Source organism: Haematobia irritans, chromosome 2, assembly GCF_050003625.1.
Source record: "Haematobia irritans isolate KBUSLIRL chromosome 2, ASM5000362v1, whole genome shotgun sequence".
NCBI classification, from domain to species: Eukaryota; Metazoa; Arthropoda; class Insecta; order Diptera; family Muscidae; genus Haematobia; species Haematobia irritans.
The window spans coordinates 192895851-193040029 of NC_134398.1; the positions used below are offsets into that span (position 1 = coordinate 192895851).

The 144179-nt window shown below is 32.3% G+C and overlaps 1 protein-coding gene across 1 annotated transcript; it reads right to left on the bottom strand.

Annotated features, from left to right (window-relative positions):
• Window positions 1-37421: 37421 nt before the first annotated feature.
• Or22c (Odorant receptor 22c) lies at window positions 37422-103577 on the bottom strand. The gene is given in 8 exon segments (XM_075294984.1): window positions 37422-37490; window positions 37796-37948; window positions 51703-51804; window positions 82619-82800; window positions 97510-97700; window positions 102634-102820; window positions 103013-103316; window positions 103392-103577. Coding segments are annotated over 8 exon segments (1374 nt in total).
• Between the last annotated feature and the right edge of the window lie 40602 nt (window positions 103578-144179).

Genomic DNA, 144179 nt, shown 5'->3' on the forward strand with positions numbered 1-144179 from the left:
TATAAAATTTTCTATAGAAGTAAAATTTAGACAAAATGTTCAATAGAAATAAAATTTTGACAAAATTTTTTGTAGATATAAAATTTTGACGTAATGTTCAATAAAGTAAAATTTTGACAAAATTTTGTATATACATAAAATTTTTAAAAATAAATTTTTTATAGAAGTAAAATTTAGACAAAATATTCAATAGAAAAAAAATTTACAAAAATAGATATAAATTTTTATAGATACAACATTTTAACAAAATATTGTATAGAAATAAAATTATGACAACATTTTCTATGGAAATAAAATTTTTACAAAATTTTCTATAGAAATAAAATTTTGACATACCTTTCTATAGAAATAAAAATTTGACAAAATTTTCTATAGAAATAAAAATTTTACAAAATTTTCTATAGATATAAAATGTTGACAAAATTTGCTATAGAAATACATTTTGACAAAATTTTCTATAGAAATAAAAATTTTACAAAATTTTCTATAGAAATAACATTTTGCAAAATTTTCATAGAAATAAAATGTTGACAAAATGTTTTATCGAAATAAAATTTTGACAAAAATTTCTATAGAAATAAAATTTGGGCCAGATTTTCTATAGAAATAAAATTTTGACAAAATTTTCTATAGATACAAAATATTGACAAAATTTTCTATAGAAATAAAATTTTGACAAAATATTGTACAGAAATAAAATTTTGAAAAAATTTTCTACAGATTAAAAATTTTACAGATATAAAATTTTGACAAAATATTGTATAGAAATAAAATTTTGACAAAATTTTCAACAGATATAAAATTTTGACAAAATTTTCTACAGCTATAAAATTTTGACCAAATATTCTATTAAAATGAAATTTTGACAACATGTTTATAGTAATAAAATTTAGACAATATTTTTATAGAAATAAAATTTTGACAAAATTTGCTATAGAAATAACATTTGGAAACCATTTTTGTAGTATAATTTTTAACAAAATTTTTTACAGATATAAAATTTTGACAAAATTTTCTGTAGAAGTAAAATTATATGAAAATTTTCTATATAAATAAATTTTGGAGAAATTTTCTATAGGAAAAAATTTTTGACTCAAATTGCTATGGAAATAACATTTTTAGAAAATTTTCTATAGAAGTAAAATTTAGACAAAATGTTCAATAGAAATAAAATTTTAAAAAAATTTTGTATAGATATAAATTTTTGACAAAGTTTTCAATAAAACAAATATTTTGACAAAATTTTCTATAGAAATAAAATTTTGAAAAAATTTTCTACAAATATAAAATTTTAACCAAACATTTTATTAAAATGAAATTTTGACAAATTTTTTTATAGGAATAAATAAAATAGAAATAAAATTTTGACAAAATTTGCTATATAAATAACATTTGGAAAACATTTTTGTAGATATAATTTTTTGACAAAATTTTCCACAGATATAAAATTTTGACAAAATTTTCTGTAGAAGTAAAATTATATGAAAATTTTCTATATAAATAAATTTTGGAGAAATTTTCTATAGGAAAAAAATTTTTGACTCAAATTGCTATGGAAATAACATTTTTAGAAAATTTTCTATAGAAGTAAAATTTAGACAAAATGTTCAATAGAAATAAAATTTTGACAAAATTTTGTATAGATATAAATTTTTGACAAAATTTTCAATAAAAGAAATATTTTGACAAAATTTTCTACATAAATAAAATAGTTTGAAAATGTTCTATAGACTAAAAATTTTGATAAAATTTTCTATAGAAAAAAAATTTTGATAAAATTTTCTATAGAAGTAAAATTTTGACAAAATTTTCTATGGAAATAAAATTTTGACAAAATTTTCTATACAAATAAAATTGTGACAAAATTTTCTATAGGAATAAAATTTTGACAAAATTTTCTACAGATATAAAATTTTGACCAAATATTCTATTAAAATAAAATGTTGACAAAAATTTTTATAGTAAAAAAATTTAGACAACATTTTTATAGAAATAATATTTTGACAAAATTTTCTACAGATATAAAATTTTGAGAAAATTTTCTGTAGAAATAAAATTATATAAAAATTTTCTATATAAATAAATTTTGGACAAATTTTCTATAGGGATAAATTTTGACTCAATTTCCTATTGAAATAAAATTTTTATAAAATTTTCTATAGAAGTAAAATTTAGACAAAATGTTCAATAGAAATAAAATTTTGACAAAATTTTTTGTAGATATAAAATTTTGACGTAATGTTCAATAAAGTAAAATTTTGACAAAATTTTGTATATACATAAAATTTTTAAAAATAAATTTTTTATAGAAGTAAAATTTAGACAAAATATTCAATAGAAAAAAAATTGACAAAAATAGATATAAATTTTTATAGATACAACATTTTAACAAAATATTGTATAGAAATAAAATTATGACAACATTTTCTATGGAAATAAAATTTTTACAAAATTTTCTATAGAAATAAAATTTTGACATACCTTTCTATAGAAATAAAAATTTGACAAAATTTTCTATAGAAATAAAAATTTTACAAAATTTTCTATAGATATAAAATGTTGACAAAATTTGCTATAGAAATACATTTTGACAAAATTTTCTATAGAAATAAAAATTTTACAAAATTTTCTATAGAAATAACATTTTGCAAAATTTTCATAGAAATAAAATGTTGACAAAATGTTTTATCGAAATAAAATTTTGACAAAAATTTCTATAGAAATAAAATTTGGGCCAGATTTTCTATAGAAATAAAATTTTGACAAAATTTTCTATAGATACAAAATGTTGACAAAATTTTCTATAGAAATAAAATTTTGACAAAATATTGTACAGAAATAAAATTTTGAAAAAATTTTCTACAGATATAAAATTTTACAGATATAAAATTTTGACAAAATATTGTATAGAAATAAAATTTTGACAAAATTTTCAACAGATATAAAATTTTGACCAAATATTCTATTAAAATGAAATTTTGACAACATGTTTATAGGAATAAAATTTAGACAATATTTTTATAGAAATAAAATTTTGACAAAATTTGCTATAGAAATAACATTTGGAAACCATTTTTGTAGATATAATTTTTAACAAAATTTTTTACAGATATAAAATTTTGACAAAATTTTCTGTAGAAGTAAAATTATATGAAAATTTTCTATATAAATAAATTTTGGAGAAATTTTCTATAGGAAAAAATTTTTGACTCAAATTGCTATGGAAATAACATTTTTAGAAAATTTTCTATAGAAGTAAAATTTAGACAAAATGTTCAATAGAAATAAAATTTTGAAAAAATTTTGTATAGATATAAATTTTTGACAAAGTTTTCAATAAAACAAATATTTTGACAAAATTTTCTATAGAAATAAAATGTTGATAAAATTTTCTTTAGAAATAAAATGTTGACATAATTTTCTATAGAAGTAAAATTTTGACAAAATTTTCTATATAAATAAAATTTTGACAAAATTTTCTATACAAATAAAATTGTGACAAAATTTTCTATAGAAATAAAATTTTTACAAAATTTTCTACAGATATAAATTTTGACAAAATTTTCTGTAGATGTAAAATTATATGAAAATTTTCTATATTAATAAATTTTGGAGAAATTTTCTATAGGAAAAAAATTTTGACACAAATTGCTATGGAAATAACATTTTTAGAAAATTTTCTATAGAAGTAAAATTTAGACAAAATGTTCAATAGAAATAAAATTTTGACAAAATTTTGTATAGATATAAATTTTTGACAAAATGTTCAATAGAAGAAAAATTTTGAAAAAATTCTTTCTATATATATATATATATATATATATATATATATATATATATATATATATATATATATATATATATATATATATATATATATATATATATATATATATATATATATATATATATATATATATATATATATATATATAAAATAATTTGAAAATTTTCTCTATAAATAAAATAATTAGAAAATTTTCTATTGATATAATATGTTCATTGTTGGTGTTTTTTTTTATTTCAGCTTAAAACCAAAATGTTTTATCGAAATAAAATTTTGACAAAAATTTCTATAGAAATAAAATTTGGGCCAGATTTTCTATAGAAATAAAATTTTGACAAAATTTTCTATAGATACAAAATGTTGACAAAATTTTCTATAGAAATAAAATTTTGACAAAATATTGTACAGAAATAAAATTTTGAAAAAATTTTCTACAGATATAAAATTTTACAGATATAAAATTTTGACAAAATATTGTATAGAAATAAAATTTTGACAAAATTTTCAACAGATATAAAATTTTGACCAAATATTCTATTAAAATGAAATTTTGACAACATGTTTATAGGAATAAAATTTAGACAATATTTTTATAGAAATAAAATTTTGACAAAATTTGCTATAGAAATAACATTTGGAAACCATTTTTGTAGATATAATTTTTAACAAAATTTTTTACAGATATAAAATTTTGACAAAATTTTCTGTAGAAGTAAAATTATATGAAAATTTTCTATATAAATAAATTTTGGAGAAATTTTCTATAGGAAAAAATTTTTGACTCAAATTGCTATGGAAATAACATTTTTAGAAAATTTTCTATAGAAGTAAAATTTAGACAAAATGTTCAATAGAAATAAAATTTTGAAAAAATTTTGTATAGATATAAATTTTTGACAAAGTTTTCAATAAAACGAAAAAAATTTTCTATAGAAATAAAATAATTAGAAAATTTTCTATAGAAAGAAAATAAAGCAAAATTTTCTATAGATATAATATGTTCATTGTTGGTGTTTTTTTTTTATTTCAGCTTAAAACCATGCATTGACTAAACTACAAGTGTTGCTTACCCAACAGAGGAAAAGAATGTTTGTCAAATTTATTTGGGCAAAGCCCACATTCCTCATCAGCATCCTCTACTTGCAGCAAAACTATTAACCAATTATCAGAATAAATTCAGGCAGTTCATTAAACCCAACAATGAACCACACTTGAACCTTCCGAAAAAAGGTTTTACATGATAGCCGGCTTATGCAGAAATAAATTCGTACACACATATCACTTTTCCGTTGCCACCGTCAAATCATCGATTTGAGTGCAGTTGGCTATATCGGTCCAAGTTTTGATATAGTTCCCATATAAACCGACCTCACGATTTTGGGTCTTGGGCTTATAAAAACCGTAGTTTTTATCCAATTTGCCTGAAATTGGATATCTAGAGGTATCTTAGGACCGTCAAAAAGTGTACTGAAAATGGTGCCTATCGGTCTATGGTCTATAGCCCCCATATGGACTGATTTCCCGATGTTGCATCTTGGGCCTCTAGAATCCGTAGTTTTTACCCAATTTGCCTGAAATTGGAAATCTAGAGGTATTCTAGGACCATAAAGAGGTGTGCCCAATATTTTGTGTATCGGTACAGTTTTTGATATAGCCCCCTTATAAAACGGCCCTCCGGTTTTGGGTCTAGATTCTAGAACTAAAATTATATGTGTTGAATACTGTGTGTATCCTTCCATGTTTTGGTATAGCCCCCATTACACCGAACTCCCGATTTAACTCCTAGGGTTCTTAGAAATTTTACTTTTTATCCGATTTGCCACATATTGAAAATATACTGGCATTTTAGATCCATAACAATGTGTATATGATTTAGTTTTATCGGTCCATTTGGTTAGGCCTCCACATAGACCGATTTCACTTATTGAGGGTATAGAAGACGGAGTGATCATGAAAATTGCTTGAAACTGATTGCAAAATTTCCAAATTTTACTTCTCGTAATCATTTAAATAATTGGGATGATTTCAAAACAAGGCGTTATTTCATCATTTTCTTGCACTTACAAAATATGTTTATGATTCCTCCAAAACTCAAACAAATATGGTTCTTATAAATTCAGAATCTGATCTAGTCTTCATAGGTAAAATCTTTACATTTATCTGTGGAAAGCGTACTGGTTGAACTGATCTGCTTGGGAAAATATATGTCATCAAACCCCCCTGAAATTTTCAAAGGAAACTATTATATTTGATTCATGGTGGTGGGTATTTAAGATTTTGCCCGACCGAACTTACTACTTGCTTAAAAATAATTCTACATATGACACTTTGTCCATTTTGTTTATTCCTACTTGAAATTGAAGCACATCGTCCAAAGTTCTCTTGTCCAAGTAAAATACAAAACTTACAATCAAACATTCATACTGCAACATAACTTTAGGTTTTATTATATATATCTTTGGAAATACAAATTACATTTTGGTAATCTTTTACATAACCAAGCAACAGGGCAAATTTATATTCAAAACTTATCAAGAAATCACCAGATGTCGGTGACATAGAATGAGCCAAAAAAAAAATTGAAATAAATTCTTTCTACTACCGCAAAAGTCCCCAAAAATATATGTGTAATGTTTAGCATTAATAAAGATAATGTTCGAAACATGTTGGTGAATATGTTTAAAAGTCATTTTACAACTCAAATCTTTGTTGATATTTCAAAAGTTACATTTTGGGTTTTTGGTAGTTTACCAAAATGATTGTGGGTCATTTGGAATGGCTACTATGGGGAAACAAAATGGACACATCAACATTTTAATGGCTTTCTGGATGTTGATTTATTTAGGAAATTTTTGAGAAAATAAAATCATGATGAAGTATGGAATTAAGAGCATATGAGATAACTTATTTCTTAAAATAACACTGAGGTAGTTTTTTGTAAATCAAATCAAATGGGATTATTGTTAAGGGTTAATAGGAAGTGTATCGTTATATTGTCAGGATATAATAACTTTGAATTTTAAATTAAATTTGTCTATGCCCTAAACCACTTAGTAGTCATAGTATATTAACTTTGATCTGTCAAAAAAATGTGTCTACTTGAAATATCGATCTAGTACTTCGTGTCCGTCCGTCTGCCCATGTATTTGGTATTAACAGGATTCCGGTCTCAATTATAAACCAATTTTGATGAAATTTGGTACACTGTGTTTTTTTGTTTTTTTTTTTTTTTTTTGTACCCTCCACCATAGGATTGGGGGTATATTAACTTTGTCATTCCGTTTGTAACACATCGAAATATTGCTCTAAGACCCCATAAAGTATATATATTCTGGGTCTTGGTGAAATTCTGAGTCGATTTGAGCATGTCCGTCCGTCCATCCGTCTGTTGAAATCACGCTAACTTCCGAACGAAACAAGCTATCGACTTGAAACTTGGCACAAGTAGTTGTTTTTGATGTAGGTCGGATGGAATTGCAAATGGGCCATATCGGTCCACTTTTACGTATAGCCCTCATATAAACGGACCCCCAAATTTGGCTTGCGATTGCTCTAAGAGAAGCAAATTTAAACCGATCCGGCTGAAATTTGGTACATGGTGTTAGTATATGGTCTCTAACAACCATACAAACATTGGTCCATATCTGTCCACTTTTACGTATAGCCCCCATATAAACGGACCCCCAAATTTGGCTTGCGGAGCCTCTAAGAGAAGTAAATTTCATCCGATCCGGCTGAAATTTGGTGCATGGTGTTAGTATATGGTCTCTAACAAGCATGCAAGAATTGGTCCACATCGGTCCATAAATATATATAGCCCCCATATAAATCGATCCCCCGATTTGGCTTGCGGAGCCTCTAAGAGAAGCAAATTGCATCCGATCCGGCTGAAATTTGGTATATGGTGTAATTATATGGTCTCTAATGACCATGCAAAAATTGATTCACATCGGTCGATAATTATATATAGCCCCCATATAAACCGATCACCAGATTTGACCTCCGGAGCCCCTTGGAAGACCAAAATTCATCTGATTCAGTTGGAATTTGGTACGATGCGTTAATATATGGCCTCACACACCCATGCAAAAATTGGTCGAAATCGGTCAAGAATTATATATAGACCCCATATAAACCGATCCCCAGATTTGACCTCAGGATCCCCTTGGAAGAGCAAAATTCATCCGATTCGTTTGAAATTTGGTACGTGATGTTAGTATATGATATCCACCAACCATGCATTAATTGGTTCATATCAGTCCATAATTATATATAGCCCCCATATAAACCGGCCCCAGATTTGACCTCCGGTGTCTTTTGGAGAAGCAACATTCATCCGATCTGGGTGAAATTTGGTACGTGGTGGTAGTATATGATATTTAACAAACATGCCAAAAGTGGTCCATATCAGTCCATAATCATATATAGCCCCCATATAAACCGATCCCGAGATTTGGTTTTGGAGCCTCTTGGAGGAGCAAATTTCATCCGAGCCAGTTGAAATTTGGTACATTGTGCTAGTATATGGCCGTTAACAACCATGCCTAACTAGGTCCATATCGGTTTATAGTTATATATGCGGGAGCCACCGTGGTAATGCTGGTGATATTTCTGAGGGTTTCAAAGCTTCTCTAAGTGGTTTCACTGCAATGTGGAACGCCGTTCGGGCTCGGCTATAAAAAGGAGGTCCCTTGTCATTGAGCTTAACATGGAATCGGGCAGCACTCAGTGATAAGAGAGAAGTTCACCACTGTGGTATCACAATGGATTGAATAGTATAAGTGAGCCTGATACATCGGGCTGCCACATAACCTAACCTAACCTAACCATAGTTATATATAGCCCTCAGATAAATCGTTCCCCAATCACACAAAAATTGGTCCATATCAAGTTCATAATTCTATATAGCCCCCATATAAGCGACCCCCATATTTCAATTCGGACTCTCTACGTACTGTGCAAAAGTCCATGTCGATTCGTAATTATTTGCAGACTTACCAATACATAACTTTTTTGTCTAATATATACCACGTGGACCACGGACTAACTCACAATTTAGAAAACCATGTTAAGAAGTTTTAAGAAGTTGAGTTAATACCACAACCCAAGTAATTCGATAGCGGATGACAGTCTTTCGTAGAAGTTTCTACGCAATCCATGGTAGAGGGTACATAAGATTCGGCCTGGCCGAACTTACGGCCGTATATACTTGTATTTTTGTTTTTTTTTTTTGTTTTGATAATTGGATAAAATTTAGACATAGCTTCCGTATATATATCGTCCGTTTATAAGTACCAGATATATTGAATTGATACCCCATAAAATATATACTGATCGACGCAGAATCACCTCCTGAGTCAACCTAGCCCTTGGTGTCCTCCCGTCTGACTGTCCGTCCGGCGGTCTATCCATGTATTTTTGTTCGCAGGATTCCGGTCGCAATTAGTAACCTATTTCGATATCGGCCCATAATTCTATATATAGCCCTTATATAAACCGATCCCCAGATTTGACCTCCGGAGCCTCTTAAGGAGCAAAATTCATCCGATCCGGTTGAAATTTTGCTAGTGTATGGCCGATAACAACCATGCCAAAATTGGTCCGTATCGATCTATATTATATATAGACCCCAAAAAAACCGATCCCCAATCACAAAAACATCACGATTGCCACTCGAGCCAAAAATAATCTACCAACATTTTATTGCCATAGAAAATTTTGTCAAAATTTTATATTTCTCTAGAAAATTTAGTCAAAATATAATTTCCATACAAAATTTTGTCAAAAATGTATTTCTATAGAAAACTTTGTCAAAATGTTATTTCTATAGAAAATTTATGAAGCATTTCATAGTTGGAGAGGAATATTTTTTAAAATCTTCCTAAACATCAAGAATTCTACCAATGTACCAAACATTAAAAAATCTGCCCTTTTTGGTAGACTCGTGTTCGGTGGCTCGTGGGAACCACCGTGGTGCAATGGTTAGCATGCTCGCCTTGCATACACAAGGTCGTGGGTTCGATTCCTGCTTCGACCGAACACCAAAAAGTTTTTCAACGGTGGATTATCCCACCTCAGTAATGCTGATGACATTTCTGAGGGTTTCAAAGCTTCTCTAAGTGGTTTCACTGCAATGTGGAACGCCGTTCGGACTCGGCTATAAAAAGGAGGTCCCTTGTCATTGAGCTTAACATGGAATCGGGCAGCATTCAGTGATAAGAGAGAAGTTCACCAATGTGGTATCACAATGGACTGAATAGTCTAAGTGAGCCTGAAATATCGGGCTGCCACCTAACCTACCTACCCCACCTAGACTCTTGTTCATAATTGTATATAGGCCCCATATAAAGCGACCACCATATTTCAATTCTGGCTCTATAATTACAGCACAAAAGTTCATATCGGTTCGTAATTATTTCTTGTCTATATATACCGGTCACCTTTCTTTTGTCTACTATATATCCCGCATGAACTAGCTTACAATTTAGATGATGATGTTAAGAAGTTTTAAGATGCCTTGCCATCGGCCGCAATCCAAGTAATTTAATCGTGGATGACCGTCTTCAGTAGAAGTTTCTACGCAATCCATAGTGGAGGGTACATACGATTCGGCCTGGTCGAACTTACGGCCGTATATACTTGTTTTACTAGAGATTTTGTAGGAGATTGCCTCCAAATCGGTAAACATATAAATATTTGTATATGGGAATATAAACCTTCATAATAACTCAAAACAAATTTGAAAGAGTTGAGATGGCAACACAAACTTTGGTCTACATTGTGCTGAAGGATATGATATAGTCGGCCACGCCCGACTTTAGACTTTACTTAGTTGGTTTAATTCTACTTTTGAGTTTTATCCTAATCTCTATTTCCTGTTCCCCAATGTGCGACACACTTTGAAACTCCCACTAAACTACCTATAATTCGTCCTTAAACCACTTATGTAGCTCTAGATGAAATAACCCATATAAGCATATGCTTAATGAAATATTCAATCTCTTATAGTCATAAGCAAGACAAAAACAACAGTAACAAAATAAAAATACAATAATAATATTAGTATGCATGTTTAAGGATACTAACAGCAATAGGAGCAAGATTTTAAAGAAACATCAAAAATATGCCATATACGGATGTATGCCCATGTAATGATATGCCATGTTCATGTACATACAAACAGTTCGCTTTCATATAAATGTTAGGGCTCGTATGCGTGTGTATTTGTTATTATTATTTTACTGGTATATGCGATGTTATAGTTGTAAAGCATTCGTTGTCGTTGTATTGTTGATAATAACAAACAACACAGCTGAGGTTTCCTCACATGTCAATGCGGCTGATTTTGCCTTTGAGGGACAAAGAAGAAATGACAATGGAGCAAGATGTTCAGTTCACTGAGATACTTCCAGTGTATCTACATTGTAAGTTTCTTTGATTCTTTTAAACATGGCTCCGAGAAACCAGAGAGAGGAAATAACAAATGCTAATTAAGCTTCTTATAAAATATGCAAATTTAAAAATTCTATTTACAATGGCAAAATTATAGAACAAATATGTCTGCACGTAAGTAGGACAAGAGAGGAGATAAGTTTAACAAATTCTTGGAAGTGGAATATAAAATGTAAAATGATCTAAGAAATAACAAGTACATAAGATACGGCCGTAAGTTCGGCCAGGCCGAAGCTTATGTACCCTCCTCCATGGATTGCGTAGAAACTTCTACTGAAGACTGTCATCCACACTCGAATTACTTGGGTTGCGGTAACACTCACCTATGGCGAGGTATCCTAAAACTTCCTAATACCGTCTTCTAAATTGCAAGGTAGTCCACACGTACTAAATACTAAACTAAAAAAGGCCGATTAAATACGTATATAATTAAGTTTGACAACATTTTGTATAGAAATAAAATTTTAATAAACGTTTCTATAGAAATAAAATTTTGACAAAATAAAATTTTGATAACATTTTCTACAGAAGTAATGCGCTTTACAGACTATCAGTTATTCCGGACGAAATGTCGGCGTTTGTAAAGAATCTGTAATAAAATTTTAACAAAATTTTCTATAGAAATAAAATTTTGTATAGAAATAAAATTTTGACAAAATTTTCTATAGAAATCAAATTTTGACCAAATTTTCAATAGAATTAAAATTTTGACAACATTCTCTGTAATAGAAATAAAATTTTGCCAAAATTTTCTATAAAAATAAAGTTTGACAAAATTTATATAGGAATAACATTTTGAAAAAAAATTTATATAGAAATAAAATTTTGACAAAAAAAATTTTGACAAAATTTTCTATAGAAATAAAATTTTGGTAGATTATTTTTGACTCGAGTGGCAACCATGATTATGAACCGCTATGGACACATTTTTGGGAATCGGCTATATATAACTATAGACCGATATGGACCAAATTTGGCATGGTTATTAGCGGCCACATACTAACATCACTTTGCAAATTTCAACCGGATCGAATGAATATTGCTTCTCCAAGAGACTCCGGAGATCAAATCTGGGGATCGGTTTATGTCGTGGCTATATATAATTATGGACCGTTATGACACCAATTCGCGTCCATATCGTATTTGTTAGAGACCACATACTAACACCACGTTCCAAATTTCAACCGGATCGGATGAATTTTGCTGCTCCAAGAGGCTCCGGAGGACAAATCTGGGGATCGGTATATATGGGGGCTATATATAATTATGGACCGATATGGACCAATTTGTGCTTGGTTGATACAGACCATAAACTAATACCATGTACCAAATTTCAGCCGAATCGGACGAAATATGCTACCATTATAGGCTCCGCACCGCAAGCCAAATCTGGGTCCGTTTATATGGGGGCTATACGTAAAAGTGGACCGATATGTCCCATTTGCAATACCATCCGACCTACATCAATAACAACTACTTGTGCCAAGTTTGAAGTCGATAGCTTGTTTCGTTTGGAAGTTAGCGTGATTTCAACTGACGAACGGACGGACGGACGGACATGCTTAGATCGACTCAGAATTTCACCACGACCCAGAATATATACTTTATGGGGTCTTAGATCAATATTTCGTTGTGTTTCAACTGCGCCACTGAAACAATATTAAGGAGATATTTCTTTACATGGTGTACATGGTGTAAGTATATGGTCTCTAACAACCATGAAAAAATTGGTTCATATCGGTCCATAATTATATATAGCCCCCATATAAACCGATCCCCAGATTTGACCTCCGGAGCCTCTTAGAGGAGCAAAATTCATCCGATCCGGTTGAAATTTGGTACGTGGTATTTATATATGGTCTCTAACAACCATGCAAAAATTGGTCCATATCGGTCTATAATTATATATAGCCCCCATAGAAACCGATCCCCAGATTTTACCTCCCGAGCCTCTTGCAGGATCAAAATTTATCCGATCCGGTTGAAATTTGGTACGTGGTGTTAGTATATGGTCTCTAACAATCATGCAAAAATTGGTTCATATCGGTCCATAATTATATATAGCCCCCATATAAGCCGATCCCCAGATTTGTCCTCCGGAGCCTCTTGGAGGAGCAAAATTCATCCGATCCGGTTGAAATTTGGAACGTGGTGTTAGTATGTAGTCTCTAACAAACACGATATGGACACGAATTGGTCCATATCGGTCCATAATAAACCATATAAACCGATCCCCAGATTTGATCTCCGGAGTCTCTTGGAGAAGCAAAACTCATCCGATCCGGTTGAAATTTGCAACGTGGTGTTAGTATGTGGCCGCCAATATCAATGCCAAATTTGGTCCATATCGATCTATAGTTATATATAGCCGATCCCCAATCACACAAAAATTGGTCCATATCGGTTCATAATCATGGTTGCCACTCGAGCCAAACATAATCTACCAAAATTTTATTTCTATAGAATATTTTGTCAAAATTTTATTTCTATAGAAATTTTTTTCAAAATGTTATTCCTATAGAAAATTTTGGCAAAATTTTATTTCTGTAGAAAATTTTGACAAAATTTTATTTCTGTAGAAAATGTTGTCAAAATTTTATTTCTATAGAAAATTTTGTCAAAATGTTATTTCTATAGAACATTTTGTCAAAATTTTATTTCTATAGAAAATTTTTACAAAATTTTATTTCTATAGAAAATTTTGTTAAAATTTTTTTTCTATAGGAAATTTTGTCCAAATTTTACTTCTATAGGAAATTTTGTCCAAATTTTACTTCTATAGAAAATGTTGTCAAAATGTTGTTTAGTCAAATTTTAGTTCTATAGAAACGTTGATCAAAATTTTATTTCTATACAAAATGTTGTCAAACTTAATTATATACCTATTTAATCGGCCTTTTTTAGTTTAATATATACTACGTATGTTCTAACTTGCAATTTACCGTATATACTTGTTAATATTTAATAGGCAATTTTCCCTACAGTTGCTGTATGCTCTTAATTATGGGGATCGCTTTATATGGGGCCGCATATAATTACACTAGCCAACAGTCGTTTTGTGATTTGTTTCTAGTATATTTTTTCTTATTGATTTTGACCTACTAAACATGAAAATGAGTTTTAAATTTTCGGTCGATTGGTTTTCGAGATACAATTTTTTTCATTTTTTTTTTTTAATTTTTGGAGGTACACCTACAATTTTGAGCATATCTTTCGTCTTATTTGACCTATTTGATCCTAGTGCTACTCAAATTAAAGAAAATTGAGTCGTCTACAACTAATTCTCAGAAAATTTTCAAATCGGGTAAGTAGTTTGGATGTTGGCGGCTTAAAAAAGTTAAAAAACGGCGGTTTTTTAGTAAAAATTTGGCAGAAAAAAATATAAAAATTCATATAAAATAAAAAACACGATGCTAACAGCAATTTTGGTTTTTTGCGTATAGCTGAAATTTTTACAAAAAAAAAATAAGCCCTTATTTAACAAAATCTTACAACAAATTGCTGTTAGCATCGTGTTTTTTATTTTATATGAATTTTTATATGTTTTTTTCTGCCACATTTTTACTAAAAAAACGCCGTTTTTTTTAATTTTTTAAGCCGCCAACATCCAAACTACTTACCCGATTTGAAAATTTTCTGAGAATGAGTTGTAGACGGCTCAATTTTCTTTAATTTGAGTACCACTAGGATCAAATAGGTCAAATGAGACGAAAGATATGCTCAAAATTGTAGGTGTACCTCCAAAAATTTGAAAAAAAAATTTTAAAAAATTGTATCTCGAAAACCAATCGACAGAAAATTTAAAACTCATTTTCATGTTTAGTAGGTCAAAATCAATAAGAAAAAATATGCTAGAAACAAATCACAGAGAAAATTTTGTTATTTGTTACCTAGTGTTATTAACCGATATGGACCAATTTTTGTGTGATTGGATTCATATAATTTTCATATAATTTTGTTGATTTCAATACTCTCTTGATATTAAAATCTAATTGGATCTACATTTCTACTAAAATACAACAACCAGAATTATCTATTGTTCAACATATTCGAAAAAATTGTCCTCTCTGGTGCGCTTCGGATGCTTAAAATGAAACAGGTTCCTAAGAGTTTGTGCCAGACTGGGTCATAAGGACTTATCTATGGGGTAGTCCTACTAAGTTGTTCCAGGACGTGTTCTTTGGAATGAGATTTACCCCGCCAATGACAAATCCATGTTAAAGTGGTCGGTCCCTTCCATACGCTTAGACCAGAACTGGGACTGGTCCAAACATACCAGGTACTAGTCCTGTACCTATCCTGGGGTTGATCCATTTCCCATAGGGCTGTTACAGAAGCGTGTTTTTTTTTTTTTTTTGAGGGTGTAACTTGGGTGATGACATAAAAAGGTCTGTATTTCATACCAACCACTCACGAAATAATATGACTGAAAAACTTCAGCTCTTAATTGTCCTTAGAACAGAATATGTGGGAAAACCAGATTGACTTTTTCTTACCTCCTTCATTTATTTAATTTACACATCTAAAATACAAAATAACAGCAAAAGCGAATCAAAAAAAAAGTAAAAGTTCAATCACATACATTTTCCAACAAAAACGTTCTAAAAATAATTGAAATAAGAAAACAATGGGAGAGCGCATTAATTTTAGGAAAATCTCAGAAAAATAATAATTTTCTTTGTTTTTCTATCCGCCAGGATACCATGCCAAGGTTTTCGTACGTTTCGAAAAGCTTATCGACAAAAAAGAGGTGGGCGAGGGCCATGGGTTTCCAGCAACCAACCAGATGACATTGTTACTCTAACACATTGTAGTAGTCAAAAACCTCACATTTCGACATATCAATCAAATAAAACAAATCCAACAATATGTCATGCAGGATTAAATACAGCAACAGTGGCAGTGTTTACTAAAGGACTTTATCCGATACAGTGGGAGATTTTTTCAAACTGAAGTAAGTAAAAAAAAAAAACAAGTAAGGTAAGTCTAAAGTCGGGCGGGACCGACTATAGTGTGGCTGATATGTATTGCTATCATTGCTAAACCAATCGTCTGACAGCTTCCACATTTATTCCAGTGATAGTTCATTTTATTGTGTGAATAAATTCGTTGTTCCTCGTACCATTCCCAGTTTTAAAGTGGACAAAAAACACGTTAACAATAACAGAAGTTATCCGAAAAGTAAGGGCCAGATATGATGAAAATCGACCCCACATTTGTAAAAAACTTGCTCTTGAGCTGTCCATATCACGAGAATGGATGTATTGCATCCGTTGAAGAAATAATAAGTATATGCGAAGTTTATATAACCTCCACCATGGATTGCGTAGAAACTCCTTCTAAACACTGCTATCCACAATCGAATTACTTGAGTTGCGGTAATGCTTGCCGATGGCAAGGTATCTTAAAACCTCCTAACACCGTCTTCTAAATTGTAAGTAAGTCCATACGTTGTCCATCAAAAAATACCGATTAAATACGTTTATAATTCAATTTGACAACATTTTCTATAGAAATGAAATTTTCACCAAATTTTCTATAGAAATATAATTTTCACAAAATTTTCTATAGAAATAAAGTTTTGACAAAATTTTCTATAGAAATGAAATTTCAGCAAAATTTTCTATAGAAATAAAATTTTAACAAAATTATCTATAGAAATAAAATTTTAATAAAATTTTCTATAGAAATGAAATTTTGACAAAAATTTCTATAGAAATAAAATTTGGTTAGATTATTTTTGGCTCGAGTGGCAACCATGATTATGAACTGATATGGACCAATTTTTGTGTGATGGTAGATCGGTTATATACTACTATAGACCGATTTTGAACAATTTTGGTACGGTTGTTAGCGGCCATATACTAACACCACGTTCCAAATTTGAACCGGATCGGATGAATTTTGCTACTCCAAGAGGCTCCGGTGGGCAAATCTGGAGAATAGTTTATATGGGGGCTATATATAATAATGGACCGATGTGGACCAATTTTTGCATAGATGTTAGACACCATATATTAACACCACATTCCACATTTAAAACGGATCGGATGAATTTTGCTCCTCCAAGAGGCTCCGGAGGTCAAATCTGGAGAACGGTTTATATGGGGGCTATATATATTTATGGACCGATGTGAACCACTTTTTGCATGGTTGTTAGAGACCATATACCAACACCATGTACCAAATATCAGCAAGATCGGATGAAATTTGCTTCTCTTTGACGATGTTAGGTTAGGTTAGGTTAGGTTATGTGGCAGCCCGATGTATCAGGCTCACTTAGACTATTCAGTCCATTGTGATACCACATTGGTGAACTTCTCTCTTATCACTGAGTGCTGCCCGATTCCATGTTAAGCTCAATGACAAGGGACCTCCTTTTTATAGCCGAGTCCGAACGGCGTTCCACATTCCAGTGAAACCACTTAGAGAAGCTTTGAAACCCTCAGAAATGTCAACAGCATTACTGAGGTGGGATAATCCACCGCTGAAAAACTTTTTGGTGTTCGGTCGTAGCAGGAATCGAACCCACGACCTTGTGTATGCAAGGCGGGCATGCTAACCATTGCACCACGGTGGCGGATCTTTGACGATTCGCAAACCAAATCTGGGGATCGGTTTATATGGGGGCTATATATAATTATGGACCGATGTGAACCACTTTTTGCACGGTTGTTAGAGACCATATACCAACACCATGTACCAAATTTCAGCCGGATCGGATGAAATATGCTTCTCTTTGAGGCTCCGCAAGCCAAATCTAAGGGTCCGTTTATATGTGGACAATACGTAAAAGTGGACCGATATGGACAATTTGCAATACCATCCGACCTACATCAATAACAACTACTTGTGCCAAGTTTCGATAGCTTGCTTCGTTCGGAAGCTACCGTGATTTCAACAGACGGACGGACGGACATGCTTAGATCGACTCAGAATTTCACCACGACGTAGAATATATATACTTTATGGGGTCTTAGAGCAATATTTCCATGTTTTACAAACGGAATGACAAAGTTAATATTCCACCCATCCTATGGTATAAAAAGAATTTTAACCCGGCGGAACTGACTATATTATACCCTGTACCACTCTGAAGATCTACGTTTTCGATTTCATTTCACAAATCATTCACATTTTGTGGTAGCTCTACATAAACGTCTTTGTTTCCATATACGTTTATGTAAATCTGAACCGATTTGGGCAACATTTTTTTAAAACGTTTACAAAATCTCTAAATAAAACCGGCTATTACCCTGGGATGATGCACAATGTAAGTAAAATAAACCGGAGTAAAATGGTGGCCTGTGTAGTCATATGGCACATGGGAGCTACATATATCTAAATCTGAACCGATGGTTGAACCATAGTCAGAATTTTAATTATACACCCTTTGCAAGTAACTCGGATTACAACTTTGGCTATTGGGTGGAGGTGTGAGCGTGACATGAAATTTTCGTGACCCGCGTAACAAACTTGGTCTACATAGTGGTGAAGGGTATAATATAGTCGGTCCCGCCCGACTTTAGACTTTACTTACTTGCTTTAGATTCAATCTTATTTTATCCGCATTTCATGAAATTTTCAAAATCCAGCGCTAAAAAATCCACACTAAAGTTTTAAAAAATTTGGATGGAAAGTTGCCTTTTTTGAGCTATTATACAAAAAAATAAATTGCTATTCATTGAAATTTTTATTGCTTTAAAAATTTTGTGATATTTTCTTATTTTAGTGCATTTGTACGATCTAGGCTGTATTTTTCATATATTTCCATATTCATCACCCCACTGTTTAGTTGTGCAGCAGAGTCAATCCCATCTTTCGGCTAATGAGAGATGGGCGGTCATCGAGGTTTGTGGATTGTTTGGTATTCTTTGATAATGCTATTGATAGCGGTTCTCTGGTACTTTTCAAGTAAATGAAAACATACAAAGGAAATAGGGAGAACGAACACCATGAAAAACAGATTGTCATTAGTTCATTTTCCATTTTGTCCTTCATTCCCAACCGTGTTTGTGTCCATCAATTTTTGCGGCTTGTGTGGAGTGATGTTTGTGTTTTTTGGTGCTTCTTTAATTTCAAATTGGTTGGGTTCTTTTTTCCATGATTTCGAGGATATATTTTTTTTGTTTGTTTGTTTCTATCGAGATTTCTTTTTATTCCATTTATAGGAGGAATATCGTCATCATCTACAGGGTTTCTTTTACAAAAATGTCTTTAGTAAAGCAATATAGGAGCCCGTTGTGCTTATAATCTGTGGAAAAGAAGATGAAAAAAAAAAACAAGAGAAGATCAGAAAAGTGGAAGAAATAAACAAAAAGAGAAATGGTAAAGAAGTTTGTTTTAGAGATATGGGTGTAGGAAATTATTTGTTAATGAGATCGCTCATTTTATATACCGAAACATACCACAGGGTTAACCACAGATTTAATTACAGTGTGACTGATGTGTATTGCAACAAAATTCCGGTTACTATTATTTCTAAACCACTCGTGTGACATATGACAATTTTCTCCAGTGGTACTTAATTTTTGTTATCTACAAGCTTACAAAAGCATTTTGATCTATTGCATTCAGATATAAAGTTATTGGTGAAGGAATTCTTTTCATTTCAATGGCTTACAGCAAAAAGTGGACGAAAAACGAGGTAACAACTCCAGAAATGATCCGAATGATCAGATTTGATCGAAATCCATGCCTTAGATGTAGAAAAAATGCTCTAGAATTGCCTATATCTCGAGAATGGATGCAACACATATTGAACAAGTATATACGGCCGTAAGTTCGAACAGGCTGAAGCTTATGTACCGTCCACCATGGATTGTGTAGAAACTTCTTCTAAACACTGCCATCCACAATCGATTTACTTGAGTTGCGGTAACGATTGCCGATGGCAAGGTACATTAAAAACTCCCAACACCGTCTTCTAAATTGTATGTAAGTCCATACGTGGTATATATTAAATCAAACAAGTGTATACGGCCGTAAGTTTGGCCAGGCCGAATCTTATATACCCTCCACCATGGATTGCGTAGAAACTTCTACGAAAGACTGTCATCCACAATCGAAATACTTGGGTTGTGGTATCTTAAAACTTCTTAACATCGTTTTCTAAATTGTGAGTTAGTCCATACGTGGTATATATTAGACAAAAAAGTTATGTACAGTTAAGTCTACAAATAATTACGAATCGATATGGACTTTTTGCACAGTACGTAGAGAGCCAGAATTGAAATATGGGGGTCGCTTATATGGGGGCTATATACAATTATGAACTTGATATGGACCAATTTTTGTGTGATTGGAAATCGCTTTATTTGAGGGATATATATAACTATAGACCGATATGGCATGGTTGTTAACGACCATATACTAGCACAATGTACCAAATTTCAACTGACTTGGATGAAATTTGCTCCTCCAAGAGGCTCAAAAACCAAATCTCGGGATCGGTTTATATGGGGCAATATATGATTATGGACTGATATGGACCACTTTTGGCATGGTTGTTAAATATCTATACGATCACCACGTACCAAATTTCAAGCAGATCGGATGAATTTTGCTTCTCCTAAAGGCACCGGAGGTCAAATCTGGGGATCGGTTTATATGGGAGCTATATATAATTATGGGCTTATAAGAACCAATTCCTGCATAGTTGTTGGATACCATATGCTAACATCACGTACCAAATTTCAACCGAATGGGAAGAATTTTGCTCTTCCAAGGGGCTCTGGAGGTCAAATCTAAGGATCGGTTTATATGGGGGCTATATATACTTATGGACCGATGTCAACCAATTTTTGCATGGTTGTTAGAGACCATATACTAACACCATGTATCAAATTTCAGCCGGATCGGATGAAATTTGCTTCTCTTAGAGGCCTCGCAAGCCAAATCGGGGGATCGGTTTATATGGGGGCTATATATAATTATGAACCGATGTGGACCAATTTTTGCATGGTTGTTAGAGACCGTATACTGACACCGTGTACCAAATTTCAGCCGGATCGGATGAAATTTGCTTCTCTTAGAGGCCTCGCAAGCCAAATCGGGGGATCGGTTTATATGGGGGCTATATATAATTATGGACCGATTTGAACCAATTTTTGCATGGTTGTTAGAGACCATATACCAAATTTCAGCCAGATCGGATGAAATTTGCTTCTCTTAGAGGCCTCGCAAACCAAATTTGGGGGTCCGTTTATATGGGGGCTATACGTAAAAGTGGACCGATATGGCCCATTTGCAACACCATCCGACGTACATCAATAACAACTACTTGTGCCAAGTTTCACGTCGATATCTTGTTTCGTTCGGAAGTTAGCGTGATTTCAACAGACGGACGGACGGACGGACGGACATGCTCAGATCGACTCAGAATTTCACCACGACCCAGAATATATATACTTTATGGGTCTTAGAGCAATATTTCGATGTGTTACAAACGGAATGACAAAGTTAATATACCCCCAATCCTATGGTGGAGGGTATAAAAATACCTATTAAATACGTATATAATTCAGTTTGACAAAGTTTTCTATAGAAATAAAATTTTGACAAAATGTTCTGTAGAAATAAAATTTTGACAAAATTTTCTACAGTAAAAACATTTTTACAAAATTTTCTATAGTTATAAAATTTGACAAAATTTTCTATAGAAATAAAATTTTGACAAAATTTTGTATAGAAATAAAATTTTGACAAAATTTTCTATAGAAATAAAATTTTGACAAAATTTTCTATAGAAATAAAATTTTGACAAAATTTTCTATAGAAATAAAATTTTGACCCAATTTTCTATATAAATAAAATTTTGACGAAATTTTCCATAGTAAAAAAATTTTGAGAAAATATTCTATAAAAATAAAATTTTTAAAAAATTTTCTGTAGAAATAAAGTCTTGACAAAATTTTCTATAGAAATAACATTTTGACAAAATTTTCTATAGAAATAAAATTTTGACAAAATTTTCTGTTGAAATAAAATCTTTAAAAAATTTTCTATAGAAATAAAATGTTGACAAAATGTTCTATAGAAATAAAATTTTAACAATATTTTATTTCTATAGAAATCAAATTTTAAACCAATTTTCTATAGAAATAAAATTTTAACAAAATTTTAACAAAACTTTATTTCTATAGAAAATGGAAATAAAATTTTGACAAAAGTTTCGATAGAAATAAAATTTTGGTAGATTATTTTTGGCTCGATTGGCAACCATGATTACGAACCGATATGGACCAATTTTTGTGTGATTGGAGATTGGCTATATATAACTATAGACCAATATGGACCAATTTTGGTATGGTTGTTAGAGACTATATACTAACACCACGTTCCACATTTGAACCGGATCGGATGAATTTTGCTCCTCCAAGAGGCTTCGGTGGTCAAATCTGGAGAACGGTTTATATAGGGGCTATATATAATTATGGACCGATATGTTGTTAGAGACCATATATCAATACCATGCAAGGCCGTATTCAGGGGGGGGGATGAGGGGGATCAAACCCCCCCCGAAATGAATGAATATTTTTATATAAATAAATATATATTTTTAGCTGCATAGAAAAATCTTTTCGAAGATGTTGAAGAAAAGCTGGAGGTTTTATTTTGAAAAACGCTTACCTATAAAACTTGCACAAATCATAGAATACTAGTTGAAAAGTCCGTCAAACGACGGTCGAAAATAACAAATTGTTTTTGTTTTCGCACCACAAATTTCATTTTTGGAAAATGTATATCTGCTTTTTATGTGTGTTTGTTGTTCTTTTTGTGAACATGACTCGCTTTGTTTGGCCATAGAACAACAACGAAACAGCCAAACACACATGTGTAAATGAAATGGCGCAAAACCTGCGAAAAGAACCTGCCTAATTTAGCGATGGAAGCAATAAAGAGATATTTCCAAACGTGCATATTCTTTTAAAAATTTTGGTCACTTTGCCAGTTACTCAGGGATGGAAAATACAATTTTTAGGAAAGTACAAAAAAGGTATTTTTTGATCGGAAGGGTACTTTTTACTACATTTCAACAAAAATTTCACTGGAATATTATTGTCAAGAGACTGAATTTTAAAGAAAATAAAATTTTGACAAAATTTTTTATATAAATAAAATTTTGCAAAAATTTTCTAAAGAAATAAAATTTTGCAAAAAAAATTCTATAGAAAAAAAAATTTGCAAAATTTTTTCTATAGAAATAAAATTTTGCAAAAATTTCCTATAGAAATAAATCTTTTACAAAATTTTCAATTGAAATAAAATTTTGACAAAATTTTCTATAAAAATAAAATTTTGCAAAAATTCTATATAGAAATAAAATTTTGACAACATTTTCTACCGAAATAAAAAATCGATAATGTAGAATCGCATTCGTTTTTCGACTAAAACATTTTTGAAGTTCAATAAAATCCTGTTTTTGACTATGTCTTTTACGAAATAGATTTTTTCCCCACATGGTCTGTTTTGCCATATTTGTAATTTGTAATTTCTCAAAATATTAAAATATTTTGTCAAAGCTATTGTACCATAAATCTGATATCGACTCAAAAATGTCTACACAAAAGGTACTAAATCATTCGCGGGGGTACTATGGTACTGACCGGGGTGAAAAAGGTTTGAAAAAAGTACTATAGAACTGCATTTTCCATCCCTGCAGTTACTACGTGCTCATCCGAACGTTCATTTTCAACAATGAAGAGATTAAAGACGTATCTTAGAAATTCGACTAGCGAGAGTAGACTCAAAGGATTGGCATTAATGTCGGTTCATCGCCGAATAAATGTGCCGACTGAAGAAGTCATTCATTTATTTGCTGCCCAAAAAGCCCGTCGGCTCAATTTAATATTATAACAAGTATATACAGCAGTAAGTACGGCCGGGCCGAATCTTAAATATCCACCACCATGAACCAAATATTAGAGTTTCCTTTGAAAATTCAGGAGGGCTTGAGGACACTTCCCGAAGATAAATTTAAAGATTTCACCTATGAGGACTATATCAGATTCTGCATTTATAAGAACCATTTTTGTTTGAGTTTTAGAGGAATCATTAACATCTCTCGTAAGTGTGCAATAAAATTATAAAATAACGTCTTGATTTGAAATCTTAAATCTGTAGAAGTAAAATCTGGAAATTTTACATTGAGTTTCAACCAATTTTCATGATCAGTGCGCCTTCTACACCCTGAAGAAGTGAAGTCTGTTTATATGGAGGCATTACCAAATGGACCGATAAAAACTTAATCCGATACACGTTTTTGTGAGCCTAAAATACCATAATATTTACAATTTCAGGCAAATCAGATAAAAACTAAAGTTTCTAGAAACCCAAGGAGTTAAATCGGGAGATCGTTCTTATGGGGGCTATACTAAAATATGGACCGATACTCACCGTTTTCGGCACACCTCTTTATGACCCGAAAATACCTCTAGATTTCCAATTTCAGACAAATTAGATAAAATCTACGGTTTCTATAAGCCCAAGACCCCAAATCGGGAAGTCGTTTTATATGGGGACCATACCAAAACATGGACCGATACTCACAATTTTTGGCACACGTATTTTTGGTCCTACAATACCTCTAGATTTCAAATTTCAGGCAAATTGGATAAAAACTACGATTTCTATAAGCCCAAGACCCCAAATCGGGAGGTCGGTTTATATGGGGACTATATCAAAACCTGGACCGATATAGCCCGAACTTGACCTGCCTGCAGACAAAAGACGAGTTTGTGCTAAATTTCAGCACGATTGCTTCATTAGTGAATACTGTAGCGTGATTACAACAGACAGACGGACATCGTTACATCGTCTTAGAATTTCTCCCTGATCAATAATATATATATACTTTATATAGTCGGAAATCGATATTTCGATGTGTTTGTAACACATGACATACTTATTATACCCCCGTCACCATTCTATGGTGGTGGGTATAAAAATATTGTATGCATACCTATGCATAAATAAAATTTTCTACACATGAGATTATATGAATATTTTTTTTTTAAGTTGAACCCCCCCCGAATTAAAATCCTGGCTACGGCCTTGATACCATGTACCAAATTTCAGCCAGATCTGATGAAATTTGCTTCTCTTTGAGGCTCCGCAAGGCAAATCTGGGGATCGGTTTATATGGGGGCTATATATAATTATGGACCGATGTGGACCAATTTTAGCATGGTTGATAGAGACCATATACCAAATTTCAGCCGGATCGGATGAAATTTTCTTCTCTTTGAGACTCCGCAAGCCAAATCTGGGGATCGGTTTATATGGGGCTATATATAATTATGAACCGATGTGGACCAATTTTTGCATGGTTGTTAGAGACCATATACCAACACCATGTACCAAATATCAGCCGGATCGGATGAAATATGCTTTTCTTAGAGGCTCCGCAAGCCAAATCTGGGGATCAGGTTTATATGGGGGCTATATATGATTATGGACCGATATGGACCAATTTTAGCATGGTTGTTAGAGACCATATAGCATACCAACACCATGTACCAAATTTCAGCCAGATCGGATGAAATTTGCTTCTCTTTGAGGCTCCGAAAGCCAAATATGGGGATCAGGTTTATATGAGGGCTATATATAATTACGGACCAATTTTAGTATGGTTGTTAGAGACCATATAACATACCAACACCATGTACCAAATTTCAGCCAGATCGGATGAAATTTGCTTCTCTTTGAGGCTCCGGAGGTCAAATCTGGAGAACGGTTTATATGGGGGCTATATATAATTATAGACCGATATGGACCAATTTTAGCTTGGTTGTTAGAGACCATATACCAACACCATGTGTCAAATTTCAGCCAGATCGGATGAAATTTGTTTCTCTTTGAGGCTCCGCAAGCCAAATCTGGGGATCAAGTTTATATGGGGGCTATATATAATTATGGACCGATATGGACCAATTTTAGCATGGTTGTTAGAGACCATATACCAACACCATGTACCAAATTTCAGCTGGATCGGATGAAATTTGCTTCTCTTTGAGGCTCCGCAAGCCAAATCTGGGGATCGGTTTATATGGGGCTATATATAATTATGAACCGATGTGGACCAATTTGTGCATGGTTGTTAGATACCATATACCAACACCATGTACCAAATATCACCCGGATCGGATGAAATATGCTTTTCTTAGAGGCTCCGCAAGCTAAATCTGAGGGTCCGGTTATATGGGGGCTATACGTAAAAGTGGACCGATATGGCCCATTTGCAATACCATCCAAACTACGTCAATAACAACTACTTGTACAAGTTTCAAGTCTATTGCTTGTTTCATTCGGAAGTTAGCGTGATTTCAACAGATGGACGGACGGACATGCTTAGATCGATTCAGAATTTCACCACGACTCAGAATATATACTTTATGCGGTCTTAGAGCAATATTTCTATGTGTTACAAACGAAATGACAAAATTAATATACTCCTCATCCTATGGTGGAGGGTATAAAAATGAGCTTGGACAATAGCCGTTGAAGTTCCATGAGCTTTCCCATATAAAGAAAAACTTAAACTGGTAAGGTTCGCCTGCACGAATTCTCTGATGAGAAACCATTCCAAGTTTATGAACAAACACAATGAAATCCAATCATTTTGGAAATTGTCTAAGCGATGAAAGCTGAAAATTAAACCTTCGAGTGACCACAAGAACTCAAGCGCCGCCAATGGTAATGATGTAGGCCGCCGTAACGACCGATGGTCGCTCCAATCTCGTATTCATCGACCGTGGGGTTAGAACAAATGCCGAATATTATCGAGAAAATGTCCCAATGATAATTTTAAAGTACTGGAGAAATAAACATTTCGACCGCAGACCATGGCTATTCCAACAGGGCTGAGCACCATTGCCCTTAGGACCTGTCAGCACCATGGATGGCTTACAAAGGAAGTTCCTGGCTTCCTGAAAATGGCCAGCAACATCTCCGGATCTCAAGCACGATTGCCACTCCAGCCAAAATTAATTTACAAAAATTCGGAGGAAATTTTACAAAAAAAAAAATACACTAACCAAAAATTCTTATTTTGCAAAATTTTATTTCTATAGAAACATTTCTCAAAATTTTATTTCTGAAGAACTTTTTATAATTTTATTTTCAATATTTTATTTCTATAAAAAATTTTTGAAAAAATTTATTGCTATAAAAAATTTTTGAAAAATTTTATATCATTGGAAAACTTTTGAAAAATTGTATTTCTATAGAAATTTTTTGACAAATTTTATTTCTATAGAATATTTTAAAAAAATTTTATTTATACAGAATATTTTTTAAAAATTTTATTTCTATAGAAAATTTTGGCAATCTTTTATTTCTATGGAAAATTTTTAAAAAATTTTATTTCTTTAGAAAATTTTTAAAAAAAAATTTTATTTCTATAGAGTTTTTTGAAATATTTTATTTCTGTAGAAAAGTTAAAAAAAAAATTATTTGTATAGAGTTTTTTTGAAATTAGAAATTTTGATTTTATTGGATCTTTCTTTTATTCAATAGAAAATAATTATTCAAGTTTGAGATCGTTTTTTTATGTATTGGTTTCTTTATTCTTCAATATTTCGCAATTACATTGAATTGCTTCATCAGGAGTAGATCTACACACAAAAAAATTTCACGAAAATTTTTCCAATTAAAATTTTAATTGGGTTTTAAAAAATATTCAATTAAAAATTTAATTGATTCAACAAATTTTTTAATTGAAACAAAAATCAATCACAAAAATAATAGTATCAATTAATTTTTTAATTGGATCAATTAACTTTTTAATTGACCTTCAATTAATTTTTTAATTGATACTATCATTTCTGTGATTGAAGACATTTCAATTAAAAATTAATTGGATCAATTAATTTTGTGATTGAATCAGAAAAATTTTTTTTTGTGTGTACAATAAAAATGATATGATCATTTTACTCATGACATGTAAATGATTTATCAAAAAATTGTTTTTATAATTACAAGTAATTATAGTGGTTACTATTGATTTTAGTTTACAAAATTTTTTTGAAATATTTTATTTCTGTAGAAAATTTTTGAAAAATTTTTCTATAGAAAATTTATATATAGAAAATTAAAAAAAAAAAATATATATATATATATATATATATATATATATATATATATATATATATATATATATATATATATATATATATATATATATATATATATATATATATATATATATATATATATATATATATATATATATATATATATATATATATATATATATATATATATATATATATATATATATATATATATATATATATATATATTTCTATAGAAAAATTTCTCAAGATTTCTCTAGAAATTTCTTGAAAAATTTTATTTCAATAGTAAAATTTTGGAAAATTTTATTTCATAGAAAATTTTTGAAAACTTTTATTTCTATAGAAATTTTTTAAAATTTGATTACTACAAAATAGTTTTGAAAAATTTTATTTTTATACAAAATTTTTGAAAAATTTTATTTCTATTGTTGTTTTTGATTTCAGCTTAAAACCATGCATTGACTAAACTACAAGTGTAGCTTAACCAACAGAGGAAAAGTATGATTGTATAGGGCAAAGCCCTATAGGATGCAAGATGGTTGGATGTACAGCTGTTTCGGAATTACCACATTCCTCATCAGAGAAATGAAGAGAAATCAACAATAACAATCAAAACGAAATTTTATTTCTATAGAAAAATTTTTCAAAAATTTATTTCTATAGATTTTTTTTTGAAAAAATCTCATTTCTAAAGAAAATTTTTGAAAAAGTTTTATTTTTATAGAAAATTTTTGAAAATGTTTAGTATATAGAAAATTTTTTAACAGTTTAATTTTTGAAATTTTTTTCTGTAGAAATTTTTTATTTCTATAGAAAACTTTTGCCCATAGGCCGATGGGTACTAACCAACTCTGTTATTCATAAAAAAATATTTTCAGATATTAAAAACATAAAAAAATGACCCCCAAACATGTTCACATTTTATTCCACAGAAATTTCCCAATTTTATCTCTTGCCCTATGGCATCCCTAATTAAAATTACATCCTAACCATAGGGCGACAAAAAAAATTAAACGAAACAAAAACAGAAGAGGTTTTCAAAGCATTTGATAACAGAACATAAAGCAAATATTCACAGAGAATCTGGAGGACAAAGAGTGCACGCAAGCACAACTGTAATAAGAAGAATGAAAAATAAACATTTGCTTATTTTACCATAATTTTATTAAAATATGGTCTCTGTGTTCTACGATTTGTTCATAATGGCGCTGTAAGCATAAAAAATAAATCTCAAATGTAAAAAAAAAATAAATAAAAGCCAAAGTCTTCTAGTCACTGTAACCTGATTATTCTTTGATATTCTTTTAGAATTTAATTCAATCCCTTTGTACGTCATAGTTATAAATCAAAATGATTTAGTCTAATTTTTATGATGGAGAAACCTTCTCATTTGCTATAATCCTATTAAGCCTTTAAAACGATGATCAACTATAAATCAAGAGGATATACTTGGGTGTACTCAGAGTTCATATGATACCTTTGAAATTTGGTAAGTGACTTTAGTATTCACCCTATGGAGCAACCAAGAGCCTACTCCCGTCGAGCCAAATTAGCTCGATTCCAGCTTAAGTATTTTTTTTTTTCATTAAACCTTCTTTGCCGACTTCGAGTAATGTATTTAAATTCCATTTTTATAATATCATATTTACAAGTCTACTAATTTATGGCTGACAATTTTTCGCTTGTAAATTGGATTGAACCTACGAGCCATTGTATGTTAATTTAAATTTTTAGATATATGCTTTACTGTAAAATATCATGTCTACCTTATATAGACATGATATTTTACACCCTCAACCATAGGATGGAGGTATATTAAGTTTATCATTCCGTTTGTAACACATCGAAATATTGCTCTAAGACCCTATAAAGTCGTGGTGAAATTCTGAGTCGACCTAAGCATGTCCGTCCGTCCGTCTATTGAAATCACGCTAACTGCCGAACGAAATAAGCTATCGACTTGAAACTTGGCACAAGTAGTTGTTATTGATGTAGGTCAGATAGTATTGCTAATGGCCCATATCGGACCACTTTTACGTATAAAAACCGACGCTCAGATTTGGCTTGCGGAGCCTCTCAGAGAAACAAATTTCATGCAATCCGGCTAAAATGTACATTGTCTCTAACAAACATGCAAAAATTGGTTCACATCGCTCCATAATTATATATAGCCCCCATATAAACCGATCCCCCGATTTGGCCTGAGGAGCCTCTAAGAGGAGCAAATTTCATCCGATCCGGTTAAAATTTGATACGTGGTGTTAGTATATGGCCCCTAACAACCATGCAAAAATTGGTCCATACCGGTCTTAATTATATATAACCTCCATTTAAACCGATCCCCAGATTTGACCTCCGGAGCTATTGGAGGAGCAAAATTCATCCGATCCGGTAAAATTTGGTACATTGCGCTAGCATATGGCCGCTAACAACCATGCCAAAATTGGTCCATATCGGTCTATAGCTATATATATATATATTATATTAGTATAGAAAATTTTGTCAAAATTTTATTTCTATAGAAAATTTTGTCAAAATTTTATTTCTATATTTATCAAAATTTTTTTACTATAGAAAATTTTGTCAAAATTTTATTTATATAGAAAATTTTGTCAAAATTTTATTTCTATAGAAAATTTTATCAAAATTTTTTTACTATCGAAAATTTTGTCAAAATTTTTTTACTATCGAAAATTTTGTCAAAATTTTATTTATATAGAAAATTTTGTTAAAATTTTATTTCTATAGAAAGTTTTGTCAAAATTTTATTTCTATAGAAAGTTTTGTCAAAATTTTATTTCTACAGAAATTTTTTTCAAAATTTTATTTCTATAGAAAGTTTTCTCAAAATTTTATTTCTATAGAAAATTTTGCAAAATTTTATTTCTGCAGAAAATTGTTTCAAATTTTTATTTCTATAGAAAATTTTGTCAAAATTTTATTTCTATAGAAAATTTTGTCAAAATTTTATTTCTGCAGAAATTTTTTTCAAAATTTTATTTCTATTGCAAATTTTTTTTTTTTCTATAGAAAATTTTATCAAGATTTTATTTCTACAGAAAATGTTGTAAAAATTTTATTTCTATAGAAAATTTTGTCAAAATTTTATTTCTATAGAAAATTTTGTCAAAATTTTATTTCTATAGAAAATTTTGTCACAATTTTATTTCTGCAGAAAATTGTTTCAACATTTTGTCAAAATTTTATTTCTGCAGAAAATTTTTTCAAAATTTTATTTCTATTGCAAATTTTTATTTCTATAGAAAATTTTGTCAAGATTTTATTTCTACAGAAAATGTTGTCAAAATTTGATTTATATAGAAAATTTTGTCAAAATTTTATTTATATAGAAAATTTTGTCAAAATTTGATTTATATAGAAAATTTTGTCAAAATTTGATTTATATAGAAAATTTTGTCAAAATTTTATTTATATAGAAAATTTTGTCAAAATTTTATTTATATAGAAAATTTTGTCAAAATTTTATTTATGTAGAAAATTTTGTCAAAATTGTATTTCCATAGAAAATTTTGTCAAAATATTATTTCTACAGAAATTTTTTTCAAATTTTTTTTTCTATAGAAAATTTTGTCGAAATTTTACTACTATAGAAAATTTTGTCAAAATTTTATTTCTATAGAAAATTTTGTCAAAACTTTATTTCTATAGAAAATTTTGTCAAAATTTTATTTCTATAGAAAATTTTGTCAAAATTTTATTTCTACAGGAAATTTTTTCAATATTTTATTTCTATAGAAAATTTTGTCAAAATTTTTTTTCTATAGAAAATTTTATTTCTACAGAAAATTTTGTAAAAATTTTTTACTATAGAAAATTTTGTCAAAATTTTATTTATATAGAAAATTTTGTCAAGATTTTATTTCTACAGAAAATTTTGTTAAAATTTTATTTCTATAGAAAATTTTGTCAAAATTTTATTTCTATAGAAAATGTTGTCAAAATTTTATTACTATACAAAATTGTGTCAAGATTTTATTACTATACAAAATTGTGTCAAGATTTTATTACTATAGAATATTTTGTCAAGATTTTATTTGTACAGAAAATTTTGTCAAAATTTTATTTCTATAGAAAATTTTGTCAAACTGAATTATTTACGTATTTAATCGACCTTTTTTGTTTAATATATACCCCGTATGGACTAACTTACAATTGAGAAGACGGTGTTAAAAAGTTTTAAGATACCTTGCCATCTGGTTGCGGTAACACCCAAGTAATTCGATTGTGGATGACAGTCGTTAGTACAAGTTTCTATGCAATCCATGGTGGATGGTACATAAGATTCGGCCTGGCCGAACTTACGGCCGTATATACTAGTTATAAATTAATTTTCTAGTTATGTTGAAGTCTGATTTTTTATTCATTTTTTAAAATAAAACATTTATTGAACTTACAACTTCAGGGAGGCTATAGCCCCCCTTGGAAAATTATCTAGCTAATGCATATAAACCAACCCCCGATTTGGGGTCTTGAACATCCGATTTGCCTGTTATTCAAAATCTATAGGATTTTAAGTTACTAAAATAGGTGTGCAGAACATCGTGTGAATTCGTCATGTTTTGGTATAGCCCTGTGTAAAGACCGATCTCTCGATTTGACTTCTTAAGCGTCTTGACAGCGTCAAATTTGTATCCGATCTGCTTGAAATTCAAAATCTATAAGTATTTTAGGTGCAAAAATAAGTGTGCCCCATATAGATCAATCTACCGATTTTACCTCTTGGGCTTCTAGACAAAGCAGTTTTTATCCGATTTGCCTGAACTGCAAATCTAAAGGTATTTAGATTCACACATAAGTATCCCGAATATGGTGTGTATCACTCTATGTTTCCGTATAGCCCCCATATAATCCGATTTCCGGAACACCACACTTTGTTTTTAATTTTATTATAATTTTAGAAGCAAACAATTTAGGAAATAACATAAAATTTTAGAATTAATTTGGTACGAATAATGATTTTCAAACGGCTTACAAAGCCATCACACGGTGCACGAAAGATGATCCGCTGTAATTTATCCCATTCTCGTCAAAGCGCCGTCTAGAAATAATCGACACTTTGATATATTTTAGTGCCAAACTGCCTCAGGCGCGAAAATCCAACGGATTGAAATCCGGAGGTTTTGGTGGCTATTGTTCGGTAGAAATGAGGCTATTATTATGACTGAAGCCATCGTGGTGCAATGGTTAGCACGCTCGTCGTACATACAAAGGCTCGTGGGTTCTATCTCTGCCTTGTCAGAACACCAAAAAGTTTTTCAGCGTTGTATAATCCCCTCTCGGCTATAAAAAAGAGCTAAATATGGAATCGGGAAACACTCAGTATTAAGAGAGAAGTTCACTACTGTGGTATTACAATGGACTAAATAAGTGCGCCTGTAATATCGCGCTGCCACTATACCTAACATGACTTAACGTTGGTTGACGCGTCCTGAATGCGATGAAGCCTGTTGGAATATCCATGGCCATGGAAATGTTTGTCTGCCCAGGGCTTCACTTTTTTTGACCCCATGGACGATATATAAGATCGGGGGACGACCAGCGGTCGACATGGCGGCCTCGCTTGAATTCTGGTGGGTAATCCAAGGTGTACATTTTCTTCTTTAGCAAGTACACCAGATCATCAAATTCGGTATCTGGTCACTTTCGTGGAAGCGAAGCAACTCCTTGGCCCTTTCGAATGCATCGGTGAGCTCCTGTGGCTTTAGGCTAAGCTCATTTTCAGTGTATGTGACATGTGTTCCCTTCTTCGTATTTGTTTTAGTTACAAAAATTTGTTATGATTCCGACTTCAGCAAAATCTGACCCCATAGGCCCGATATCAGACACAATACTAATCCATGACCCTATTATAAGGATGAATTCTCCTATTTTAAAATTAGTTCCATTTCTAGTGTTTTTTAAATAATGAGTTGCTACCTAAGCTTTAAATGTTAACAAAATCAATCCATCCTCCGTAATTGCAAAATAAACAAAATATCTGTTTGCTTTTATTTAAGCCCTATAAAAACTCATTTAGGGTCACTTCATTTACCTTAGAGAGGGAGATAAAACACTAGAGCAAAAATCTGTTTCACAGCTATGTAATCAGTAAATTGGAGAGGATTTTAAAAGATATACCATTAGAGGTTGAGGGTCAGATATGCCATAGAATGTATAACATAATTTACCTTCTTTTCAGTAAATTATGGTCACATAAATCCTCTCGAGAGCAAACACATAAAAGCCGCGTGAAAATATACGACCCCGGGGTAACGCAGAAAAACCTTGAAATAAAGTAACTAACTCAACAACCAGCACAACTCGTCCGTGCATATACACCCTCCATCCACTCCACCTACCCCGAATTCTTTCACCTATTCTCGACAAAATTGTCTAAACACCACAAAAATCCTCAATGTCCACATCACCGTCATCATCATCATCAGAGTCATTGTTGTCAACCTGAGTAAATGTTTTTCGAGCGTCTATAGACATACCCATGGACCAAAACAATTTTTTCCTGGGGTTATATGCAAAAAGGTAGGCGCATATCGTTCGGTGATTTAAAATCGTTTTAAATGGCCTTAGAAAGGAAAGTAATGTTAACAAGTATATACGGCCGTAAGTTCGGCCGGGCCGAATCTTAAATACCCACCAAATATAATAGTTTCCTTTCAAATTTTTCATCGTAGCGGGTTACTTGATGATATATACAATTTCTGGGGGTTTTTTGACAAATATTCTCTCAAACAAATCAGTTCAACCAGTACGCTTTCCGAAGATAAAATTGAAAAATTTTTCTTATGAAGACTAGATCCGATTCTGGATTTAGTTTTACTTATGTTTTAGAGGAACCATAATCATATCGTGTAAGTGTACAAGCAAATGATTAAATAACGCCTTGATCTAAAATCTGTAGATTTTTACCCCCATTATTTGAATGATTTAGAGACCCCAAATCGGAGGGCCGGTTTTTAAGGGGGCTATATCAAAACTTGTACACAATATATTCACCACACCTATTTATAGTCCTAAAAAACCCCCAGATTTTAAATTTCAGCGAAATTGGATAAAAACTACGGTTTTTGGAAGCCCAAGAAGTAATATCGGGAGATCGGTCTATATGGAGCTATAGGTTAAGGCAAAGCATAGACCGAAAATCATCATTTTTAGCACACCTCTTTATGGCCCTAAAATACCTCTAGATTTCCAATTTCAGGCAAATTGGATAATAACTACGGATTCTATAAGCTCGAGAAGTACCATCGGGAGATCGGTCTATATGGGGGCTATTCCAAAATATGGACCCATAATCAACATTTTCGGCACACCTCCTTATGGTTGTAAAATACCTCTAGATTTCTAATTTTAGGCAAATTGGATAAAAACTACGGTTCCTAGAAGCCCAAGAAGTAAAATCGGGTGACCGGTCTATATGGGAGCTTTATCAAAATGTGGACCGATACTCACAATTTTCGGCACACCTCTTTAAGGTTCTAAAGTACCTGTAGTTTCTAAAGTAAAACTACGGTTTCTATAAGCCCCATATCGGTAGGTCGGTTTATATGGGGACCATATCAAAACCTGGAACTATATAGCCCACCATTGAACTTGACCTGCCTGCAGACAAAAGACAACAAGACAAAATTTCAGCACGATAGCTTCATTAATGAAAACTGTAGGGTGATTACAACAGACAGACTGCCAGACAGACAGACGGACATGGTTTATAAGGCTAAAGCTAAAGTTAGGTTAGGTTAGGTGGCAGCCCGATGTATCAGGCTCACTTAGACTGTTCAGTCCATTGTGATACCACATTGGTGAACTTCTCTCTTATCACTGAGTGCTGCCCGATTCCAGGATATGCTCAATGACAAGGGACCTCCTTTTTATAGCCGAGTCCGAACGGCGTTCCACATTGCAGTGAAACCACTTAGGGGAGCTTTTAAAACCCTCAGAAATGTCACCAGCATTACTGAGGTGGGATAATCCACCGCTGAAAAACTTTTTTGGTGTTCGGTCGAAGCAGGAACCGAACCCACGATCTTGTGCATGCAAGGCGGGCATGCTAACCATTGCACCATGATGGATAAGGCTAATGCTAATGATAAGGCTAAGGCTAAAGCTAAAGCTGAAGCTAAAGCTAATGCTAAAGCTAAAGCTAAAGCTAAGGCTAAGGCTAAGGCTAAGGCTAAGGCTAAGGCTAAGGCTAAGGCTAAGGCTAAGGCTAATGCTAATGATAAGGCTAAAGCTAAGGCTAAGGCTAAGGCTAATGCTAAGGTTAAAGCTAAGGTTAAAGCTAAGGCTAAGAGTAAGGCTAATGCTAAGGCTAAGGCTAATGCTAAGGCTAAGGCTAATGCTAAGGTTAAAGCTAAGGTTAAAGCTAAGGCTAAGAGTAAGGCTAAGGCTAAGGCTAAGTCTAAGGCTAAGGCTAAGGCTAAGGCTAAGGCTAAGGCTAAGGCTAAGGCTAAGGCTAAGGCTAAGGCTAAGGCTAAGGCTAAGGCTAAGGCTAAGGCTAAGGCTAAGGCTAAGGCTAAGGCTAAGGCTAAGGCTAAGGCTAAGGCTAAGGCTAAGGCTAAGGCTAAGGCTAAGGCTAAGGCTAAGGCTAAGGCTAAGGCTAAGGCTAAGGCTAAGGCTAAGGCTAAGGCTAAGGCTAAGGCTAAGGCTAAGGCTAAGGCTAAGGCTAAGGCTAAGGCTAAGGCTAAGGCTAAGGCTAAGGCTAAGGCTAAGGCTAAGGCTAAGGCTAAGGCTAAGGCTAAGGCTAAGGCTAAGGCTAAGGCTAAGGCTAAGGCTAAGGCTAAGGCTAAGGCTAAGGCTAAGGCTAAGGCTAAGGCTAAGGCTAAGGCTAAGGCTAAGGCTAAGGCTAAGGCTAAGGCTAAGGCTAAGGCTAAGGCTAAGGCTAAGGCTAAGGCTAAGGCTAAGGCTAAGGCTAAGGCTAAGGCTAAGGCTAAGGCTATGGCTAAGGCTAAGGCTAAGGCTAAAGCTAAAGCTAAAGCTAAAGCTAAAGCTAAAGCTAAAGCTAAAGCTAAAGCTAAAGCTAAGGCTAAGGCTAAGGCTAAAGCTAAGGCTAAGGCTAAGGCTAAGGCTAAGGCTAAAGCTAAGGCTTAGGCTAAGGCTAAAGCTAAGGCTAAACTAAGGCTAAGGCTAAAGCTAAGGCTAAGGCTAAGGCTAGACTAAATATAAGATTAAGGTTAAGGCTAGGCTAGGCTATTCCTATCATTATAATTGTCATTATCCTTATCAATATTCTTTATCATTAACCAGTCTGAGTTCTTACTTATTTTGTCCAAAAAGGCATTCCAAAGTAACATATCTTCATTTCACTGCTGGATCTATTACCTTCATGCTGCTTGACAAGGATAGAATACTAAGAACCAAAGAATATCCCATTATCATTTCTTTTAGAGTTTCTCTCGCTTTTCTCTTCTCAACTCACTCCAGACTTTTTTCATCGTTTGCTGTTTTTTTTTCTACTTACCGAACTGAAGGCCGACAATGATGGTGTAAAAAATGGTACTGCAATTGTTGTTGCTTTTTGAGAGCGATGCAACATCATTAAAATCATTTTTCTAGTTTTAACATCGCACTTAAACCACTCGATGTCATATAGCGTATCTGCAACTGAAATGCTCTGTAGCATGATGATGTAGCCGATGGTGCCGGAGGTGAATCGTGTTCTCCATGAAGGCAAAATAGGCAAGGCACTCATGGTAAAATCCAACAACGTGGGATAGTGACACATATGACATGGTAGCACAAGGAGAGATGAATAAAAGAAAACGATAAAGAGTGTTAAAATAAGTAAACGATTGAAGAACAGTTCCAGCATAACTTTGTCAGAGTGTGGGTGACTTAGTTAAGGATAATGTGCAGAAAACTATAGTCCCACATGGAATTAAATATAGGTGTATAAATTAACAGAACAAAGTACAGTGAATACTGTCGTCAGATAGGTGGGATGATTTCATAATACCCAGTAACATTCCGTACACAAACAAATTCATCATCATAAAACTCGAAATTTCAATAATTTTATTGAAATTTGTGCCCTTAAATAAATAAAAACAAGTATATACGGCCGTAAGTTCGGCCAGGCCGAAGCTTATGTACCCTCCACCATGGATTGCGTAGAAACTTTTACTGAAGAGTATCATCCACAATCGAATTACTTGGGTTGCGGTAACACTTGCCGATGGCAAGGTATCTTAAAACTTCCTAACACCGTATTAAACTAAAAAAGGCCGATTAAATTATATACGTATTTTAAGTTTAAAGTTTCTATAGAAATAAAATTTTGACAACTTTTTCTATAGAAGTAAAATTTGGAAAAAATTTTCTAAAGAAAAAAAAATTGGAAAAAATTTTCTATAGAAATAAAATTTTGAGAAAATTTTCTATAGAAATAAAATTTTGACAAAATTTTCTATAGAAATAACATTTTGGTAGATTATTTTTGGCTCGAGTGGCAACCATGATTATGAACCGATGTGGACCAATTTTTGTGTGATTGGGGATCGGTTATATATAACTATAGACCGATATGGATCAATTTTGGCATGGTTATTAGCGGCCTTATACTAACACCACGTTGCAAATTTCAACCCGATGAATTTTGCTCCTCCAAGAGGCTCCGGAGATCAAATCTGGGAACGGTTTATATGGGGACTTTATTTAATTATGGACCGATATGGACCAATTCTTGCGCGTTTGTTAGAGACCACATTCTAACACCATGTTCCAAATTTCAACCGGATCGGATGAATTTTGCTCCTCCAAGAGGCTCCGGAGGACAAATCTAGGGATCGATTTATATGGGGGCTTTATATAATTATGGACCGATATGGACCAATTCTTGCGTGGTTGTTAGAGTCCATATACTAACACCATGTACCAAATTTCAATCGGATCGGATGACTTTTGCTCCTCTAAGAGGCTCCGGACGTCAAATCTGGGGATCGGCTTATATGGGGGCTATATATAATTATGGGCCGATGTAGACCAATTTTTGCATGGTCATTAGAGAACATATACCTACACCATGTTCCAAATTTCAACCGGATCGGATGAATTTTGCTCCTCCAAGAGGCTTCGGAGGACAAATCTGGGGATCGATTTATATGGGGGCTATATATAATTATGGACCGATATGGACCAATTCTTGCGTGGTTGTTAGAGACCATATACTAACACCACGTACCAAATTTCAACCGGATCGGATGAATTTTGCTCCTCTAAGAGGCTCCGGAGGTCAAATCTGGGGATCGGCTTATATGGGGGCTATATATAATTATGGACCGATATGGACTAATTTTTGCATGGTCATTAGAGAACATATACCAACACCATGTACCAAATTTCAGCCGGATCGGAGGAAATTTGGTACTCTTAGAGGCTCCGCAAGCCAAATCGGGGGATCGTTTTATATGGGGGCCATATATATAATTATGGACCGATGTGGACCAATTTTTGGATGGTTGTTAGAGACCATATACTAACACCATGTACCAAATTTCAGCCGAATCGGATTAACTTTGGTTCTCTTAGAGGCTCCGCAAGCCAAATCGGGGGATCGGCTTATATGGGGGCTATATGTAATTATGGACCGATATGGACCAATTTTTGCATGGTTGTTAAAGATCATATACTAACACCATGTACCAAATTTCAGCCAGATCGGATGAAATTTGCTTCTCGTAGAGCAATCGCAAGCCAAATTTGGGGGTCCGTTTATATTGGGGCTATACGTAAAAGTGGACCGATATGGCCCATTTGCAATACCATCCGACCTACATCAATAGCAACTACTTGTGCCAAGTTTCAAGTCGATAGCTTGTTTCGTTCGGAAGTTAGCGTGATTTCAATAGACGGACGGACGGACGGACATGCTCAAATCGACTCAGAATTTCAACACGACCCAGAATATATATACTTTATGGGGTCTTAGAGCAATATTTCGATGTGTTACAAACGGAATGACAAAGTTAATATATATGGTGGAGGTGGATATATGGTGGTGGATATATGGTGGAGGGTATAAAAAAACTTTCTTTTTTGGCCGCAGGCAATGAACATTCCAACGGGACTATAAACGCGTCATCCAAGTATGGGTTAAAACGTAAGTTTCTTACTTCATTAATATTGCCAAAAATCTTCGGATCTCAATCCATTGGAATTTTTGCGCCTGAGGTTGTTTGGAAAGCAAGGTTGCCACTGAAAAATGTCAAAGCGTCATTCGAGACAAGGCGGCGCTTCAATGATATTCTTTTGGTAGGCGTGTCCGAAAGGCGTGAAGCACTCGGCAATGTTACCGGCCCAAACTGAGATTTGAATCCATTGAACTTCGATGTAACCTTTCATCATTTAGATTGTACGTAGTTTAAGGTTTAGTATATAAGGTTGAGTAGTTTTATACCCTCCACCGTAGGCCGAACTTACGGCCAGGCCGTATACTTGTTTAGATTAAATTAGTGACGCATAAAGAGTTTCTTACTTTTTATATTTTGGTTCTTCGAGTTTGCTTCAATACTCACTTCAAGACATTTTACCGAGTAATGGCGATTTAATCACATTTAAATGGAGGTTGGAGGGCTCGAATTATAGCAATTTGTGGTATTACAATAGATGCTTTGAGAGGTTTAGAAATTAGAGCAACTTTAAATTGATTACAGAACATATTAGCCATCCTGTATTCCTACTATACGATCCATTATATGTTTTCCGATCTTATCTACTGGTTCTTTTCATACATCCTTCCATATCTATTAGACAGGCCATCATCCAGTTTATACATAGAGGATACATGAGCGGCCATCTTCTCCTCTTCCACTTACATTTGCTGTCATCTGTGACTGACATCTAGTGCGATCATATACACTCATATGTTGCCATAATTTAGCATTCATTTAGTGTTGGAATGTGTTTTTTTCATTAAATCAATGCATCTGATTTGCCAGTCCTTCATTCGTGCCTTCACTCATTCATTTATTTGTTCCTTCTAGTTGGCATTTTTCTTCTTTTGAGAATAATTAAAATATTGTCACAGCGCGCTCCTGAACAAGAGGAAAAACACGTTTCATGAAGACAAAATCCATTTTGCACATATGAATGCCTTTATGGATAAATATAATTACATGTACATTAAAGTGGGTACACAATCACATCGTAGACACATTGGTGTATTTTTTGAAAGCAGTCTGTTATTCCACTCTGACTCTGAGATATCCAGTTTCTTGTGAAACCACTGATGGTAAACTTATATCCCTTCAAAAGGTTAGGTTGAAAGAAGTATATATGATCGAAATTTCGACAAGGGCGAATCTTATGTACCCCCCAGCATGGATTGCGTACAAAATTCTAGTAAAAGCTGTCATCCCCAATCGAATTACTTGGCTTGTGGTAACACTTACCCATGGCAAGATATATTAAATATTCTTAACAATGTCTTCTAAATTGTATGTTAGTCCATGTAAAAAGATAATTATATATTTATAGACTTCTCTTATAGAAGAATTTAAATAACTATAAATAATAATTATAAGTCTATAAATAATTATCAACCGATATGAACCAGTTTTTAGAGGGCCACATTTCATATGAATTTTATTTTCCTTTACAAGACTTCCAAAAATTAATCGTGGAGGGGTCGGTTTATGTGGTAGCAATATATAATTATGAACCGATATAAACCAATTTTTGCATGGTTATTAGAGGCTATTACTAAAACAGTTTGGCCTGTAGCAAACTTTTTTAATTTAATTTAGTTTGGCTCCCCGATAAAAGGGATGTAAAAAGTATGCTGTTAGGTTAGCTTCCGTTGTATCATTCCTGAGAAATGAAACTTCTTCGAACATACAATCATCTGGGATATAATCGAATTTGCTGCTCAGCCGACGCGACTGGGCAGCAATTTGCAATGTTTGTTACTTTTTCTACATTTACGACGCGTACTCGTATGTAACAGTTACGACGTTTACAACAGAGGTGTGCGCGTGACACGAAATTCTCGTGGTATGCGTGATTCACTCGTGAATCATGTGAGTCGTGAACAAAATCCAAAGCAACTCTCGTGAAAGTGCGTGATAAATAGTCGTGCGTGAGCGTGCGTGAGAAATAAAATCGGTTCGTGAATATGCGTGAATAAAATTTCTGCAAAATCACGCTGACGAAAAAAATTAAGATTTAATTCATACTGGTGTGTTAACTGAAATTGTTTAGCTCTCGAACTAAAGGGTGATACGGTCAAAATGGGGTCAAGGGAAAACGCGTGTAAATCGGTGAAATCGTTTATTTAAAAAATCAAATTAAATTTCTTTTTCAAGTTCAATTAGTATAAAATTCAGGAAAAATATTCAGTTAGGCTTTCGCTTTTCCAAATCCGAATTGCCGGGCCTCACGCTTGACACCTGCCATCAGATTTTGTACAGCCACCTTGTCCACCTTCTTCGCCGCAGAAAGCCAGTTTGCCTTGAACTGCTGCTCGTCCTTAGCAGTTTTTATACCCATCACCACTACTGTGGTACAGGGTAGAATAAGTTTGTGCATTTGTATGTAACGCCAAGAAATAGTGGTCATAGACCCATCCTTTAGTATACCGATCGGCTTAGAATTAAATTCTGAGTCGATTTAGCGATGTCCGTCTGTCTGTCTGTCTGTCTGTCCGTCTGTCTCTCTGTCTGTTGATGTATTTTTGTGTGCAAAGTACAGCTCGCAGTTTTAGTCCGATTGTCCTAAAATTTGGTATAGGGTCCTGTTTCGGCTCAAAGACGATCCCTATTGATTTTGGAAAAAATCGGTTCAGATTTAGATATAGCTGCCATATATATTTTTCACCGATCTGGTCATAATTGGCGTGTGTATCAACCGATCTTCCTTAAATTCCGTACATCCGAATATTTTATGGGTCTCGAAAAACTTGCAAAATATCAGCCAAATCGGTTCAGATTTAGATATATCTCCCATATATAGCTTTCGCCCGATTTACACTCATTTGCCCACAGAGGACAATTTTTAACTCCGATTTAGTTGAAATTTTGCACAGGGAGCTGAATTAGCATTGTAACTATGCGTGCCAAATTTGGTTGAAATCGGTTCAGATTTGGATATATCTCCCATATATAGCTTCGCCCGATTTACACTCATATGACCGCAGAGGCCAATTTTTAACTCCGATTTAGTTGAAATTTTGCACAGGGAATAAAAGTAGCATTGTAACTATGCGTGCCAAATTTGGTTGAAATCGGTTCAGATTTAGATATATCTCCCATATACAGCTTTCGCCCGATTTACACTCATTTGCCCAAAGAGGCCAATTTTTAACTCCGATTTGGTTGAAATTTTGCACAGGGAGTAGAATTAACATTGTAACTATGCGTGCCAAAGTTGGTTGAAATCGGTTCAGATTTGGATATATCTCCCATATATAGCTTTCGCCCGATTTACATTCATATGACCACAGAGGCCAATTTTTAACTCCGATTTAGTTGAAATTTTGCACAGAGAGTAGAATTAGCATTGTTGCTATGCGTGCCAAATTTGGTTGAAAACGGCTCAGATTTAGATATAGCTCCCATATATATGTTTTTCTGATTTCGACAAAAATGGTCAAAATACCAACATTTTCCTTGTAAAATCGCCACTGCTTAGTCCAAAAGTTGTAAAAATGACTCTAAGTTTCCTAAACTTCTAATAAATATATATCGAGCGATAAATCATAAATAAACTTTTGCGAAGTTTCCTTAAAATTGCTTCAGATTTAAATGTTTCACATATTTATACCCTTCACCACTACTGTGGTACAGGGTATAATAAGTTTGTGCATTTGTATGTAACGCCAAGAAGGAGTAATCATAGACCAACCTTTTAGTATACGGATCGGTTAAAATTAAATTCTGAGTCGATTTAGCGATGTCCGTCTGTCTGTCTGTCTGTCCGTCTGTCTGTCTCTTGATGTATTTTTGTGTGCAAAGTACAGCTCGCAGTTTTGGTCCGATTGTCCTAAAATTTGGTATAGGGTCCTATTTCGGCTCAAAGACGATCCCTATTGATTTTGGAAAAAATCGGTTCAGATTTAGATATAGCTGTCATATATATTTTTCACCGATCTGGTCATAATTGGCTTGTATATCAACCGATCTTCCTCAAATTCCGTAAATCCAAATATTTTATGGGTCTCAAAAAACTTGCAAAATATCAGCCAAATCGGTTCAGATTTAGATATAGCTCCCATATATAGTTTTCGCCCGATTTACACTCATTTGCCCACAGAGGCCAATTTTTTGCTCCGATTTAGTTGAAATTTTGCATAGGGAGTAGAATTAGCATTGTAACTATGTGTGCCAAATTTGGTTGAAATCGGTTCAGATTTGGATATATCTCCCATATATAGCTTTCGTCCGATTTACACTCATATGACCACAGAGGCCAATTTTTAACTCCGATTTAGTTGAATATTTGCACAGGGAGGAGAATAAGCATTGTTGCTATGCGTGCCAAATTTGGTTGAAATCGGTTCAGATTTAGATATAGCTCCCATATATATGTTTTTCTGATTTCCACAAAAATGGTCAAAATACCAACATTTTCCTTGTAAAATCGCCACTGCTTAGTCGAAAAGTTGTAAAAATGAATCTAATTTTCCTAAACTTCTAATGCATATATATCGAACGATAAATCATAAATAAACTTTTTCCAAGTTTCCTTAAAATTGCTTCAGATTTAAACGTTTCCCATATTTTTTTACTAACATTGTGTTCCACTCTAGTGCATTAGCCGACTTAAATTTTGAGTCTATAGATTTTGTAGAAGTCTATCAAATTCTGTCCAGATCGAGTGATATTTAAATGTATGTATTTGGGACAAACGTTTATATATAGCCCCCAACACATTTGAGGGATGTGATATGGTATCGAAAATTTAGATCTACAAAGTGGTGCAGGGTATAATATAGTCGGCCCCGCCCGACTTTAGACTTTCCTTACTTGTTTTTTACTAATACTGTGTTCCACCCTAGTGCATTAGCCGACTTAAATTTTGAGTCTATAGATTTGTAGAAGTCTATCAAATTCTGTCCAGATCGAGTGATATTTAAATGTATGTATTTGGGACAAACCTTTATATATAGCCCCCAACACATTTGACGGATGTGATATGGTATCGAAAATTTAGATCTACAAAGTGGTGCAGGGTATAATATAGTCGGCCCCGCCCGACTTTAGATTTTCCTTACTTGTTTTGTCTTCTTTAAGTTCCGCTTGACAATAGCCCAGTATTTCTCAATTGGGCGGAGCTCTGGCGTGTTGGGAGGGTTCTTGTCCTTGGGAACCACCTGCACGTTGTTGGCGGCGTACCACTCCATGGCCTTTTTACCGTAATGGAAAGATGCCAAATCCGGCCAAAACAGTACGGAACAACCGTGTTTCTTCACGAAAGGCAGCAGACGTTTATTCAAACACTCTTTCACGTAAATTTCTTGGTTGACAGTCCCGGAAGCTATGAAAATGCTGCTTTTCAAGCTACAGGTACAGATGGCTTGCCAAACCATATATTTCTTTGCGAACTTTGACAGTTTTATGTGCTTGAAAATATCTTCTACCTTTCCCCTTCCTTTTGGCGTATAAAACTCCTGTCCCGAAAATTGTTTGTAGTCGGCTTTGACATAGGTTTCGTCGTCCATTACCACGCAGTCAAACTTCGTCAGCATCGTCGTGTACAGCCTCCGGGATCGCGCTTTGGCCGTCGTATTTTGTTTATCATCGCGATTTGGAGTCACTACATTCTTGTAAGTCGATAGTCCGGCTCGTTTTTTGGCTCGATGCACGGTTGTAGACGATACACCCAGTTTATTTTCGGCATCTCGGAGAGAGAGGTTAGGGTTTCGCTTGAAACTACCGCCAACTCTCTTTGTCGTCTCAGCGGCTTCCGGTTTTCGATTTCCCCCCGATCCAGACTTCCTGGCTGTCGACAAACGTTCCCCAAACACTTTAATTACATTTGTAGCGGTTGATTTGGCAACTTTTAGCGATTTTGCCAGCTTTGCGTGCCAGCTTTGCGTGCAAAATTTTGATACGCTGCTCTTCTTGCTTGGGCGGCATTTTGACAACTGAAGAGTGAATTGCAAAATCAAAATAGGAGCAACATTCTACACACACACACCTTCAAAATGAGGCGTGTTCAGGTTTTTAAAATGCAAAATTGAAATAAATACGTCAAGTTTATATTGATAAAATTTTGACCGTATCACCTTTATATTCTCTTTTTGAATTTTGTTACCTCTGCTGATTTGCGAATTGAAAAATGTCGTGGGTCTCGTGAATTTGTCGTGAATCACGTGAATTGTCGTGAATCTTGCGTGAGTCACTGGTTTTCATTACGTGAATGTGCGTGAGTGGGATTGGCTACCACACATATCGTGCGTGAGCGTGCGTGAATAAACATTTTGCTTTGTGAATTTGCGTGAGTGTAAGTGAAATTTCAGTCACGCGCACACCTCTAGTTTACAACTTTGCGACAGCCGCAAACCTAAAAAATTTGATACAGACCATCTCGGTTCGGAAGTTAGAGTGCTACTAACAGACAGACGGACGGACGGACATCCTTAAATCAACTCGAATTTCACCACAACCCAGAATATATGTACTTTATGGGGTATGAGACTTATATTTCGATGTGTTACACATGGCACGGCAAAGTTAGTACAACCCCCATCCTATGGTGGAGGTTATAGAAGGGATTCAAGTAGCCCTGTCTTATATAGGTTTCTATCGACTTCTACTTTCGATCGTAACGATCATTTATGAGCCAGGAACTCAGTGTCTCTTACGAATACCCTAATTTGTTTACAGTCTCTGTGCCCAAGGTGGACCGGGTCCCACGCTTTGCCTAGTAAAGGCAAAGATCAGTGACAAAGCTAGCGTTCCAAGGTATCGTCATCCTCAAAACGCGTCCTAACATACATGCATCATTATCTGCTGCTCCTATTCAGAACATATGTGCTTTCAGTGACCAGTAATTATACTCACAGCCCTCCTGACTGTCGTCCTACTCTTCTTGAGTAGTAATATTCTTATCTTAGGTTAGGTGTCAGCCCGATATATTAGGCTCACTTAGACTATTCAGTCCATTGTGATACCACAGTGGTGAACTTCCCTTTTATCACTGAGTACTGCCCGATTCCATGTTAAGCTCAATGACAAGGGACCTCCTTTTTATAGCCGAGTCCGAACGGCGTTCCACATTGTAGTGAAACCACTTAGAGAAGCTTTGAAACCCTCAGAAATGTCACCAGCATTACTGAGTTGGGATATTCCACCGCTGAAAATCTTTGTGGTGTTCGGTCCAAGCAGGAACGACCTTGTGTATGCAAGTCGGGCATGCTAACCATTGCACCACGTTGGCTCTCGTATTCTTATCTTGGTCATCTTATAGTATTTTCGGCTGACATAAGACAATATTCAGCTATAACATTAACTTTCGATCGTAGCCTTAATTTTTTCCAAGAACTCGGTGTCTCTAACGAATACGCTTATTTGTCCCAGTCCCTGTTTCGAAGCTGGGCCGGGTCCCGAATCAAGTCTTAACTCTTTGCCTAGTAAAGGTAGGTCAGTGGCAAAGGTAGCGTTCCAAGGTCTCATCATCCTCAAAACACTGCATATATGTACCATTCTTTGTTGCTTATATTCTGCACGGATGTGCTCTCTAATCTAAATGCCCGGTCGTTATTTCCACATCCCTCCTGACTGTCGTCCTACTCTCCTTGAGTAGCTTTCCAGTCGTTTTATTATCTGGGTCAAACTATAGTATTTTCGTTAATTGTTTGACCGCTGCATTGGTCCACATCGCTTTACGTGCCTTCCAACTCGACCCGCGTTGCCTCTATTGCGTTCTCTAAGTTCACTTCCCTATGTGTCCTAGCTCTTACGACCAGTTCATTTACCTTTACATTTCCTCCTATTCCGGCAGGTCTAGGCATACGTATATGATGTGGATCCTGCCGTAATCTGATAATTCTTTTGCATTCCAATAAAGTTCTCGATGCAACCATAACGTCTGCTATGGTGTACATTGCCCTCCGCAAATCTGTGGAAATTTTTACGCTTTGTGGCTCGTTTTATTTCCGAGCCATTTAGTATATTTCAATTTGCTTATCAAAATAGGATCTCGGTGTATCAGTTCTCCACATCTTCTCAAAAAGTATGGCTTAATGTACAATTCGTCTATAGGAGATATATATTTTTTAGCCCAATCTGAAATTTGTGTCACATTGTATGTGAAACCACTTAGAGAAGCTTTGCAATTCTCAGAAATATCACCAGTATTACAGAGAGGAAATTAAGCATTGCCGATACATTTGTTGGGAAAACTAAGATTGAACCCATGATACATTCTAACGGACATTCCACGGTAGCTGATTACATAGTGTTTTAGGCTACAAAGAAATCAGGTATTCTCGTATATGGACAAATAACAAAAAATCACCTTATTTCATTTTCACAAATCTCAGCTCTCATTTTTGATTTTCCCCCTCAAAAATGACCTAAGCTATTCCAGTGGCATTTCATATATAACTAGAAACAAAAAAACCTTGAACAATCAAGTTAAAGTAATTGCTTTAATTCCATTCGGGTATTCAACTTGTCCTCCTTGTCATTCGCTTTTTTTTGTCATTTCTCATTGCCTTGGCTTTCCGTAGCCGTAGTACCATGAAGGTCTTATGGATGATAATATTCAAGGTTAATGTATTTGAAACGTGAAAACCCAAGAACTAAAGGGATTTTTTCCCAAATACATAAAGTTGATTAAAATATGCAAGTTTTACCATTGTTAGAGGGTTGTTGGCGAATATTCAATTTCTAAATCGTGATTTCCGATGCCAACTGGAGTAATTTCCGCACAATGTAATATGTTAGCGCAAATCTATTATTAGAATTGTGTCAAGGTTTGATTCATGAGATGGTAGTTGAGCAGAAATATGTTCTGTACCAAATTTTACAAAGTAAGAGCACCGGACCGACTGATTGTTACAAGTCATTTTTTGTTAATATTTCATTGTTTTATCTGGAATGAATATTATTTTTAAATATGGAGTTTCTAAATATTTTCACATATGATACGAAGTAAATTTAATATTCTATAAATGACAATTTATTCTCAATTTAATATATCTGCCACACAAGCATGACTCGCTTTTCCGCAATTTTACCATAGTTAAGTTCACTTAGTCTATTCCGTCTATTTTCATACTAATAATAAGTATATACGGTCGTAAATTCGGCCAGGCCGAAGCTTATGTACCCTCCACCATGGATTGCGTAGAAACTTCTTCTAAACACTGCCATCCACAATCGAATTACTTGGGATGCGGTAACGACAAATTTTCTATAGAAATAAAATTAAAAAAAAAAAATTCTATAGAAATAAAATTTTGACAAAATTTTCTATAGAAATGAAATTTTAACAAAAATGTCTATAAAAATAAAATTTAAAAAGCCAAATCTGGGGATCGGTTTATATGGGGGCTATATGCAGTTATGAACCGATGTGGACTAATTTTTGCATGGTTGTTAGATACCATATAACATCATGCACTAATTTTCAGCCGGATCGGATGAAATTTGTTTCTCTTTGAGCCTCCGCAAGCCAACCCTCCACCATAGGATGGGGGGTGTATTAACTTTGTCATTGATTTGGCTTGCGGATCCTCTAAGAAAAGCAAATTTCATCCGATCCTGCTGAAATTTTGTACATTGGTATTAGTATATGGTCTTCATCAGTTAAGCAAAACTTGGACCACATCAGTCCATAATTACATATAGCCCCTATATAAACCGATTCCCAGATTTATCTTGCGGAGCCTCAAAGAGAAGCAAATTCCATCCGATCCGGCTGAAAATTGATACATGATCATGGTATATGGTCTCTTACATATAGTATAAAGTCTCTAATAACCATGCAAAAATTGGTCCACATCGGTCCTTAATTATATATAGCCCCCATATAAACCGATCCCCACATTTGGCTTGCGGAGCCTCTTGAAGGAGCAAAATTCATTCGATCTGGTTGAAATTTCGTACACTGTGCTACTATATGGCCAACAGCAACCATGCTAAAATTGATTCGTATCGATCTATAGTTATATAGCCCCCCAGATAAACCGATCCTCAATCACAGGAAAATCACAATTGCCACTCGAACCAAAAATAATCCATAGAAAATTTTGTCAAAATTTTATATTTCTATAGAAAACTTTGTGAGCATTTTATTTCTTTAGGAAATTTTGTCAAAATATAATTTCTATAGAAAATTTTGTCAAAAATTTATTTCTATAGAAAATTTTTTCAAAATTTTATTTCTATAGAAAATTTTGTCAGAACTGTATTTCGGAAGAAAATTTTTTCAAAATGTTATTTCTATAGAAAATTTATGAAGCACCTCTTAGTTGGAGAGGAATATTTTGCAAAATCTTCCAAAAAATCAAGAATTCTACCAATCTAACAATCTACCAAACAGTAAAAAATCTGTAATTTTTGGTAGACTCGTGTTCATATTTGTATAAAGCCCCCATATAAAGCGTTACCCATATTTCAATTCTGGCTCTATAATTACCGCACAAATTTCATATCGATTCGTAATTATTTCTTTCCTATATATGTTATACCGGTCAAGAACTGAATATGTACGTATTTAATCGACCTTTCTTTTGTCTAATATATCCAGCATGGACTAACTTACAATTTAGAAGATGATGTTAAGAAGTTTTAAGATGTCTTGTCATCGGCCGCAACCCAAGTAATTCAATTGTGGATGACAGTCTTCAGTAGAAGTTTCTACGCAATCCATGGTGGAGGGTACATAAGATTCGGCCTGGCCGAACTTACGGTCGTATATACTTGTTTTGTTTTAAAAAACCAGTAATCTGAAGGTATATACGCAAAATGCAGGATATCAATTGAGGTATTCAATTGATTCATTTTCCTCGCATTATGACAAGTCATGCAGGAATCATCACGGTAAGATTAGTTTAGATTTGCTATAGTAGCAGCCCGATCTTTCAGGCTCACTTAGACTATTCCGTCCATTATGATACCACAGTGGTAAAATTCTCTCTTGTCATTGAGTGCTGCCCGATTCCATGTTTAGTTCAATGACAAGCCGAGTTCGAACGGTAAATTACGGCGAAACCATTTAGGGAATTTTTGAGGTACTCAGAAATGATACCAGCATTACTGAGAAGGTATAATCCACCCGAAAAAAAAACTTGTTGGTGTTCAGTTAAAATAGCATCAACCATATTGAGTAAAATTTAGGAAAGAATATTTTCGTCTTTATTATATTCGGATGGTCGTGCAAAATAAGCTTCATTGATTAAGCATTTAATAATTTTGTACTTACACTTTCTCGAACATAGCTCCCGCCAATACAATATAGAAATAGCTGAGTCAGTGCTGCTACACTATAGAAGGCATATACCAAAAGACCCAATGATGCCGAATTCTGTAGAAAATAATTAATAAAAGGAAATTCTTAAAAAAAAAAAAACAAGTAAGGAAAGTATATGGTCGGGCGGGGCCAACTATATTATACACTGCGCTACTTTTTAGTCCCGCATTTTCGATATCCTATCAAATCCGTTCAATGTGTTGGGTGCCATATATAAAGGTTTATGTTGCCATATACATATACTCTGACCAGATATAAACTTTAATTTTAAGTCGGCTAATGGCCTGAGGTGGAACACAATATTATTAAAAACAAGTAAGGAAAGTCTAAAGTTGGGCGGGGCCTGTACTATACACTGCATCACTTTATAAATCCACTTTTTCGATACTATATCAAATCCGTCAAATGTGTTGGGTGCATATATAAAGGTTTTTTGCCCCAAATACATACATTTAAATCTGACTCCATCTGAACAAAATTTATAATCTATAGACTTAAAATTTAAGTCGGCTAATGCCCTGGGATGGTACACTATGTTAGTAAAAAACAAGTAAGTAAAGTAGAAAGTCGGGCGGGGCCGACTATATCATACCCTAAACCACCATTACAGAATTAGTAATCATAAGCATTTGTGGGGCAACATATAGGTCTGGGAGATAAACCGCAGTTGCATATTTAAGAAAATTAAGGGGTACATGTCTATGGGTGCTTTGTGTCAATTTGACTATAGCTCATAGTCAATGTTGCCACGGAAAATGTTCGGTTTACCCTACAAGGACAAAAAAAGTTCCTTACTTTCCCATACATTCCCAAACAATTTTCACTACAATATTTTTCGTTAAATTTAAAAAATTTTACAAAACAAAAATGGTTCTAAGTACTTTATTATCTTAAAACATGAATATGCAACGTATATAATATAGAATATAAATTTGTATCTTTTGTGTTAAATCTCTATAAAAATAAAATTTTGGAAAAAGTTTCTATAAACAAATTTTTGTGAGAAATTTTTCTATAGAAATAAAATTTTGACAATAAATTCTATAGAAATAAAATTTTGAGAAAAAATTCCACAGAGATAAAATTTTGAGAAAATTTTTTATAGAAATAATATTTTGAAAAAAATTTCTATAGAAATACAATTTTGACAAAATTCTCTACTGGAATAAAGTTTACCACACATTGTTAAAGATCAAGCCTTGCCGGCTTCTAATTTTCTCCTCTAGACCCACCAAAATGTAAAAAATATTACAAATTGTGTTGAGTGAAAATGTCCTACATTGTGGCCCTATGTCCCTACGACGCTAAATGTTAGAAAAACCCTACATATAGGGAATTTCCCCTACTTCTAGCAACACTGGCTATGTTGATACTGCGCCTACGGAGTTAGTATGCCACTAATATTGAGCCCATTATTAAAAAAGAGAAAATCGTTAAATTAGTGTGGGTAATAAATACAAATTTGTAAAAATCGAGCAATATTCTTATGTAAGAGCTACAAGTACGTATAAGAACGATCGGCTAGTACATCAAAATTTGAAATTTGAGTAACATTGGTTAATAAATAAGAGTACTATGACTAAATTTTGGGAAAATGGAAGCTATATCTAAATCTGAACCAATTTGTATAATATTTTGCGGGTTTGATTAATACCACAAAAGGTTACATTGTGCAAGATTTGAGTAAGATCAGTTAAGAAATGAGGCCTGTATGGTCAAACATAAGGTTATTAGAGGCGAATTTTTCAAAAACGGGTGATACATATATGGGAGCTATATCTACATCTGAACCGATTTCGATGAAATTTTGCACATATAGTTAGTACTATAGAGGACTGGATCTAGCCAACTTTTAGTAAGATCGGTTAATAAATAAGGGTTCTATGGCAAAATTTGGGAAAATCGGGCTATACATATATATGGGAGCTATATCTAAATCTGAACCGATTTCGATGATTTTTTGCAAATATAGTTAGTGCTATAGAATACTACATTTAGCCAAATTTGGGTAAGATCGGTTGATAAATAAGAGTTTCATGGCCAAATTTAGAAAAATCGGGCGGTACATATATCTGGGAGCTATAGCTAAATCTGAACCGATTTCGATGATTTTTTGTACATATAGTTAGTGCTATAGAAAATTATATTTAGCCAACTTTGAGTAAGATCGGTTAATAAATAAAGGTTTTGTGGCCAAATTTGGGAAAATCGGGCGATACATATATATGAGAGCTATATCTAAATCTGAACCGATTTGGATGAAATTTTGCACACTTGAAGGGCGATGGAAAAGATTACCTTTTGCCAAATTTTGTGACGATCCGTTTGAAAAAACGCGCAACGTGACCCCATTTGTCGAAATCGGGCGATACATATATATGGGAGCTATATCTAAATTTGATCCGATTTCTTCCAAATTCAATAGCGTTCGTCCTTGTGCCCAAAAAACTCCCCGTACCAAATTTCATCAAAATCGGTTAATAATTGCGACCGGAATCCTGTGAACAACAAATACATGGACAGACGGACGGACGGACACCAAGCGCAGGATCGACTCAGGAGGTGATTCTGAGTCGATCGGTATATATTTTATGGGGTCTAAAATCAATATTTCTGGTAGGCACATTTTTTGGCCGATCAAACTTATTACACCCTGACCACTATGTAGTTTAGGGTATAAATATGGGAAACATTTTAATCTGAACCAATTTTGAGGCAACTTCGCAAAAGTGTATTTATGATGTATCCGTCGATAGATATGTGTTAGAAATAAAGGAAAATTTGAGTCTATTTTACAAGTTTTCGACTTAGCAGTGGCGATTTTAAAAGGAACATTTGGGTATTTTGGTAATTTTTGCCCAAATCGGAAAAGCATATATATGGAAGCTATATATGAAACCTGAACTTTAAACTCTGTGGTCATATGACGGAAAATCGGGCGAGAGATATATATGGGAGCTATACCTAAATCTGAAACGATTTCAATAAAATTTAGCCCAATTGACTACACTACTAATTGTACTCCTAGTGCAAAAGTTCAACCAAATTGGGCTAAGAGTCTGCCTTCTGGGCCATATAAGTCTTTATCGGCCGAAAGATGTATATGAGAGCTATATCTCAATCTGAACCGATTTCAATCAAATTTAACACACCTGACTCTAGTTTTTGTTGTTCTCCTGGTGCAAAATTTCAAGCAAATTAGTGTAAAACTCAGGCTTCTGGGGCCATATAAGTCCATATCGGGCGAAAGATATATATGGAAGTTATAACTAAATCTGAACCGATTTCAATCAAATTTTGCACACTTGACTATACGACCAAGTGTTATGTTTGTGCAAAATTTCAAGCAAATCAGGGTAAAACTCTGGCTTCTGGGTCCATATAGGTGCATATCGGGCGAAAGATATATATGAGAGCTATATCTAAATCTGCACCGATTTCTTCCAAAATCAATAGAGTTCTATTCTGACCCAAAACAGGAACTTATGCCATATTTGAAGGCGATTGATCTTAAACTGCGACCTAGGCTTTGATCACAAAAATGTGTTCCCAGACAGACGGACGGACGGACAGACGGACATGGATAGATCTACTCAGGGACCCACCCTGAGCATTATTGCCAAAGACACCATGTGTCTATCTCGTCTCCTTCTGGGTGTTGCAAACATATGCACTAACTTATAATACCCTGTTCCACAGTGTGGCGCAGGGTATAACAATTGGTTTATAAGGGTTCACAATATTTTATAGGCTCCGCTATATATACCACTCAAGAACTAAAGTGGCTTATGTAGGTATTTAATCAATCTTTTATCTAACCTGTTAAGTTAAATTATGTACTTGTTCTTCCTTGGAGTTTCATGGTCATGGGTGAAGGGTCCAAATGCCCAAAGTTAAGGTGTAGGCGTCAAACTTTCTCAATACAACTGTGACGATTTAATTTTTAATAGCAATTAAATTAAAAAAAAAAAAAAGAAAATCGTCTTATCATCTGTAGTAGTGAATTTCCCCCATTTATTTATTTAGTCTTCGTGTGAAATTCACCCTAAAATAGTTTCCAAACAATCACATTGTCATTTCACTATTACGGCACCCCCTCTTTGCAAAATTCTGGTAAATCTATTTTTGTCACTTTTGCAGCCTTGGAAATTGGGTTAGAACAAAACGACGACGAAAAGTTTTTACAAGAAAATGAACAAATTGAAATAAAAAATAAAATAAAATACCATTAGCTTTGCAAACTCGTGCCACAGGTATTACTATGGCATAGAGGCCACTGGCTAGGGATTTAAGGGAAACGGGCGATGTGCCTAAACTGGAGGCTGTGGATTGTTGGCTAATTGTTGACGATGTTGACAATGGAATAGCAACAAATGAAATGTTAGCTGGCCACGTAGCCACTTGGCTACTTGGCTACTAGCCCCCCTTGCCGGGTATTGGTGTACTCCGATATCAAAGTAGCATTAAAGGTAAACTGAAATTGGTTTATTCTCATTGCTGGTGATGATGATACTCCTCCTGTTGCTGTGTAATATGAGAAACCAACACACCAACAGAAAACTATAGACAGACACTGTGGTTGGGTATAGGAAAAATTTAAAGAAAAATGACACCTATGCTTTCAGAAATAAAGTTATACGTAATAGAATCCAAGCAAGATGGTGTTTTTGCTTTATATTTGGCTAAAACCCGCAAGTGGCTATCGTTAGAGCATTTAAATGTCAATTAATCTTTTGTTTCTCTTACAATTATCTGTTACCATTCCCAAAAGTGTACGAAAAACTGTCAGAATTGATCCGAAAACTGAAAGCCATATTTGATCAAATCCATGACGCAGTAATAGAAATCATTTGCGTGAGATATACAACAACGTATTGATGATTCTGAGCGGTGTTTGCAGCTGTTAACTCGTAATACACCAGAGTTTTTCCGTCGATATGTGACAATGGATGAAACGTGGCTCCGTCATTACACTCCTGAGTCCAATCGACAGTCGGCTGAGTGGACAGCGACCGGTGAACCGTCTCCGAAGCATGGAAAGACTCAAAAGTCCGCTGGCAAAGTAATGGCCTCTGTTTTTTGGGATGCGCATGGAATAATTTTTATCGATTATCTTGAGAAGGGAAAAACCATCAACAGTGACTATTATATGGCGTCATTGGAGCGTTTGAAGGTCGAAATCGAGGCAAAACGGTCCCATATGAAGAAGAAACAAGTATATACGGCCGTAAGTTCGGCCAGGCCGAATCTTATGTACCCTCCACCATGAATTGCGTAGAAACTTCTACGAAAGACTGTCATCCACAATCGAATTAATTGGGTTGTGGTATCTTAAAACTTCTTAGCATCGTTTTCTAAATTGTGAGTTAGTCCATACGTGGTATATGTTAGACAAAAAAGGTATGTATAGGTAAGTCTACAAATAATTACGAATCGATATGGACATTTACACGGTACGTAGAGAGGCAGAATTGAAATATGGGGCCGCTTATATGTGGGCTATATACAATTATGAACTTGATATAGACCAATTTTTGTGTGATTGGGGATCTATTTATATGAGGGATATATATAACTATAGACCGATATGGCCCTAGTTAGGCATGGTTGTTAACAGCCATATACTAGCACAATGTACCAAATTTCAACTGACTCGGATGAAATTTGCTCCTCCAAGTGGCTCCAAAACCAAATCTTGGGATTGGTTTATATGGGGTCTATATATGATTATGGACTGATATGGACCACTTTTGGCATGATTGTTAAATATCATGTACTAAATTGACGTACCAAATTTCAACCGAATCGGATAAATTTTGCTCTTCCAAGAGGCCCTGGAGGTCAAATCTGTGGATCGGTTTATATGGGGGCTATATATAATTATGGGTCGATTGCGATCAATTTTTGCATGGGTGTTTGAAGCCATATGTTAACACCACATACCAAATTTCAACCGAATCGGTTGAATTTTGCTCTTCCACGAGGCTCCGGAGGTAAAATCTGGGGATCGGTTTATTGGGGGCTATATATAATTATGGACCGATGTGGACCAATTTGTGCATGGTTGTAAGGGACCATATACTAACACCATGTACCAAATTTCAGCCGGATCGGATGAAATTTGCTTCTCTTAGAGGCTCCGCAAGCCAAATCTGGGGATCGGTTTATATGGGGGCTATATATAATTATGGACCGATGTGGACCAATTTTTACATGGTTGTTAGAGACCATATACCAACACCATATACCAAATTTCAGCCGGATCGGATGAAATTTGTTTCTCTTAGAGGCTCTGGAGGTCAAATCTGGTGATCGGTTTATATAGGGGCTATATATAATTATGAACCGATGTAAACCAATTTTTGCATGGTTGTTAGAGACTATATACTAACACCATGTACCAAATTTCAGCCGGATCGGATGAAATTTGCTTCTCTTAGAGAGTCTAAAAGCCAAATTTGGGGGTCCGTTTATATGGGGGCTATACGTAAAAGTGGACCGATATGGCCCACTTGCAATACCATCCGACCTACATCAATAACAACTACTTGTGCCAAGTTTCAAGTCGATAGCTTGTTTCGTTCGGAAGTTAGCGTGATTTCAACAGACGGACGGACGGACGGACGGACATGCTCAGATCGACTCAGAATTTCACCACGACCCAGAATATATATACTTTATGGGGTCTTAGAGCAATATTTCGATGTGTTACAAACGGAATGACAAAGTTAATATACCCCCACCATCCTATGGTGGAGGGTATAAAAAGTGTTGTTCCACCAAGACAACGCACCGTGCAACAAGTCATTGAGAACGATGGCAAAAATTCATGAATTGGGCTACGAATTGCTTCCCCACCCACCGTATTCTCCAGATCTGGCCCCCAGCGACTTTTTCTTGTTCTCAGACCTCAAAAGGATGCTCGCAGGGAAAAAATTTGGCTGCAATGAAAAGGTGATCGCCGAAACTGAGGCCTATTTTGAGGCAAAACCGAAAGAGTACTACCAAAATGGTATCAAACAAGTAAGGAAAGTCTAAAGTCGGGCGGGGCCGACTATATTCTACCCTGCATCACTTTGTAGATCTAAATGTCATCCGTCAAATGTGTTGGGGCTATATATAAAGGTTTGTCCCAAATACATACATTTAAATATCACTCGATCTGGACAGAATTTGATAGACTTCTACAAATCTATAGACTCAAAATTTAAGTCGGCTAATACACTAGGGTGGAACACCATGTTAGTAAAAAAACATGAGAAACATTTAAATCTGAAGCAATTTTAAGGAAACTTCGCAAAAGTTTATTTATGATTTATCGCCCGATATATATGTATTAGAAGTTTAGGAAAATTAGAGTCATTTTTACAACTTTTCGACTAAGCAGTGGCGATTTTACAAGGAAAATGTTGGTATTTTGACCATTTGTGTCGAAATCAGAAGCTATATCTAAATCTGTACCGATTTCAACCAAATTTAGCACGCATAGCTACAATGCTAATTCTACTTCCTGTGCAAAATTTCAACTAAATCGGAGTTAAAAATTGGCCTCTGTGGTCATATGAGTGTAAATCTGGCGAAAGCTATATATGGGAGCTATATCTAAATCTGAACCGATTTCAACCAAATTTAGCACGCATAGCTACAATGCTAATTCTACTCTCTGTGCAAAATTTCAATTAAATCGGAGTAAAAGATTGGCCACTGTGGTCATATGAGTGTAAATCGGGCGAACGATATATATGGGAGCTATATCTAAATCTGAACCGATTTTAATAAAATTTGGCACTTGACTACAGTACTAATTGTACTCCTAGTGCAAAATTTCAACCAAATTGGGGTAAAACTCTGGTTTCTGGGACCGTATTAGTCCATATCGGACTATGGAAGCTATATCTAAATCTCAACCGATTTCAATAAAATTGAGCACACTTGACTATAGTACTAATTGTTCTTCTTGTGCAAAATTTTAAGCAAATTAGGGTAAAACTCTGTCTTCTGGGGCCATATAAGTCCATATCGGGCGAAATATATATATGGGAGGTATATCTAAATCTGAACCGATTTCTTTTCCAAAAACAATAGGGTTCTATTCTGAGCCAAAACACATACTTATGCCAAATTTGAAGTCGATTGGACTAAAACTGCGACCTAGACTTTGATTACAAAAATGTGTTCACGGACAGACGGACAGGCGGACATGGCTACATCGACTCAGGAGCCCACACTGAGCATTTTTGCCGAAGACACCATGTGTCTATCTCGTCTCTTTCTGGGTGTTGTAAACATATGCACTAACTTATAATACCCTATTCCACAGTGTGGCGCAGGGTATAAAAATTATAAAATAAATAAAATTGGTAAAGAATAAAGTACCATATGATATCAAAAAGGACAATTTTTGTGTTAATTTTATTATATTTCCAATCCAATCCAATTTTTACCCCTGGTTTAACATAAACTATTCACCCTGTAATTATCTCTTGTTTATTTTTATATTCTCATGATAGATACTCTAAACACTGCAACTATCACACTCTCTCTCCCTCTCTCTCTCTCTTCCTCTCTCAAACCTTACCTATTGTGCTTTGCGAATTCAACGAATTTAACAACAACATCATCGTTATTTTAGGTTAAAACAACAGAAATTATGATCCGCCATTAAAAGAAACAAAACAACAACAAAAACTACAAGTGAAGGGAGGACGGAAAAATGTTAAAATTATACTGAAATATTATTATTGTTTTATCTTTTAATTGTTAGCTGCTTGTGTAATTTGTGATTCTGACTTATGGACCAACGGTGAAGTATATCAGGCATAAGGCAATCTGTGTGTGTGTGTGTGAGAGAGAGAGAATGAAGGCCACTGAAGTATACGATTTTGTAACGTGGCAAATTAAGATGAACACCAATAAACAGCAACAGTATCAACAAGAACAACTATAACAACAAACATTGGCATTAACAAATTCTTTGCAATGACGTGAATAATTGAAATTTACGAGACATTTACTTTAGAGACAGAAGTGGCTTTACAATGATCCTTTACTTGGGACAATCGGTCCTCCGCTAACACTGGCCTTCTGACTTTTCTTGACGTAAATAAGCGCATATTGTCTTAAGCACTTGAGACTTGCTTTTTGGTGTGGACTAAGAGGCATGCGAAACAGCGACTAGTGTGTTGGCTACAAAATTTATTACTATTAAATTTTATTTTCATGCCATTTATATATATATTTTTTTTGTTTTTGTGAAATATTTTAACAATACCTTGAATTCATTTGGGACTTTTTAGATTCATGTCTTGTTCTTCTAGAACCATGGAGACTTGACTTAAATAATTTTGAGAATGTTGTTACAATTTCGCCGAAGAATATTTAAGATATTTTAATTGTATCATAATGAATGAGATTGTAAAGGAACTTTTATCTATTGATATCACAAATCATTCCAGTAAAATTAAAACTTTTGTTGCGTAGAACCTACTAATTATTATTAAGAGTTTGACGATGACAAATGAGGATTTCGAGGAAATGTCAGTTGATAATGACAGGGAGAGAATATATATTTTTTTACATTCGTTATTAAACTCTGTAACACAGGATGGGGCTACATTAAATTTTCCATTATATATGTTTTACATTAGGATATTCGTATTGCTACAAAAAACTCATATTTAAAATAGAAGTATGTCTTAAGTCTTCTTTGGCTTGGAAACAATACTAAAATCATTAGTGTAAAGATAAAATATTTGGAAACGGACAAGCTATTATTTTCTGTGTTGAAATAACCTAGTGTATCTCCTTTGAAATATATTGTACGGGGTCGATCGATACCACATATTGCAGCCACTTTCCATGGATTAGTATTCCGAGCCCCCTAATAAAATGTAAATTCATCTATGGTACAATAAAGAAAAATTCAGTGCAAAAAGTGTTTACTTGAATCTGAAGGATTTAAAGGATTTTGGTATTGATTCCAAGCCAAATATGCTGCTTCTTTAAAATAAAGATTTTTTTGGGAGCTATCTGCCTTTAAATCTACACTGAAAAACATAGTGATTTATTGAGAAAGATTGTGCAAACTTAATTAAAATACGTAATTTACACCTACATTAGGACACAATTCTATAAGATCAATTTATTTTAATTAAAAGCAAATACATAATAATTAGTTTAAGAATTATTTCCTTTAAACTTAACACACAAATATCTGAAATTTCCATCCCTCCGTTAATGTTTTATGTCTTTCATATAAAGGCATTTCATTTTCATTTTAGTAAACCAATTATTTTAATTTCATTCTTTTTTTTTAATATAAAGCAAAAAGTACATAAAGGAAACTTTTGGATTAAAGACATATAAGGTTACTTACTGTAAGGTCAAAATCTTTGAATTCAATTAATTTTTTTTAGTGTAGGTTCTACAAATTTGAAATTAGGATATACATCCCATCCAAACGTTATGCAAAAATGTAAAATGACGTATATACGGCCGTAAGTTCGGCCGAATCTTAGTATGTACCCTCCACCATGCTTTGCGTAAAAAACTTCTATTAAAGACTGTCATCCACAATCTAATTACTTGGGTGGTGGCAAGGAATCTTAAAACTCCTTAACATCGTCTTCTAAATTGGAAGTTAGTCCATACGGGGTACATATTAAGCAAAAAATTCAGATTAAAAAGCTGTATAATTCAGTTCTTGACCTGTAAGAAATCTTGCGCTGTACAAACGAGGCAGAAGTGCAATATGTGGGTCGGTTGATACGGGGCTATATACAATTATGAACCTATATGGTCCAATTTTTGTGTGATTACTATCGAATGTTAGCAAGAACATATGAAATTTGCTTATCCAGGAAGAAATAAAATCTGGCGATCGGTTTATTTCTGGGCTATATATAACTATGGACCCATATGGACCACGTTTGGAATGGTTGTTGACATATGATCATACCATATACTAACACAACTTATCAAATTTCACTCGAAGAGATCCAGATATGCGAGTGTGATATACCATATTCATTGCTATTGGAACATCTTTTATGTTATTGCCCTAAATTTGATACCATTAGAAACACAATTTTTCACAATTGCGATCCACTCGAATTAATTTCAATTCCTAAATTTAACAACATAACTAAAATCTTAAAATTTTTGAAAGACACATCATTGTATCATTATCTATAAAACAAAGAATTATCCATAATTACAAAGTATAAATGTAATAAATACACCTTGTGAGCTTAAGACCTTAGTTGTCATAGCCATTAAGCCATTTAAGTTATCAATTTCAATTGTAACTTAATAATGAATAAATAAATAAATATCAAATTTCAGCCGAATCAGATGAAATTTGCGCCTCCAAAAAATTTGATCTTCCAAAAGCCTCTCGAGGGCAAATCCAGGAAGAAGTAAAATCTCGGGATCGGTTTATATGGGGCCTATATATAATTATACACCGATATGGATCAATTTTTTATGGTTGTTAGAGACCAATCGGACGAAATTTGCTAATACAAGAGGCTCCGGAGGTCAAATCTGGGGACCGGTGTATATGGGTGCTATATATAATTATGGACGTAAACGGGTCAATTTTAGGATGAATTTTAGAGACCATAGTCTTACACCACCTACCAAATTCCAACCGGATCGGATGAATTTTTTTCCTCCAAGAGGTTCCGGAGGTCAAATCTGGGGATCGGTTTATATGGGGGCTATATATAATTATGGACCTATACATACCAATTTTAGCATGCATTTTAAAGACCATAGACTAACACCATTTACCAAATTTCTCCCGGATCAGATGAATTGTTTACTCCAAGAGGCTCCGGCGGTCAAATCTGGGGATCGGTTTATATGGGGGCTATATATAATCATGGGCATATATGGACCAATTTTAGCATGAATTTCAGTGACCATAGTCTTACACCACCGACCAAATTTCAACCGGATCGGATGAATTTTTTTACTCCATGAGGCTCCGGAGGTCAAATCTGGGGATCAGTTTATATGGGGGCTATATATAATTATGGACCTATATAGACCAATTTTAGCATGCATTTTAGAGACACCACCAAATTTCAACCGGATCGGATGAATTTTTTTACTCCATGAGGCTCCGCAGGTGAAATCTGGGGGATCAGTTTATATGGGGGCTATATATAATTATGGGCCTATACAGACCACTTTTAGCATGAATGTTAGAGACCATACACTAACACCACGTACCAAATTTCAACCGGTTCGGATGAAATTTGCTGCTCCAAGATGAATCACAAGCAATATCTAAGGATCGGTTCATATGGGGGCTATATATAATTATGGACCGATATGGACCAATTTGTACATGGGTATTAGAGGTCATATACTAACACCACATATCTACTTTCAACAAGTTCTGATGAAATTTGCTCTTCGTAGTGCGTCCCCAAGCCAAATCTGGGTATCGGTTTATATACGTAAACGTGGTCCGATATGGCCCATTTGCAATACTGTCTGACCTACATAAAAAACAACTAATTGTGCCAAGTTTCAAGTCCATAGCTTGTTTCGTTTGGAAGTTAGCGTGATTTCCACAGGCGGACGGACATAGATAGATCGACTCAGAATTTCACCATGATCCAGAATATATACATATACACATTATGGGGTCTTTGGCCAATATTTCGGTGTGTTACAAACGGAATGACCAAGTTAATATACCCCCCATTGTCATCGTGGTGCAATGGTAAGCATGCCCGCCTTGCATACACAAGGTCGTGAGTTCGATTCCTGCTTCGGCCGAACACCAAAAAGTTTTTCAGCGGTGGATTATCCCACCTCAGTAATGCTGGTGAGATTTCTGAGTGTTTCAAAGCTTTTCTAAGTGGTTTCACTGCACTGTAGAACGCCGTTTGGACTCGGCTATAAAAAGGAGGTCATTTGTCATTGAGTCAATATGGAATCGGGCAGCACTCAGCGATAACAGAGAAGTGCACCACTGTGGTATCACAAAGGACTGAATTGTCTAAATGAGCCTAATACATCGGGTTGACCCTAACCTAACATTATATACCTCCATTCTATGGTATAGGGTATAAAAATAAATCATAACAGGTAGGCTGATAAGTCCCCGGTCTAACAAAGAAAAACACATTTTTTTGTCAAAATTCGTTTTTATTATTCAAGAGCGATTATACTTCAAGAGCGATACAACGATTATCCTTCGGTTTTGCCTCAAAATAGGCCTCCGTTTCGGCGATCACCTCTTCATTGCAGCCAAATTTTTTCCCCGCGAGCATCCTTTTGAGGTCTGAGAACAAGAAAAAGTCGCTGGGGGCCAGATCTGGAGAATACGGTGGGTGGGGAAGCAATCCGAAGCCCAATTCATGAATTTTTGCCATCGTTCTCAATGACTTGGGGCACGGTGCATTGTCTTGGTGGAACAACACTTTTTTCTTCTTCAAATGGGGCCGTTTTGCCGCGATTTCGACCTTCAAACGCTCCAATAACGCCATATAATAGTCACTGTTGATGGTTTTTCCCTTCTCAAGATAATCTATAAAAATTATTCCATGCGCATCCCAAAAAACAGAGGCCATTACTTTGCCAGCGGACATTTGAGTCTTTCCACGCTTCGGAGACGGTTCACCGGTAGCTGTCCACTCATCCGACTGTCGATTGGACTCATGAGTGTAGTGATGGAGCCATGTTTCATCCATTGTCACTTATCGACGGAAAAACTTGGGTGTATTACGAGTTAACAGCTGCAAACAGCTCTCAGAATCATCAATACGTTGTTGTTTTTGGTCAAATGTGAGCTCGCGCAGCACTCATTTTGCACATAGCTTCCGCATATCCAAATATTGATGAATGATATGACCAACACGTTCCTTTGATATCTTTAAGGCCTCGGCTATCTCGATCAACTTCATTTTACGGTCATTCAAAATCATTTTGTGGATTTTTTTGATGTTTTCGTCGGTAACCACCTCTTTCGGGCGTCCACTGCGCTCACCGTCCTCCGTGCTCATTTCACCACGCTTGAATTTTGCATACCAATCAATTATTGTTGATTTCCCTTTGGCAGAGTCGGGAAACTCATTATCAAACCAAGTTTTTGCTTCCACCGTATTTTTTCCCTTCAGAAAACAGTATTTTATCAAAACACGAAATTCCTATTTTTCCATTTTTTTCACAATAACAAAAGTTGCTTCACAAAAGACGCTCTATTTCACAAACTAAATGACTTACAGACGTCAAATTTTGACACGAATCATTTGTTGGTTGGTACCATATAACAAGTATATACGGCCGTAAGTTCGGCCAGGCCGAAGCTTATGTACCCTCCACCATGGATTGCGTAGAAATTTCTACTGAAGCCGATGGCAAGGTATCTTAAAACTACCTAACACCGTAATCAATACCACATAGTACATACGTGGTATATATTAAACTAAAAAAGGCCGATTAAATACGTATATAATTAAGTTTAAAGTTTCTATAGAAATAACATTTTGACAAAATAAAATTTTGACATTTTCTATAGAAGTTAAATTTTGACAAAATTTTCTATAGAAATAAAATTTGGAGAAAAATTTCTATAGAAATAAAATTTTTACAAAATTTTTTATAGAAATAGAATTTTGTCAAAATTTTCTATAGAGATAAAATTTTGACAAAATCTATATATATATATATATATATATATATATATATATATATATATATATATATATATATATATATATATATATATATATATATATATATATATATATATATATATATATATATATATATATATATATATATATATATATATATATATATATATATATATATATATATATATATATATATATATATATATATCTATATATATAAAATTCAAGTTATGTTTGTTTATTTGTTTGTTTGTTTGTATGTACCAAGTTGGCTCCGAAACGGCTGAACCGATTTACTTGAAACTTTCAGAGATCGTAGGGGTCGCTCATGTGGTGAAAATAGGGTACCTCATTTTTTGACACCTGGTCGCGGAGGGGGACCTCCCCTTTGTCGGACTTTTTGAAAATTGGACCAAAGTTGACCGATTTGCTTGAAATTTTCATTGAAGGTTGTGTTTGGTATCTAGACAAAGATCCGCTACTTTATATTTCGATATTTGGTGGCGGAGGGGGACCTCCCCTTTGTTCAACTTTTTTAAAGTACAGTGAAAAAACTAAAATTCTCTAAGTTATCTGAGATTTACAGAGAACATGCGGTGAGGTTATGGAATTAATATGGGGTACCTAATGGTTTCATATGTGGACGGGGAGGGGGACCTCCCCCTTGCCCTACTTTTTTAAACTTGGAACAAAATTATGCGATTTGCTTAAAATTTTCATTGAATGTTGGGGTTGGCATCTAGACAAAAATCCGCTACATTATTTTTCGATATTTGGTCGGGGAGGGGGCCACCCCTTTGCCCGACTTTTTTTTTTAAAGTACAGTGAAAACAAATCTAAACTCCCCCGACTGAAATTTTACGGAAAAATGAGTGAGGTTATGATATTTATATCAGGTTCCTAATTTTTTAATAAAAATAAAAGGTCATAGGGAGACATCCGCTTCTCTTAAGTAACTACATACAGAGAAACAATTAAACTTTACCGAGTTACTTGCAATTTACAGAGGACTGGGGAGAGGTTACAATATTAATAGTTGATACCTGACTTTGTGATATTTGGACGGAAGAGAGGCCGCCCCTTTAGGCTTATAATTTGCTTGACATTTTCTGGGACGTTTACAAAAGATACGCTACATCACTTTTCGATATTTGGTCGGGGAGTAGGTCCTCCTCTAAAACTGCAAAAAAAAAAAACAAAAATTCTTAAGTTTTCTTGAAATTAACAAAGGCAGTGGAGGAAGGTTATGAACGAAGGGAAGTTTCAAGAATTTTCAGGGAAGGTTAGGGGTGCTATGATTTTTATGATTTTTGCACAGGCTTCTGCCAGACTTCTTTTTAGTAAAGAACTTAAATTTACATGAAATTGGCAGAGGGTGCATCATTTTCCAACATTTTAGCAATTGTTAATGTGGTAAAATTGTTTACTACTTCTGCTTTTTCCGATTTATTAGATGGGAAACAGTAATTCTTTGTATGTTATTATAATATAGTGCTTAATTTTCAGATATGTTGAGGAGAAGGATACCTTTCTTTGACATACCACACTTAAAATTCACAAGAAATGTAGAAGTTTGTCCAACTACTTGAATACAGAACATTTTTTAAGACGAACCATTTTACATATGCATATCCGCCGTATTTGTACCTATAAACGAAAGAGCAAGTAGTCCGATTTGTTTGAAAGAATTCAAATCTTTTCGAATTTGTTTTCAGCAGGAAGAATATGGTTGACTAAGTTAACGCAAAATGTTCCTACAAATACGCTTCGGAAGGCGCAGCGAAGCGGGCCGGGTTACGCTAGTTTTCTATAAAAATAAAATTTTGACAACATTTTCTATAGAAATAACATTTTGACAATGTTTTCTATAAAAATAAAATTTTGGTAGATTATTTTTGGCTCGAGTGGCAACCATGATTATGAACCGATATGGACCATTTGTTGTGTGATTGGAGATCGGCTATATATAACTATAGACCGATATGGACCAATTTTGGCATGGTTATTAGCGGCCTTATACTAACACCACGTTGCAAATTTCAACCGGTTCGGATGAATTTTGCTCCTCTAAGAGGCTCCGGAGATCAAATCTGGGGAACGGTTTATATGGGGGCTATATATAATTATGGACCGATATGGACCAATTCTTGCGTGTATGTTAGAGACCACATTCTAACACCATGTTCCAAATTTCAACCGGATCGGATTAATTTTGCTCCTCCAAGAGGCTCTCCGAAGGACAAATCTGTGGATCGATTTATATGGGGGCTATATATAATTATGGACCGATATGAACCAACACCATGTACCAAATTTCAGCCGGATCGGATGAAATTTGCTTCTCTTAGAGGCTCCGCAAGCCAAATCGGGGGATCGGTTTATATGGGGGCTATATATAATTATGGACCGATGTGGACCAATTTTTGCATGGTTATTAGAGACCATATACTAACACCATGTACCAAATTTCAGCCGGATCGGATGAAATTTGCTTGTCTTAGAGCCAGGGCTGTGGAGTCGAGCCAATTTTGCTCGACTCCGACTCCAGCATTTTTCATCAGCTCGACTCCGACTCCGACTCCGGAGTCGACTCCGGGTAATATAACTAAATCTCATTTTAATACCACTAATTTGTAGTTCTATTGTGGGGGTACCGTAAGTGGATCGATATAAAGTATCGTATTTATTTATGTGTGCAAAAAAGGTCTTAATTTCACATTAAATGCCAATTGAACTCTATATTTCAAATTTAGGGCAATGTTTAATAAATAAGATAATGATATAAATACCCATCATAATATGAGAAGATACCAACAGTATATGTTATGTATTTGTGGACCAAAATTATTGATACTATCTCAAATCATTTAAATTTGTTGCGAGCTATATAAAGGTTTATATTCCCATATGCATGAATTTGAATCTGAATCGATTTAGACAAAATTGTATATACTTCTACAAAATCTATGTACTTAAATTTTAAATCTAACGTTATGGGACGTAACACAATTTTAACAAAAAATAAAAATGCAAGGAAAGTCTAAAGTCGGGCGGGCCGATTATAATATACTCTGCACAACTTTGTATTTAAATCTACATTTTGATAAAATCTCAAATCAGACTTCTACAAAATCTCGGGCAATATTTGGGAAATATTTATAATTGTTTAGACAATTTCGCAGAAATGCATTTATGATTCATTCATTGAAAATTTTGAAAATTTGAGTCATTTCTACAAGTTTTCGACTTAGCAGTGAGTATCAGTGAGCATACAATTTTGGAAAAATTTTTGTCTAGTAAATAAAATTTTGCAAAATTTTATATAGAAATAAAATTTTGCAAAATTTTATATAGAAATAAAATTTTGCAAAATTTTCTACAGAAACAACATTTTGACTAAATTTTCTATAGAAATAAAATTTTGGCACAATTTTCTATAGAAATCAAATTTTGACAAAATATATAGAAATAACATTTTGAATAAAATTTTTATAGAAATAAAATTTGGCAAAATTGTTTATAGAAATTAAAGTTTGAAAAAATTATCAATAGAAATACAATTTAAAAAAAATGTGTAGCAAAAAAAAATTTGCAAAATTTTGTATAGAAATAAAATTTTGCAAAATATTCTACAGAAACAAAATTTTGACTAAATTTTCTATAGAAATAAAATGTTGACTAAATTTTATATAGAAAAAATTTTTCTATAGTAATAAAATTTTGAATACATTTTTTATAGCAGTGAGTATCAGTGAACATTAGTAAGAAAAAAAATTTGAGAAAATTTGCTATAGAAATAAAATTTGACAATTTTTTCTTATAGAAATAAAATTTTGAAAAAATTATCAATAAAAATACAATTTTAGAAAAAATTTTGTGTAGTAAATAAAATTCTGCAAAATATTCTACAGAAACAACATTTTGACTCAATTTTCTATAGAAATAAAATTTTGACAAAATTTTCTATAGAAATAAAATTTTGACCAAATTTTCTAATAAAAAAATCTATTACTATACAATTTTTGCAAAATTTTCTGTAGAAATAAAATTTTGACCAAATTAGAAAATTTGGTCAAAAAATCTATTACTATAAAAGTTTGGAAAAATTTTCAATAGAAATAAAATTATCAATAGAAATAAAATTTTGAAAAAATGTTTGTGTAACAAACAAAATTTTGCAAAATTTTCTATAGAAATAAAATTTTGCAAAATATTCTATAGAAACATAATTTTTTACCCAATTTTCTATAGAAATAAAATTTTGACTAAATTTTCTATAAAAAAAATATTTCTATAGTAAAAAATTTTTAATAAATTTTTATAGAAATAAAATTTTGACAAAAGTTGCTATAGAAATAAAATTTTTACAAAATTTTCTATAAAAAACAATTTTGAAAAAATTTTCTGTCAATATTCCACATATGTATATGGCCTTAAAATAAAATAAAAAAAAAAATAATTTCGATTGTTCGAAATATTTCAAATAAATTGATATGGGCATCAAAATGGATCGATCCATCTAGCAGTCTAACATTCTAGGAGACATAAAAAGATAGCCGTAATTGGAAGTTGATTTTTATTTACAACAATGCTGTACATTGATCGATTGAATAACGCAATGGAAACTAATTTGCGTAAAAACTTGCTTAGTTACAAAAATGTGAAGTGTTTTAAAAAATTTGGTTTAGCCGGAGTCGGAGTCGAGCAAAATTTTTACGACTCCGACTCCGACTCCAGCAAAATCTTCAGACTCCGACTCCAAGACTCCGACTCCGGCTCCGGCTCCACAGCCCTGCTTAGAGCAATCGCAAGCCAAATTTGGGGGGTCCGTTTATATGGGGGCTATACGTAAAAGTGAACCGCTATGGACCAATTTTCGCTTGGTAGTTAGAGACCATATACTAACACCATGTACCAAATTTCAGCCGGATCGGATGCAATTTGCTTCTCTTAGAGCAATCGCAAGCCAAATTTGGGGGTCCGTTTATATGGAGGCTATTCGTAAAAGTGGACCGATATGGACTTTTGCATGGTTGTCAGAGGCCACATACTAACACCCTGTACCAAATTTCAGCCGGATCGGATGAAATTTGCGTCTCTTAGAGCAATCGCAAGCCAAATTTGGGGGTCCGTTTATGTGGGGGCTATACGTAAAAATTGACCGATATGGCCCATTTGCAATACCATCCGACCTACATCAATAGTTTCAAGTCGATAGCTTGTTTCGTTCGGAAGATAGCGTGATTTCAACAGACGGACGGACGGACGGACATGCACAGATCGACTCAGAATTTCACCACGACCCAGAATATATATACTTTATGGGGTCTTAGAGCAATATTTCGATGTGTTACAAACGGAATTACAAAGTTAATATATCCCCATCCTATGGTGGAGGGTATAAAAATAATATGCATTTAATACTAGCGACGCCATCTATGTGTCAGACCGGGGACTTATCAACCTGCTATGAAGCTTTTTTATCTATTCCAAAGTTAATAGAATTATTTCTTGAAATCAAAATTTGCCAAAATTTAAGTCAAAATTATCTTACTCACAAAATTTAAGTCTAAATTATCTTACTTTGCAGTCTTAGAACTTTATAGGAGTATCGCGAATTTTTAAGAATCTTCTTCTAAATTGAAACAAAACAATTATGCACTTTCTTTAAATTATGGTATAATTTATTTATTTTAAAGGATTTAAATTATATAAAAATTTTGTATTTGGTCCATATAAGGTAAATATTTTTTTTAGTGTACTTGCTATATGTAAGCCCTCTTCACCAAATTTCTGTATATAACCAATATAACATAAGAGTTTTAATCGCCATAGTCTTAAAATTTCAAACGGATGGGAAATTTTATTATATTCCACCACATTGAAAATTCCATTGTACAAAATTGATTCTTATTTGTTACTTGTTATTGCTATCCTGTTTCCACTAATTTTTTAATGATAATTCGAAGCTGTGCTAATTAGGTATAAAATAACCTCATTATAATGCTGTTTCTCCTTTTTTGTCTATTGGATAGTTAATTAGGTCTATCAGATTTCAAATAACATAAAAATAATGCTATTGAATTACCAAGTGTCTATCTACCTTAATGTGCACAATAATTGGGAATTCTTGACCCTCAAAGTAATAATCATTTTGTCAAAAAAAAAAAACTCTTACAGAAGAAAATCTGATAACACAAAAACTAATTTGGCTAATAAGAAAAAACAACGAAACGAAAATGAAACATGAAGATGGTTAAGCAAAATAAAAATTATTTGAAACTTTCGAGCTCAATCTAATTTAATGAGCTTTTTATTGCCATACTTATAGACTGTGTTGGTGGTGATGTTTTCCTCTCCCATTACATTTGCCAATGTCTTGAAGTATTCCAACAAATTTGCTAATTTCAATAAAGTTTTCAATGCATGCAATTTCCACAGTTTCTGCTAAAAGAAATCATTAGGACGGCACAAGAAAAAAACGGGATGCGATTAAAGAAAAACTTCCAAGAAAATATTTTACCATTTGCGAAAACAAAACGCAACGAAAAAAAAACAACGATAGGGAAAATGAGATTAAAAAGTTAAAGTAATTTAAAATGTTCATGTTTCTTCAACCTGCCATAATGGGGAACTTGGAAGAAATTTGCAAAATAAATGAAAATAAGTAGAAAAAATCTACCGTTGAAAATCTACAACGATTCATACTTTCATTCATACCGAAAACTTTCCTTCCAACCAATGAAAGTTAAAGAAAATCCAAAAAAAAAAAAAATTAACAACTGCAAGAAAAATCGATGTGTAATGAAAGTGGCTAAATGTGTTCAAAAAGGAAAACACATTACGTCTTTTAATACATAAGTATGTATTGATGTTACAACAATGAATGGTGGCATAAAAATGCGAAAACCATTTTCTCTGAAGAAATTTAAAAGAAAGTAGGCCAAGAGTGCGTTGCAGCAAAATAACACAGTGAAAAATAATCTACTACATTGAATATTAAATGTTAAAAATAACATCGATATTGCCTATGTATATGTATTGCACACAATAAACAACCCCATGGTTTCTACAAGGTAACTATAACGAAGTGTCACCAATTAAAACAATTTGCTGCGGGCAGGTGCGAATTTTATAAAATGTTGGGGAAATGCTGGCGCATAGATTCAGCCATTACTAGAACTCGTGGATCTTGAATTTTCAATGGATAGTCGTCCTCTAACCACCATACAAGAATTGGATCTGTTCATAATTATATATAGTCCTCATATAAACCGATACCGAGAATTGCTTTACAGAGCCTCCTGAAAGAGCAAATCTTATCCAATCCGGTTGAAAATTGGTACGTGATATAAGATTATGTCCTCTAACAAGCATGCAAAAATTAGTCCATAATTATCTAAAGCCCCCATATAAACCGCTCCACAAATTTCACCACTGGAAACTTCTTGGAGGAGTAAATTTCATCCGATCCAGTTGAAATTTAGTACGTGATGCCAGTATATGCTCTCTAAAAACTATGCAAAAATTGATCCATATTTGTCCCGTTTTTATACCCTGCGCCACACTGTGGAACAGGGTATTATAACCCAGCAAAAAAAGCGTCGCCACAAAAGTAGTGGAGATGTTCTTTTTGGATCCAGAAGTGGTACAAAATTGGCTCAGAAGCGATGAACTTAACATGGGGTTGTCCTAGGATGGATGTCCACCATTTCAACAGCCGTTACACTGAATTTGCATCACTTTTTAAGGTGTGATCCGAAATCAGTGTTTTGGATGTGAATTCAAATATATTGTGATATTTTTCCAAATAAATAACTTTTTTTATTTTTTTTATGATTTTTAATGCATTCCAGTGCTTGTCTAAAACTTGGATGTGAATTCAAAAATGTTGTGATATTTTTCCAAATAAACAACTTGTTGTACCCTCCACCATAGCATGGGGGTATATTAACTTTGTCATTCCGTTTGTAACACAACGAAATATTGCTCTTAGACCCAATAAAGTATATATATTCTGGGTCGTGGTGAAATTCTGAGTCGATCTGAGCAGGTCCGTCCGTCCGTCTGTTGAAATCACGCTAACTTCCGAACGAAACAAGCTATCGACTTGAAACTTGGCACAAGTAGTTGTTATTGATGTAGGTCGGATGGTATTGCAAATGGTCCATATCGGTCCACTTTTACGTATAGCCCCCATATAAACGGACCACTAAATTTGGCTTGCTATTGCTCTAAGAGCATAAGCGTAGGAAGGCCTCTGGGGAGGGGGCTGAGACCCCCCCAGAAAAATTTTAGCCCCCCCAGAATTTGAAACTCTATTTATGATTTTCCATTTTTCAATAAATGTCAATATTTTTTTTAATTTTTATAAAAATTAAACAAGTATATACAATCGCACAAAGTTCCGCTAAAGACTTTCATGAACAATCGAATTACTTGGGTTGTGATAGCAGTTGCCGATGGCAATGTTTTAAGTCAGATATTTATGAAATAAAGCTGTGGTTGAACTTATGATTGATTTAGTTTAGTCAATTTAATTTAATTTTTAAAATAGTAATTGATATTAAAACTATTCTTTCATAAATTAATATCTTAATAATGCTGCGAAAAAGCGTTGGCAAAAAAGTAGTGAAAATGTTCTTTTGGGTCAAGAAGTGGTGCAAAATTGGCGGAGAAGCAATGAATGTAATATGAGCTTGTCATAGGATAAATGCCCACCGTTTCAACAGCCGTTGCAATGAATTTGCATCACTTCTTAAGGTGAGATCCGAATTCAGTGTTTTGAATGTGAATTAAAAAATTTTGTGATATTTTACCAAATAAATAATTTTTATATTGTTTTTATGATTTTTAGTGCATTCTGACGCTTGTTTGAAACGTTTTTCCCCGAATAATTTCCAAAATTATCGATTTTTCTATAATGGATTTAGCAGTTTTGTGGCAAAATTTGAATAATTTGTACCAATTTATTTATTCGTACTCTTTTTTTAAACTATTAAAAAAAAAGAAAACAAAAAATTACACATTAAAATATGAAAAAAATTAAGTAAAAAAACTTCCTGTATAGTTAAAATAATTGAGGACATTTTTGGAAGTACTTTTAAAGTTGTGCCTTTAGAACAACTCACAATTTTTTTGCAGGGAAAAGTGTGGAACTACTTTTAGTTGCTTTATTACAAATTAATTGTTGAGTTATTTTGATGTCTAATTTTTTATTCAATTTTATGAAATAAAACATTAATTGAACCTATAAGTTCAGTCTATAAATTTTTAGATAGGGGGGCTATAGCCCCCCCTAGCAAAATTGTCTAGCTACGCTAATGTCTAAGAGAAGCAAATTTCATCCGATCCTGTTGAAATTTGGTACATGGTACATGCAAAAACTGGTCCAGCCCCCATATAAACCGATCCCCCGATTTGGCTTGCGGAGCCTCTAAGAGAAGCAAATTTCATCCGATCCGGCTGAAATTTGGTACATGGTGTTAGTATATGGTCTCTTATGACCATGACCTATGTAAACGATCACCAGATTTGAACTCCGGAGCCTCTTGGAAGACCAAAATTCATCTGATTAAGGTGATATTTGGTAAGTGGTGTTAATATATGGCCTCAAACACCCATGCAAACATTGGTCGAAATCGGTCAGTAATTATATATAGGCCCCATATAAACCGATCCCAAGATTTGACTTCCGGAGCCCCTTGGAAGAGAAAAATTCATCCGATTCGGTTGAAATTTGGTACGTGATGTTAGTATATGGTATCCAACAACCATGCAGGAATTGGTTCACATCAGTCCATAATTATATATATAGCCCCCATATAAACCGATCCCCAGATTTGACTTCTGGTGCCATTTGAAGAAGCAAAATTCATCCGATCTGGTTGAAATTTGGTACGTTGTGGTAGTATATGATATTTAACAACCATGCCAAAAGTGGTCCATATCAGTCCATAATCATATATAGCCCCCATATAAACCGATCCCGAGATTTGGTTTTGGAGCCTCTTGGAGGAGCAAATTTCATCCGAGTCAGTTGAAATTTGGTACATTGTGCTAGTATATGGCCGTTAACAACCATGCCTAACTAGGTCCATATCGGTCTATAGTTATATATAACCCTCAGATAAATCGATCTCCAATCACACAAAAATTGGTCCATATCAATAATTGTATATAGCCCCCATATAAGCGACCACCATATTTCTATTCTGGCTCTCTACGTATCGTGCAAAAAGTCCATATCGATTTATAATTATTTGTAGACTTACCTATAAATAACTTTTTTGTCTAATATATACCACGTATGGAATAACTCACAATTTAGAAAACGATGTGAAGAGGTTTTGAGATACCACAACCCAAGTAATTCGATTGTGGATAACACTTTTTCGTAGAAGTTTCTACGCAATCCATGGTGGAGGGTACATAAGATTCGGCCTGGACGAACTTAGGGCCGTATATACTTGTTTTTTTTTTTATGAATTTTAATGAATTCCAGCGCTTGTCTGAAACTCTTGACATCACACACTTTCAAAATTCGAATTTCTTCTAGAATGGATTTAGCATTTTGATTTCGACAAAATTTAAATAATTTGTACCATTTTATTAATTCTTACTCTGCTTTAAACCTATTTAAAACAAAAGAAGTAAGTAAAGTCTAAAGACTATATTATACCCTTCACCACTATGTTATGCAGACCAAAGTTTGTGTTACCATCTCAAATCATTCAAATTTGATTGGGGGTTATTATGAAGTTTTATATTCCTATACACAAATATTTACATCTTAACCGATTTGGAGACAATTTTTTATACTTTAGGAAAATATATAGAATTATAATTTAAGTCGGCTAACGCCCTGGGATAAAACACAATGTTAGTAACAGGTTGGCTGATAAGTCCCCGGTCTAACAAAGAAAAACACATTTTTTTTTGTCAAAATTCGTTTTTATTATTCAACATAGTTCCCTTCAAGAGCGATACAATGATCCAATTCCAATTTTTTGATACCATTTTGGTAGTACTCCTTCGGTTTTGCCTCAAAATAGGCCTCAGTTTCGGTGATCACCTCTTCATTGCAGCCAAATTTTGTTCCCTGCGAGCATCCTTTTGAGGTCTGAGAACAATAAAAAGTCGCTGGGGGGCAGATCTGGAGAATACGGTGGGTGGGGAAGCAATTCGAAGCCCAATTCATTAATTTTTGCCATTGTTCTCAATGACTTGTGGCACGGTGCGTTATCTTGGGGGAACAGCACTCTTTTCTTCTTCATATGGGGCCGTTTTGCCGCGATTTCGACTTTCAAACGCTTCAATAACGCCATATAATAGTCACTGTTGATGGTTTTCCCCTTCTCAAAATAATCGATAAAAATTATTCCATGCGCATCCCAAAAAACAGCGGCCATTACTTTGCCAGCGGAATTTTGAGTCTTTCCACGCTTCGGAGACGGTTCACCGGTCGCTGTCCACTCAGCCGATTGTAATACACTCGGGTGTATTACGAGTTAACAGCTGCAAACACCGCTCAGAATCATCAACACGTTGTTGTTTTTAGTCAAATGTGAGCTCGCGCGGCACCCATTTTGCACAGAGCTTCCGCATATCCAAATATTGATGAATGATATGACCAACACGTTCCTTTGATATCTCTAAGGCCTCTGCTATCTCGATCAACTTCATTTTACAGTTATTCAAAATCATTTTGCGGATTTTTTTGATGTTTTCGTCAGTAACCATCTCTTTCGGGCGTCCACTGCGTTCACCGTCCTCCGTGCTCATTTCACCACGCTTGAATTTTGCATACCACTCAATTATTGCTGGGGCAGAGTCCGGAAACTCATTATCAAGCCAAGTTTTTGCTTCCACCGTATTTTTCCCTTCAGAAAACAGTATTTTATAAAAACACGAAATTCCTTTTTTTCCATTTTTTTTCACAATAACAAAAGTTGCTTCACAAAAGACGCTCTATCTCACAAACTAAATGACTTACAGACGTCAAATTTTGACACGAATCATTTGAAGGTTGGTACCATATAAAAATAATATGCATAATATGCATATATATATATATATATATATATATATATATATATATATATATATATATATATATATATATATATATATATATATATATATATATATATATATATATATATATATATATATATATATATATATATATATATATATATATATATATATATATATATATATATATATATATATATATATATATATATATATATATATCGTCCGATTTATGGAAGACAAAGTTATCTATAGATTTTGTAGCAATCTAAGAAGTTTTTGTGCACATCTGGTCAGATTTAAGTATATGTTTATGGAAACATAAACCATTATACAGCACCAAACATATTTGAGGTATTTGGGATGGAAGAGAAAATGTAGATCTATAAAGTGGTACAGTCGGCCCCGCCCAACTTAAGTCTTTCCTTACATGTTTTGTTAAGTTCTGGGGGACAAAACTGGGATTGAACCAATGGCTTTTTATACGCCATTCTAACCAATACACCACTGTGGCTTCCCATTTATATCCCATCTTAATAAACTAGTCCTCAAATATGACTTCTTCAAAAGCATATTTTCCACACAATTCGCCTAAAATTCTATACATGATGTGGGTATGCAACATTAAAATTTGTTATAATTGTCCCACAACTACATATAGTTCTCAATAGGCTTAGGTTAGGTTTAGACCGATTAAGATTCGGGCTCACTTAGACTATTCAGTCCATTGTGTGAGTGTCCTGCATTTTGTGTAAGGCGTAAGCAAATTTATATACCGATCCCCAGATTTGACCTCCGGATTCTCTTTGGGGGGCTAGCTTCATCCGATTCGGTTGAAATTTGGTATTTGATTACGCCTTACACAAAATACAGGATACTCACACAAGAGGTGTTTTGTTGATTCCTTTTCCTCCGCATCATGGCAGCTCATACAATAGTCATTATACTTTGCACCAATAGTTTTTGCAAAATCGCCTATTAGGCAGCGACCCGTTATAGCAGATATCAGGAGTTATATCTGGCGTCTCGAGAACATTAGCATATCTAGTGTGCGGTTTAAGTTTAAATGGGGCCATATTTGCGTGGTGTCGTTACAACCCTTGCAATTCTCCCATCGAGCATTTGCCATTATGACAGCCTTCTCAAGCAGTAATAGCCAGAGGCATACCAACAGATTCTAGTTCCCCCGGAATATGTAAGGTAGTTCCTGGCCTTGCTAGCTCATCTGCTTCGCAGTTGCACGGTATGTTCCTATGGCCAGGCACACATATTAGGTGAATATTGTACTGCTCAGCCATCTCATTGAGAGATTTGCGGCAGTCGATGGCCGTTTTCGAGTTGAGGAACACAGAGTCCAAGGATTTTATTGCAGGTTGACTGTGTGAGTATATATTAATGCCAATATTGCTTGGAGCATTACTTCTCAGCCAATTCACCACTTCTCTTATTGCTATTATTTTAGCCTGAAAAACACTACAGTGATCAGGTAATCTTTTCGCTATTCGAAGTTCTAGATCTTTAGAATATACTCCGAAACTCACTTGTCCATCCAATTTGGAGCCATCAGTGTAGAAATCTATATACAGTGAAACCTCCCAAACTTGGACACTCTGAAAACCGGACACCTCCCAAACATGGACAGTTGTCTGGGGACGTTTTCTATATTAACACATTAAAATTAACCTCTCAAACCTGGACACCTCTCAAAGGTGGACAAAATTTAGGCGACCGTGGGTCCGTGTACACCACGCCTCACTGTTGGGAATTAGAGTTTCAAACTTTTTGTCGAAAAGTGGTCTCGCCAAAGTGGAATCCACTACGTTAGGCACATCTGGCATTATTTTGAGGACCGTACTGTGACCGTAACATTTTTCCGACCACAGAGATAGCTCGCGCAACCCCACAGCCGTTGTTGCAGCTGACTGTTTGGCCAAAATGTCTAAAGCCAATAGATGCAGTATGACATTAAGGGAATTCGTTCCTGTCTTGCTGAATGCACCTGATATACAAAAGCACGCCATACGCTGAACTTTGTCTAAACTTGTCGGCTGGTGAAGTGTCGGCCACCAGACTACAACACCATATAGCATTATAGGTCTAACCACTGTCCTGTATAGCCAATGCACAATTTTTGGTTTTAGTCCCCACTTTTTCCCTATTGCTTTTTTGCACGAGTATAAAGCTACCGTTGCTTTCCTTGCCCTTTCTTCAATATTACCCAGCAAAAAATTTGGAAGTTCTTCCAAAGGCACAACTTTAAAAGCACTTCCAGAAGATGCACTCCCAATGATGTTCTTTATTTTAACTACCCAGGAAGTTATTTTAATTCAATTTTTTATAACTTGGTTTTTTCATACTTTTAATGGGTAATTTTAACTTTTTTTGTTTCAAGTATGTTAAAAATAGAGTAAGAATTCATAAAATAGTACAAATTATTTAAATTTTGTCGAAAAAAATGCTAAATCCAATATGAAAAAATTGTGAATTTTTGAAAATATTTCAGGTCTAACGTTTCCGAGAAGCGTTAGAATCCATTAAAAATTATAAAAAATTTAAAAAAAAAATTGTTTATTTGACAAAATATTACAGAATTTTTTAATTTACATCCAAAACATTGAATTCGGAGTACACCTAAAGAAGTGATGCAAATTCAGTGCAACGGCTGTTGAAATGGAGGACTTCCGTCCTATGACAAGCCCATGTTAAATTCATCGCTTCTGCGTCAATTTTGCACCACTTCTGGATCCAAAAAGAGCTTAAAGTTCAGCTTCCTGTCCAAAATGACGCCAAGGTATTTCGCACAATCGCCAAAGGGAATTTCAATACCTCTAAGGAAATGGGCCTAACCGTGGGAGTTTTGCGATCCTTGCAGTACCCCAAGACCATTATCTTTCGCCCATTTCTCAGTCATCCGTGGGGCTCTCTGTATAATATCTCTAACTGTTGATGGGAATTTTCCCCTGACTTGCTAGCGCCACATCATCTGCGTATGCCACCACTTTTATCCTTTCTTTTTCTAGGGAAACCAGAAGGTTATTTATAGCAACATTCCAAAGAAGAGGTGATAGAACTCCTCCTTGAGGAGTGCCTCTGTTAACATACCTTTGTATGTTTGCTTGTCCTAGTGTGGCTGAAATGCGTCTCTTCCATAGAAGTTCGTCTAACAGCGTAAGTATACGTGGATCAACATTCAGAGTTGTCAATGCATTTAATATCGAGCTCGGATGGATATTATTGAACGCCCTTTCGATGTCTAGAACGCCCCTAGATGTCAATAAAGCTGACTAGTTCATGCAGGTCTCAGTAGACCTGCATGCTGTCGTTTCGAGAGCAAACTTGAATCGATGCTAGTTCTCAATAGGCCTACCTCCAGATTCGAGTTCTTGTGCGATAAGGAATCTTTTTTAGATTAGCAAAAATAATGATTTATCCTTTTGCTCTCGTTCTTTTGATTTCGTTTAGAATGTCCCAACGATCTTAGAAGGAATATGTGATAAACGAAATCGAATTATACTTATTAAAGTGTGTAAATAAATTTAATTTGTAGTCGAAGGACAAATCTCCAAAACTCTATCGTATTGAATTAATTTTATGGTTTGATTAAATATTTTTCAAGTGTACATTTGTACTTCAATGCCCTAGAATTCACATTTTATCGAAAACTCGTGGTTAAGTCGATTCTATCCATATTCAGCAATTCGATTGTTTGCCACCATAAATTCTTAGTTTTGCTAGGCTAATGGCCTAGTCGCAGACTTGTGTTCTTCGATTTTACCACCCACCCAAACGTCCTGAATCAGACATACTTGATTAAACAAAGTGCTATGCGGCAAGGACGATTTGCTAGCTTTCAGTCTACAAATACACATACAACCAACCACACATACACACACACACTCATATTTCTACATACATTTAAAAGTCCAAGGATTTTATAGGGTCCATAAACGCAATACCATCATGAATAAGGGAGAACGAATTTCAATCGAAGTTGCATTTTGATGTGTTTTTGCGCAAATATACTTTCACAACGAATTGGCTACAAATGCAGAAGTGTATGTTTGTATACTTGAGGTAGCCTTTCTTATTGATATTCCTCTGGGTTTTTTTCTTTTATTATTATTTTCATTGTTATGCGGTGAAAGGAGCGGGAGGAGTGGGAGAAGTGCATTACTTACCAACATTAAATCCAAAAGACTTGAGCATAAAACTAATGCTGCCGACAGGAAATGCAACAAAACGATAAGGGTAAAGTTTGTTGTAAAATCCGAACATAAATCGATGATCGCATTATGACGTTCTACGATGGCTGAGAGCTGTTGGCGAAAACGTTGATTTTGTACCACAGATGAAGTTTCACCTTTGGAAAAAAAAAAGAATACAGAAAAGCAAAATAGAATAAAAGTTTGTTAAATTATAGATATTTAAATATTATAATTTTAGAAGAAATGTTTAGTAAAACATTTTCATATGCCTTTAAACATTAGAAGGTGACTACTCCATACCTCACTCCAAGGAATTGAATCCATAAGTCCTATTGGTGAAGCTATTCAACAATTTAATCAACAATAAACGAGTATATACGGCCGTAATTTTTTTTTTAATGGCAAGACATCTTAAAAAGACTTAACATCGTCTTCTATATGTACGTTAGATCATACGTAGTCTAGTGGTTTATACAAATAAAAGCAGATTACATACGTATATAATTCAGTTCTTGACCGGTATATATAGGGAATTCTACAAATAATTACGAACCGATATGAACTTTTGCACGGTAATTAGAAACCCAGAATTTAGTGGGGGTCGCTTTATATGGGGGCTATATACAATTATGAACCGATATGGACCAATTTTTGTATGTTTGGGGATCGGTTTATCTGGGGGCTATATATACCCAGCAAAAAAATTTGGAAGTTCTTCCAAAGGCACAACTTTAAAAGCACTTCCAGAAGATGCACTCCCAATGATGTTCTTTATTTTAACTACCCAGGAAAATCTTTTAATTCAATTTTTTATAACTTGGTTTTTTCATACTTTTACCCCCATTTTCATAAAGCTCCGTTAGTGTTCCGTTAACTAACCAACATTTAAACTGTATTATGGAAGAAGCTGTCATCTTGCATATATATTCCATATGCCAGTTAGGAACTTAACTGACGAAAATTTTCCAGTTAAAGTTAACTGGAGAGAAGATATTTGCAATTTACTTTCTGTTAACTGGCAGTTAAAGCCTAACGGAGCTACATGAAAATGGCCGTTAATGGGTAATTTTAACTTTTTTTGTTTCAAATACGTTAAAAACAGAGTAAGAATTCATGAAATGATACAAATCACTTAGATTTTTTCGAAAAAAAATGCAAAATCCAATTTGAATAAAATGTGAATTTTTGAAAATATTTGAGGTCAAACGTTTCCGACAAGCGTTAGAATCCATTAAAAATTATAAAAAATTAAAAAAATTATTTATTTGACAAAATATCACAGAATTTTCTAATTTACATCCAAAACATTGAATTCGGATCACACCTAAAGAAGTGATGCAAATTCAGTGCAACGGCTGTTGAAATGGGGAGCTTCCGTCCTATGACAAGCCCAGGTTAAATTCATCGCTTCTGCGTCAATTTTGCACCACTTCCGGATCAAAAAAGAACATTTTCATTACTTTTTGGCGACGCTTTTTTTGCTGGGTAACTATAGACAGATATGGACCAATTTTGGCATGGTTGTTAAAGACCATATACTAACACCACGTTCCAAATTTCAACCGGATCGGATGAAATTTGCTCTTCTAAGATGCTCCGGAAGTCATATCTCAGGATCGGTTTATATGGGGACTATATGTTTTATAATTATTGACCTATATGAATAAATTTTTTCATGGTTGTTAGAGACCATATACCAACACTACGTACTAAATTTCAACTGGATCGGATCAATTGTTCTCCTCCAAGAGGCTCCGCAGGTCAAATCTGGGGATTGGTTTATATGGGTGCTATATATATTTATGAGCCGATATTGTCCAATTTTGGCATAGTTGTTAGGTATAACATACTAACACCATGTTTCAAATTTCAACCGGATTAAATGAAATTTGCTCCTCCAAGAGGCTACGGAGGTCATATCTGGCTACCGGTTTATTTGGGGACTATAGATAATTATGGACCGATATGCATAAATTTTTTCATGGTTGCTACACCCTCAAAAAAAATCGCTTCTCTAACATATGTTCCAAACATATTTTGCAGGAAGCACATATATTATTGGATGCTGCCGAAACATTAATATGTATGTTTTATGTGAACATATTATATGTTTGGAAGCATTTTGAGCCCAAAAATATTATATGCTTGGAAGAACTTTCCCCAAAGAAGATTGTGCTCATTCCCTAACATAATTTTCACTTCCACGAAATTTTTAGTTCTTGGTACCTTTTTCTGTAATACAAATAATGTTGAAGAAATTATTCAATTTTATAAATTTTTTAAATTTTACCTTTCGCCTGGACGGAGAATCGAACCGAGGACCATACAGTTTGTAAGCCAACATACTATCCACTGGGCTACGTAGCAGTTATAGTCACCAGTAAACAATTATCGTTATAAGTTACATTTATATAGCATAGTTTGCATCGCCCACGAGCCCATGCACACATAACATTATTTAAAAGAAAGATACATTTGTTGGCCACGTGGAGCAGTGGTTAGCATGTCTGCCTTGCATGCAAAGGGTCGTGGGTTTAATTCCTGCTCCGACCGAACCAATTTTTTTTTGTAATTTAGACATTTATACTATATTACATTTTTATAATGAAACTTCGAAATGTGGGTTATTAAAGATTTACAGTCAGAAAAAGTGCTTGATATAAACGAAATGGCTTTTGAATAAAATATTATTTTTTTATTGCAAAAATACCAATTTTATAACAATAAACTATTTTTGGTATAAAAGTTTGAAATTTTGGAAGAAAATCAAAAACTCTAACAAAAGAAGAGTATAAACATACATAAATAATTTTTTAATGTACACATAAATTTATTTAGGCGTGACCCGTTTTTTACTAGCATTTAACACCATTTTATGTTAAATGCCTTTAAAACTTATCGTGTTTTGTACTTAATTTCATTTTTACCTTTAAAGACGTTAAAAAATGTGTGTCCATAATACCAAAATGATAAACAAAACACTTGTCCACACATACATAAAATTCTCCTCTCAAGGCGAAAACACACGCTGTTTTTTTTCAAATCTCTGTGCTCTTGGTTCCGAATGTCCATTCTCTTTACTTCGAATACTCGTTCTAATATTCAAATTAAATAATATTTAGACTTAAGCATATCAAATTTTTGGCCTTATCATAAAGCAGTTTTCCGAAACAACATACAACCGTTTCACAGAAATTGTAAACATATATATGTTTACTCGAAATTTGTAAATTTATATATGTTTACATTCAATATATTATTTTTATGAAACATTCATGCCCCAAACAAAATTTATTTTAACATATTAACATATGTGTGCCAAACATTTAGTGTTAGTTTAGGAACATTACATGTTGGCACTTAAATATATTGTGTTTAAAAATTGTGCCCGAAACACATTTTGTTTATATCGGAACATATGAAAAACATATTTTTCTAACAGTGTAGAGACTATATACCAACACCACGGGCTAAATTTCAACCCGATCGGATGAAATTTGCTCCTCCAAGAGGCTTCGGAGGTCATATTTGGGGATCGGTTTATATGGGGCTATATATAATTATGGACCGATATGCACACATTCTTTCATGGTTTCTAGAGACCATATACCAACACCACGTACCAAATTTCAACCAGATCGGATGAAATTTGCTCCTCCAAGAGGCTTCGGAGTTCATATCTGGTTTTCGGTTTATAGGGGGACTATATATAATTATGGACCGAAATGCATACATTTTTTCATGGTTGCCAGAGACCTTATACCAACACCACGTACCAAATATTAACCAGATAGGTCGAAATTTGCTCCTCCAAGAGGCTTCGGAGTTCATATCTGGGTATCGTTTTATATGGGGACTATATATGGACCGATATGAACAAATTTTTTCATAGTTGTTAGAGACCATATACCAACACCACGTACCAATTTTCAACAGGATCGGAAGAAATTTGCTCCTCCAAGAGGCTTCGGAGGTCATATTTGGGGATCGGTTTATATGAGGACTATATATAATTAAGGACCCATATGAATAAATTTTTTCATGGTTGTTAGAGACCACATACTAACACCATGTACAACATTTCAACCAGATCGGATGAGATTTGCTCCATGAAAAGGCTCCGACGTTAAATCTGGGGATCGGTTTATATGGGGACTATATATAATTATGGACCGATATGGACCAATTTTTGCATGGTTGTTCGAGACCATATCTTAACACCACGTAGCAAATTAATCTGATCGGATGAATTTTGTTCCTCCAAGAGGCTGCGCAAGCAAAATATAGGGATCGCCTTATATGGAGCTATATGTAAAAGTAGTCGGATATAACCCATTTGCAAGACCATCTGACCTACGTCAATAACAACTACTTGTGCCAAGTTTCAAGTCGATAGCTTGTTTCGTTTGGAAGTTAGTGTGATTTCAACAGACGGACGGAAGGACGGACGTGGCTAGATCGACTCAGAATTTCACCACAATCCAGAACATATATACTTTTTGGGGTCTTACAGCAATATTTCGATGCGTTACAAACGGAATGATAAAGTTAATACACCCCCATACAATGGTGGAGGGAATAAAAAGTGGTTTACCATATAATTCGGCTGAATCTTAAATACTCAGAAACAGAATCAAACAGGGGGCTAATATGTACAGTAAACAACATCCGGTTGCTACCATATTTACAACACTCATCTGACAGCTGACAGATTTAATCAGCTAATTTTATTGTTACACACTGAAAAAACAGTGAACCCACCAGGAAGAAAACTTTTGATTAGTTTTAGAAATTTTTGATTTTTTTTAGAAATTTTTAACTAAACAGTATTACAAGCGCTGGCATCACGTCGATATCACAAAATTAAGTAAATATTTTTCGACAAATTCAAGAAAATTTATTAGACATAAAAATTTGTTTTCATTTATTAAAGAAAATTTGGTAGTTTGAAGGAAAAAAATTGGAGTCCAAAATTGCAAGAATGTCTTTAGTGACATACGAAGCTCATGATGGACGCTTTTGTAGTAAAATTTACAAATTTGAAGAAATAATGAACTAAATATTTTATGAGAAATACGAATTTAGTAAATCTATATCCTTAATTTGTGTATAATTTTTTCCCCGTCTTTTAGTTCATTTAACTAACGTACGCAAAAAATTATTAGAGTAAATTAAACTTTCTCCAAATATAATAAGTTCATGAACTAAAATATAGTTAAATTGGCTTTAGTGAGATAGTGAGTTCACTTTTTGTTGAGTGCAAGCTTATAAAAGCATTTCGATTTATTGCATTCAGGAATGGATGGAATTCAGACGTGACAGTGTGACTGCTTTATATTTGGCTGGTAAACCACAAGTGTAAAATGCGGGATTCTAGTTATATGAGAAGATGATGTACAATGGTAGTGAAAAATTATTCAATTTGTGAAGAAAAATTCTCATATGTAATTTCCATAAGAATTTAGCATATAAGACCCAAAATGAATCATCTCTGTGATGTGAATATGGTCATAAGCCATCGATGTTCCAAACTGTGCAGAGTTCACCAAAAGGTTCAAAGAAGTTAGATTGGAAAGATCCTAGGAGTTGATACGCTTGCGGCTATTTTCTGAATTTGGTTTTCTCCTCTGAGAAACCATTCCAAATTGTGCAGTTTGTGAATAGACAAAATGACCAGGTTTACTTGTCAAACGATCAGCCGAATATTTACACCTTCGATTGTCCACCAAAAAAAATCATGCCACAATTGATCCATAACGGCCTATAAGTCTATATAGCCCCTATATAAACCGATTCCCAGATTTGCCTTGCGAAGCTTCTTGGAGGACCAAATTTCATCTGATCCGGTAGAGATTTGGTACGTGATGTTAGTATACACTCTCTATTAACCATGAAAATATGGATCAAATCGCTTCATTATTATATATGCATAAGCATCAATCCCGAGATTTGACCTTAGGAACCATGTGGGGGAAGTAAATTTCATCCGAACCGGTTGAAATTCGCTACGTGTTATTAGTGTATGCCCTCTAAAAACGATGCAAAATTGGTCCATATCCGCACATAATTATATATATTCCCCATATAAAACCACACCCCAAGATTTAAATGTTGGGAAACCTCAAAGGAATAACAAATTTTATTTGATCCGGTTAGAATGGATGGCCTACTAAATTCCATGAAATTTGTCTTTCCGTTTGTAACAAATCGAAATATTGCTCTAAGATTCTGGATTGTGGATGGTATTGCAAATGGGCTATATCGGTCCCCTTTTACGTATAGCCCCCATATAAACGGACCCCCAGATTTGGCTTGCGGAGCCTCTTCGAGAAGCATATTTCATCCGAACCAGCTGAAATTTGGTACATGGTGTCGGTATATGGTCTCTAACAACCACCCAAAAAATGGTCAACATGGGTCCATAATTATATATAGCCCCCATATAAACCGATTCCCAAATTTCTTCCGATCCGGCTTAAATTTGGAACGTGGTGTTAGTAGATGGCCGCTAACAACCATACCACAATTGGTCCATATCGGTCTATAGTTATATACATAGCCAATCGCACAAAAATTGGTCCATATCGGTTCATAATCATGTTAGGTTGGGTATCAGGCTCACTTTTCAGTCCATTGTGATACCACATTGGTGAACTTCTCTCTTATCACTGAGTGCCGCCTCCTTTTTTTAGCCGACCTCCTTTTTATAGCCGAGTCCGAACGGCGTTCCAAATTGCAGTGAAACCACTTAGAGAAGATTTGAAACCCTCAGATATGTCACCATCACTACTGAGGTAGGATAATCCACCGCTGAAAAACTTTTTTTTTGTGTTCTGACCATTGCACCACGGTGGCTCCTTTCATAATCATGGTTGCCACTCAAGCCAAAAATAATCTGCCAAAATTTTATTTCTATAGAAAATTTTGTTAAAATTGTATTTCTATAGAAAATTTTGTCAAAATTTTATTTCTATAGAAAATTTTGTCAAAATTTTATTTCTATAGAAAATGTTGTCAAAATTTTATTTCTATAGAATATTTTGTAAAAATTTTATTTCTATAAAAAATTTTGTCAAAATTTTATTTTATAGAAAATTTTGTTAAAATTTTATTTCTATAGAAAATTTTGTCAAACTGAATTATATATGTATTTAATCAGTATTTTTATACCCTCCACCATAGGATTGGGGGTATATTAACTTTGTCATTCCGTTTGTAACACATCGAAATATTGCTCTAAGACCCCATAAAGTATATATATTCTAGGTCGTGGTGAAATTCTGCGTCGATCTGAGCATGTCCTTCCGTCCGTCTGCCCGTCCGTTCGTCTGTTGAAATCACTCTAACTTCCAAACGAAACAATCTATCGACTTGAAACTTGGCACAAGTAGTTGTTATTGATGTAGGTCGGATGGTATTGCAAATGGACTATATCGGTCCATTTTTACGTATAGCCCCCATATAAACGGACCCCCAAATTTGGCTTGCAGAGCCTCTAAGAGATACAAATTTCATCCGATCTGGCTGAAATTTGGTACATGATGTTAGTATATGGTCTCTAATGACCATGCAAAAATTGGTCCATATCGGTCCATAATTATATATAGCCCCCATATAAACCGATCCCCAGGTTTGGCTTGCGAAGTCTCCAAGAGAAGCAAATTTCATCCAATCCGGTTGTAATTTGGAACATGGTGTTAGTATATGATCTTTAACAACCGTGCCAGAATTGGTCCATATCGGTCCATAATTATATATAGCCCCCATATAAACCGATCTCCCGATTTGGCTTGCGGAGCCTCTAAGAGAAGCAAATTTCATCTGATCCTGCTGAAATTTGGTACATGATGTTAGTATATGGTCTCTAATGACCATGCAAAAATTGGTCCATATCGGTCCATAATTATATATAGCCCCCATATAAACCGATCACCAGATTTGACCTCCGGAGCCTCTTGGAAAACCAAAATTCATCTGATTCAGTTGAAATTTGGTACGTGATGTTAATATATGGCCTCAAACACCCATGCAAAAATTGGTCAATATCGGTCCATAATTATATATAGGCCCCATATAAACCAAACCCCAGATTTGACCTCCGGAGCCCCTTGGAAGAGAAAATTCATCCGATTCGGTTGAAATTTGGTGCGTGATGTTAGTATATGGTATCCAACAACCATGCAGGAATTGGTGCATATCAGTCCATAATTATATATAGCCCCCATATAAACCGATCCCCAGATTTGACCTCCGGTGCCTTTTGGAGAAGCAAAATTCATCCGATCTGGTTGAAATTTGGTACGTGGTGGTAGTATATGATATTTAACAACCATGCCAAAAGTGGTCCATATCAGTCCATAATCATTTATAGCCCCCATATAAACCGATCCCGAGATTTGTTTTGGAGCCTCTTAGAGGATCAAATTTCATCCCAGTGAGTTGAAATTTGTGGATGACAGTCTTTCGTAGAAGTTTCTACGCAATCCATGGTGGAGGGTACATAAGATTCGGCCTGGCCGAACTTACGGCCGTATATACTTGTTTAATTTAATATATACCACGTATGGACTTACTTACAATTTAGAAGACGGTGTCGGGAGATACCTTGCCATCGGCAAGCGTTAACGCAACCCAAGTAATTCGATTGTGAATGGCAGTGTTTAGAAGAAGTTCCTACGCAATCCATGGTGGAGGGCACATAAGCTTTGGCCTGGCCGAACTTACGCCCGTATATACTTGTTTCATTTCAAATTAAACTTTTTCAAATCAAATGAATCATTTGGAGTTTTTTAATGATATTTTGACCAGACCCAGATAATCGTTAATAATCAGGAATAGATACCATTATTTCATTATTGTATCAATTAATGCCGTGATCGATTCGGAAAAAAGTGTCTGTGAATTTGAAAATCACTTTCTAAAATATTCAAACAAACTACAGATAACATTTTATTTAAAAATTTAAAGCCTTTCTGTCCCACTGTAATCCAGTTGATGTACATACATCTGAAGAAGATGAGTAGACAAATTATGGTAAAACATAAAATATGAGGGTGATTTATTGAAAGCTGGTACTCTACTTAAGAAACTTTTTTTTTTATTACATTCTCAAAATTCTCTTTATCCAGAATCAATGTAAGACATCATTTTTTTATTTTCTTTTATTTCACTCGTCATAAATCGATAACAAAAAAAAAAAGCATAACTATTCAGTTGTAAAAACAATTGCTTTCCTGCTGAACTTCCTTTTACTTTTTTAAGTCTTTCTATTTTCTTTGTGGAAGTCAAAAGGGCAATAAGTTGCAATAAGTATTTGGTATTTGTATTTGTTCAACATAATTGAGTTTGTTCTTAGCTTTGAATGGGAGATAATAAAAAATGTATTAGTTTCCTTTTGTTTCCATGTTCGTTGGGCTTAAATTTTTTCTTTTGCTTTGAAAAAAAAAAAATTAACAATGTGATAAGATAAGAACTCATAATTTGAACCATTATTTTTCTATTACATACAGTTCGTAATAGATTTCGATTTTCTTTAAAGAATATTTTATAAAAGAGTTATAAAAAATTAACAAATGTTCCAGATTTTTTTCTAAAAATATCGAACTATTTAAGAAAGTTGAATAATTTTATATTTTCAGCAAGAAAATACAAAGTTTCCCTAAGAGAAAATTCCACTCGAAAAAATTCAAACTTTCATTATGATCGCTAATAATATTAACCCTTTGACTACCGATGTCCACTTAGGAGGACATTCGAAAACGACAATAAATTCTATTTCCTTACTTAATTTCGATTTATTTCTCGATTTTATTTTAAAGTAGAGGTTTTAATCTAAATAAGCTATAAATATTTCATATATTGGTGAGCACTAAAAAGCATTCCACCATAGGAGGGGGGGTATATTAACTTTGTCATTCCGTTTGTAACACATCGAAATATTGATCTAAGACCCCATAAAGTATATATATATTCTGGGTCGTGGTGAAACTCTGAGTCTGGTCCATTTGCAATACCATCCGAATTACATCAATACCAACTACTTGTGCCAAGTTTCACGTCGACAGCTTGTTTGGTTCGGAAGTTAGCGTGATTTCAACAGACGGACGGACGGAGGGACATGCTCACATCGACTCAGAATTTCACCACGACCCAGAATGTATACTTGTATATGTATACTAGCAATATTTCGATGTGTCATTTTATTTTATATCCTATGGTGGAGGGTATAAAAATAAAATGAATAAAAAATTTAAGATTTTTTTTTTTAATTTATTTCTATAGAAGATATTGCTAAAATTTTATTTCTGTAGTCAATTTTGTCAAATTTTTATTTCTACAGGAAATTTTGTCAAATTCTATTTCAATAGAAAATTTTGCCAAAATTTTATTTGTATAGAAAATTTTGCCAAAATGTTATTTCTATAGAAAATTTTGCCAAAATTTTATTTGTATAGAAAATTTTGCCAACATTTTATTTGTATAGAAAATTTTGCCAAAATTTTATTTCTATAGAAAATTTTGCGACAATTTTATTTCTATCGAAAATATCGCCATTATTTTATAACTATAAAAAATTTTGCCAAAATTTTATATCCATGGAAAATATTGCCAAAAGATTATTTCTATCGAAAATATTGCCAAAAGTTTCTTTCTATAGAACATTTAGCTAAAGTTTTATTTGTATACAAAATTTTTCCAAGGGTTTATTTCTATAGAAAATTTTGCCAAAATTTTATATCTATAGAAAACGTTGTAAAAATTGTATATCCATCGAAAATATTGCCAAAAGTTACTTTCTATCATAAATATTGCCAAAATTTTATTTCTATAGAAAATTTTGCCAAAATTTTATTTCTATAGAAAATTTTGCGAAATTTTTATTTCTATAGAAAATTTTGCCAAAATTTTATTTGTATACAAAATTTGGCTAAAATTTTATTTGTACAGAAAATTTTGCCAAAAGTTTATTTCTATCGAAAATTTTGCCAAAATTTTATTTGTACAGAAAATTTGGCTAAAATTTTATTTGTGCAGAAAATTTTGCCAAAAGTTTCTTTCTATACAAAAATTTTGACAGAATTTTATTTTTATCTAAAATTTTGCCAAAATGTTATATCCATTGAAAATATTGCCAAAGGTTTATTTCTATCGAAAATATTGCGAAAAGTTTCTTTCTATAGAAAATTTAGCTAAAATTTTATTTGTATACAAAATTTTTCCAAAACTTTATTTCTATCGAAAATATTGCCAAAAGTTTATTTCTATAGAAAATTTTGCAAAAATGTTATTTTTATGGAAAATTTTGCCAAAATTTTATTTCTATAGAAAATGTTGCCAAAATTTTATTTCTATAGAAAATGTTACAAAAATATTTTATGCATCGAAAATATTGCCAAAAGTTTACTTCTATCGGAAATATTGCCAAAATTTTATTTCTATAGAAAATTTTGACAAAATTTTATTTCTGTAGAAAATTTTGTCAAAATTTTATTTCTATAGAAAATTTTGTCAAAATTTTATTTCTATAGAAAATTTTGTCAAAATTTTATTTCTATGGAAAATTTTGTCAAAATTTTATTTCTATAGAAAATTTTGTCAAAATTTTATTTCTATAGAAAATTTTGTCAAAATTTTATTTCTATAGAAAATTTTGCCAAAATTTTATTTCTATAGAAAATTTTGTCAAAATTTTATTTCTACAGAAAATTTAGTCAAAATTTTATTTCTATAGAAAATTTTGCAAAAATTTTATTTTTATAGAAAATTTGGCCAAAATTTTGTTTCCATAAAAAATTTTGCCTAAATATTATTTCTATAGAAAATTTGCCTAAATTTTATTTCTATAGAAAATTGTGTTAAAATTTTATTTCTATAGAAAATTTTGTAAAAATTTTATTTCTATAGAAAATTTTGTCAAAATTTTATTTCTATAGAAAATTTTGTCAAAATTTAATTTCTATAGAAAATTTTGCAAAATTTTTATTTTTATAGAAAATTTTGCCAAAATTGTATTTCTATAGAAAATTTTGCCAAAAGTTTATTTCTATCGAAAATTTTGCCAAAATTTTATTTGTATAGAAAATTTGGCTAAAATTTTATTTGTGCAGAAAATTTTGCCTAAAGTTTCTTTCTATACAAAAATTTTGACAGAATTTTATTTCTATCTAAAATTTTGCCAAAATGTTATATCCATTGAAAATATTGCCAAAGGTTTATTTCTATCGAAAATATTGCGGAAAGTTTCTTTCTATAGAAAATTTTGCTAAAATTTTATTTGTATACAAAATTTTTTCCAAAACTTTATTTCTATCGAAAATATTTCCAAAAGTTTATTTCTATAGAAAATTTTGCAAAAATTTTATTTTTATGGAAAATTTTGCCAAAATTTTATTTCTATAGAAAATGTTACAAAAATATTATATCCATCGAAAATATTGCCAAAAGTTTATTTCTATCGGAAATATTGCCAAAATTTTATTTCTATAGAAAATTTTGCCAAAATTTTATTTCTATTTCTATAGAAAATTTTGTCAAAATTTTATTTCCATAAAAAATTTTGCCTAAATTTTATTTCTATTGAAAATTTTGTCAAAATTTTATTTCTATAGAAAATTTTGTCAAAATTTTATTTCTATAGAAAATTTTGTCAAAATTTTATTTCTATACAAAATTTTGTCAAAATTTTATTTCTATAGAAATGGTGTCAGACGGTAGTGAAGTGATAGTCGTTTTGGGGCCGGTAACAACTTTGGGTCAATAATCGGTGAAGGACTGACGACTATCATGCAAACTACTACCACAACTACTAGCATGTTTACGAGCGTATTGTATGCCCGAAGGCTCAGTGATGAAATTCTAGGCCCGGAGGTGTCAGTGCGGCAACTGTAGGGCCGAAGGTCTCAGTGGTGGAGCTGTAGGCAAAATTTTCTATAGAAATAAAATTTTGTAAATTTTGCCTACATTTTATTTCTATAGAAAATTTTGCCTAAATTGTATTTCTATAGAAAATTTTGTCAAAATTTTATTTCTATAGAAAATTTTGTCAAAATTTTATTTCTATAGAAAATTTTGTCAAAATTTTATTTCTATAGAAAATTTTGCAAAAATTTTATTTTTATAGAAAATTTTGCCAAAATTTTATTTCTATAGAAAATTTTGCCAAATTTTATTTCTATAGAAAATTTTGCCTAAATTTCATTTCTATAGAAAATTTTGCCAAAATTTCATTTATATAGAAAATTTTGTCAAATTTTATTTGTATAGAAAATTTGGTCAAATTTTATTTCTATAGAAAATTTTGTCAAAATTTTATTTCTATAGAAAATTTTGTTAAAATTTTATTTCTATAGAAATTGTTGTCAAAATTTTATTTCTATAGAAAATTTTGTAAAAATTTTATTTCTATAGAAAATTTTGCAAAAATTTTATTTTTATAGAAGATTTTGCCAAAATTTTATTTCTTTAGAAAATTTTGCCAAAATTGTATTTCTATAGAAAATTTTGCCAAAATTTTATTTCTATAGAAAATTTTGTCAAATTTTATTTGTATAGAAAATTTGGTCAAGTTTTATTTCTATAGAAAATGTTGCCAACATTTTATTTCTATAGAAAATGTTGCCAACATTTTATATCCATCGTAAATATTGCCAAAAGTTTCTTTCTATAGGAAGTTTTGCAAAAATTTTATTTTTATAGAAAATTTTGCCAAAATTGTATTTCTATAAAAAACTTTGCCAAAATTTTATTTCTATAGAAAATTTTTCAAATTTTATTTGTATAGAAAATATGGTCAAAATGTTATTTCTATCGAAAATATTACCACAATTTTATTTCTATAGAAAATTTTGTCAAAATGTTATTTATCGAAAATATTGCCAAAAATTTATTTCCATCGAAAATATTGCCAAAAGTTTCTTTGTATAGAAAATTTAGCGAAAATTTTATTTGTATACAAAATGTTTTTTAAAGTTTATTTCTATCGAAAATATTGCCAAAAGTTTATTTCTATAGAAAATTTTGGCAAAATTTTATTTCTATAGAAAATGTTGCCAAAATTTTATATGCATCGAAAATATTGCCAAAAGTTTATTTCTATCGAAAATATTGCCAAAAATTTATTTCTATCGAAAATATTGCCAAAAGTTTCTTTCTATATTCTATTGCAAAAATTTTATTTTTGTAGAAAGATTTATTGGTATAGAAAATATTGTCAAAATTTCCATTTAATAATAAATATTTACTAATATTTGAAATAAGCTAACACAAAGATTAGTTAGAAATACAAAGTTCTGGTGGATTTATGTCAAGCACCATAACCTTTAGCTAAACACAAAACCATTGCATGAACTTTGATCCACTTGTGAGCATTTAAATCATTACAAATTGAACGTAATGAGCATTAATTGTACATTTATTTCAAAAGGAATGAGTGTAAATTATTTACGCTAGCAACAAGAGGAAGAAAGTAACAAATTCGTGAAATTTCGCCGTCATTATCCACAACACAAACTAATGCCAGCTCTCCATTACTATGTAATTACATTCTAATTTACGTATAACATGTGCGAAACACACATGTACATGCATGTGTTTATTTACTTGTATCATATTCGTCAGTAAACATATCACAATTTAAGCATACCCCGGTAACATCCCCCGCCCCACACTCTGACTAGTACGCAAGTACAACTACCCCAAAAACAAGTTAATATGAATGTAGTGTGTATAAATATTTAAATTTAATTTGCATTTTGAGATTGTGGATATGTAAGCATTCGTGGTGTGTGGGTGTGTTGGTAAGTATGTGTGCGTGTCTATATGTGGGACCATGCATTCCCGTTTTGCGTATTTTGCCATCGACTTACATTCACTTAACTCTGCAAATATGCTGCGTATGTCATGCTGCAGCATACTGAATATTCCACACATATACATGCAGGCACACACAAAGAAACCATCACAGAAACTAAATGTGAACACTGTCATGGCACCGGATGATGTTAGCATGGCATATGTAAAAGGAAATAACGGATACTTTAGAAATATTTCCGGTACACTGGTTTGAAATGTCATCCACCGGAACAAAAACACACACACACACACCCACACATAAAATGCGGAATGGCAGCATTCGTGTCATCGAAAAGTTGTCGTAAGAACACAATTTTTAACACATTTGAGAGGCGAGAGCAGCATGAGATGAAAAAAAAAGAAACGAGAGAAAAATACAGAAGATATCAAATATTTGAAATTTCAACAAAACTATTCACGTCAACAATTCATCAATATAATCTCACACAAAAATCGATCTTTTTGTGACATATTCCTATAGCTGTGCTGGAGCAATTTGTGTTCATATTTGCTTATATTTTCATATAAAACACTGTGCAATAGGTATTTGGTGATTGAAATGAAAATACCTTTAAACGATAAACAACTATAGTGTATATGCAAAAAACTACCAGCTATTAGAATTCTTTTTTTTTCTGAATGTTCATGATACTGAAATGAAAATAAACTGTGATTCAAGATTGTAGTGCATTAGAGTTTTTTGTGCAATATTTATATAAGGATACAAATAAAGTCTCAGGAGCAAGGGTCAATACTAATATTATACAGATTGGCTGATGCACATAAAAAGCAAGTATACTTTAACCTTCACTTAAGGATTTTGGTATTGATTCCGAACCAAATGTGCGAACCCTCTACCATGGATTGCGTAGAAACTATAACTGTAGTAGAAATATATAACTATAGACCGATATGGACCTAGTTAGGCATGGTTGTTAGTGGCCATATTCTAGCACAATTCAACTGAATCGAATGAAATTTGCTCCTCCAAGTCGATAGCTTGTTTCGTTCGGAAGTTAGCGTGAATTCAACAGACGGACGGACGGACATGCTTAGATTGACTCAGAATTTCACCACCACCCAGAATATATATACTTTATGGGGTCTTACAGCAATATTTTGATGTATTACAAACGGAATGACAAAGTTAATATACCCCCCAGCCTATGGTGGAGGGTATAAACATTTTGAAGCAAAGATTATGAACTTTATTTTAATAAAACAAAATCATTGTTATAAAAAATATTTTTTAAAATGCGTATCTTAAAATATAGTTTGTGGAATCTTTAAGATCACGAAAATATTTTTTTAGTGTATGTTAACTTTGTCATTCCGTTTACAACACATCGAAATAGTGGTCTCAGATCCCATAAAGTATATATCGCATATTCTGGGTCGTGGTGAAATTTTGAGTCGATCTAGCTATGTCCGTCCTTCCGTCTCTTGAAATCACGCAAACTTCCAAGCGAAACAAGTTATCTACCTGAAACTCGGCACAAGTAGCCGTTAATGATGTATGTCGGATTCTATTGTAAATGGGACATATCCGAAAACGTTTACGTATACTCCATACTTAAAGTTTTTATGGTCATTTGAGCTACAATTCTTTCAATGGAATTTTTTAGTTTATCACCAACTTTTATTTCCAACACCTTCTGTTGAGGAGCAATAATTTGCAAAATCTACCAAACCATCACGAATTCTATCAATCTACCAAACAATAAAAGAATTTGTCAAAATGTTACTCCTATAGAACAAAAAATTTATTTCTATAGAAAATGTGGTCGTAATCTTATTTCTATAAAAAAATTTGGTCAAAATTTTATTTCTTTTTTTTTGTCAAAATTTAATTTCTATAGAAAAATTTGTCAAAATCTTATTTCTATAGAAAATTTTGTTTCAATAAAAAATTTGCTCAAAATTTTATTTCTAAAGAAAATTTTGAAAAAATTTATTTCTATAGAAAACTTTGTTTCTATAAAAAAATTTGGTCAAAATTTATTTCTGTGAAAATTTTTGTCAACATTTTATTTCTATAGAAAATTTTGTCAAAATTTTATCTTGGTAGAAAATTTAAAAACGAAATTATTTCTATAGAAAATTTTGTCAAAAATTTATTTCTATTTATTTATTTCTAAAAAAAAAATTGAAAAAATTTTTTTTCTATAGAAAATTTTGTTCTATAAAAAAATTTTTGTCAAAATTTTATTTCTCTAGAAAATTTTGTCAAAATTTTATTTTGGTAGAAAATTAAAAAAAAAGAAATATTTACAAAAAAAAAATTGTAAAAATTTTACTCCTATAGAAAATTTTGTCAAAAATTTATTTCTAGAGAAAATGTTGTCAAAATTTTCTATAAAAAATTTGGTCAACATTTTATTTCTGTTTTTGTAAAAATTTCATTTCTATAGAAAAATTTGTCAAAATCTTATTTCTATAGAAAATTTTGTTTCAATAAAAAATGTGGTCAGAATTTTACTTTTAAAGAAAATTTTTAAAAAATTTATTTCTATAGAAAATGTTGTTTCTATAAAAAATTTGGTCAATATTTATTTCTACGAAAATTTTTGTCAACATTTAATTTCTATAGAAAATTTTGTCAAAATTTTATTTTGGTAGAAAATTAAAAAAAAAAACAACAATTATTTCTATAGAAAATTTTGTAAAAATGTTATTCCTACAGAAAATTTTGTCAAAAATTGATTTCTAGAGAAAAATTTGTCAAAATTTTATTTCTTAAGAAAATTGTGTCAAAATTTTATTTCTATAGAAAATTTTGTCAAAAATTTATTTCTTAAAAAAATTTTGTCAAGATTTTTTTTCTATAGAAAATTTTGTCAAAATTTTATTTCTATAGAAAAATTTGTACAAATTTTATTTCTAAGAAAAATTTGTAAAAATTTTATGTCTTCAGAAAATTTTGTCACAATTTTTTTCATATATAACATTTGGTCAAAATTTATTTCTACGAAAATATTTGTCAAAATTTTATTTTGGTAGAAAATTTTGTCAAAAATTGATTTCTAGAGAAAAATTTTTCAAAATCTTATTTCTTAAGGAAATTATGTCAAAAATTTATTTCTATAGAAAATTTTGTCAAAAATTTATTTCTTAAAAAAAATTGTAAAAATTTTATTTCTATAGAAAATTTTGCCAAAATTTTTTTTTCTATAGAAAATTTTGTCAAAATTTTATTTCTATAGAAAAATTTGTAAAAATTGCATTTCTATAGAAAATTTTTTTAAAAATGTTATGTTTTTAGAAAACTTTGTCACAATTTTATTCCTACAGAAAATTTTATCAAAAATTTATTTCTAGAGAAAGTTTTGTCAAATTTTTATTTCTTAAGTAAATTGTGTTAAAATTTAATTTCTAAAGAAAATTTTGAAAAAAAATATTTCTATAGAAAATTTTGTCAAAATTTTATTTTGGTAGAATATTAAAAAAAAAATATTTCTATAGAAAATTTTGTAAAAATTTTATTCCTATAGAAAATATTGTCAACAATTTATTTCATTTTGTCAAAATTTTATTTCTATAGAAAATTTTGTCAAAATATTATTTCTATAGAAAAATTTGTAAAAATTTTATTTCTAAGAAAAATTTGTAAAAATTTTATGTCTTCAGAAAATTTTGTCACAATTTTTTTCATATATAACATTTGGTCAAAATTTATTTCTACGAAAATATTTGTCAAAATTTTATTTTGGTAGAAAATTTAAAAAAAAAAAAAATTATTTCTATAGAAAATTTTGTCAAAAATTGATTTCTAGAGAAAAATTTGTCAAAATTTTATTTCTTAAGGAAATTATGTCAAAAATTTATTTCTATAGAAAATTTTGTCAAAAGTTTATTTCTTAAAAAAAAAATTGTAAAAATTTTATTTCTATAGAAAATTTTGCCAAAAATTTTTTTCTATAGAAAATTTTGTCAAAATTTTATTTCTATAGAAAAATTTGTAAAAATTGCATTTCTACAGAAAAATTTTTAAAAATTTTGTTTTTAGAAAACTTTGTCACAATTTTATTCCTATAGAAAATTTTGTCAAAAATTTATTTCTAGAGAAAGTTTTGTCAAATTTTTATTTCTTAAGTAAATTGTGTTAAAATTTAATTTCTAAAGAAAATTTTGAAAAAAATTATTTCTATAGAAAATTTTGTCAAAATTTTATTTTGGTAGAAAATTAAAAAAAAATATATTTCTATAGAAAATTTTGTAAAAATTTTTTCCTATAGAAAATTTTGTCAAAAATTAATTTCTAGAGAAAATGTTGTCAAAATATTATTTCTTAAGAAAATTGTGTAAAAATTTTATTTCTATAGAAAATTTTGTCAAAAATTTATTTCTTTTTGTCAAAATTTTATTTCTATAGAAAATTTTGTCAAAATTTTATTTCTATAGAAAATTTTGTCAAAATTTTATTTCTGTAGAAAAATGTGTAAAAATTTTATTTCTATAGAAAAATTTGTCAAATTTTTATTTCATAAGAAAATTGTGCCAAAAATTTATTTCTTAAGAAAATTGTGTCAAAAAAATTTTATTTCTATAGAAAAATTTGTAATCATTTTATGTCTTTAGAAAATTTTGTCACAATTTTATATCTAAAGAAAATTTGTGAAGCAAGAAAATAAGTGTAATAAATGTTCAATATTTTTAAGTAGAAGTATTAATTATTTAAACAGCAAAACATATATTTTTGTTGGCCTCGATCATAAAATTAATTGATCCTATAAAATTTTAATAACAATTTTTTCATATTTCATCAATTAAGCTCTCAAGCAATGCCAATTAAAAACTTAATTGATACAACTAAAAAAATAAATTTGTACTATTAATTTTTGTTTTTATTTGTTTAAATTTGTTTAAATAATTAAATTTTTAATTTAAAATTTTCCAAATTCTATTAAAGTTTTAATTGGAAAAATTGTGTTAATATTTTCCTGTGCAAAATCGGGTGCAAGAAAAATATTGATATGAATATGGCTTTTTGAAAAATTATACTTCTTTAAATTATATCAGAAATAAGGCAGCAACAAAGCGAATATATGAAAATTAATTTAACAAAAAAATTACATTACAATTGTGTAGAAATCAATCTTCTATAGACACTCAAAGTGCATGCACCACTATTCACTCACATTATATTGAATGGCAACACATGTATCAGATCCTGGCCTTTAAGATAGCGCACCAGATTAGTCACAAGTGGTCGTATATTGAAGAATATATTGGTTGTCATGCCAGATGTCAGAAGGATGAAATTAAAGATACCACCAATGGAGGCAAATCCCTCAACAATTCGCATTTTCTGCTTGCTATGCTTCTCTGAAATTGAATCACAAAAATGAGCATCGCTGCTGATATAAGGTGGAAAGAGCTGAACGTAGCTCCTCATCGAGCATTTCTCATTAGCAATGAGCTCTCATTAAAATTTAATTAAAATTGAGGCCACTGCATGTGTCTGACATTTTGCTGTGGGTCTGTGGAATGGAATACTATCATGCCGTCAATACTTACCAGCCATTAGCATAGAGCGCATCCGTTGCACAATGTCATACCATTGGCGATTGTAGGTGAAGAAAACCAATATCTTGAAGAGCGATATGACCTTTGTCACGCCAGGTCAGAAGGCAGAGACTAAATCATCTATATGCAAAATTCCATAGAGATTCTCACCGATAGCACCGATGGCCACCACAAGTGTGCTGAACATGAATAGTGATGATTTGATGCAAGAGTAATGGTTCTGTGGCCAAATGCCACATATGCGACCGCATATTCTTGGTATCAGCATAAAGGATTTAGTTATAGGAGCCGATGCCTTGAGAAAATCCAGCATAATTATATGGATATAGCGTCAATGGTTAGTTGATGTGGTCCAAGTGTGAATTTGTACGAGGTTTTCGTATGGCGAAGATGAAGAATGAAGTACTGTTGGCTTTGAATTGTTGTCGGAATTAGAATTAATTGAATATTCTGTGCTGAGCTGGCTGTAGAAGATTTTAATTTCAAGATTAATGAAGATGCGTAAAAGATAATTGTAGCAATGTAATTTGAAGTGCATTGTATGTTCATGAGTCATTTTATTTTATTTAGTGCATATGTTTGCAACACCCAGAAGCAGAAGGTGATGTAGACATATGGTGTCTTTGGCACACTCAAAAAAAAAAAGTTTACTTGGATCCAAAGATTTTGACCTTCCCCTAAGGATTTTCGTATTGATTGTGAGCTAAAGATGCACCTTCTTTAAAATAAGGACATTTTTACGGACCTCCCTGGCTTTAAATCTAGGATCAATAAAATTAAAATTGGATAAAGATCTCATTCGTCGAATTTTTATTTTCTTTTTGAGATATATTATTAAAGGTATTTATGTTCAAACAAATTCCAATTTCAAAATCCAAATTATGCCAGGTACTTCAAAGTAAAACCAGTTTTCTTAATGCTAAAAAAACTCTAAACCAAAGATGCAAATCCTTAAAATAAGTCTTAGCCTTTATTTGAATCATTTTTATACCCTCCACCATAGGATGGGGTATATTAACTTTGTCATTCCGTTTGTACCACATCGAAATATTGCTCTAAGACCCAATAAAGTATATATATTCTGGGTCGTGGTGAAATTCTGAGTCGATCGGAGCATGTCCGTCCGTCTTTTGAAATCACGCTAACTTCCGAACGAAACAAGCTATCGACTTGAAACTTGACACAAGTAGTTGTTATTGATGTAGGTCGGATGGTATTGAAAACGGGCCATATCGGTCCACTTTTACGTATAGCCCCCATATAAACGAACCGCAAATTTGGATTGCGATTGCTCTAAGAGAAGCAAATTTCATCCGATCCGGCTGAAATTTGGTACATGCTGTTAGTATATGATATCTAACAACCATGCAAAAATTGGTCCATATCGGTCCACTTTTACGTATAGCCACCATATAAACGGACCCCCAAATTTGGCTTGCGTTTGCTTTAAGAGAAGCAAATTTCATTCGATCCGGCTGAAATTTGGTACATGGTGTTAGTATATGGTCTCTAACAACCATGCAAAAATTGGTCCGCATCGGTCCATAATTATATATAGCCCCCATATTAAACGATCCCCCGATTTGGATTGCGGAGCCTCTAAGAGAAGCAAATTTCATTCGATCCGGTTGAAATTTGGTACATGGTGTTGGTATATGTTCTCTAATGACCATGCAAAAATTGGTCCACATCGACCCATAATTATATATAGCCCCCATATAAGCCGATCCCCAGATTTGACCTCCGGAACCTCTTAGAGGAGCAAAATTCATCCGATCCAGTTGAAATTTGGTACATGGTGTTAGTATATTGCCTCTAACAACCATGCAAGAATTGGTCCAAATCGGTTCATAATTATATATAGCCCCCATATAAACCATTCCCCAGATTTGATCTCCGGAGCCTCTTGGAGGAGCAAAATTCATCCGATCCGGTTGAAATTTGCAACGTGGTGTTAGTACAAGGCCGCTAATAATAATAATAATAATAATAATAATAATAATAATAATAATAATAATAATAATAATAATAATAATAATAATAATAATAATAATAATAATAATAATAATAATAATAATAATAATAATAATAATAATAATAATAATAATAATAATAATAATAATAATAATAATAATAATAATAATAATAATAATAATAATAATAATAATAATAATAATAATAATAATAATAATAATAATAATAATAATAATAATAATAATAATAATAATAATAATAATAATAATAATAATAATAATAATAATAATAATAATAATAATAATAATAATAATAATAATAATAATAATAATAATAATAATAATAATAATAATAATAATAATAATAATAATAATAATAATAATAATAATAATAATAATAATAATAATAATAATAATAATAATAATAATAATAATAATAATAATAATAATAATAATAATAATAATAATAATAATAATAATAATAATAATAATAATAATAATAATAATAATAATAATAATAATAATAATAATAATAATAATAATAATAATAATAATAATAATAATAATAATAATAATAATAATAATAATAATAATAATAATAACAATAATAATAATAATAATAATAATAATAATAATAATAATAATAATAATAATAATAATAATAATAATAATAATAATAATAATAATAATAATAATAATAATAATAATAATAATAATAATAATAATAATAATAATAATAATAATAATAATAATAATAATAATAATAATAATAATAATAATAATAATAATAATAATAATAATAATAATAATAATAATAATAATAATAATAATAATAATAATAATAATAATAATAATATAATAATAATAATAATAATAATAATAATAATAATAATAATAATAATAATAATAATAATAATAATAATAATAATAATAATAATAATAATAATAATAATAATAATAATAATAATAATAATAATAATAATAATAATAATAATAATAATAATAATAATAATAATAATAATAATAATAATAATAATAATAATAATAATAATAATAATAATAATAATAATAATAATAATAATAATAATAATAATAATAATAATAATAATAATAATAATAATAATAATAATAATAATAATAATAATAATAATAATAATAATAATAATAATAATAATAATAATAATAATAATAATAATAATAATAATAATAATAATAATAATAATAATAATAATAATAATAATAATAATAATAATAATAATAATAATAATAATAATAATAATAATAATAATAATAATAATAATAATAATAATAATAATAATAATAATAATAATAATAATAATAATAATAATAATAATAATAATAATAATAATAATAATAATAATAATAATAATAATAATAATAATAATAATAATAATAATAATAATAATAATAATAATAATAATAATAATAATAATAATAATAATAATAATAATAATAATAATAATAATAATAATAATAATAATAATAATAATAATAATAATAATAATAATAATAATAATAATAATAATAATAATAATAATAATAATAATAATAATAATAATAATAATAATAATAATAATAATAATAATAATAATAATAATAATAATAATAATAATAATAATAATAATAATAATAATAATAATAATAATAATAATAATAATAATAATAATAATAATAATAATAATAATAATAATAATAATAATAATAATAATAATAATAATAATAATAATAATAATAATAATAATAATAATAATAATAATAATAATAATAATAATAATAATAATAATAATAATAATAATAATAATAATAATAATAATAATAATAATAATAATAATAATAATAATAATAATAATAATAATAATAATAATAATAATAATAATAATAATAATAATAATAATAATAATAATAATAATAATAATAATAATAATAATAATAATAATAATAATAATAATAATAATAATAATAATAATAATAATAATAATAATAATAATAATAATAATAATAATAATAATAATAATAATAATAATAATAATAATAATAATAATAATAATAATAATAATAATAATAATAATAATAATAATAATAATAATAATAATAATAATAATAATAATAATAATAATAATAATAATAATAATAATAATAATAATAATAATAATAATAATAATAATAATAATAATAATAATAATAATAATAATAATAATAATAATAATAATAATAATAATAATAATAATAATAATAATAATAATAATAATAATAATAATAATAATAATAATAATAATAATAATAATAATAATAATAATAATAATAATAATAATAATAATAATAATAATAATAATAATAATAATAATAATAATAATAATAATAATAATAATAATAATAATAATAATAATAATAATAATAATAATAATAATAATAATAATAATAATAATAATAATAATAATAATAATAATAATAATAATAATAATAATAATAATAATAATAATAATAATAATAATAATAATAATAATAATAATAATAATAATAATAATAATAATAATAATAATAATAATAATAATAATAATAATAATAATAATAATAATAATAATAATAATAATAATAATAATAATAATAATAATAATAATAATAATAATAATAATAATAATAATAATAATAATAATAATAATAATAATAATAATAATAATAATAATAATAATAATAATAATAATAATAATAATAATAATAATAATAATAATAATAATATATAATAATAATAATAATAATAATAATAATAATAATAATAATAATAATAATAATAATAATAATAATAATAATAATAATAATAATAATAATAATAATAATAATAATAATAATAATAATAATAATAATAATAATAATAATAATAATAATAATAATAATAATAATAATAATAATAATAATAATAATAATAATAATAATAATAATAATAATAATAATAATAATAATAATAATAATAATAATAATAATAATAATAATAATAATAATAATAATAATAATAATAATAATAATAATAATAATAATAATAATAATAATAATAATAATAATAATAATAATAATAATAATAATAATAATAATAATAATAATAATAATAATAATAATAATAATAATAATAATAATAATAATAATAATAATAATAATAATAATAATAATAATAATAATAATAATAATAATAATAATAATAATAATAATAATAATAATAATAATAATAATAATAATAATAATAATAATAATAATAATAATAATTATTCTATAGAAATTGGTCTATACCATAATCATGGTTCATAATCATTGTTGCAACTCGAGCCAAAAAAAATTTACCAAGATTTTATTTTTATAGAAAACATTGTCAAAATGTTATTTCTATAGAAAATTTTGTCAAAATTTTATTTCTATAGAAAATTTTGTCAAAATTTTATTTCTATAGAAAATTTTGACAAAATTTTATTTCTATAGAAAATTTTGACAAAATTTTATTTCTATAGAACATTTTTTCCAAATTTTATTTCTATAGAAAATTTTGTCAAAATTTTACTTCTAAGAAAATGTTGTCAAAATTTTATTTCTATAGAAACTTTAAACTTAATTATATATGTATTTAATCGGCCTTTTTAAGTTTAATATATACCACGTATGGACTATGTGGTATATATTACAGTGTTAGGAAGTTTTAAGATACCTTGCCATCGGCTTCAGTAGAAGTTTCTACGCAATCCATGGTGGAGGGTACATAAGCTTCGGCCTGGCCGAACTTACGGCCGTATATACCAGTTTTTTTACTAACATTGTGTTCCACCCCAGGGTATTACACAGAAAAAAATTCCGTAGTTAAACTAACGCTAAATTTAATTTATTTTTATTGGGAAAAATTTATTTGCTAGTAGTTAAATTTTAGAATTTTTATCGAAATTTTCCACAGCTTAATGAAATCTTACTTTTTTTAAGTATGTTTCCAAAATTTTATGAACTAAACTTGGGTATAAAGTTCAATGACCGTACATATAATGAGTTCAATATGAACTAAAGCAAAAGTGAATTTTCGTACGATTCCCAAAAATAGTAAGAATGAACTACTGTATGGTTAAAATGGTCATGATTTGGCGCCAATGATTTTCTTCTTTACTTTTAGTTTTTTTTATACCCACCACCATAGGATGGGGGGTATATTAACTTTGTCATTCCGTTTGTAACACATCGAAATATTGCTCTAAGACCCCATAAAGTATATATATTCTGGGTCGTGGAGAAATTCTGAGTAGATCTGAGCATGTCCGTCCGTCCGTCTGTTGAAATCACGCTAACTTCCGAACGAAACAAGCTATCGACTTGAAACTTGGCACAAGTAGTTGTTATTGATGTAGGTCGGATGGTATTGCAAATGGGCCATATCGGTCCACTGTTACGTATAGCCCCCATATAAACGGACCCCCAAATTTGGGTTGCGAGGCCTCTAAGAGAAGCAAATTTCATCCGATCCGGCTGAAATTTGGTACATGGTGTCAGTATATGGTCTCTAACAACCATGCAAAAATTGGTCCACATCGGTCCATAATTATATATAGCCCCCATATAAACCGATCCCGCGATTTGGCTTGCGAGGCCCCTAAGAGAAGCAAATTTCATCCGATCCGGCTGAAATTTGGTACATGGTGTCAGTATATGGTCTCTAACAACCATGCAAAAATTGGTCCACATCGGTCCATAATTATATATAGCCCCCATATAAACCGATCCCCCGATTTGGCTTGCGAGGCCTCTAAGAGAAGCAAATTTCATCCGATCCGGCTGAAATTTGGTGCATGGTGTTAGTATATGGTCTCGAACAACCATGCAAAAATTGGTCCACATCGGTCCATAATTATATATAGCCCCCATATAAACCGATCCCCCCATTTGGCTTGCGAGGCCTCTAAGAGAAGCAAATTTCGTCCGATATGACTGAAATTTGGTACGTGATGTTAGTATATGGTCTCTAACAACCATGCAAAAATTGGTATACATCGGTTCATAGTTATATATAGCCCCCATATAAACCGATCACCAGATTTGACCTCCGGAACCTCTTGGAAGACCAAAATTCATCTGATTCAATTGAAATTTGGTACGTGGTGTTAATATATGGCCTCAAACTCCCATGCAAAAATTGGTCGATATCGGTCCATAATTATATATAGGCCCCATATAAACCGATCCCCAGATTTGACCTCCAGAGCCCCTTGGAAGAGCAAAATACTTCCCATTCGGTTGAAATTTGGTACGTGATGTTAGTATATGGTATCCAACAACCATGCAGGAATAAGAAGTTTTAAGATACCACAACCCAAGTAATTCGATTGTGGATGACAGTCTTTCGTAGAAGTTTCTACGCAATCCATGGTGGTGGGTACATAAGATTCGGCCTGGCCGAACTTGCGGCCGTATATACTTGTTTTCTTCTATGAAAGGATGTAATTTCATGAACTGCAGTTAGTACAACAGGGAATTAAAATTTCCTTGTTTTAACAAACCTTTCGGGGAAATCTCAAAATGTGAAAAAAATTTTGTTCAATTTTCGTCCGAGGTAGTTCATTCTTCTTATAAAACAGTTCACTTTTTTCGGTTTAGAAGACTTAAATTTAAAGTCCATACATTTTGTAGACCTCTAACAAATTTTGTCCAGATAGGGTCAGATTTAAATATATGTATATGGGAACATAAACCGTCCAACACATTGGACGGATTTGATATGCTATCGAAAATGTGAATCTACAATGTGGTGCAGGGTATAATTTAGTCGGTCCCGTCCGATTTTAAACTTTCCTTACTTGTTTGAAAGCACTTTTTTTACAGGGTACTGATAGCGAAATACGGGAGAATTCAAAAGTAAATTATATTTATTTTTATGAATTACATATAATTACACATATCTTTTAATTAGCTGAGACATGTCGGAAGTCAACGATTCTTTGATGTTCAATTTTTTTTACCCTTATGAATTTAAATATTAACATTTCCTGACTTAATAAAATTCTTCTTAATTTGTTTTAACTTCCAATAACTTTTTTTTTTAAACACCAGTTAATTTTCTTTTAAAAATATTAATTTAGTTAAAATAACATTACATTTCTTACCATCAAAAAAATCTCTTTGCAAATTGCCTTGAGTACTTCTGGCTCTAAAATAATTTCATGAAGAAATCTAGTTTTATGGTATTTATACGTCCGTTTTCTTGGTTTGTGCCTCTTTGCCTGGTCTCTGTTTCCTCTCTCTCTATCTCTGCCTTGTCCGTTTGTATGAAATTGTTCCTTTGTTGGTTTGAAGATCTTTCCGAGGAAATAGAGCAGAAAACTTAACCTAGCACTAACTGACCATACAACTGACTGGCCAATTGTATATGGAAGGTCATTATAATTGCACCCACTTCTAATTTCTGTTTTACCAGATTTCTTTCACTCAACAACGATATGCGTTTAATGAATGAAAGGAATTCTTTAATTATTTAAATGGGGGCGTTATTTGATAACAGTTTTAATTTTTATTTAACTAAATCTTGTGGTCAGGATGTTCGGAAAGACGAAGAGAGAGAGGTAGAGAAGAAGCAGATTGAAAGACTAATGTTGTATTAAAAGTTTCTTCTTTAATTATAAATTATAAGACCATTTCTGTTTCCCCAAGCAAAATCCTCTAGGGGGTATGGGATTTTTTTTTTTTTTTGTTGTTGTCTTACTTTCCAACTATGGTATGCATGGTATGGGCACGTCGCTGTACCCACTTAAGGAGTTTTGTTTTAAAGTTTATATCAAACCCACGTTAAACCAGAGGGTATTTTGAATAGCTCTTCAACCTTTCATTAAAATTACGTTTATGATTGCCAAGTATTTATGTTTGTAAGTTCACCTATTAATAACAGAGGCTTTCATTTAATTTATTTGAAAAAACAAAATGCATATATAAATGAAAATTTATAAGTTTCGTTTTGTGCTTGCCTCGTTGAACATGGAAAACATTAAAAGTTAGTTTCAATTAAAATTTAACCGAGTTTTATATAACCGTATCACAATATCTCTGCTAGGTATACACTCAAACAAAGTGTCTGGTCCATTTTGTTTTTCCTAAAGTTGATTGCACAATTTTTTGCAACACATTCTCATGTTAGAGAATATTTTGTGCGAAAAGGAGGTGGAGAAAGGTATACCACTTTTTTTCCTTTTTTTTATACCCTCCGCCACACTGTGGAACAGGGTATTACAAGTTAGGGCATATGTTTGCAATGCACAGAAGGAGACGAGATAGTCTTTGGTGATATTGTTCAGGGCCGACCCCTGCGTCGATCTAGCCAAGTCCGTCTGGCTGTGAACATATTTTTGTATATTTTTTTGTGTTCCACCCCAGGGCATTAGTCGACTTAAATTTGAAGTCTATAGATTTGGTACAAATTTTGTTCAGATCGAGGTAGATTTAAATGTATGTATTTGACACAAAAACCTTTATACACAGAAGAAAAAGTGTCTCGTAAATTTAAGAAGATTTTTACAATAATTTATTACAAGAATTTTCCAGAATTTTAGTTCATTTTTCGTATCTTCAACGAAAATTAACTACTCGAAAGGAAATTTTACAAATTCTAAGTACCACTCGTTTAGTTCATGACCTACAAAATACGATGGAAATTTCCTTAAAAAATTTCTTAACTGGTAGTTAAAAATTCGTTTGTCATGCTATAAAACTACTTGTGAAATGTAAAGTATTTTCTAAATAATAAGTGCAATTTACTATAGGATTTTTCTGTATGAGAAAATATTTTTTTACGAAAAATGAACTTGAAAGTGGATAGCAATTTCTTACTGACAATACCTATAGTTAATAATTGTTGGTAAAAAATTACCCAATGAAATATTTTTAGTTCACATGTAATTAAATTTATAGACATTTTCGTTAAAAATGGTAGATAAAATTTCATGAAAATTTTGCAAATTTTAAGATAAACGTTTCATCGTTCATAAACTGGTGTGCCTTTACGAATATTATTCTTAGAGTAAATTGTCAGCATATGCGATGAACTAATGCATAGTACAGAGATCTTTATCGGAGTAGTGGAATGTGATTAATGTAAAGAGATGTTACTTGAGTTTTGTTGTGTATACATGAGCGTGGGGTTGTTTTTATTTTTGTTCATTTAGTGGTTTGTGTGTGTTTGTTATTCGTGGATGGTTTATTTGGCTGGATGAGGTGTTGTTTTCAATAAAGGCACATGTGTTTTTGTTGTTGTAGGAATGTTTTGGCTTTGCTTGGTTTTGTTTGGCATGCTTCAGTTGTATAGTTGGCGTTGGCGTGGGTTGTTGCATCTTTTAAGCAGGTATGCAACAAGGAAATATAAATTTTAAATGAAAGTTATTAATATTTTAACGGTAGTTTAGAAAAAAGTTATTAAGAATATTTTGGGAAATATGTTGAAATCGAAAGTGTATTGAAATTTTTATTATTCAATGTAAAAAATTAATATTCAATTCCAGATGAATTTGGAAAATTTTTGTAATATCTCAGCGTATAGTTTACTCATAAATTGGTAAGTATTTTTTTAATATGGCTTTCTTTTAAAAATAATATTTTTATGTATATTATTATTTGTTAATTATTTTTTTTTTTTTGGATACCAGTTTAATGTTTTGTTGTTAAAGCAATATTTAATTTCAGAGCAGATGGATTCGAACAAATTTAAAAACTAGAGAATTGGTAAGTTTTCTTTTACAAATTGGCTTTCTTTCAACTAGCATTACATTTTTATCATCAAAATTACAGGTTTTTAATACCTTATTTTAGTATTTTTTTAATCAATTTTTTTAAACCAATGTAATATTTTTAATGTAAAAAACAAATATTTAATTTCAGAATAACCCCTTAAAAATTTGGAAAAATTTTTAGTACTCCTTTGCTTGTAATTAAATAGTGAATTGATAAGGATTCTTTGACTTTCTTTTAACCCTGGACAGTCATCCTTATTTTTTGTACATTAACGTCATCCTTCGTCATTTTGACTACGGCTCATTTCAAGACGCTATAATTTTCATCGTGAGCGAAAAAGTGAACCAAACTTGAATTTATTTTCTTATTCAATTTGGTTTTAAGTAGTATAAAACAAAAAGTCATAAAACGGTCGAATTAGTATAACTTAAATTTACCATTTCCCAATAGACTAAAATGCATTTTAAATCGAAAATGAAATTACGTGTCGTCATTTTGACGAATGAAGACTGTCTAGGGTTATCAAGAATATTTGGTTTTTTATGCATATTATTATTTTTTTTATTAGATTTTTTGAAAACATATTATATATTTTTTTATTATATAGAATACTTCATTATTTCTCTAATTGTTTCAGGTACAAATTTTATGAGATACGTTTTCCAGAGAAAAGTTGAATTCCATACGTCATTTGATAAAATTCCCCCAAATATGGTAAGTTACAAGCTAAAATGATGAATTAAAAAATTATATTTCATTACATGGTGTTAATTTTTAACACTTTTCGTTATTGCTTCCATTTCTTTCCAGCAAGATATGTGAAAAAATTACCTACGATGAATAAAAAAGGATAAGTCAAAATGTCCAAACAGCGAGTTCAAATGAACTACTCTCTGTTCCACGAGGTCATCATTTTTATTCACAAAAAACATTATAATAAAGTACTTTTGCTTAAAGAAACTTTAATTTTAATGTATGAAAATGTTCATAATAGTAAAACGGTTTGTTGTTCCTTTAATTATTCAATTTCTCTGTACTTTGGAATGATTGATTTAAAAATAGTTTAGTCGTCGACATTTTAAAGAGACTGTTAACCAATTTTTATTATCGGGTTTCCCAAAAAATAAGCAAGTAAACCAAAATAATACTGACTTTTTAACTTGGTAGGGGTATATAAATCTTATGGCGTTGTAAAAATGAACTAAAATACAATGTTATAGATGAACTAAAATTTAAGAGAACTATAAACTAGACAAGTTGAAAAAAATCTTATAGGCTAAATCATGGTCAATATTACTACAGTTTAGTTCATTTTGCAATGGAAAAGGGTTCACTGTTTTTTCAGTGTATATAGCACGCAACACATTTGATATGGCATTGGAAATTGTGGATTTAGAAAGTGATGCAGGGTACAATATAGTCAGCCCCGCTGACTATTGGATTGATGATTGGATTGGTTAAAGATTGGAAGCAATTCCGATATCCACAAAAAGTCTAGTACATAAAGACAAACAGTTTGTGTTTTATTCAAAATCAACATCGGCCCTTGAAATTTTAACCACCCTTTACCTGTATGGGAGCTATATCTAAATCTGAACTGATTTCAACCAACTTTGGCATGCACAGTTAGAATATTAATTATTCTCCCTGTCCAAATTTTCAAATAAATCAGACTATAAAATTTGGCCTCTGTGGCAGGGCTGTGGAGTAGGAGTCTTGGAGTCTGAAAATTTTGATGTAGTTGGATAAACTTAATTTTTTACAACACTTCACATTTTTGTAACCACACAAGCTTTTACGCAAATTAGTTTCCATTCATTCGATAAATGTACTTCATATACAGTAAAATGAAAAGCAACTTCCAATTACGGAGATCATTGTATGTTTCGTAGAATGTTAGACTAGTAAATGGGTTGAATCGATACATTTTAATGCCCACCACCAAAATTTTGTCGAAATTTTATTTCTATAACAAATTTTGTCAAAATTTTATTTCGATAGAAAATTTTGTCAATTTTTTTTTCGTTAGAAAATTTTGTTTAAATTTTATTTCTATAGAACATTTTGTTAAAATTTTATTTTTTTTGAAAATTTTGTCAAAATTTTATTTCTATAGAAAATTTTGTCAAAATTTTATTAAATATATATTATTTTTTCAAAATTTTATTTCTATTGATAATTTTTTTAAAGATTTATTTCTATAGAAAATTTTGTCAAAAATTTATTTCTATAGAACATTTTATTAAAACTTTATTTTTATAGAAAATTTTACCAAAATTTTATTTTTATAGAAAATTTTGTTAAAATTTTTTTTCTATAGAAAATTTTGTCAAAATTTTATTTTTATAGAAAATTTTGTCAAAATTTTATTTCTATAGAAAATTTTGTCAAAGATTTATTTCTATAGAAAATTTTGTCAAAAATTTATTTATATAGAACATTTTGTTAAAATTTTATTTCTATAGAAAATGTTGTCAAAATTTTATTTTTATAGAAAATTTTGTCAAAATTTTATTTCTATAGAAAATGTTGTCAAAATTTTATTTCAATAGAAAAATTTGTCAAAATTTTATTTACATAAAAAATTTGTCAAAATTTTATTTACATAAAAAATTTTGTCAAAATTGTATTTAATATATAACATTTCTTCAAAATTTTATTTCTATAGAAAATTTTGTCAAAATTTTATTTCTATAGAAAATTTTGTCAAAATTTTATTTCTGTAGAAATTTTTGTCAAAATTTTATTTCTATAGAAAATTTTGTCAAAGATTTATTTCTATAGAACATTTTGTCAAAATTTTATTTTTGTAGAAAATTTTATTTCTATATAAAATGTTGTCAAAATTTTATTTCTATAGAAAAATTTGTCAAAATTTTATATTTGTAGAAAATTTTTTCAAAGATTTATTTCTATAGAAATAATATTTGGGAAATATCTTTTATATATAGATCCCAAAAAATTTGAAAGAATTCAAATGGTATCGAAAATGTTGATCTAGAGAATTGTGCTGGGAAAACTACAGTCAGCCCTGTCCGACTTTATACTTGCCTTTACTAAATTTTTCTTTGGTTGTATACAAATTGAGAAAAAAAGCTCATAAAACCAAAAGTTTGTTGTCATCATAGTTTTATAATTATATGTTTTTGTCTTATTTTAGTAGCAGTTCGTAATTGGTTTCGTTGTTTTTTTTTTATATTTTTTCTTCACAATCGATGATTTTGCTGTAATTGTTATCAATGTATTTTAATAGCTCAGCCTTAAGGGGGTGGATACAATAGACAAAAAAAAAGAAACACAAACTCTTAATTATTATTTACATCATTAAAAATTGCTGTTGATATAAAAAAAGTTTTTAATAACATTTCATAACGTAATTAATAGGTCTTTCATTCTTGGCTTTATTAAAGTTTGGTTGGAGTTGAAAAAACTAAAATAATTCAGTGGCTAGATAAGCTGCTAACAAAACGAGTATTCAAACGTACCTGAAAACTATTTAAACTGTAAATGACATAGTATATGAAAATACCTTTCAACCGAAAAAGCTATTTTCAGTGGTCTATATTAAAAACTACATTTTAGTGAATAAAGATCCTCACTAAATACAAATTCTTATATGATAAACTATTCTGGGCATTTATAAGAAAAACGGACGATAAATTGTGACCACCTCCCAAAAATCAAAACTTTGATGCAGTCCTTGAAAAATTGAAATTTTTATATGAAAACTTTATTTTGGTAACATCTCCTTAAATATGCTTCCTAGAGCAAAAAGGACGTTAATCCACAAAAAATTACAATTCTGATGAAAATGCTTAAAAAAATAAAAAAATTTATATTAAAAACTTATTTTGGTAATATCTCCTTAAGTATGCGGCCTAGAGCGAAGGACGTTAATTCATGACCACATCTAAAAGATCAAAATTTTTATGAAATCCTTGAAAAATTAAAATTTTTATATGAAAAATGAAAATATTTTGGTCATATCTCTTCACATATGCATCCTAGAGTGAAACGGATATGATTTCGCTACATCAACTTTTTGATGATAATTCACAAAACAATCAAATTTTTTTATGAAAAACTTATTTTGGCCATATCTCCTTAAATATGCATCCTAGAGCAAAAAAGGACGTTAATCCACAAAAAAATTACAATTCTGATGAAAATCCTTAAAAAATTCAAATTTTTATATGAAAAACTTATTTTGGTAATATCTCCTTAAATATGCGTCCTAGAGCGAAGTTAATTCATGACCACATCGACAAAATCAAAATTTTTATGAACTCCTTGAAAAATTAAAATTTTTATATGAAAAACTTATTTTGGTCATATCTCCTTAAATATGCATCCTAGAGCAAAAAAGGACGTTAATCCACAAAAAATTACAATTCTGATGAAAATCCTTAATAAATTCAAATTTTTATATGAAAAACTTATTATCTCCTTAAATATGCGTCCTGGAGCGAAGGACGTTAATTCATGACCACATCCAAAAAATCAAAATTTTTATGAACTCCTTGCAAAATTAAAATTTTCAGATGAAAAACTTATTTTGGCCATATCTCCTCATATATGCATCCTAGAGTGAAACGGATATTATTTCGTTACCACAAACCAAACATCAACTTTTTGATGATAATTCTCAAAAAAATCAAATTTTTTTATGAAAAATTATTTTGGCCATATCTCCTTAAATATGCATCCTAGAGCGAAAAGGACGTTACTTTGAGACCACAATTTAAAAAAGATCTAAATTTTAATGAAAATCCTTGAAAATTTCAAATTTTTGTATGAAAAACTTAAATATGCGTCCTAGAGCGAAAAGGACGTTAATTTGGAACCACCACAAAAAAATCAAAATTTTGGTGAAAATCCTTGAAAAATTCAAATTTTTATATGAAAAACTTATTTTAATTATTAATTTGAGACGACAATTAAAAAATCGAAATTTTGATGGATATCTTTGAAAATTTTAAATTTTGATATGAAAGATTTATTTTCGCTCCTCGTCGTTGAGCGAAATGGACTTTAATTCAATTTCACTGCAAATCCTTGAAAAATTAAAATTTTTGTATGAAAACGTATTTTGGTCTTATCTCCTTAAATATACATAAAATATAAATCACAATTTCAGGGAAGATACGTACAAACTTCAAATTTTTATATAAACAAATTAATTTTGCCATATCTTGAGCGAAACGGACGTTAATTCAAGACCGCCCCTCTAAAATCAAAGTTTCGATGCAAATCCTCAAAAGAATCAAATTTTTATATGAAAAACATATTTTGGCTTCAAATTGTGGCGTCCTAGAGCGAAAAGGTCGTCAATTCGTGACAAACCCCTAAAAATCAAAATTTCAGTTAAAATCCTTGAAAAAATCAAATTTTTATATAAACAATTTAATTTTTCCATATATCCTTATATATGCGACCTAGAGCGAAACGGACGTTAATTCGTGACCTCCCCCTAGAGCGAAAAGGACGTTAATTCATGGCCACTCCAAAAAATTAAAATTTTTACTAAAATCCTTGAAAAATTCAAATTTTTGACGAAAAACTTATTTTGGTCTTATCTCCTTAAATATGTGTCCTAGAGCGAAAAGGGCGTTAATTTGTAACCATAACTAAAAAAAATCAAAATTTTGATAAAAATCTTTGAAAAAGTCAAATTTTGATATGAAAGATTTATTTTCACTATGTCTCCTTTAATATGCGTCGTAGAGCGAAAAGGACGATATTTCGTGACACCTTCCAAAAAATAAAAAGTTTTATGAAAATCCTTGAAAAAGTTCACATTTTTATATGAAAAACTTATTTTGGCGATATCTACTTAAATATGCATCCTAGAGCGAAAATAACGTTAATTCGTGACCACCCCTAAAAAAATCAAAATTTCACTGAAAATCCTTGAAAAAATTAAAATTTTTTTAAGAAAAACTTATTTTGGCTGTAACTCCTTAAATATGCGTCGTAGAGCGAAAAGGACGTTAAATCTTGACCAGCCCAAAAAATCAATATTTCTGTGAAAATCTATGAACAATTCAAATTTTATATGAATAACTTATTTGGCTGTAACTGCTTAAATATGCGTCTTAGAGCGAAAAGGACGTTAATTGGTGACCACACTCAAAAAATCAAAATTTTGAAACAAAATTCAAATTTTTTTATGTAAAACTTATGTTAGTCATATCTGCTTAAACACGTGTCCTAGGGGCAAAAAGGGGGCCACCGTGGTGTAATGGTTAGCAAGCCTGTCTTGCGTACACAGTTTCGTGGGGTCGATTCCTGCTTCGACCGAACACCAAAAAGTTTTTCAGCGGTGGATTATCCCACTTCAGTAATGCAGTGGACCTTTCTGAGGGTTTCAAAGCTACTCTAAGTGGCTTCACTGTAATGTGGAACGCCGTTCGGACTCGGCTATAAAAAGGAGGTCCCTTGTCATTGAGCTTAACATGGAATCGGGCAGCACTCAGTGATAAGAGAGAAGTTCACCAATGTGGTATCACAATGGACTGAATAGTCTAAGTGAGCCTGATACATCGGGCTGCCACCTAACCTAACCTAAATGTCCGTCTGTCCGTGTGTTTGTTGCAATCACGATATAATTTTCAATAATGGCGCTTGCAATTTGGCACAGATTTTTTTTTGCAGGCAGATCAAGTTCGAAGATGGGCTATATCAAAAAAAGGGCAAAAAGGACTTTAACATGTCGAGAAAAAAATTGTTTGTTTTAAAGTTACAGCATCTATGGCTGGTCATTAATACCAAAATCCTTAATGGAATGTTATCATATTTGGTTCCGAGTATATTAAAGAAAATAAAAAAAAAACGTTTAAAATAATATATACATTTTACAGCCTTAAATGTGACTTGTATAATCTCTGTTACATTCAAAGATTTTCCCCTTATATTTTCAAAAATCTGTTCAATAAGCACCATGGCCGGCAATCCATTTTAACTTTCTAAACACTCATTAACCATAAACACGAACGTTAACAATAAAATTGAAAAGTATTTGATGATCTCATATTGTTTAAAAGTTTTTCTTACCCTACACCACTGTGGGTATTATAAGTAAGTGGATATGCTTGCAACACCCAGAAGGAGACGAAATAGGCATATAATGTCTTTGGAAAATATGCTCGATTTCGGGATGTCCGTGTAGATACGTTTTTATATCCTCCACCATAGGATGGGGGGTATATTAACTTTGTCATTCCGTTTGTAACACATAGAAATATTGCTCTAAGACCTCATAAAGTATATATATTTTGGGTCGTGGTGAAATTCTGAGTCGATCTGAGCATGTCCGTCCGTCTGTTGAAATCACGCTAACTTCCGAACGAAACAAGCTTTCGAAACTTTGCATAATTAGTTGTTATAGATGTAGGTCGGATGGTATTGCAAATGGGCCATATCGGTCCACTTTTATATATAGCCCCCATATAAACCGATCCCCAGAATTGGCTTGCGGATCCTTTAAGAGAAGCAAATTGTATCCGATCCGGCTGAAATTTGGAACATGGTGTTAGTATATGAAATTTGGTGTTAGTATATGGTCTCTAACAACCATGGAAAAATATGTCCATATCGGTCCATAATTATATATAGCCCACATATAAACCGATCCCCAGATTTGGCTTGCATATCCTTTAAGAGAAGCAAATTGCATCCGATCCGGCTCAAATTTGGAACATGGTGTTAGTATATGGTATTTAACAACCATGGTCCATTTAACAAATTGGTCCATATCGGCTCATAATCATATATAGCCCCCATATAAACCGATCCCTTGATTTGGTTTGAAGCCTCTTGAAGCAGGAAATTTCATCCGATTTAGTTGGAATTTGGTACATTGTGCTAGTATATGGCCGCTAACAGCCATGCCAAACTAGTTCCATATCGGTCTATAGTTATATAGCCCTCAGATAAATCGATGCCCAATCATACAAAAATTCGTCCATATCGGTTCATAATTGTAAATAGCCCCCATATAAAGCGACCCCCCATATTTCAATTCTGGCTTTCTAATTACCGCGCAAAAGTCCATATCGGTTCGTAAATATTTGTACACTTAAATTCTAAGGGCCGATGTTGAATGTGAACCACACCTAAACGCCAAGTTTTTTTACGATTTTTTTTTTGACATTTCTCCATTACAGACTTATTCAATTTGAACCATGGAGAGATACACAATCCAACAACGTGTTAAAGTTATCCAGACTTGTTATGAAAATGGGCGTTCAAATCAAAATGCATATCGTCCACTTCGTGATTTTTGGTCAATTTGATCGTCCAAATGTGCGTACAATCGCAAAAATCGTGGAAAGTTTTGAGCAAACCGGGTTTGTAGAAGATGTGAGAACACCAGTGCATACTCATACAGCTCGTACTGCAGAAAATATTGCTGCTGTTCGCGATAGTGTGGCTGAAGAGCCGTCCACCTCAACTCGTCGTCGTGCCCAACAATTGCACCTCTCATGCTCGTCGTTGATGAACATTATGCATAAAGACTTGCATTTACACGCTTACAAGGTGCAATTGGCTCAAGAACTAAAGCCTCTTGACCATTCCAAACGTCGTGAATGGGCAGAATGGTTCCAAGAAATGGCAACAGTGGATGATCAATTTTCGAAGAAAATAATCTTCAGTGATGAGGCACATTTTCACCTCAGTGGATTTGTAAATAAATAGAATTGCCGCATTTGGGAGAATGAGAATCCAAGAGTGATTGTCGAAAAACCAATGCACCCACAAAGAGTGACTGTTTGGTGCGGTTTATGGACTGGCGGCATCATCGGGCCGTATTTTTTCCAAAATGAGGCCGATCAGGCAGTTACTGTGAATGGTGTTCACTATCGTGAGATGATAACGAACTTTTTATGGCCCGAATTGGAAGATATGGATGTGGACGATATGTGGTTTCAGCATGACGGTGCCACTTGCCATACAGCTAACGAAACAATGGCTCTTTTGCGCAACAAACTCAATGGCCGTGTTATCTCACGTACTGGCGATGTCAATTGGCCGCCAATATCATGTGATTTGACACCGTTGAACTTTTTTCTTTGGGGTTATTTGAAAGAAAAGGTGTACGTCGATAAGCCAGCAACAATTCAAGAGCTAAAGGATGAGATAATAACGACATAGAACCTCCATTATGCCTCAGCGTCATCGAAAATTTGGACCATCGGATGAAGGTGTGCCACCGAGGTCGCGGCGCCCATTTGGCCTATATTTTGTTCCATACATAATTGAGTAATACCAATATATCATAATAAAATAAAATTACAATAATTTCCTAAATAGTTTGTGTGTTTATTCAAAATCAACATCGGCCCTTGAAATTTAACCACCTATATATACCTTTTGAGTCCAATATATACCACGTATGGAGTAACTTACAATTTAGAAGACTACGTTTAGAAGTTTTAAGATACCTTGCCATCGACAAGTGTTGGCGGTAACCCAAGTAATTCGATTGTGGATGACAGTCTTTAGTAGAAGTTTATACGTAATTCATGGCGGAGGGTACATACGATTCTGCCTGGCCGACCTTATGGCCGTATATACTTGTTGTATTTAACGTCTAGGTCGAAGTTTTAGTCCAATATCTTTGAAATTTTACGCACTTCATGTTTTTGGGTCTGAATCTATACCTACTGATTTTACGATATATACGTTAAGATTAAGATATAGTTCTTATATAAATCTTTCGTTCAATATACATTTATATGCTCCCAGGGAACACCATTTCTTTTTGATTTACTGTACGTTATACCTAAGGAGTAGAATTAACAAAACCGTTTATTATGCCAAATTTGGTTAAAATCGGTTTGGGTGTAGATATATGTCCTATAAAAATAATTGGCCTGATTTGCTCAATTTACATGATATCAAAAATATTGGTTTACCAAATGGTGCAGGGTATCAGATAGTCAGACATGTCCTATGTTTGACATTTCTTACTTGTTTTGTTTGTTTTGGAACAATAAAACAGAGGCTCTTAAACAGTAGCCAGTCGCATTGACACATTTGAGACTGCAAAAAATTATATATTTTATGGATTTTATACAACATGTTTTTCTAAATGCCTTAAAGCATTTTCACATTTTTCTTTACTGAATCGAATGTATAAGAGTTCTTATGTATATGTATATATAGCCCAAGGGATTTATTGATATAAAAAGCATAGCCTCCAGTTAATTTTGATAAAATATTTCATTGTGTGGTGTATTTCGCATTTTCTATCATTCGTATGCCACCATTAATATTTTTGTTATAAATGAATGGTTTTGTTTCTTTTGTGAAGAACTCCCTCATCGGTATGATGAATATTAGGGTGTCAAGGAGTCTATTATGCATAGAAATGAAATAAACAAAGTCCTAAAATGAACAAGTATATAGCAGTAAGTTCGGCCGGGCTGAATCTTAAAAACCCGCTACCATGAATCAAATATAAAAGTTTCCTTTGAAAAATCTTCATCGTAACCCGCTACGATGAAGATTTTTCAATAGAATTTCAGGGGGGAGGGGGTTGATGATAGATATTCTCCCAAGTAGATCAGTTCATCCAGTACGCTTTCCGAAGACAAATTTAAAGATTCTGCCTATAAAGGCTTGATCAGATTCTGAATTTATAAGAACCAATTTTGTTAAAGTGTGCAAGAATATTATGAAATAACGTTTTGATATGAAATCTAAAACCTTTAGATTTTTACCGCCATTATTTAAATGATTACGAGAAGTAAGATCTGGAAATTTTATTTTCAGTTTCAAGCAATTTACATGATCACTCCGTCTTCTATACCCTCAAGGAGTGAAATCGGTCTATGTGGAGGCCTTACCAAATGGACCGATAAAAGTTTTTGAGGGTTTAAAATACCAGTATATTTACAATTTCTATATGGGGGCTATGCAAAAACGTGGAACGCTGCACCTACGAGTATAGGAGAGTCTAAAAATAATTACGAATCGATAAAAATTGTTGCGTGGCAATTAGAGAGCCTGAAGTGAAATATGGGGCCCGATTTATATGGGAGCTATATACAATTATGAACCGATTTGGACTAACTTTCGCATGGGTGTTAGAGTCCATATGTTAACACAACATACAAAATTTCAACCCGATCGGATGAAATTTGCTCCTCCAAGAGGCTCCGGAGGTCAAATCTGGGGTCGGTTTATATGGGGGCTATATATAATTATGAACCGATGTGGACTAATTTTTGCATGGTTGTTATTGGCCATATACTAACACCACGTTCCAAATTTCAACCCGATCGAATGAAATTTGCTCCTCCAAGAGGCTTCGCAAGCCAAGTCTGGGGATCGGTTTATATTGGGTCTATATATAATTAAGAACCGATGTGGACTAATTTTTGCATGGTTGTTAACGGACATATACTAACACCACGTTCCAAATTTCAACCCGATCGGATGAAATTTGCTCCTCCAAAAGGCTCCGCAAGCCAAATCTGAGGATCGGTTTATATGGGGACTATATATAATTAAGAACCGATGTGGACTAATTTTTGCATGGTTGTTAGAGACCGTATACTGACACCGTGTACCAAATTTCAGCCGGATCGGATGAAATTTGCTTCTCTTAGAGGCCTCGCAAGCCAAATCGGGGGATCGGTTTATATGGGGGCTATATATAATTATGGACCGATTTGAACCAATTTTTGCATGGTTGTTAGAGACCATATACTAACACCACGTTCCAAATTTCAACCCGATCGGATGAAATTTGCTCCTCCAAAAGGCTCCGCAAGCCAAATCTGAGGATCGGTTTATATGGGGACTATATATAATTAAGAACCGATGTGGACTAATTTTTGCATGGTTGTTAGCGGCCATATACTAACACCACGTTCCAAATTTCAACCCGATCGGATGAAATTTTGTTTCTCCAAGGGGCTTCGGAAGTCAAATCTGGGGATCGGTTTATATGGGGGCTATATATAATCATGGTTGTTAGAGACGATATACTAATACCACGTACCAAATTTCAACCGAATCGGATGAAATTTGCTCCTCCAAGAAGCTCCGGAGGTCAAATCTGGGGTCGGCTTATATGGGGGCTATATATAATTATGGACCGATATGAAGCAATTATTGCCTGGATGTTAGACGTCATATATAAACACCACGTACCGAATTTCAACAGGATCGGATGAAATTTTGTTCCTCCAAGGGACTTCGGAAGTCAAATCTGGGGATCGGTTTATATGGAGGCTATATATAATTATGGACCTATACGGACCAATTTTAGTGTGACCGTATACTAACACCACGTTCCAAATTTCAACCCGATCGGATGAAATTTGCTTCTACAAGAGGCTCTGGAGGTCAAATCTGGGGTCGGTTTATATGGGGGCTATATATAATTATGGACCGATATGAAGCAATTTTCGCATGGTTGTTAGAGACGATATACTAAGACCACGTACCAAATTTCAACCGGATCGGATGAAAATTGCTCCACCGTTTATATGGGGTCTATACGTAAAAGTGGTCCGATATGGTCCATTTACAGTACCATCCGACCTACATCAATAACAACTACCCAGCAAAAAAAAATTGGAAGTTGTTCCACAAACATTTCTTTTAAAGCCCATCCCAGAACCCCCCTTCGATTTCTGATGCAGTCCTTTTGGACAAGTCCACAAGCGCATCATCAGATCCCCCAATGATTTTTTCCACTCCCGATGCAGTCCTTTTGGACAAGTCCACAAACATTTCTTCTAAAGCGCATCTTGGGATCCCCCAATGCTTTTTTTACTACTTCCGCTGCAGTCCTTGTGGAGCCTATTTTAAGTGCAAATTTTTAACAATTAAATTAAAAAAAAAAAACAAAATAGCAAATTAATAGAAAAGTAAAAGAATAATAATAAACAAAAAATAATAATAAACAAAAAATAAATTTCATCCCCGCTGGGATTTGAACCTACGCCGTTTGACTTTTTCGCTTCCATGGAAGTTGTTGATTTTTAATAGAAAACAAGTATATACGGCCGTAAGTTCGGCCAGGCCGAATCTTATGTACCCTCCACCATGGATTGCGTAGGAACTTCTACTAAAGGCTGTCATCCACAATCGAATTACTTGGGTTGCGATAACACTTGCCGATGGCAAGGTATCGTAAAACTTTTTAACACTGTCTTCTAAATTGTAAGTTAGCCCATACGGGGTATATATTAAACAAAAAAAGGCCCGATTAAATACGTATATAATCTAGTTTGACAAAATTTTCTATAGAAATAAAATTTTGACAAAATTTTCTATAGAAATGAAACCTTGACAAAAATTTCTATAGAAATAAAATTTTGACAAAATTTTCTATAGAAATAAAAATTTGACAAAATTTTCTATAGAAATAAAAACTTGACAAAATTTTCTATAGAAATAAAATGTTGACAAAATTTTCTATGGAAGTAAAATGTTGACAAAATTTTCTATAGCAATACAATTTTGACAAAAATTTCTATAGAAATAAAATGTTGACAAAATTTTGTATAGAAATAAAATTTTGACAAAATTTTGTATAGAAATAAAATGTCGACAAAATTTTCTACAGAAATAAATTTTTTACAAATTTTCTATAAAAATAAAATTTTGACAAACATTTCTATAGAAATAAACTTTTGACAAAACTTTCTATAGAAATGAAATTTTAACAAAACTTTCTATAGTAATAAAATTTGACAAAATTTTCTATGGAAATAAAGTTTTGGTAGATTACAAAATTTTCTATGGAAATAAAATTTTGACAAAATTTTCTATGGAAATAAAATTTTGACAAACATTTGTATAGAAATAAACTTTTGACAAAAATTTCTATAGAAATGAAATTTTGACAAAACTTTCTATAGTAATAAAATTTGACAAAATTTTCTATGGAAATAAAGTTTTGGTAGATTATTTTTGGCGATATGGACCAATTTTTGTGTAATAAGTCATCGGCTATATATAACTAAAGACCGATATGGACCAATTTTTACATGGCTGTTAGAGGCCATATATTGACAAAATGTACCAAATTTCAACCGTATCGGATGACTTTTGCTCCTCCAAGAGGTTCCGGACGTCAAATCTGGGGACGGTTTATATGGGAACTATATATAATTATGGACCGATATAGACCAATTTTTGCATGGTTGTTAGAGACCATATACTAACACCATGTACCAAATTTCAACCGTATCGGATGACTTTTGCTCCTCCAAGAGGTTCCGGACGTCAAATCTGGGGACGGTTTATATGGGAACTATATATAATTATGGACCGATATGGACCAATTTTTGCATGGTTATTAGAGGCCGTAAACTAACATCAGCTACCAAATTTCAACCGGATCGGATGAATTTTGCCCCACCAAGAGGCTCCGGAGGTAAAATCTGGGGGTCGGTTTATATGGGGGCTATATATAATTATGGACCGATATGGACCAATTTTTGCATGGTTGTTAGAGACCATATACTTACATCAGGTACCAAATTTCAATCGGATCGGATGACTTTTGCCCCTCCAAGAGGCTCCGGAGGTCAAATCTGGGGATCGGTTTATATGGGGGCTATATATAATTATGGACCGATATGGACCAATTTTTGCATGGTTGTTAGAGACCGTATACTAAGACCACGTACCAAATTTCAACCGGATCGGATGAATTTTTCTGCTCCGGGAGGCTCCCCATGCCAAATTTGGGGATCAGTTTATATGGGGGCGTAAACGTGGTCCGATATGGCCCATTTTCAATACTATCCGACCTACATCAATAACAACTACTTGTGCCAAGTTTCAAGTTGATAGCTTGTTTCGTTCGGAAGTTAGCGTGATTTCCCCAGACGGACGGACAGCCGGACAGACGGACAGACGGACGGACGGACAGACGGACAGACGGACGGACGGACGGACATGCTTAGATCGACTCAGAATTTCACCACGACCCAGAATATATATACTTTATGGGGTCTTAGAGCAATATTTCGATGTGTTACAAACGGAATGACAAAGTTAATATACCCCCATCCTATGGTGGAGGGTATAAAAATATATTTATACGAAAATATATGCCGAAAATAAAAAATAAAAACGATGCATAACATAAAAAATATAATTAGAAAAATATTTGATAAAAAGATTGCCGCTGGTGAGATTTGATCCTGCGTTTCTTATTTTTTCGTTCATACTAATAAAGAACATCTCCAGAAGCAATTAGAATGTTATTGCTTGGTGTCGTATTACGATCATATCACAAACATTTGAATTAACCTTTCGACGCTATATGTTCAATGGAGTTTGTGGCTGAGTGTGCTAGGGCGTTCTGTTATGGTGCCATCAAACCCCAGGGGTACAACCCCTGGTCGGAGCGAAGAAATTTTTCAAATTGTAACAAATTATATAATAGGAAAATAATAGTGTAATAAAAAATATGCTTGAAAAAAAAATTAAATTGGTTGAATTTTTTTTTTCGCTTTTTAAATTTCTTCGTTCAAATTAACTTCCAGGACACAACTTCTAAAGCAATACAAAGGATCCAAAATGGAGTACTTCCGTTCTATGACAAGGCCATGTAAAATTCATTGGAGATGATCCAAGTTTGCACTACTTCCGGATCACAGATTGGAGATCCAAACTACTTTTTTGGAAGCTCTTTTTTTGCTGGGTACTTATGCCAAGTTTCAAGTCGATAGCTTGTTTAGTTCAGAAGTTAGCATGATTTCTACAGACGGACGGACAGACAGACGGACGGATGGACAAAGCTAGATCGACTCAGAATTTAACCACGACCCAGAATATATACTTTGCTATGGTCTTAGAGCAATATTTCGATATTTCGATATTTCGATGTATTACAACCCAGCAAAAAAATTTGGAAGTTCTTCCAAAGGCACAACTTTAAAATCACTTCCAGAAGATGCACTCCCAATGATGTTCTTTATTTTAACTACCCAGGAAGTTCTTTTAATTCAATTTTTTATAACTTAATTTTTTCGTACTTTTAATGGGTAATTTTAACTTTTTTTATTTCAAATAGATTGACAACAGAGTAAGAATTCATAAAATGGTACAAATCATTTAAATTTTGTGGAAAAAAAATGCTAAATCCAATCTGAAGAAATTGTGAATTTTTGAAAATATTTGCGGTCAAACGTTTCCGACAAGCATTAGAAACCATTAGAAAGTTATAAAAAATTATAAAAATTATTTATTTCACAAAATATCACAGAATTTTGTTATTTACATCCAAAACATTGAATTCGGATCACACCTAAAGAAGTGATGCATATTTAGTGCAACGGCTGTTGAAATAGAGGACTTCCGTCCTATGACAAGCCCATGTTAAATTCATCGCTTCTGCGTCAATTATGCACCATTTCCGGATCCAAAAAGAACATCTTCATTACTTTTTTGGCGACCGTTTTTTTGCTGGGAAACGGAATGACATATATACCCCCCATCCTATGGTGGATGGTATAAAAAGCTTAAATAAATATATTTTCGAGACAACAAATATATTTTTGGAGACAATTCTATAATAATTTACACATCCACACTAATATTCATTTAATATAATAGGAAATCATATAAAAACACTTCCTAGATTAGTTGCTCAAAGGCATTTATGAATACACAGAAGACAAAGAATAGCACAGAAATGCTCTACTCAATGGTATGTATACACTATGCGGTGGTGTCAGTGTTGCCAACTTCTGTTGGGGAAACTTGAGACTTACTACATACCGGTGGATAGATGGACAGGCAACTAAGTTGATATATTTCAAATCGAATCAAGATGTTTTAGCCCTTAAATGGACAAGATCACCGATTCAGCCGAAAAAAAATATAATATGTTATGAACAAGTGAGTAAAGTAGAAAGTCGGGCGGGGCCGGCTATATCATACCCTAAACCACCCCTACTGAATTAGTAAACATTGTTTGTGGGATATGAATGGTATAGGCTTGGGAGATATTTCCGCATTTCCATATTTAAGACCATGGTTATGGGAGTTTTATCACAAACCTATTCTGATTCTGAACCAACAGAGTTTGTATGCCTCTAATTGCTTCCATTATTAAACAAGTGAGTGAAAGTCGGACGGGGCCGACTATATCATACCCCTACTGAATTAGTTGGTGGGGTATCAATGGTATAGGTTTTTTGAAAAACCGCATTTCCATATTTAAGAACTTAAAGGGGTATTAAAAAAGGGGAAACCGCTCAATTAGTGTGATTAATAAATCCAAATTTCTGAAAATAGGGCAATAGATTTATGTAATAGCTACATGTAAGTCTAAATACGATCGGGTAATACATGTACATTTGAAATTTAAGCAACATTGGTTAATAAATAAGAGTATTATGGCCAAATTCGGAAAAATCGATCGATGCATATATATGGGAGCTATATCTAAATCTGAACCGATTTGGATGATATTTTCCAAATTTGGTTGACACGGTTAATAAATTAGGCCACTATGGTCAAAAATAAGGTTATATGTTAATTGGCAAATTTTTGAAAATCGGGCGCTACATATATATGAGAGCTATATCTTAATCTGAACCGATTTGGATGATCCGGTGCCAAATTGGCGCAGAAGTGAGGAATTTAACATGGGCTTGTCGTAGGACGGATGCCCATCATTTTAACAGACTTTGCACTGGATTTGCATCACTTCTTAAGGTGTGATGCGAATTCAGTGTTTTGGATGTGAATTAAGAAATTTGGTGATATTTTGACAAATAAATCATTTTTAAAATATTTTAATGAGTTTTAATGCATTCTTACACTTATGTGGAATGTTTGGCATCAAACATTTTCAAAAATTCGCTAATTTAATTTGCACTATTTTATTAATTTTTAATCTGTTTTTAACCCATTTGAAACAATACAAAATTAAATTTTCCATTAAAAATATGAAAAAAGCGAGTTATAAAAAAATTGACTCAAGTGAACTTCCTGTCCAGTTAAAATAAAGAACTTCTTTGAGAGAGCACTTTTGGAAGTGTTTTTAAAGTTGTGCCTTTAGAAGAACTTCCAAATTTTTTTGCTGGGTTGTCATAGTTCATATGAAAACCGATTAAATTCCTATATAAGCCAATTATGTTCTTGGTCGGTTTATATAGAGGAGTGCCTTAAATATAAATAATTATGATCCACTATGAACCAATTTTTGCACGCGTTAAATTTCAACCGGAACGGATTAAATTTGCACATGCAAGCAAGAGATATCAAATCTGGGGATCGGTTTAAATGGGGCTATTTATTATTTTGGATCGATATGGATCAATTTTGCACGTACCAAATTTAAACCTGATGGGCTTAAATTTGCATCTCCAGGAAGCTCTGAAATCAAATATGGGGGTCGGCTTATATGGGGGCTATATATAATTATGGACCGATGTAAACCAATTTTAGAGGCCATATATTGACATCACGTACCAAATCTCAATCGGATCGGATGAAATTTGCACCTCCAGTAAACTCTGGAAATCAAATCTGGGGATCGGTTTTTATGGCGGCTACACTGAAAAAAAGCATACCCGGTTCCAAAGATTTTGTCTTTACTTTAAAAAATTTGGTATTGATTCCGAGCCAAAGAAGCGGAGAATACAAGTAAGGATACTTTTAAGACACAATTCTCTTTTAAAATCGGGTTTTGTGTACTTGCTTCTAGGAAGCAAATTTTAATTTTTCGCCTTTTCAGCTTTTTTTCTTCATATGCTATCAAAGTCCTTTAAAAACAAGTTAACGACGACCTTATTTTGCAAATTAAGACTCGACTTCTAGTAGAAATTATGCTGTGTTTCAAGTAAAAAACGTCTTTAAAATAAAGTGTTGAAAAACATGTCCTATATTTGAACGATTTTTTGCTTTGTAGTCAAGATGCAAAAAGACAACAAATTTAAAGACAATTTCATTAAATTTAAAGATTTTTTTCTAAATTATTAAAGTCAAGTTGACCTTAGCCCAAACATTTTTTCTTTCATGTTATGATATCCATTTTTAAATCATATCACTTAATTATAAGGACAATACGACTTCATTGAAAAGTTTATCGACCTTTGGCCAAGGAAAAAAACTTTATACTAGAGAAATGCGTCTTCTATGCTAAGCTAAATTTGCATTCGTATTTTAAAGACATGAAATCTTTGACCTCACGACAATATTTTTTTCAGTGTATATATGATTATGGACCGATACGGACCAATTTTGTAAAATTTTAGAGGTTACACAGAAAAAAATTTCCGTAGTTAAACTAACACAAAAATGGGTGCTAAAAACACCAAATTGCCCTTTTTAGTGCCTTTTCAAAAAGATCACCAACTTTCTGGCATTTTTATTTAGCGTTTTTTCCAAGTTGTACAGTATTAAGTTTAATTGACGATATCTTCTCATATAATAATTCAGATTAGACTTTCAAAAGCTTAAGAAACTCAACTATATTGCCAAGTAAAGAATTTTATTGTTATGAAGGTGCTATTGATTCTGGTTTTATTCAATATTGGTATTTTAGGGTATTCTTTAGAAATGTCAAGGGACGACATCAATAAGAACTATTTATACAAATTTCGTATTATGTACCATTATGGTCCAGAAAGTAGAGTTTGAGAAAAAATTAAAACGTACCCCCAAATTTGGCTTGCAGACCCTCTAAGAGAAGCAAATTTCATCAAATCCGGCTGAAATTTGGTACATGGTGTTAGCATATGGTCTCTAACACCATGCAAAAATTGGTGCACATCGGTCAATAATTACATATTGGCCCCATATAAACCGATCCTCCGATTTGGCTTTCGGAGCCTCTAAGAGAAGCAAATTTCATCCTATCCGGTTGAAATTTGGTACATGGTGTATTATATGGTCTCTAACAACTTTGCAAATATTGGTCAAGATCGGTCAATAATTATATAGCCCCCATATAAACCGATCCCCCGATTTGACTTGTGGGGCCTCTATGAGAAGCAAATTTCATCCGATCCGGCTGAAATTTGGTACATGGTGTTAGTATATGGTCTCTACTAACCATGCAAAAATTGGTCCACATCGGTCCATAATTATATATAGCCCCAATATAAACCGATCCCCCGATTTGGCTTTCGGAGCCTCTAAGAGAAGCAAATTTCATCCGATCCGGCTGAAATTTGGCACATGGTGTTGGTATATGTTCTCTAATGACCATGCAAAAATTGGTCCACATCGATCCATAATTATATATAGCCCCCATAGAAGCCGATCCCCTGATTTGAACTCCGGAGCCTCTTAGAGGAGCAAAATTCATCCGATCCGGTTGAAATTTGGTACGTGGTGTTAGTATAAGGCCGCTAATAACCATGCCAAAATTGGTCCATATCGGTCTATAGTTATATATAGCCGATCCCCAATCAAACAAAAATTGGTCCATATCGGTTCATAATCATGGTTGCCACTCGAGCCAAAAATAATCTACCAAAATTTTATTTTTATATAAAACATTTTCAAAATGTTATTTCTATAGAAAATTTTGTCAAAATTCTATTTCTATAGAAAATTTTTTCCAAATTTTTTTTCTATAGAAAATTTTGTCAAAATTTTACTTCTATAGAAAATTTTGTCAAAATTTTATTTCTATAGAAACTTTAAACTTAATTATATACGTAATTAATCGGCCTTTTTATACCCTCCACCATAGGATGGGGGTATATTAACTTTGTCATTCCGTTTGTAACACATCGAAATATTGCTCTAAGACCCCATAAAGTATATATATTCTGGGTCGTGGTGAAATTCTGAGTCAATCTGAGCATGTCCGTCCGTCCGTCCGTCCGCCCGTCCGTCCGTCCGTCTGTTGAAATCACGAAACGAAACGAGCTATCGACTTGAAACTTGGCACAAGTAGTTTTTATTGATGTAGGTCGGATGGTATTGCCAATGGGCCATATCGGTCCACTTTTACGTATAGCCCCCATATAAACGGACCCCTAAATTTGGCTTGCGATTGCTCTACGAGAAGCAAATTTCATCCGATCCGGCTGAAATTTGGTACATGGTGTTAGTATATGGTATCTAACAACCATGCAAAAATTGGTCCATATCGGTCCATAATTCTATATAGCCCCCTTATAAACCGATCGCCAGATTTGACCTCCGGAGCTTCTTGGAAGACCAAAATTCATCTGATTCAGTTGATATTTGGTACGTGGTGTTAATATATGGCCTCAAACACCCATGCAAAAATTGGTCGAAATTGGTCCATAATTATGTGTAGCCCCCATATAAACCGATCCCCAGATTTGATTTCCGGAGCCCCTTGGAAGAGCAAAATTCATCCGATTCGGTTGAAATTTGGTACGTGATGTTAGTATATGGTATCCAACAACCATGCAAGAATTGGTCAACATCGGTCCATAATTATATATAGCCCCCATATAAACCGATCCCCAGATTTGACCTCCGGTGCCTTTTGGAGAAGCAAAATTTATCCGATCTGGTTGAAATTTTGTACGTGGTGGTAGTATATGATATTTAACAACCATACCAAAAGTGGTCCATATTAGTCCATAATCATATATATCCCCCATATAAACCGATCCCGAGATTTGGTTGTGGAGCCTCTTGGAGGAGCAAATTTCATCCGAGTCAGTTGAAATTTGGTACATTGTGCTAGTATATGGCCGTTAACCACCATGCCTAACTAGGTCCAAATTTCAAATCCGAGTCAGTTGAAATTTGGTACATTGTGCTAGTATATGGCCGTTAACAACCATGCCTATCTAGGTCCATATCGGTCTATAGTTATATAGAGCCCTCAGATAAATCGATCTCCAGTCACACAAAAATTGGTCCATATCAAGTTCATAATTGTATATAGCGCCCATATAAGCGACCCCCATATTTCAATTCTGGCTCCCTACGTACCGTGCAAAAGTCAATATCGATTCGTAATTATTTGTAGACTTACTTACACATAACTTTTTTTTGTCTAATATATACCACGTATGGACTAACTCAAAATTTAGAAAACGATTTAAGATACCACAACCCATGTAATTCGATTGTGGATGACAGTCTTTCGTAGAAGTTTCTACGCAATCCGCAAAATGATGTTGATGCATATATTATTCTAGGCGATTTTAATTTACATCCATGGTGGAGGGTACATAAGATTCGGCCTGGCCGAACTTACGACCATATATACTTGTTTTTCTTTTCTTTTTTTGTTAGTAAAGCATTGGTGGTGCTTTTTGCCCTTCGGGAGTTGGCATCACTGCTTTCTCATATGGTTTGCTGGCAATATTTTTTTTTGCAGCCTTTGCCGTTTTGTTATTTCAAATTTCCAATTTTATAAAATATGTGCCAACTCCTTCATTTGTAATGTTATGAAGCTTTACATTTCAACTTTCGATATACATTAGCATAAGTTAGAACAAGTACCCATTCATAAATTAACATTCATCAACCTAATGTTGTCGTAACGAGGAAAAAAAATCATGTCTATATCTAGTACATAACTAGGTATAGACAACGAAAGAAAATTGAAAATTATGTTCATTTCAAGAAAATATATCGCTTGGATTTTTTTAAATATAGAACATTTTGTAAAAGATTCAGTTTCTATGGGTGTATACAATATGGAATCTGGAACTAATATTTTTGATATCGTTGGACCGTCTAAGATAAGGTCACTAAGGAAAATTTACTATTTACATAGTCGGAAAGTGATGGATTTAGTTCTATTGCAATCACTTCTGATATGATTTCTTTTAGTGCTGCTATTTACTTTTTCATTTCTCTGAAATTTCTGTTAATATTACAAAAAAAAAAGATAATAATTAGATATGTTATCATATAACTATGATGTAATAGCTTCGCTAATATGCTAATGTTATAAGGTTAAAACATCGTGACTAGTTCGCTGAAATTTATTCGACATTATATTTGAAAAATTATAGTGAAAGGTATGAGTGTTTTTACTAACTTTATCCATAGCAAAAAGTTCGTTTATATTCTTACTCACATGTAAACATACTGAGAAAGAGAGGGATAGAGAGAGTGGTTATAATAAGATGCAATTTTTTGCTTCCATTGCAACAATACTTATTCCAGGGATGATGAATGATGTTGACGAAAAAGTACTAAACATATATTAAAAATGTACTTTTCGAAGCCAAAAGGTGCTAAAATTACATAATATCAAATTTAAAGACTATTATTTTATTTCCATAGAAAAGGTTGTCGAAGCTTCATTTCCGCAGAAAATTTTGTCAAAATTTTAATTGTATTTGTCAAATTTTATTGTTTTTTGTTTGTCAAAATTTTATCTCAATAGTAAATTTTGTTATAATATTATTTCTATATAAAATTTTGTCTAAACTTTATTTCCATAGAAAATTTTGTCACAATTTTATTTCTATAGAAAATTTTGTAAAAATGTTATTTCCATAGACATTTTTATTATAAACCTATTATAAACCTTTTTTCTAAAGGTTCAAGGGTGGTTCACTTTGGGTTTAGTGAACTACCCGAATTTATTTTAATAATTGGTTAATAGTTTTGCTGCAAGAAGAGGATGCTGATGACGAATGTGATTCTTCCGAAACGTGCGTCCATCCAACCATCTTGCAGTCTATAGGGCTTTGCCCAAATAAATTTGACGAACATTCTTTTCCTCTGTTGGTTACGTTCCTCTTGTATTTTATTCAACGCAATTGTTTTAAAGCTGAGATCAAAACAACGTATATGATTGAAGTACAAACCAACAATAAGAAACAAAAACGAATGAACATTTTATTTCTATAGAATTTTGTTTAAAATTTTATTTCTATAGAATCTTTTTTAAAATTTTATTTCTATAGAAAATTTTGTCAACAATTTATTCCTATAGAAATTTTTTTGAAAATTTTATTTCTATAGAAAATTTTGTCAACAATTTATTTCTATAAAAATTCTTTTGAAAATTTTATTTCTTTAGACAATTTTGTCCAATTTTTATACCCTGCGCCACACTGTGGAACAGGGTATTATAAGTTAGTGCATATGTTTGGGCAAAAATGCTCAGGGTGGGCTCCTGAGTCGATATAGCCATGTCCGTCTGTCCGTGAACACATTTTTGTGATCAAAGTCTAGGTCGCAGTTTTAGTCTATTCGACTTCAAATTTGGTCTATTGATTTTGGAAGAAATCGGTTCAGATTTAGATATAGCTCCCATATATATATATATATTTCGCCTGATATGGACTTATATGGCCCCAGAAGCCAGAGTTGTACCCTAATTTGCTTAAAATTTTGCACAAGAAAAACAATTAGTACTATAGTCAAGTGTGCCAAATTTTATTGAAATCGGTTCAGATTTAGATATAGCTCCCATATATACCTTTCGCCCGATATGGAGTAATACGGTCCCAGAAGCCAGAGTTTTACCCCAATTTGGTTGAAATTTTGCACAGGGAGTAGAATTAGCATTATAGCTATGCGTGCCAAATTTGGTTGAAATCGGTTCAGATTTAGATATAGCTCCAATATATAGCTTTCGCCCGATATGGTCTAATACGGTCCCAGAAGCCAGAGTTTTACCCCAATTTGGTTGAAATTTTGCACTAGGAGTACAATTAGTAGTGTAGTCAAGTGTGCCAAATTTTATTGAAATCGGTTCAGATTTATATATAGCTCCCATATATAGCTTTCGCCCGATTTACACTCATATGACCACAGAGGCCAATTTTTTGCTCCGATTTAGTTGAAATTTTGCACAGGGAGCAGAATTAGCATTGTAGCTATGCGTGCCAAGTTGGTTAGAAATCGGTTAAGATTTACATATAGCTCCCGCATATATGTCTTTGAATTTAGTTGAAATTTTGCACAGGGAGCAGAATTAGCATTGTAGCTATGCGTGCCAAGTTTGGTAGCAATCGGTTCAGATTTAGATATAGCTCCCATATATATGTCTTTCTGATTTCGACAAAAATGGTCAAAATACCAACATTTTCAATATAAAGTCGCTACTGCTTAGTCGAAAAGTTGTAAAAATGGCTCTAATTTTCCTAAACTTCTAAACATATATATCGAGCGATAAATCATAAATAAACTTTTGCGAAGTTTCCTTTAAATTGCTTCAGATTTAAATGTTTCCCATATTTTTTTTACTACCATTGTTTTCCACCCTAGTGAATTAGCCGACTAAAATTTAGAGTCTATAGATTTTGTAGAAGTCTATGAAATTCTGTTCAGATCGAGTGATACTTAAATGTATGTGTTTGGGACAAACCTTTATACACGGATGTGATATGGTATCGAAAATTTAGATCTACAAAGTGGTGCAGGGTATAATATAAACGGCCCCGCCCGACTTTAGACTTTCCTTACTTGATTTTTTTTTTTTAAATTTTATTTCTATAGAAATTATTTTTAAAATTTTATTTATATAGAAAATTTTGTCAACAATTTATTTCTATAGACAATTTTTTGAAAATTTTATTTCTATAGAAAATGTTGTCCAATTTTTATTCTATAGAAGATTTTGTCAAAATTTTATATTCATAGAAAATTTTTTTCCAATTTTTATTCTATAGGAAAACATTTTATTTCTATAGAAACAGTTTTATTCTTATAGAACATTTGTCAACAATTTATTTCTGTACAACATTTTATCAAAAGTTTATTTCTATAGAAAATTTTGTCAAAATTTTATTTTTATAATAATTTTATTATACCCTCCATCATAGGATGGGGGTATATTAACTTTGTCATTCCGTTTGTAACACATCGAAATATTGCTCTAAGACCCCATAAAGTATATATATTCTGGGTCGTGGAGAAATTCTGAGTCGATCTAAGCATGTCCGTCCGTCCGTCCGTCCGTCCGTCCGTCTGTTGAAATCACGCTAACTTCCGAACGAAACAAGCAATCGACTTGAAACTTGGCACAAGTAGTTGTTATCGATGTAGGTCGGATGGTATTGCAAATGGGCTATATCGGTCCACTTTTACGTATAGCCCCCATATAAAGGGACCCTCAGATTTGGCTTGTGGAGCCTCTAACAGAAGCATATTTCATCCGATCCGGCTGAAATTTGAAACATGGTGTTGGTATATGGTATCTAACAACCACGCAAAAATTGGTCCACATCGGTCCATAATTGTATATAGCCCCCATATAAACCGATCCCCAGATTTTACTTGCGGAGCTTAAAAGAGAAGCAAATTTCATCCGATCCGGTTGAAATTTGGTACATGGTGTTGGTATATGGTCTCTAACAACCATGCAAAAATTGGTTCACATCGGACCATAATTATATATAGCCCCCATATAAACCGATCCCCAGATTTGGCTTGCGGAGCCTCAAAGAGAAGAAAATTTCATCCGATCCGGCTGAAATTTGGTACATGATGTTGGTATATGGTCTCTAACAACCATGCAAAAATTGGTCCATGTCGGTCCTTAATTATATATAGCCCCCATATAAACGGATCCCCAGATTTGGCTTGTGGAGCCTCTAAGAGAAGCATATTTCATCCGATCCGGCTGAAATTTGGTACATGGTGTTGGTATATGGTCGCTAACAATCATACAAAAATTGGTCCACATCCGGCCATAATTATATATAGCCCCCATATAAACCGATCTCCAGATTTGGCTTGCGAAGCCTCAAAGGGGAGCAAATTGCATCCGATCTGGCTGAAATTTGGTACATGGTATTGGTATATGGTCTCTAACAACCGTGCAAAAAATGATCCACATCGGTCCTTAATTATATATAGCGCCTATATAAACCGATCCCCAGATTTGGGTTGCGGAGCCTCAAAGAGAAGCAAATTTCATCCGATCCGCCTGAAATTTTGTACATGATATTGGTATATGGTCTCTAACAACCATGCAAAAATTGGTCCACATCGGTTCATAATTATATATAGCCCCATATAAACCGATCCCCAGATTTGGCTTGCGAAGTCTCCAAGAGGAGCAAATTTCATCCAATCCGGTTGTAATTTGGAACATGGTGTTAGTATATGATCTTTAACAACCGTGCCAGAATTGGTCAATATCGGTCCATAATTATATATAGCCCCCATATAAAACATTCTCCAGATTTGACCTCCGGAGCCTCTTGGAGGAGCAAAATTCATCCGATCTGGTGCAAATTAGGAACGTGGGGTTAGTATATGGTCGCTAACAACCATACCAAAATTGGTCTAATCACACAAAAATTGGTCCATATCGGTTCATAATCATGGTTGCCACTAGAGCCAAAAATAATCTACCAAAATTTTATTTCTAGAGAAAATTTTGTTAAAATTTTATTCGGTTCATAATAAAATTTTCATCATTGTCAAAATTTTATTTCTATAGAAAATTTTGTCAAAATTTAATTTCTATAGAAAATTTTGTCAAAATTTTATTTCTTTAGAAAATTTTGTTCAAATTTTATGTCTACTTTGTCAAACTGAATTATATACGTATTGGATCGATATTTTTTGATTTAATATATCCCACGTATGGACTTACATACAATTTAGAAGATGGTGTTAGGAGGTTTTAAGATACCTTGCCATCGGCAAGCGTTACCGCAACTTAAGTAATTCGATTGTGGATGGCAGTGTTTAGATAAAGTTTCTACGCAATCCATGATGGAGGGTACATAAGCTTCGGCCTGGCCGAACTTACGGCCGTATATACTTGTTTTTATAATAATTTTATAAACATTTTATTTCTATAGAAAAATGTTTATTCTTATAGAACATTTGTCAACAATTTATTTCTGTACATTTTATCAAAAGTTTGTTTTTATAGAAAATTATGTCAAAATTTTATTTTTATGGAAAATGTTGTCAAAATTTTATTTTTATAGAAAATGTTGCCAAGCTTTTATTTCTATAGAAAATTTTTTTCAAAATTTTATTTCTATAGAAAATTTTGTAAAATTTTTATTTCTATAGAAATTTTTCTCAAATTTTTATTTCTATAGAAATTTTTCTCAAATTTTTATTTCTATAGAAATTTTTCTCAAATTTTTATTTCTATAGAAATTTTTGTCAAAACTTAATTTCCATTTTTGTCAAAATTTTATTTCTAGAGAAAATTTTGTCAAAAGTTTATTTCAATATCAATAATTCAAATCAATAATTCTACCAATCTACCAAACAGTAAAAAATTTAATTTTTTTTTTAATTCTACCAACATTGGCTACCGGCTCAGGGACGTCTCCTTCTGGACATTTCAAATACATACACTATCTTATAATACTCTAATCCTCAGAGTGGCGGAAAAAATCACGTTTCACATTTGCGGACGAATAACAATAATCCTCTCAAAAATGTTGAAATCCTGTAATAAAAACTAAAATATCCTCATTTTGGAGTATGTTTATTTCTTCAATGTCCGCTATTTATAATTTTTAAAGTTGAGATGATATCTGAGAAACGTTCACATTTAAAGTAGAATAAGTTTCCATAGAGTAATTGTGTTGAAAAATTACCTAATGACTCGCGGTCGTGCCACGGTGCTTTTGGCAGTCGAAATGTATCAAAAAAAGCACAAAATTGTCAACTTTATAAACCCTGATGTATTCTCTGCACTATTACGGTGGAACAGATTATTAAAACTGTGTACATCTAAATATCAACCAGATAGTCGTGGTTGAACATAAGAATCAATAAAAATTTAAAATATCCTCCAAAAATCAAATCGTGAGGCTATAGTAATGAGGGTTTCAAAACTTCTCTAAGTGGTTTCACTGCAATGTGGAACGACGTTCGGACTCGGCTATAAAAAGGAGGTCCCTTGTCATTGAGCTTAACATAGAATCGGCAGCACTCAGTGATAAGAGAGAACTTCACTACTGTGGTATCATAATGGACTGAATAGTCTAAGTGAGCTTGAAATATAGGACTGCCACTATAGTAAATAAAACGTAAACTGATATCAACTTAATTTGAAACATCTCAATAGGGACATAAAGAATCTTATGGACCGATATAGCCCATCTTTCAATCTGACCAGCTTGCAATAAAAAAATGTCTTGATTTTCACAGAGAGCGACGAAAGTCAGTCAGAGAGACATATGTCAGTTAGATCATCTTAGAATTTAGAATATTTTTTTATGATCGAAAACCAATATTTTCATGTTTTATAAAGCGAAATTCTCATATTCCGACCCCAAGACTCCTACTATGACTTCACAGCCCAAATTCCAGCCAATATGATGCAATGTGACATATTATTTGTTGCTTACTCCTGGTCTTGCTCAGTTTTGTAACATTCTTTTTCACTAAACTTTGATTTCAAAGTTTTATAATCTGATCGATATTTTTCACCAAATACCTTTTGCATTCTCCATCGAATCATTAAGTTAAAGTAGAAAAACAAATCCATTTTTTATGGCTTAACCACGAGTTTTTGCAGAGAAATCCAATATTCGTGTAGTATGTCAAAGTAATCTTTGGCTTCATTAAGACGTCACTCATTGCTAATCCAAAAGGCCGACATTTCAGTCAAAAGAGACAAACAAAAAGAATTTTTTATTACATTCATCCATTGAGAAAGCAGCTGCAGTACAACATGTTTGCTTTCACTTATCATGGATTAAATGATGCGATAACTTGTTTCTGCTCTCGTCCCTCTCTTTCTAAACCGTTGCGTGTACTTAACCAAAAGATTTTAACTTGTAACAAAAATACAATAAAAAAATGATTCGTATAAAGCAAATGCTCTGGCGAAAGGTGGGGGCCTGTTTATTACCAATAAACATGTTTCATGCACATTTAGTCCATAAAGTTTCAAGGATAAAGTGATTTTCACTTTTGTTGGTTCTCCAAAAAAACAAACCCCGAAGTAAAAAGAAAAAACATTGAAATGTGTTTTTCTGTCTAATACGTCTTCAAGTTTACCGAGAGATAGAATTCGTTTAATGTTGCTACAAGGTGCGGTAATCTTCTACAAGCAATTAAATATGATGTGGTTGTATTTAAGGTAAGTCATCATCATTGTGAATCATAAACGAGAATAAAATGAATTGCAACTCGTAACGGGACATTTGTATATCCATTCGAATTACTTCACTACCAATGAGAATCGAGTCAATTCTATTTTACCTCAATGGCATAGACTCTCGCTCCCTTTCTCTCTCTCTCTCTTTCTCTCTCTCTACCTCTTGATGTTGACAAACAACAAGCCACTATTTATGCAGAAGTTTTTATACCCTGCGCCACACTGTGGAACAGGGTATTAAAAGTTAGTGCATATGTTTGCAGCACCCAGAAGGAGACGAGATAGACATATGGTGTCTTTGGCAATATTGTTCAGGGTCGGCCCCTGAGTCGAGCTGGCCATGTCCGTCTGTCTGTGAACACATTTTTGTAATCAAAGTCTAGATCGCAATTTTACTTCAATCGACAAATTTGGCACAAGTATGTATTTTGGGTCAGAGTAGAACCCTATTGATTTT